This window comes from Nipponia nippon, unplaced genomic scaffold (assembly GCF_047370975.1).
Source record: "Nipponia nippon isolate SJK-2023a ecotype South Korea unplaced genomic scaffold, ASM4737097v1 scaffold_5, whole genome shotgun sequence".
Taxonomy (NCBI): Eukaryota; Metazoa; Chordata; class Aves; order Pelecaniformes; family Threskiornithidae; genus Nipponia; species Nipponia nippon.
In genome coordinates this window covers 100,243,800-100,370,196 of record NW_028262369.1, presented here as the reverse complement: position 1 = coordinate 100,370,196, position 126,397 = coordinate 100,243,800, and the positions used below count along the sequence as shown (strand labels likewise).

Genomic DNA, 126,397 nt, shown 5'->3' with positions numbered 1-126,397 from the left:
CCGCTGCTGAGCACGGGGCGCCCGGCTCGCTGCAGACTGGGAAGGGACCAGTTCCTGCTGGCCACCGCTTCCTCAGCTTCCCATTGCCGCTCCCGGCCGATGTGCTGCCGAACGGGGAATGAGTCGTGTCTGGGGGGGCATCCTGCGTGCTCTCCGGACTCCTGTGCTGGCAGGGTGGCATGCAGCGATGGCGCACGAGCTCTGCCTTGCCGTTCCTCCTTGTGTGCGCTCTTCCTGGCGTACAGCAGACATGGTGATGCACGAAACATCCAGCTTCTGCTTAGGGCTATCTCGAAGCCTTATTCTAGTAAAGGAGACAAACAGCTAGTAAGCACCAGTGCTGAACCAGAGCATTACTTGTACCCTTGTGCCTCCCTGTCTGGGAGACGGCAGCTCCTCTCCCACGCTGGAGAGCAGCCTTCCTAAGATGAGGGATTGACGTCTTGCACCTGCAGGGAGGAGAGCCTGCTCTCGGCCTCAGCATGTTGGTCTTGCCCCTGTGCTGATGTGATCCCTGGCTGAGCTCCCTTTCATCAAATCCCTGGATCCCACTCTTCCAGCTATTTAGGTTTTCAGTGGTGTAAATCTGAGCGAGACCCGCTCATATACAGGACTTCAATTCTGAAGTCTTTGCTTGCTTGAGAATCCCCCTAACATAACTATAACCTACAGATTTAAGTCAGGCTTTATTCAAATCAAGGCATGTCAAAATGAAATCCACCCTGCTACTACCCAACAGTATCGAGACTTCCATGGCTTTTGAAGGATACTGTGGGCTTTTATTTTTTTCTTAAAATGACCATTGTATTTCAGGCAATTGCTTGTGAGTTTGGTCCTTCTGCAACAGCCGGTGGGATCACTAGTGCGCTCTCGCTTTTTGGTAAGTGGACATTTCAAGAAGGTTTTAATGGCCAGGGCTGATGCTGGCTATGCAGTGCAGGTTCTGGTCGCTGTCAGGCAAGCGGTGGCTCTGGAGCGGGTCCCCAGCCGAACAGCAGCAACCTGGGGCTCGTCTGCGAGCATCGGCTGCCATCGCCCGGCCAGCGCCACACCGGGCAGGCGTCCATCGCCCGGCAGAGCAAAATGCTGTGCTTCCAGCAGCCTGAGAAATTCCTGCTTCCTCGGAGATCCTCGTTTCCAGCACGCGTGGAAGGAGGAGCAGCTCACCCCTGTGAGCCAGATGGGCACTTTCCTGCACGGGTGCTGGCCCCGTCCGCTGCACCCCGGCTTGGCGGCAGGCTTGGCGCTTGGCACGCCAGCAAAATGCCAAGGGCTTTCACGTGGAGAGAGGTGTTCATGAGAAACTGCTCAGTGGAGCATTTGGGCCTAAAAGAGAAAGGGCTAATTCTTCATTTTCTTGTTATTAGGTAAACCGCGTCCACAGGAGTCATCGGTACAAGCCTGCTCGCAAAGGAGAAGAGCCAGCTGACGAGTCCCTGAAGGTACAGGTTCATGTCCTGCAGAGGATGACGCCTCGCTCATTCCTTCTGCCCCGGGAACGTCAGTGTGGGCAGAAGCCCTGCAGGCATCTCGGCCTTAGAAGGATGCTTCGGAAGCGGGCAGCTTTGCAGGAGCTCTGCTCCTAGGAAAGCTTCCCACCATTTGCTGTGCATTTTAGAGACTGTTAGCAGAGAACTCAAAGGTAAAGCCTTGCTGAGACATGAACCGCTGCTCTTCTATTCATAAGCATGCAACTCCTCTGCAGCTCTGTAGCTGGTTTCCCGTCTCTGCCATGCTGTGAGCTGAATTCATAGTTCAGTTCCTCGCAGTTTGAGGACTGGGTTTTCTTTGGAGGCTGGAAGCAAGGGACTATATCTTAAGGTTCTGTCACTTTAATATTAAATAATTTACTGTAGATATTGCTATCCTTAATACCAGCATAAGTGTAGGGTCTGCTGTATGACCAGAATCTGGGCTCAAAGTAAATGTAAAGGAAACCGAAAGAAGCGGGGATTTTTCCTTGCAATATCTCTATCAAGTTTTTTCTTTGCAAATGACTTTCCGAAGCATTGCAATGGACTTTGTGTTTAAGTATGTTTATAATGCTTTGATAAGCCCATGTTCCAGACCTGGTATGTGTCCTACAAATGCATTATTCTCGTATTTCATGCTGGGCCTTTCGATAAAGCATCTGAGGGGCAGGGAGGAGCGCCTTCTGCACTCCAAAGGTGACGGTTACCAACTCGCTGAAAGATTTACTTCGGCTTGCTCGCTGCTGGGAACATTTGCTCGGACTCCAGATGCCCCCGGGAGATGGGGAATGCCCTCCAGAGAAGCCCTCTTGTTTCACAGCGCTGCCCTGACAGCGGCACCTGCCTTTGCTGTCCGGAAATCTATTTCCAGTGAAACAGGGCAGAAATCAAGAGTGGGGCACGCACCAGTGTCCCGACATCTCAGGCCCTCTCGTGGGTGAAGGGACCACTGCAGTGGAGCAGAGTGGGGGGCAACAGCCCCATCAAGCCGCTCTGTGCTGGTTTGTGGTCCCGGCCCAGCAAAGGCTGCGGGTTCCGTGAGACTTAGGTGATTTGTCTCGCTCTCCCCTGGGCGGGACTGCAGCAGCTGAGAAGCCATAACTGACAGGAGTGTGCGACTGGAGGGATTTGGTCTAACTGGTCTCAGTGCTAGCAAAATGATGGGAAAGTTTACTACAAAATTGATACTCAGCTGAGTTTTCATAGGGGGGAAATGTAATACTAAAATTTACTTTCTTCTAAACATTTTGAGATTATTCTGAAGAACAAATAAGATGGACACAGATGAAAATTATCTTTTCATGAGACAGCAATGTAAATGGGATGCTACAACACGGTGGTATATGCCTGAGGATCTTCCGTTACAAACAGGCAGTTATTTGCTTGTGTGTGCGTGCGGCTGAACGCCCTTTGCCTGCTCCTGAGTGGGGTAGAGCTGCTAAGCTGTGTGCCCCAGTCCCGCTCCAGCAACAGGGAGCAGAAGCCCCCTTTAACACAAGCATTTTGCTGTAAGACACATTGACCTGCCTTTTGTCCCCGCTGTCGCAAACCTGCTCTTCTTTCTGGAGCGCCCGCCCCAGCGGTGCCCAGGACGCGGCCGGGGTGAGACCCCGCGCGGCGGAGGGTGACCGCAGCCTTGGGGTACGCCCGCAAGGCTGCAAGCCATCGACCGCCCCTTTCAGGTCCTTCCCTGCCACGGATCAGCACAGCCCCGCTGCCCTCGCCGGGAGGACGCTGAGCCCCGTACGACACTGCGCACAGACGGCTTGCCTTTCTGTCTCGTCGGTACGTAAAGTCTCCCTGTGAGTGCTTATACACGTGTGTACACGCCTGTTCAGCTATATTCTATGGAAACATGCACAGCTCTGTACTGCATTGGTAAAACTGAGGGGTTTGTTGGATTTTTTTTTCCCTCCAACATTTATTTTCCTTAAATGTACTACTGAGTCCTTGGTATGTATTTGTTTAAAAGTGAACTGTACAGATGTTTGGCGTATTTCTGGGTTGCTGCTCCTGTTTGTTTCATTGTAAAACACCTTTCTGATCTCATTGGTAAGTTAAATGAGAGGTGCTGGAAATTTACTGGCTATAAAAAAGTCACCAAAATTATTGCTCGGGATCATTATCTCACACTTCTGCATGTGTTTGGAAATCTAATATAAAATCACGGAAACTAAGGTTATGTAGAGGTTAGGGATCTAAACTTTCAGGACAACTCCAACCCTCAGCAAGAGGCTTGTTGTTCAAGGCTGGTTCAAAATCAGCCCTATGCTTCGTATCTTGGTATTCTGAAAAATTCATGTTTTGGTTAGGAAAGAAGAGAAGAAAGAGCACAGGGGATAGATCAGCAGCTATGCTGAGAGACGTACGGGGTGCTACTCATTTGGGTACTCAAACCGTTACTCTGAGTCATTGCATGGCTTACCAGGCACTTGTCAAATGGAAAAGTCGGTAGTACAAAGCACTAGCTACTTAAAATAGCTCATGTGGTTTGTCTGCGTGTTAAAGTGTGACAATACAAAACCTTATTCGAAAAATGCGGAGAGAGACTGTTTGAAATCACGCAGCAGATTTCGTTACGGCCTCGAGGAGGGTTTGCGCACTCTCGTAAAATGAGTCCGTATCACAAGGTATGAAGTTATTCAGGTTAGACTAACTCATGGGAACATCCTCGCGTTGCCTTTTCAGCCAGATCATGCAAGAACCCACTTCTCTTTTCATTAAATGCATACAAATCCTTCCCAAGTCTGTGATCGTCCATCCAGTTATTTTAATGCAAAATCAGTCCCTTAATGTCACAACAGTTTTGGTTTCCCTTCAAAACAGCTAGAAATTTGTTGTTCAAAGAAGCTGTATGAAGAAGGGGGGAAATGGTTAGAGCAGAGCCTGAATGTCTGCGAGGAAGCACAGGGCCTGAGCGCGCGTGGTTAGGCCGAGCCCAGCCTGTGGAGGGAACGGCGGCCAGCGAGCAGCAGGCGTGACGTGACAGATAATGTTGCAATCAAGCAGCAGCTCCTCATCCTGAAGCTATCCCAAGGGTGTCCCGGGTCTCAGTGTTGTGGTCCTTCAGGATGGCGCTGTGCCCTGAATCCAGGGCCGAGGGCACGAGTCGGAGCTGTGGCAGGGTGGTGGGGACAAGCAGAGCTGGCAGTGCCAGCGGTGCCCGAGCTCCGCTTCGGACCAGCACTGCTCCTGGGAAGTGCCGGAGAGGCCGGGACCCGCTGTGATGTGCGGCGGGGAGTCCTTCTGTGGACACCAGCGCTGGAGATACTTTTGGGACCTGGGGTGCCTGTAAAGAGACGGGGAGCTCTGGGACTGGAGGGGCAGAGGTGGGGATTCACCAAGGACTAGATAGATCCACACAGAGGAGCAAAGGAGCAGCGCTCTGGGGTCTGAGGATGGAAGATGAAGATTTTCTGCTTTCCCTCCACAGAAACCGGTAGGAGAAAAGGAGGGCCCTGCCAATGCATTTTCTCTGCTCTTCCCTTTCCCGTCAGCACTCCCTGGGCCAATGGCCGTCAGCATGGAGGAGCCAGCGCCGGGTGTCTGCCCAGACTGCGTCAGCACTGTGGGCATGTTGGAGGGGACCGGAGGAATGAAAGGACAGCGTGTTCAGCACCGTATCACTAGTCCTCCAGCAGTAACAACGTGTTAGAGAGGTTTAAAATGCAAGATAAACATTATCTGACAGTGCTGCTTAGCACCTGTATGTCGCTGCGTGTCCTTTGCTTGGGAGTTTAGCGCTGAGCTGGACTGGGCTGAAGAGCCACAGGGGCCCTGCATCGGTGGTGGGCAGCCCCAAGAGCAGCGTTGCTGCACGCTCCTGCTCTGCCTCCCCAGGAGGTTGCGAACAACTTGTTTGCTGCACTGTCCCGGGACTCCCGCCTGCTCCTGGAGAGGACACGAGGCTGCCCATCACTCCAGCCCCGACAGCAGAGCCAGCGCCGTGCCGGGGAGGAGGCTGGAGCAGAGCATCCTTTGTGATCTCCCCGGACACGTATGAGCAGCCGCCATGGGCAGCAGGGTCTGACTCGTGCCCCTCTTCTGCCTTCGGCTTGGCTTCGTGCAGATTTGGGTCTGGCCAGCAAGACAGCAGTGGGCCTGTGACAGACAGGGTGCGTGCAAGGGGCACGCGGCTGGCGGGGTGCCGGGGCGCACGGCATCGCCCAGCGGCCGGGGCAGCGCCTGGCCCCTCCATGCCGATGCGGAGGGTGGCACCGGCTGCTGGGGCAGCTCTGACCAAAGTCCCGCTGTTTGCTCTGATGCGAGATTTTATTTGTTTCTCCTCTTGGTTTGTTTGGAGATGAGTCACTCGGTTTCAGAAACGTAAAAGAGGGTTGCCTGAGGAACTGAAATGCACTTTGTTTGTTTTCAAAGGCCCTTAGCAGGGTGGCTGTCAGCAGGAAAAGGGGAAGAGGCTTTGAGTCACCGTGGTCCCCGCATTACTCAGCGTACTTTAGCAAGTAAGCAGATGTCATCCCTGAGATACAGCTTACTTTTCTCAGGAACAGGGAGAGACCTTTCTCCCTGCTGCACATTGTTTTTTAAACATTTTTTTTCTGAACGAGCACCAGGGAGGAGGTGAGAGTCATAAACTGTGAGCAGGGTCAGTGCCGCCTCTTAACCCAGAGGGGTTCCCCCTGGATCTGTCCAAATGCTCATTCCCTTTCTCCGAGGTGAAGGACGGACGTCTAAAATCGTCCCTGTTGTGCTGCTGTGACATGCAACGCATCTCTGTCCCCATCTGGGACTCGTCACACGTCAGCCACAAACCTTCCTCCAGGTGTGTGGGCCAGATGTTTTCTGACAGGGTATTTCTCTGCTGCAAGATGCTGTTTTTTTGAGGGATGAACGTTTAAGATGGGAACGTACCAACACTTCAGCAATCCAGGGGAACGAGTGGACCCCCTGGAGCGGGGGAAGCCCCGTGCTGCCACTCTCCTGGCATGGGGAGTTCCTCTGGGCCGGCGAACGCCGTCCCGAGCTGGCCAGGAGGGCAGAGCACAGGGGAGCTCGCGTGTGGTGCAACAGCAGCAGCAGTTCAGTGTAAAGAGGGAACGTTAACTGGAAACTTGAACTTCTGTGGCTCTGATAGCACTTACAGACTGAAATAGTTTGAGCTTGGGCCAGAATATATTATTTTTTTTTATTGCAGATATCTGCCAAATATAAAAATCTTTCAGTGGCCATATTTTAATTGGTTATACTAAATAATACATACTAACACTAACCCAGCCTTCGGCTGAAGAAAGAAACGATGTTCCTTGAGGCTCCCTGGCAGCGCTGAAACCGCACCCAGAGGGGTCCCCCGACAGCGTGCCAGTGGTGGTTGCTGCCAGCCCAGTTCTGTGAAAATTCCTTTTTGGTGAAAATTCGTGGTTTCCTTCTTTTAAAAAATTGTTTGTGAGATGACAACAATGTGGAAAAAATTCTTTAATTCTCATCGGATGGAAAATTATCCTGCACAGGGCATGACTATCTGCCTGCTTTGCAAGGGAAGGCATTATCCAGGCTTGATTGTTCCCATTTTGTTTCCAGCCTGGCGCTTGCTTTTCCCTCCATTTTGCCTCCCTTCACCGGACAGCCTGCCCTGCCTGGTGACTGCCGGCGAGGAGGCGGCTGCCCACGCCAGCAGGAGGAGGGCTGCCCGCTGCGGCCGGCGCCTGGCTGCCAGCAGCGCTCACAGCCCCGCGGGTGGCCGGACGCAGCGCCGGGCACTATCGGAAGCCCCAGTCTGGGCGGGCGCTGTCGCCTGGGCAGGGAAGAGCCCGGCCGCATGCTGTGAGATGGGTCCACGTCCTCGGCACGGCGATGGGATGCTCTCAAGGGGTAGGTTTCAGCTCAGAGCTCAGCCCGCCCAGGAGACCGTATGCCCTTGCCCAGCACAGGGACGGGTCACACTGCGTTTTCTAACCCTCAGGACTTGCAGACCGTGCCAGGGAGGACTGGTGAAGGTGCAGTACTCCAGCCAGCGGCCAAATGAAACATCTCTGCTGGGGCATGCAAATGTGGGCAACTTTGTGCCCTCTCCAAGTCATTTCAGATTTCCTCTCCAGCACTGACTGTTTCTGAAGTGATACAGTATTTTTCAATAGCACATAGTATCCTGTTTGCTATCGTTCGCTTTGCTCCTAAAATTATTGGTAATTTTGCTTGATGGGAAGATGAGGCATCACAAGATTTAAAAAAAAAAGCAAGTGAGACCTTTACCAAACCACCAGTCCAGGTACATTGAAATATGTGTGAAAACGTGTTCTCCCAGTTGTCCTTTGGAGCATGGCAGAGCACCTGGAAGGACCGGGGAGGGAGGGACAGATGGACGTGGTTCCCGGTGCTGTTTCCAGCATAAAAGGAGACACAGGTTTCTTTTTTAAAATGATACTAATTTTAAAACCTCATTCTGCTTCTTTTGCAATCCCTTACTTAAAAGCTGTTACCTTTTCCGTGGGTGGGCATGCTCAGCCACAGCCAGACACCCATCCTGCGCCTCCTCCACCACCACGTACGGAGGCAGAGCCGTTGTAAAAGGCATGCAAATCAGCTCAGAACTAAACTTGCGACAGCACGTACCAGGCTGCACGGGCCTGCCGCAAGGTGAGCAGGCAGAACCCAGCGGCCCTCAGCCCAGGGTGACGCGCTGTGCGCGGCAGCGCTGGCCGCCCCCCGCCTCCCCCGCCGCTGCCCGTGCTGCCTGCGCCTCCGCCAGCCTGGTCTCCTGGAGCCGGGTGTCCAAGGCACGTGTAGCAGTGCTTTGTAAAGGGGCGTAAGAAGTCTCTACTGAGAAAAATGAGTGCAAATTGTAAATTTTTATTACTTCTCTGTTTTGAGAGCGATAGCCTTGCTTTTCCCTCGTGAAGGTTCAAATGCCAGCCGGGGTTAGTTGTGACAAACTCTGGTTCCTTCATAAAGTTCTTGTCCCCAGTATTTGTCCAACTATCTCAACTGAAAGCGAGTGTGTTTCAGACACCTTGCTCTGCCCTTGCTTTGTGATCTTCCCAGCTCCTACTCTCAGGCTGTGGCCTTTGGTTTTTGCTCTCCTCGCTGTGGCTGGGAAGTCCCGCACTGACACCGTTAGCCAAAGAACGCATCATTTTCCCATCTTTGCCAAAAGGTAATTTGAGCAACGCAAGGGATGCCGAGCAAGTGAGAGAGTGAACAAGTTGAATTCAGGCAAGTGCCTGAAGCAAGTAGTGGTTTAAGCACAAATGATGGCAGAGAGAAGCAGCTGTTCCATGAGAATTGTTGTGTGCAGGAATGGAAAAATTAAGCAGATTTCTTTAATTGCCAAGCCTAATTCTTAACTCTCCTATGAGCACAACAGAACACATACCGAGTGCCCTGGTGATTTGCTCGAAGAGATTTATGTAACGTGCACCTAAACCACAGGTCACGTGGCCGGCTTTCCGGTCTTGTACTTTTTGATCGCTCGGAGGGGTGAGCTTATTTTAGTTTCCTCAGCCATGCTGCAGCATTTAGCAATGCCGCTTTAAGTGCCCTTCCACCCGACATGGCTCTAAGGCGGCTCATTCAGCAGAACCAGAACGCCAACTTCATAGGCTTCGGTGCCAGCCCCACCTGCGCCGCCGGCGCGGAGCAGGCTCTGCCGATGGACAGCAGGAGGATCCAGCACCTGGCCAACACGGTGGGGACGCTGCCCCGCGGGCGCAAGCAGGTACGGGGTGGCTGCTGTGCTCCGGGAGGCTGGCGGCTCCTTTCTGCCCGGGGAGCCGCTTCTGCCCGCGTTTGCAGGTGTGAGTGGGAACGGCCGAGTTTCCCCAAGTGACTGCACAGGTCCCCTGCGGAGCCGCACGGCTCCTGATCTTGGGGTGCTAGATGGATTACCGCTGGGCGCCTTTAGCCTAGCCAGTTTTGGGATTGCAATGAAATCTTTGCAACACCGGCAGCGTGGGAAGCTCCCGAGAGGAGCAAGCAGAGAAGCGTTCTGCCTGCGGGGGCTTGGGCGCATGAAGTGCTTTTGCAGCCGAGATCCTGCCCTCCTGCCCTGTCTGCATTTCTTCTCTATTTGCAGCAGTGCTGCTAGTCAAAAGAGGCTCTTGCTGTCTGGGTGTTCCCTTAAACTTGCATTTACTTCAGCATAGCGGCCTAGCTGGACTGTTCTTTGTTCTGCAATGCTGACAGAAAGCACCTACCACGAGTTATTTCGATCCGGATTTTGGAGTATTTTGCTACAACTCTTGGGGCTGGTTGGGCTGTCTGTCTCGTCTGGGCTTTTCCCCCAGAACCGAACAGCGCATTTGTGCACATTTCTGCTGTTTGCAACTGGATTGCCACAAAACACTGTCTTGCTGTTGCTGTAAATTGCCGGCAGAGCAATTCCAGCCTTGGTCTAGTTGTCTAGCATGAAGAAGCCTAAATAGAAAATGTTTGAGACACGTTATAATCTGAAAGTATTATCAGAAAACCGGTGCATAATATCTGTGCACTCGAGGCATTGCTTTGTTCAGTAGTGGAAGCACGCTTAATCCTTTTCTTTGTACAAGGGTGGGGAGATAAAGGAAGGCCAGAGCCAGACTAACCGTGGGAGCGCTGCTGCTGGGTGGCATCCAGCTCCCGCGGCTGCGACGGAGCAGCCCTTTGCGTGGCTGTTGCTGCCGGCGCAGGGGGAGGCTTGGCGGTCATGGCCGTGAGGTGGCCGTGGCCGTTAAAGATGAATTACAACAGGGGCATCGGGCCTGAGGACCGCTCTGCGCGGACCGTACCTAATGCTGGCGTGCTGCAGGGGCCCCGCTGTGCGCCTGCCATTAGCTCTTTCACCTGGTGTGCGGTTCGTTATTATACGTGTAGCCTCTCCCTCCTCTCCTTTCTCTCCCCAAGTAAGTGTGTGTTAATAAAGCAGGGTGTTTCTGTAGGCGTCACACTGCGGCATCACTTTATACTGCTGAAGCCTGAGACATTTGGTTGTATTGACTAAACTCTGTAAACATTTTAGTGATAATGTAATTCCTTATTTGTGATTCACTTTTATGGGAAGAATCAATGTTTAACACTGATCCTGGCTTTCTCCAGCGAGCTCTTCAGGCACAGGTCTCCCTAGCCTGACGCAGTGATGGTGGATGCTCAGGGCCATCCCCATGCACGCATCAGCTCAGAAGTGCTAGGCAGCCGCCACAAGGAACTGCAGAGATAACTGTCTGCAATTGCCTTAATTTATGTGTGCTTTCTGCCTTTTCTGATAGGTGTTAAGTTTATAAATGCCCCCAGATTTTTAGGGGAAAGGTACAAAAGAAAGGTGCGGTCTCGGCATAACAGAGACGTGATTTGGGCACTGTCGATAATAGTTACAGCGTTAATGGGAATGACGGCAGTCCCTGGCCTTCAAAATCTTGGAGCCTCACCCGTTTTAGCATTTTGAAGGGTCCCCACTGTTGGAGAGATGCCCCAGTGCTGTGTGCCCATCAGCCCCCCGTCCTTCCACAAGAGCACAAGTGCCTGCGCAGCCCGAGGACAGAGCAGCCCAGCCGCAGCCCGTGGCACGGCGCTGCCGCACGCCGAGCCGCGGCCCTGCCCGGCCCCTCACTCCCCACAGCGCACCGCAGTAAAGCAAGGCGATCCATAAAGAAGGAATATTCCTTCTCTTATTTGAAAACATCGGGCTGCTGTGTAGGGTTTGTTTTTTTTTTTAAATCATGCAAAATAAGCCAACGGGGTTGTGGACATTGGAAGGACCAGTGGGAGGTCCATCTCCGATGCCCTGTCAGATGCAGGGGTTTTCTTGAGCCATCATGCCTCTTGTCTTTCCCATTTCTACTGTCCTCAGAAATTACACCTCCAGCAGTTTTTGGGAAGAGTTCCCTGCACCATCCTTTTGCCATCAGAAAATCTTCCTTGGGATTCAACCTGAATTTTCCCACTTGTTCTCATGCTTTTTCGCAGCAACTTCTTATCACCCTAAATAGCACGTTGCTGCCGCAGGGTCTTCCAGCTGGCATCGCTACAGGGGCCGCCCAGCCAACTCGCTTTTGGTTCCAGGCCCCTCTCCCCCTCCCAAGTAGGTGTTTGTGCCTTTCTGAAAGCTAATCGTGAAGACATCAAATTATCACTCCTGCGCAAAAAAAGCCTTACGTTGCTTCACGGTATATTGGCTAGTGGTAGCTCAGCTCTCAATTTTAACTTACTGCAGGGAAGATTGGATAGCTAGCGGGTGGCCAATTTTTTCTAAAGAAGTTGGAATGGGTGCTGCATTACCGTCTCCCAGCGAGGATGCCCAGATGTTTTCTGGAGGTGAACAACTAAAACAATATTATGATGTGCTAAGGGTACCCATGTTTTTTTTATTTTGGAAATATTCAACTTTATATTTAAAAGGTTTGGAAAAATGAAAGAGCTGACGTATAGCCATTTTTCCAGGGCTTAATTTCCAACATAATAAAAATAAACATGAATTCCTTCAACAACTGCCGCTTGCAGGTTAATGCCATCCTTCACACCAGAATGCGTCGCAGTTGATACTTCGTCTTGCAGCAATGCCAGTTAACGTCCTCCACGGGTGCTGATATCAGACCTGGTACTGTGTCAAATTACTCTCTAACTCACTTGGAAAGGAACCGTAGGGTGGAGGACGCCTTCGTGGGCAGGAGGGAGCACCGTTTCCAGGCTTTGCAGGGAGCGGTCAGTGCGCCCGGAGGTCGCTGCTGTTGGCTGCTGACTCTGCCTGTGCCCGGCTCAGCTCGCCGTCGGCATCTAACAGGCGGCTTTGAACGTGACGATGAGTTGTCTTGCGTCCTGGACCTAGCTGCATTTCCTCTTTTTCTGAAAGTTTAAGTTCTCATTTGACTGAGGGAGAGGCTGCGTTGGTGCGTTGGTGGTGGGATGCCGCCAGCTGTTTTAGTTTTTCTCTAGACTGCTGATTTTAGCCACGTACCTCAAAGAACCGTGAACCTACTGACCCTTTTCCACTCCAATTTCTGGTTGCAGCTTGCCTTAGCCAGATCCAGCTCCTTGGGCGACTCCTCCAGGCCACAAAGGTATGAAGATATTCTTCTATAATCACTGTTAATTACTTATTCTGCATGAAGTGTGCGTCCTGGGAACCTTCCTGTTTAGCAGCCTTAGTGGGATAAGGGTGGAAGGCAGCGGGTGGTACCCAACACCTGGGACCTGCAGGTGAAATGGTGACATTTAGTTTGGGCACAGAAGGAGCAAGCACCGCCGCTGCAGCGCCTGAGGGAAGGCGTGCCGACACCCCGCTAGCGCCGGGAGGGGCACCGACGGGGACACGGTTGCTTGGTTAGAAATAGAGCGCATGAAGCGTTCATATGGAATTCTGTGTGCTCTTCCTGCAGACACCTCGTTGCTATATTAAAAGAAGATAAAGAGACATTTGGGTTTGAAATCCAGGTAAGACTTAAATGACAAGTCGATTCATTTAAAAATAAAATATGGTGCAATCTCTTAAGTGTCCCATCCTCAAAATTAGGTTAAGACCGCATAAAGCAGAGAAAGATATCTGTCAGTTCCTCGTGAAATTTGAAGAGCTTACAGTAATGATACAGAAAGAGGATGCATTTCCAAGGGTTTTTTCATAGCGAAGGTCACAGATGAGAATTTTCACAAGTCAGAGCATTGAATGTAGGAGAAATCTCATCCAAATCCAGATATGAAGCAATGGCAATGCCTCCTTACCTCCACAAGTGAATATTTTTGGGGAGAACTGTATATGAGAATATTTTCATATAAAAAGAGATCAAAAAACTCTCTCTCCAAAAAATACCTTATACTATCATTTTACTACCTCCTTTAACATATATAGAGACATATGTATTTTTGAAGTAGATGTACAGTATTGGTGTTTTTTTTAATAAATAACTGCTAAGCATGACTTTTTGGGAGCTAAATCACATAGGAAGAAATTCTGTTAGATGTAGAAGTCAGTAAATCATCAAACAGGAAAACCAGAATATCAGGAGTACTGCTAAATGGGAGATTTTTGTTCTGTAGATTTTTGTGAGAAAGGTAATTTGTGGATCAGTAGGCCTGCCAAAATCCCAGTTATAAATAAAAAATAATCGCAGGAGCAAAGAGGTGTCGTTCTGGGGCAGTGGGTTGTGGCAGTGCCGCAGGGCTCTGCCCGCTGGCGGGACCTGCAGGCAGCAGCCTGTTCGTCAGCCAGCGCCCACGAGGCTCCCACCTCGCCCCTCTGCTTCGCTTGCTGCGGCGCCAGGGCATCTCCAAAGCGCTCGCCTCTATCTCTGCGCAAAGGGAAAATAGTATTTTCAGTGAAATTAGTGTATTAGGAAAAGCTTAACTTTTAAAAATTTGGTTCTGTGACTAATGAGTGGGTAAGCGTTCAGCTCGCGAACAGTGGAAAGCTTTCAGAAGGGAGGATAATTGAGTCAATTACTGGGCTTTTATATAAATTGTCAGGGCAGATTTTCATTATATGTGACATTCTGATTAAAAATAATTGTTCTTGGCACATTTTCTTCCTGAACGTACATTCAGTGTGAGCACTTCACTAGAAAGTCCGGGCTATGGGAAGGCAGCATCTGTCTGATACTAGGGATAAGCCAGTATTTAGAAGCTGTAATTTCATTACTACAAGTTAAATTTAGGCAAAGCAGAATAAGATGATGGGAAACTCTAGGTCTACCATCTGCAGGGAGCTCAGGAGAACTGCAGTAATGGCCGAACGTCAGAGCTTCTTGCGTGTTACTGCTTCTTCTCCTGCTTCCCACTTGCGGACCAGAGCTGAGGGGCCAAGATGGACACTGTGCGGCTCCCAAAGTGCCTAGTGTTTGCAGAGCAGATGCTCTGGTAGCACGTGTCTCCCCTCACTGCAGCCACCTAAAAACGAGGTGTCCCCTGCAAAACCATGGCCCAGCCGTCCTCCGCAGCCCGTGAGGAGAAGGCGGCACGCGAGAGGGAACGCCACCCTCCTGGTTGGAGTGCTTCTCTGGGGGATGTCCGCCTCGCTTGGTGGCTCTGGTGGGGACGTCGAGACACCTCTGTCCAGATGGCTCCAGTTAGGTGTGACGAATCCCATCCTGCTTGCCCAGCTTGTATCGCTCAAGCTGGCCCAATCTTTCCGGTTGGTAGGTGAGACCTACCGCTCTGAAATAGGTCAAAACCAAAAAAAGGCAAGTGTGACCTGCAGTGGCATGTTCTCCAAGACCCTCATGTTTCACTCGGTGCTTTTAGTTTAGCCAAAAGTTTCACTGTTGGTCTAAGGGCGAAATCACTGCATTGGTGTCATGTGGCCAGATAAGCTTGAACTCACCCCATGTTCATCCCTATTTGTTCCACGCGGACTGAGAAATTTGGGACTCTAACACGACTTCTTGTATCTGGGTTAGATGTGGCTGTCATAGGTTTTCAGGAAGTTTAGCTTCAGTCTTAAATTTTGGTAGGAAGATGTGGCTAAATACTGGTATTTGCATGTAACCAAGAAGACATTTCCTGTCATTGCAAGATCTGGTCAGGTTGCATCGCCTACTTTTGCATTTTTCTAGATACATGTCAGCACTGATAATCACATGACGGATTTATACGTAGAATTACTTAATATACATTTAAATGTATAAGTCAAGAATAAAAAGCACTTCTGAGAGAGTGTGGGGACATGTGTGGCTAATGAGTTTAAGAGGCCAAAAGAGCAAAAGTAGGTTCAACTCTTCTTGCTCTCCTGTTCTCCTTGCGAACTGACCTGTCTGGCAGCACCAGCCGGCTTCACGTGGCATTCACGAGTAGGTGACAATCACTTGAAAAGCTCGACTCACACCCTGCTATGCTGTGGCTGGGAACATGAAATATCCTTCCAGAGAGCAATCAGCATCCATGCTAACAGATATTCTTGACTGAAGTTACTGAGTTTTTGATAATGAATAACCAGCTTGCTTTAAACCTAGTTTTTTTGCAAAAAGAACGTCCAGGCATCTGTCAGGTGGCTGCTGTTCTCTATCATAAGAGTGCAATTTCTAATTGTGAGGTTATAACCTTTGGGTGTTCTCACTTGCATGATAGTACACCCTGCTCATCACAGCCTTCTTATTTAAAAAAATGTGTAAAAAAACTATTAATTTTTAAATTGTTTTCATGGCATTAATATTGGTAACACTGTCACTTTGGTATTAACAGACTATCAGATTTCCGCACCAAAATGATTACTCCCTGGAGGTATGCACTTGCGTCTGCAAAATTCAAGAAGAAAGTCCTGCCTATCTTTCTGGCCTTCAAACTGGTAACTATTCATGTTTTTTCCCCGCTGTGAGTGGTCTTATCTTGCTTTTCTCCCAGTTACTTTTATTGCAGACCATGTGGAAGTCATGCGTGCACTGGAGATGCTAATTTTCACCTCTGTGTATCTCTAACAGGCGATATCCTCACCAGTATCAACGGTGTGAACACCGATGGTTTTAGTCACAAGCAAATAGTAGACTTGATAAAGTCTTCAGGCAACTATTTAAGGTAGGCATCCCTCCTTCAAATGGTTTTTAGCTTAATGGTTTCTCCCGCTGGAAGCCAAGAAAGCTTCTCGTGCTACCCTGCAGTCCTGTGCTGTCTCAGAGGCAGAGCTCCCCGTGGGCCTGGCTGTGCAGAGCCACGCTCTTACTGCAGGTGAGGGTTGGGGAGGGAGAGAGGAGCTTTGGGAAGCTGCCCCAGTGTTCCCCCTGCCCTTTCTCTCCTGCCCCGCCATGTGTTTGCTTGTCGTGCACCGGCACCGCCGCCGCTGCAGAGAACTGCGGGTGAGAGGGTTTGGCAGGGTGAGGGGCTCCCCGTCCCCGCCTGCGGCCGCCCCCCAGGGGCCCCGCGGCACCACGCGCTGCAGCGCGCTGCGATGCGGTGCGCTGCGATGCGGTGAGCTGCGGTGCGGGGTCTGGCGGCCCTGGCAGCGCTCGGCGCTCCTCTCCACTTCCCTGCCAACATCGCCTGCTCTTCGCAGGTTAGAGACTGTCAACGGGGCCATGTTTCTGCGGAAAATGGAGCTCGAGACCAAGCTGCAGTTACTGAAGGTAATATAATTCATTAGTTAATCCGTTGTCGAATGCAGAGGGCTGTTGTGGATTCATTGCTAATGGGGGTAGGTGGTGGTCCGTGGGGCTGGGTGTCCTGGCAGGGGGCAGACACCCGGGGGTCCCCTGCCACCAGCACCCCCAGCCACGGTCCCTGTAATATTTTCTGCATTGTTTTTTGGTAATATTTTCGCCCACAATAATTTCTGTAACTCCCTAAATATTTCAATTTCTGTCTGTCTCTCAGCTGTGCCCAGCTGGCAGGCAATCCTCCCCTGTAAGAACAGAACAGTAAATTTTCCTGTACCCTGTATTTAGCAAAAAGGGAAGGCAAGCTTTCACAAGCGGAGCTCAGGCTCATTAGGGACGGCACGCTGACGGCACCTCAAACTTGTAGAACTTCTGTTCCCGCAGCCGAGTCCGAGGCAGCCAGGCTGGCAGCAGGTTTTCGGGTGCCGGCGCCCCGGCGTGCCTCTCCGCTCGCCCCGCTGCAGCTGCAGGCACCGCAAGGGCCAGGGCTTTGCAAAGCCGGGAGTCAGTCAGCCTGAGTGTGGGGTTTTTCCTTATGGCAACTCTATGCCAAAACCCTCTGCACAGGAGTGTGGTACTTTAAAAAATGCATTAAAAATTAATCTGGCTAGAATAAACCTCATGCCAAATGGGTGTGGCTTGCCAGAGCTGAGCAGCAGGGACAGGGTTTGCCATATGTGCCATTGCCTATAAAATACAAGTCCTGCCACGGGGGTGATTTCATGTTTAGTATTTAGCATGTTTAAAACAATGTTTATTTAACTTGGTTTGCGCTGCGTTTACGAGAGTACAGCACCGGGTGTTGTAATTTGCTGCACGACGCTGATGCTGTAGATGATGTGAACGGCAGCCTTGGGGGCTGGAGGGTGAGAAAGGAGGGCTCCCCCCCCAGCCTCCACCGGTCTGTGGCTGCGGGGTGCCGCGGGCAGTGCCTGGCTGTACGGGCGATATCTTGGCCACCGTCACCTCAGCCTAGGTAATGGGCAGGGGCGAGGAGACCAGGGCGAGACCTCCATGAGCTCGGTTTCCCTTCCAAGGCTCGTTAAACTGACGGGGGCTATGGAGGATGCTTTTGGAAATAGCTGGGGTGGTTTTAGGCATTGCTCCCCCGCAGCCAGCTGTTATTTTCTCTTCGAAGGATGTAAAACTGACCGTCAGGTGGTGGGGGCTCTCGGGTGTGGGAACAGCAGGGAGAGCCAAGCCCGGACGCAGCGCTGGTGCTCCCTTGGGGCTGGGGCAAACCCCTGCATGCCCAGCGTGGTCTGGTGGGGCGGGAGGTGTTGGGAGACCGGTGCGAGAGCAGGGGCTGCGCCGGTCTTGCGTGGAGCTGCTCGTGACCGCGTCCCTGCGCCTGAGGCCAGCGGGAGCCGGGGCGGTGGTTGGGGATGCTGGGAGTGCCTGGCCGGCCAGCTAGTCCGGACATGGCGAGAAACCAGCCAGACCCCAGAGTCAGGGAGTTCATCTCTGTGTTCATGAGAACACAGCAGCAGGATGCTTCCATCCCGGCCACGGGCAGCGCTCCGTGGCAAGCCGCTTGGTCTGGTCCCTTAGAAATCTGGATGAAATAACCAGTAAAGTTACCAGAAATGTGCCACTGACCCACCCCGCCCCTTTCCAGGGAAATTATAAAGCCAAAAATCTCAAAAATCTGCTGTGAAATGTTCTGTTTCAAGTGGGGAGCTTTTAGATAGCAGCTGTTTCCCAGAAGTGTCAAACCCCTGCGACAAGCGTCGTTACAGAGTAAAATATGGGCGTGTGCCGCGCCCTGCGCTCTCATGTCAGGGTGGCTGCAGCGGAAAGAACCTAATTCTGTTTATAACTGTCTCTGATGCCTTACTGAAGGGTGTGCTTTGTGGCTGCAAACCCCTGTAACCGCAGCGAGGCGGTGCCGTGCCTGCAAGTGCTAAGCACCACAGGTTCGGACGTGCGGTTGCAGAAGCGTGTCCTGCCCTCGGGACGCAGCAGCCAGCAGCGCAGCCCACGCAAGGCCCTGCCGCGGGGACGCGCGCCCCTCCGTGCCACCGCCGCCGTGCCGGTGGAACGGGCGCCCCGGCAGCCGCGAGCGGATACCCGCTCCCTGCGTCAGTTGTCCCAGTGCTATTATGGTTTAATTAGATGGGAGAAACCAGGACTAGGAGGTGGTTGCTCTTTTGGTTGGGTCCAGATGGGAATAAAGAAAATCTTTGGACAACTCCACAGCATCTCTTGCATACAACTTCCTAGGTTTAGTTGAATTATAAACTTCTAAAAACTACTTTATTCAACGTTGTGTAGAGACTGTAAGAGCAAACTTCTCCAGGCTAATTCTACTTAAAAGCAGTCATTGCTCCCATTTTGCAGGTGAGCCTGTTTCAGTCTTGTAGGAATGCACTTGTGGGGAAGCTGGAGCCATCGCGTAGCTCTGATTTGGCAAAGGCTGCCCAGCTGACCCGATGCACCAGCTACCTGCCAGATCATGTCCAAATCCGCTAGGAAGTGATTCGGTGAGGAGAGCAGCTGGGAAAAGGCTTGTTTCCCAGCTTTACATTGAGGGAGCCCCAGGAGGAGCCCCCGTGCCGCCCCTGCTCCCGCTGCTGGGGGGCTGCCTGGCCTCTGCGGGCTGCCGGGGCTTGTCGTGAGCCCGGTGCCTCACCACCCTGCAGCCAGGCCGCAGTTTTCATTTTGCGATTGATGTTTCCGAAATGTGGAAAAGAGAAAAAAAATGTGAATGCGATAACAGGATTGCCCACACAAGCTTAGTCTGGTCAGTTTGGCTGTAGAAACGTGTGATTTGCCAGCCTGCCGGGCTGTGTGTCTGCGGTGCACCGGGTTCATGCAGATTACTGGGGAAGTGCCTATTGCAACTGTCTGCCGCCGGAGGTTCACCTGTCTTTTTTTTTTATTTTTTTTTTTGAATCAACTATGCAATGGTTTATTTTTCCACCAAGAGCTGACCTGCGACAGAGGGAAAGAAAAATGTTGCTCCCCGTTGGCCGGCATAGCAGCGCTTAGAGGTTGTAAGGCCCTTTACTGGGGGTCAGGGATGGTTAGCTGTGCCGTGCCCGCGCTGCGCTGCTGGACCCCGGGCCGAGGAGCGGGTGCCCCTGCCCGGCTGGGGGCTCTGGAGGACGGCGGCTGGCAGGCGGCTGTGCAGAGCTGGTGGCTCCCTTTGTAGCAGAGGGCCAGCAGCACGCCCTCCAGATTCCAGGCTTCTGCTTCTCAAATCACACATGTGCAGTACCTCAGCCGAAGCACCCAGGACATGAGCAGGATTGTGCTTTCTGGAAGAACCTTGCTAAACTCTGGGAAAATTGTCTCAGTAAAAAGAGGGACATACAAGCGCATCCTGCAGGTGACCTGTACTTTCTGAATACACTGTTTTCTTTACGAGTGTTTTATGCTTCTGCAAAAGCGTGTGAATGACAGAGCCCTCTTTCTCCTCCTCAGCAAACTCTGCAGCAGAAATGGGTGGAGTTGCGCTCCTTGCTCTTACGGGAACAGCGCTTGCTGCACGGTACGTCCTCGTTTCCGGGTAGGAAACCACAGCGCTGCTGAGTCCTTCTGCGGAAACGCTGTCTGATCAGTAAAAAGCAACTCTTTAATCTGATTTTCGTTTGCTTTCTTTCTCCCCTGTTAATGAAGGCATGGGGCTGGCCCCTGGGAAAGCTTTTTCTTCCGGGCAATTTGTATGCTGCTTGCCTAATGCAGACCAAAGGCCCTTTGCACGAGTTCTAGGAAAGGAGATGATGTGGGTTGCAAAGTTTTTTTCCATTCTTATTTTGGACTTATCAGGGGAGATTTTGTTTGTTTGTTTTTTTAATGGGTTGCCCAGGGAGCAGCTTTGATTCTGCGTGGTGGGGAGGGAAGGGGCAGAGAGCACCCCACAGCCGGGACACAGCTTCCCACGAGGGAAGGGGGCTGCTCCCCGCACTGAGATGCTGGGCACGACGTTTCCCCGTGCCACCGCGGCACAGGCGTCCTGCTTTCCAGCCTTGAGCAGACACCGGTAAATAACGCTCCTCTTCGGCTTCTGCTTCCAGGGGAGGTGAACGATAACGCTCTGCTGGGCGCGCTGGAGCTGGAAGAGTCCGGCTTGCTTGGTGGCTGCAGCACACCGGGACCTCTCTTTCTGATGAAGCCTCGCTTCTCCAGCGAGAGCAGCTCCCGCAGCCGGCTGAGCTCGATGACCGTGGACAGCGAGGACAGCTTCTACCAGAGTGGTGCCTTCGAGGATTCAGCTGCAGAGAGCCTGAGCCGCCAGTCGAGCGTGGATGACGACTGCTTCTTCCCCAGGGACGGGGACGGCGCTGCCGGGAGGTCCTCCCTGCGGAGAAACCGCAGCATCAGCCTGGCCAGCAGCGGCTCCATGTCCCCACTCTGGGAGGGGAGCAGCTGCACCAGTAGTTTTGGGACTCTCCCACGGAAAAGCAGGAGATCCAGCGTCCGAAAGCAGCTTTTGAAATTCATTCCAGGCCTTCACCGGGCGGTGGAAGAGGAAGAAAGTCGGGTCTGACATTGCAGGCGTCACCCCTGATGTCTGGGGCTCTGCGCGTGGGACCGCTGCGTGGCCTGGGAGAGAGGGCAGCAGCTCAGCCAGGAGCACGCAGTGAGTGAAGCATGGTGGCACTGCATGGCAGTCCTCCAGACAACAGTACTGATGATATTTAAAAAGCTCTGGGTTCTTTAATTATTTTAATTTTTAATCAGAGCACACCGTGGACCTCTTCATTAACGTGAAAAATGACTAACTCTGAAATGTGGAGAACCTTTGCAGAACTTCCTCAGCATACTTTAGTGTTAATAACAGTTTTTAATTGAACGCAAAATTGATAGCTATTTATTTATTTCCTGTTACCAAAGTCATAGTCTTCCAAAGATCTTTAATAAAGTAAGTGCTTCTACGAAAACCAGTGACAGAGTCCCATTAGAAAGAGGATGGAGCCCAGAGCACACAACAGAGAGAGATCTTGGGCAGTGATGTTTTGAAACGAAGGGCAGAGATTTACCCGTGGTTTGCAGTGGCTGATTTACGTGGGTGTGCTGGAGTGGGCCAGGAGCACACTTGCCGCCTCCCCCGGCACGTGTGTGGCTGTCAGGACCCGTGCCAGCCGTTTCACTGCGGGGCTGCCTGCTGTGGCTCCCGCTGCCTGTGCAAGGCCATTGCCCTGAGATGCTGCTGCTGCTTGAGGACGTGCACGCTCGATATGCGTGCCAGAAAAAGAAAGGGTGAACTCCACAACCCGCTTCCCAGTCTCCAAAGCAGGAATCGGTTCCCCTGGTCAGCCGTGCAGACAGCATTGATAGACAGATTTACAAAGCAAACATTGGCTGCCATCGCTTTTGCATCTCTTAGCAGCCGTTGGTATAACCTGGTTTATCTGTTATGATCTGACCAGCTGCAATCTCTGCCAGTAGCCAATATCCTGTGTCTTGCCAAGCCTGTCTTGTTCCAGGGGATTTGGAGTAGAAGGGACCCTCCTGAGCACGCACGCAGCCCTGGGCTCTTCTGCTGTGGCAGTGCACGGGAAGCCGGTGGTGCCCGTGCACTCGCTGCCCTGAGCAGCTCCGCGTGCCCGGAGCAGGGTGCGCTGGTCACCGTGCACCCGTGCGCGGTGGAGAGCACCAGCAGCGTTGGGCGGAGGTGCAAACAGGTGGGAGCCCCTGTCGAGAGAGTGCTCCCCAGGGAAGAGGGGTGAGGAGCGTAGGTCTGCGTGGTTTGGGAGGGAGGCAAGGGTGGCAGCGGCTGCCATGGGGAGGTGCAGGCGGCGGGCAGCAGGGAGCCAGCAAAGGGCGGTGGGTCTCTGTGCGTCTCCTGCTTCCCAGCACGGCTCTGTGGTGCCCTGCCGAAGTTGCGGTGCTCTTCTCCGCAGTGTCTGCCAGTTTGCTAGAAACAGCGTTTTCTGCATGGCGTCAGCTTGGCAAGAGTCACTGGAGTGCCGGGGTCCCACCGCACCCCCGGCGGGCACGGCGCTTAAGTCGCCTGGCTGGAATTTTACCAGATTTGAGAAAATACTCGTCCCCTTACGGTTATCTAACTACATGGCTCAGATTGATTTGACCTCTTGCAGGCAAGAGAAGTAAAGGTGGAGGATTGTCCTGCAGGGACGAGCGGGGTTGTTCTGCGCCTGGCCACGGCGGCAGGTTGCAGGTCGCGCTCTGGGGACCTCCTCAGAGGGCTGTGCCCGGGACCCGGTCCCTCTACGCCCCGGGGGCTGCAGGAGGTGCCCGTGGGCTGTGTTCCTACTGCTCGCTGGTGGGAAGATCATTGGCTGTTCATGTTTCTTCAGCAGCAGAGACCTCAGGCAGTAAGATTAACTTGATAGCTTATATGAAGTGATTTCATAAATATGGACATAGATGTGAAGAAAAAGAGAAATTTTATTTCCCTCTCAGGCAACACAGAAATAGGCTGTTTGTTCAGCCCAAGCAATCTGATTATGTTTTTCAAATACAATTGGAAGAATTTTAAATATAATTTAAATACCTTGTGTGACTCATTCATCTTTTGACCGAGCAGACGGTGCGGTTGTTTACCATTCAGGTACTGCTGTGGCAGGATTTCCTGGTCTTTTCAGAAACCTCAGGCTAAACAAACCCAATAGCTTCCCTCCGAGATGAACCCCAAATAAAAACAACCTGTTCCCAATACTTCTCTAATTAATGAATGTTTCTAAGCCAGCAGAATCTGTACTGGTGTCTGTAATTTCCCTTAAAAGGATTAAGTAGATGGTGGTACGGCAAGTCTCCGGGAGAGCTGGAGGGCAATCAGGAGAGCAGCTCAGGGGGTTTTTACGTGTGGGAACGATGTTCTGTCCGCGCTGCCGAACCGAACACCTGCAGTTCGGCCCAGGAGCCCCTCTGCCGTCGGTTCATCCCCCAGCCCCTGGGCCTGGAGGGGGGCTTTGGTCTGGCACCTGCACGGAGCCAAAGCCTATCCGTCAGCCCGGGCTGGGGCATTTCAGGTGCTGGTCTGGGCTCCTGAGCTTATTGCTAGACATCAAGTTTTTTGCCTCTGATTTGCTGTCTCAAGATAGAGTTTTACTTTTCTTTGCCAATAACACCAGCAGAGAGGAGAAAAAAAAGTAGAGGTTACTTCTATTTGGACAAACTGTGGAGTTAAAGGCAGATGTATGGATGTCCGAAAGCAACTGTGGGCACAATAGCCAGAAAATCTGGTGAAGGTTGTCGTAGTGCCCCAAGCAGCTCAGCACTCAGGAAGGGACCCTGAACTCAGTCACACGTTGTGGTGAGGCCGCTTGGCTCCAGACGCCAGACTGACAGCCGGGGAGGAGCGGTGCCCGTCGCCTGCTCACCTGCCGAAACGTGGACGTTTCCAGCCAGTCTGGGTCTGGCGCGCTGCTGCACGTGGGTGCGGGCGGCCGGCGGTGCCTTGCTCCACGGGAGCGGGAGCACTGCTCTCTCCACCTGACCAAGGAGTATTTGGACCCACGACTTGCATGCATTTGTGTCAGAAGACTAAATATTCCTAGCCCGACATATCTGACCAGAGGCTTGAAGCTTAGCCCACTGGTGCTGCGGACTCTTTCACTTGGGTGAAAATCAGTGTACGCCCAAAGCCAGGCCAGAGCTCTTTGCCTAGGAGAGTGTGGGCTGACTGATCTGCAGAGACCGATAAAAACGCGTCAGCCTGACCGGGGCCGCCTTTGCTTTTCCCCCTACAGCTGCTGAATTAAAGTCTCCTTTTGCCTGTGTTGCAGCTGGTTTATACAGACCCAGTGGCAGAGGTGGGGCTGGACAGGGTGCCTTGGCCGCGGCCTACATCCTCCACCTTGTTTTATAGAGGGGAAAAGAAAGGTATTTAAAACACTGTATGAACTGTGCTCCCTAAGGCTGCATCTCTGGTGGAAATTAGTGCAGCTTTATGGTCCAAAGCAGTGATTCCTTTTGGTGTGGAAAGTTAATTTGACAGACCTTGGGAGATACGTGCTTGCTCTTAGTGTGGAAAGGCTGAATGAGCCTGGACACCAAACAAGCTTGAGAAAGGCATTAAGAAGGACCAAATAAATGATGCTCTTCCAGTGGCGGCGAGAGCATGCTTTGGCTGCTGCAAGACGACAACGTGACATGTTTCACAGTCACGATCAAAAACAGGATGTGGGTGACAGGCGGGCTCCGCGGGGCCGCTGCAGCGAGCGTCGAGATCTAGGGTGCCCCAGCCTTCCGAGGGGAGGAAGGAGCTCACAGGCAAACCAAATAGCTCAGAGAGCAAAAAGCTCTTTTAAAATGACGTTTCTCCTTGCAGAGGGCAATCCGGAAGGATCCCTGCTCTGCCTCCCGGGAGCCGGGGCGGGAGGAGGGTGGGCGTACGGGCGATGCTGCGTGGTGAGGCCGTGGTTCAGGGGGCTGGGGCTCCGAGCGGCGTGTGTGGAAGGTGCTCTGGACCTTCAGCAGAGGAGGTGTGCCCACCGATCTTGGGGTTGTTGAAGGGTTTGCTTGATTTCCTAACAGCCGAGGGATTACCTTGTCTCTTCTTATCCCCCGTGGATAAAGGGGGCAGTGCGAGTTTACTGCAAAAAGAATTGTGGCTGCTCTGAAGAATGCAATTCCTTTTTAAACTTAAAACTTAATTAATTTGGTGAATGCTACTGAGCCTAACCTTGTAGGGGTTCTTAACCGCTTAACCTGGTGCCCAGATCTAGGCAAGCCCTCCCTGAACTCAAGACCCTGCATCAAATACAGGCAAGACACAGCCACGGCACTCAGCCCCTGGGTTAGCAGCAAACAGGCAGAACACCCACTTGAGGTGAGGGAAACATTTGGGTCCTAAATCTTTTGGCTCGATTTAGCACAGCACAGAGTGAGCTGAGGCATCTCCAGAGCGAGAGCTGGCAAACCCTATTTGCTTTCGCAGCACAGCCTGAGGGTGCTGGCTCCGCACCGGCGCAGGAGCGGTGCCGGGGGATGCTCGGCCGCTCCTGGGGCGCAGCCATGGCCCCTCTGCTCAACGCGCTGGTTCCTGCGGCTCCAGCACTGACCATGGGGCATCGCAGCCGTGTTTTCCAAGGGCCTAGAAGTGCCTCTGCTGCTGCCCTGAGACCTGTGCACCTCGTTCATGCTGGCTTGCAGCTCTCCAGCCAGCCTTGCCCTTTTTTTATGACCTTTGCAGTATCTCAGGGTTTTTTTTGCTGGGCTCTCTTGGCCTGTAATTTCTACTGCAGAAGGTTTTTTTCCACAAAACCGTGAAAGAAGTTGTGGCTTCTGCTGGGATCATTTCAGATCCAGTGGAAAATGATTCTGGCTTCAATGCTGTACTCTCCTGCAAAAACTCTCCCCTGGCAGATTAAAGGTCTAGCCCTGGAAGCTGCTGAAATACGTGAGGAGGTCCTGTGTTTCTGTGTCTGACCCCTGTTTCTGCGTGTCCTGGGTTTTGCTGTGTTTCAGTTGCGGTCGGAGCCAGTGGCTATCCCTTCAGCGACCACTTTTCTGCATGCTTTTCAGGGATGGCTGCATTTCTGCCTTCCTGCGTGCAGTTCTGCTCTGCTGATTTCTGCTTTCGTACCCGACATTTCCTTTCTCATGCCGCTGTTTTAGAAGTTTTTGTGTGTAACAGCTGGCTGCACCCAGCTTTCGTAGCATTGAACAGAAGATCACAAAATGTCGTTATCGCGGGTGACTGAGTTCGTCCTGCCTGCTGCTGCAGGGCGAAAGGGAAGCACACCTTCTGTGCATACAGCCAAGAGTTTGTTGCTGTGCTCCTAGCACAGACCAGCTGCTCATTCCTGCTGGCTGCATAAACCTGTGGTTGTGTCACAGACAGACAAGCAAAAGGAAAGCAACCTCACCGCGGGCACCCGGTCGGTCACAGAAATCACTGTCACAGCGAGACCAAGCCAGCAAAGCCCAGACAGAGCCCATCGCTGAGGCCTTGCGAACTTGGTGCGGAGCTGATGGCCTGTGACAGTGGCTGGCACTGCCGCACTGCTGCCGTTGGCACTGCCGCACCGCTGCCGTTGGCACTGCCGCACCGCTGCCATTGGCACTGCTGCATTTCTGCCATTGGCACTGCCGCACCGCTGCCATTGGCACTGCCAGGCTGCATGGCTGAGAGATGCCCCGGTGGCGTGGGCGGGCGGGTGGGGACAGGAGCTTCTCCAGCGCAGGTGGCAGTGTCCGGGAGAGCGGAGAGCAGGGCTGTTCTGGCGACGCTCTGCTCTGGGAAAGCGCCGCAGCCTGAATTGCTTCCGTAAAGTTTTGCTCTTTCAGTACAGCCTTTTTCTTTTTTTTAAAAGCTTAAAGAGGCAGAAATCACACCACCTCAGGTTTGTGCAAATGAAACGTTTTCCTAGCCTCGAGAGGTGGTTTTGCCCAGCTCTGTTTATAAATAGCTGCCTGTGGTGGGAGGAACCCGCAGCTACTTTTTCCTTTTTCCAAGTCCAGCTGTGAACTCTGCCTGCTTAGAAACACTGCTGGGGATGCTGCAGCATCCGAGCAGCTTCAAGACTCTCAGTCACCGTGATGATTTGGGGGTGACGGCAGCCCCTCAGCTCCTGGGGATGGTCCGGGGACAGCAACCTGTGCGGGCAAATGCCTTCAAACAGGCAGGAGCCGCTCTCCCCTCACCAGCGATCCCTTTGGGCTCCTTGTGCAGCGTTTGCCAGGAAGAAAGCAGCAGCTGCCTATTTTTAACACTGTCAAAACTTGAATTACTCTGCATGTGCCCATGGTTTGTAACTAGTGTGCCCTTGCTGCATCGCTCTGGCATGTGTTCCTGTTTTCCAGAGGAAACACGCTGCTCCTCCTGCAGCTCCCCTCGGAAGCCAAGCATGGCCAGCAGGAGCATCAGGGCAGCAGCGGGAGCACCGGGGCAGCAGCGGGAGCACCGGGGCAGCAGCGGGAGCACCGGGGCAGCAGCGGGAGCATCGGGCAGCAGCGGGAGCATCGGGCAGCAGCGGGAGAACCGGGGCAGCAGCAGCAGCAGCATCCCGGCCCTGAGGACACGCAAGGGCTGGCTGGTGCCTGACGTAGCTCTGCCAGGGGGGACGCCGATGTCTCCACCTTTCCTTTCATTCCTCTGCTGGGTGAAAAGATAAAATTCTGACATTTTCTATAGAAGAGGAATCCCCAGGTACGTTTTTTCATAAACATAAGGTATTTATCTTGTGCTGACAAAATGGAAATGCTTGATTGTAGTTTGTTGACATGATCCACAGGAGTTTTTCTCTGGGCGTTCAAGTGAAATGTAATCCCTCCTGGCTGTGTGCGGCAGTGGGAACGTTTGCCTCCGGTGCCACCGTGCCTGTCATCCTGCCCCAGCTTTTGGGTGGCATTGCATCTCCCACGGTGACCCTGGGTTACGTGGCTTCTGCTCTGGAGCCCTCCAGTGCCCGTGCACGGTGCACGTGCTCCCCTGGGCAGCCAGGCGCGTGCACGGGCTGCTCTTGGAAACCTGTGGCTGGAGCAGAAATTGGGGAGCAGAGAGTTAAGGACAGAGGAGCCTACAGAGCTCTGCAAACAGCCTGCCAACGCCCTGCCATGGCGGCCTCTTCCTATTTCTGGAATGAATTGGAATTGCTGTGGCTCTAATGATCCACCTCACCGACTTTCAAATCCCTGTTGTGCCCCAACGCCTCTGAAATCCCAGGTGCTATTTCTGAAAAATTTTTAGCAAAGGGTAGCTTGAATGGAAACTTCCTGCATTAAAGGTCACACGGAAAATGATTTATAATAGATTCATGCAAATCGTGCTTCAACCGCGAGGCGCTCATTTGGGAAAAAGTGAATTGTTGAGAATTGGTTGTGTAACCAATAGATGGCACCAGGAAATACCTGAAATTGTTTCAATATCTTTTTGCAATCAAGAAGTCAGGCAGGCAGGTTCCTGGGGAGATGGGGACAGGACCTGTCCCCGTCCCCGTCCCCGTGGGAGCCGATGTGGCTCCCCGCTCAGCAAGGCTCCCCACTTGTCAGGCCTGGTGCCATGTTTTCAGCTTTGGGTTATTTCAAATTTGAAGCCTGGCTGGGAGTTTGTCCCGGGGTGGCCGTGGCCCCTCGCCTCCGTGCGATGGCCGCATCCCCGCTCTGCCCTCGCGCCCGCTGCCGGGTCAGTGATGAGCCGGACTGGCCCGTGCGGGGCGGTGGGGGACGTCCCCATGGCTCCCCTGCCCGGGGCTGCGGGGCTGCGCAAAGCGAGGTGTGACGGCACGGACGGGCAGTGCGGGCCTTTGGCTGCCTCTTGGCTGATGCGCCCCGGGTCGGCGCTGCCTCCATCACCCACGGCTTACTGGTCTCACGGGTACCTTAATGGCACAGCCCCGAGCTGGCGCTGCAGCAGGGGTGCTCAGGTGAGTCCCAGCCATGAAACCTTTTTCAGGACAGGACCTGCCAAATGAGACATCGCCTGCAGGGCCCTTCGGATTATCTCAGGGATATGGAAAAATAGCTTGATAAGAATAGAAAGTAACCTCCTCCTCTCCAGCCACCAGCCCGTGCCGGGTACCCAGCCTCTCCTCCTGAGGGCACCTACCGCTGCTTGGTGTTGACTCACTTTCAAACCTCATCATCCATTTTTCTTGGACAAATTTTTCCAGCATAGGATTGATTTTATAAATCAATTACACCAAACTCACTCATTTTCATAGCAATGATGAAAAGTTGTTGATTTAAAGATGCAAACTCACAGGTGAACAAAACCAGTGGAAAGGCTTTGGGTCCATTTCTAATCAAGGTCTGAGCTCGACAAGAGGATTTCCAAATCCTAAAGCCCAAAGATGTCAAAAATGTTGTATTGTACGAACACAAAAAGTCCTTCACAGCAGGAGATTACACTCTTACGTAAACCTGGCTTTGGGCACCGGGGCTGAGACGAGTTCAGCTGTGGTCAGTAAATGCCCCGGTGCTGCTCGGGCGATCCTCCTGCTTCCCTCGGTGAAACGTTCCCCTCTTGCTCCTGCTAGCTATAGGTCCGACTGATAATCACCAATGCAAGTGCTAATCTCATCCTTCGCCCCTTTTATATTCCTTTAAGGAGAGTTTCCACTGCCATGGCCAGAAGCTGCTTCTGCACCCGGGGGTTGTGCCGTGGGCGTGGGAGGGGAAGCGCGGCGCTGCCCTGCCCGGGTGCTGCGGGGCTCCGGCCGGGGCGTCGGTGGGCACCAAGCCTCCCGGCACCTGCCGGCCTCGGCCTCAGGGACCTGCCGCCTCACTTCACATCTCGGCACAAAACATCACTTTGGCTTGTGCTTTTGTTTTTCATCTAGTTCTGTCCCTGAGGGCCGAGCCCTTGGGATGCATTTCACTCAGCAGGCAATTGCAGATGCTCGGCGTCTGGCAGGCCGTGGCCCTGCCTGTACAACACGCGTGGCCGGGCCGGCAGAGGAGTGCGGCGTTGCGCCGTGTGCGGGGCATGTGCCCTTCCGACCCGCCGGTTTGTTCCCTGACAAGTACAGAAAGCGTCCATTGTCCGGCCAGCGGCACGGCGAGGTTTATCGGCACACAAACCCGATGGGGAATGTTAAGCGGGTTAGGTGGCGGCGCGCTAGGGAAGGTGGTCACCCTCCGGGGATTAGGGGTCAGAACAATCCTCGTCCCTGTGACCAGGCGGGGACACAAGGAGCCATTGTGCCGGGAGTACAAAACCTCTGTTTATTACCACGGGGCTGACATGCTGAAAGACCCGCTCTCCATGCCAGCACAAAAGCTTCCTTGCTTCAGATTGTTTGTTTATGTAAATTAAAATGGTGCATTTAATTATGCAACGGGATGAGCCTCAGCAACAAGCGAGGTGCTGATTGGATCGCCCCGTGGCCAGAGCCCGCTGGCAAGCCCTCGGCACATCTGATGGTGCGACCGCCGACCCTGCTCCGCTGCAGCGCCCGCAGGAGAGGAGGCGCGCGTTGACCATCTGAGCAGGGGAACAAAACCCCCGGGGAAGGGGTGAGGCGCAGCGCTCCCCACCCCGGGGTGTAGGAGCGGGGCCCCTGGAGGTGCACGGCCCTGGTCGGCGGGCACGGCACGGCCCTAAGCATGACAGAAGAAGTCCCGGCGCCATCCAGCATGCCCGAGTGCAATGGGAGCGTACCTGCCGAGAAGGGCCCACTCCAGCTCATGGGTGTCATCGATGAAATAGCAAACTCTGTCGGGACGGTTCCTTACGCGAATGCAGAAATGAGCCCTGATGCTCCACCTGCGAAAGAAAATCAGGAGGAAAATAGAAATTCTTTGGCAGAGGACATAGTACGTGGGGATTTTGATGGAGAGAAGCAATGCAAAGGTAAAGTACAAGGCTGCCTTTCTTGAAGTGTTTAGAAAGAAAAGCTCTGTTTTATGTTTAGCCTTATGAATAATGGGATGTACTATGTGTGTTAGTCGAAAATCCTAACCTATGGTGGTTTTAACGATGACTCAGAGTAATTCAGAGTTGAGGGACAAATTTGAGCTAGCAGTTACACAGGATACAATGAAAAGTATGTGACTAAATAAATGAGCAATTTTTTTATCTGCTCTGAAAATCTGCTGCCAATCTGCAACCATTAAAACCTAATTATCGTCACTAACTGCTCCATCAGTCCATTTCTTGTGCTTTGTGTTTCCTAAAGAAAAGCGGGAGGAAAGCGATGGGATGCTACAGCAGGGATCAGCTGATATCCAGGACACGGGGACCGATGGCCAGGAATCGGAGGAAGGTAATGGAAAATGCTGTGTGATGGGAGGTTTTCCTGAAGCATAGCAATGAGTAGCCTTCAAAGACAATGACATACAGGTGGTTGTCATTTTTTTCTAATTCGGTCGGACCCTTAGATTCTGGAGAGCAGTGACTCATTTCTCATCAGTAGAGCTGCCGCATCTTAGAAAACACGGCTCGTACCTCTCTTCCTGAGGTTTGCACCTATCTCCATTACCATGGGCTATCGCAGCACCGCGGGGTCTTCGACCAGGAGATCTCCAACAGCCCCGTGAGGCTGGGAGATGCTCTATCTTCTGCTCCATGCAGGGAGCTCAGAGGATAACCTCGGGAGGCTGTCAGTCAAAAATGTGCAGCCTCCAAACCCAAACTCTTTTCCTGCCTGATTCCCCAAGTGTCTAAATGCCCCCGGCGCCCAAGTATCCAGCAGAAAATTGTCTGCTCTCCTAAACATCTGCTCCTGGGCCTCTTGACTCGCTCCTAGGTGAGAATGGTAAAAATCAGTGGGCGCCCAGGCTGGACCTCGCGCCTGCCCGCGGCGGAGAGAAGGGCTGCGGGGTGCTCGCTGCCCGCTCCCGGCGGCACGTCAAAATGCACTGAATGGATATACACATAGCTGAACGTATTTAATGATACTATGCAAAATGCAGCCCCTCCTCCAAAAAGGAGTGTTATTGAATATTATTAAAGCAGGAAAGCTGCGTCTCTCCATGGGTGGGCTTTCGGCATTGCTGCCGCCCTTTCACATTTCCTACCCACATTTCCTTGCCCGGCTCGTTGGTTTTGGCAACTGCGGGCCGAGGGACGGCTGGGCCGTGGGCTGCTGAGGCCACCCCCCGCAGCGACCCTGGCAGTGGCTGGGGTGCAGGGCTGGCGGCTCTGCCCCGGCTCCCCGGCACCCGGCTGTGCTGGGTCCCTCGCATCATTTACACATCCCCCTGGCTGCAATAAACCGGTATTTTCTGTATGTCAGCTGCCACATAAATATGAAACCCCTCCTCAGAGAAGAGCAGATATTAACAACCCAGAGTAGCTGTCACGGTGCTGGCAAAGCTAGCATCATTGAATGTAGCTCTAAAAGATGTATGGGCCATGCCTTGTAAACAGAAACTTTACTTTGATTGCAAAAAGGAAAAAAATAGATGAACATTTGTCATGGGCAAAATAATATTTCATAGCAGCTGCAAAGGTCTTTGAGGAGGTGAATCACGGTGGAGGCTTTCCCACTCAGAGCCGACATCCATATTCCAGCTGTGTTGCTTTATGAGCGCACAAGAATACCTATTAAACGATCTTGCACAGCCTCCCCGCACTCCCTCCCACCCTGCCCAGCCACAAGCACTTTATCTCTAAATTGCAGGCAGCTTTTTAGTACCTAACCAATTTAGTCTAATTAATACTCAGGACCCCACAGGCAAAATGTTGAATAGACCATTTGTTGCGTCACTAAAGGATCATTTAATGCAGAGAGGTGCCAAACAGGACAAACAGGAGATAGCCATCTTGGCCTGGGCAGCCACCGCTGAAGGAGGGACGTGTCCCAGGAGGGCTGTGCCCGGGTCCCGCTGCATCGCCGCGCCGGCACAGCTGGGCGCTGCGTGCAGAATGGCTCCCTTCCCCTTCCCCTCCCCTTCCCCTTTCCCCTTCTCCTTTCCCCTTTCCCCTTTCCCTTCCCTTCCGCAGAGCCGGCACTGAGCAGCACGGAGAGGGGACCCCTGGTCCCGTGGCAGGGTCTGCCCCGCAGGGAGGAGGCAGCAACTCCAGAACAGGGAGTTTGGCTAATTGAGTCCAGCGCCTGCCCAAGGCGACGGCCAGAGAGCTTTGGTACGCCGTTGGAAAGGCACCGCAGCAGGGCCCTGCAGTAGGACGTTTGCCAGCCGTGGGTCCCAGAGGGCGGGAGCAGAGCTGGGGCACGCAGGGAGGCAGTGCCCCTGGTGCTGGGGCGCAGCGGGGATGCTGTGCCGCTCCTCCCTCCTCCAGGCTCGGCCACTGGCATCTGCATCGCCTCTCCTTTTAAAGGAGGGTAGTGGGGAGGGCTCCGTGGGAAAGGGGGTACAAAAGAGATGGGCATTAAAAATGCAAGGGCAGGTGGCCTTAAGCAGTGAGCTGGAGAATGTACGGAGCCTTTCTAAAGCACCTGCTAGCATCAGTAGCGATGGGGGTCAGCCTGCAGCCATGGGGCACCCCTCACCAGGAGCCTCTGGAGGGCGGGTGCTTTGGTGGCAGGAGCTGGCAAGTCACCAAGAGCGATGCTACATCAAAAGCATGTATGACGGGGGCACGGAGGTGGTGCTGAGCCCCTCCTCACCCACGCTCCCTCTGTGTTGCCGCAGGGCCGGGCAGCGAGGGGACGCCTGCGGGCAGCGGGGAGCGAGCGCTGGGGACGGTGGCCAGCCCCGGCGGGGAGGCGGCAGAGACCCTCGCAGCCAGCGCTGATGGGAGAGGGGATGCCGCTGAGGAGGAGGAGGAGGAGGAGGAGGAGGAGGAGGATGAGGAGGAGGAGGGGGACACTGAAGAGGATGAAGTTCAGGTGATTGAAATCAAGAAGGAGAACGGCGAGGCATCCCCTCTAAAGCAGCAGGACAGCGGTAAGGAGGCATCTCCCCCAACCAGCCCCGGCTGCAACTCCCAGGTGGAGAAACCAGGGGAGCAGCCCAGCCTGGGGAAAAAAAATGATATCTCCAGACACAGCTATTCCAGATACAACACAATCTCCTACCGGAGGATTAGAAAAGGAAACACCAAACAGCGAATCGATGAATTTGAATCCATGATGCACTTATAAACTGAGGTGGAGAATTGCTTAATGAGCCAAGCGTTCACTCTGGTTTTGTTTTTCTTTTTTTGTTTCCCCCAAGACGTGTCTCTTCACACAACGTGAGGTCACTGCTTTTTTCCTTTTTGTATATGATTTCATAATTCACTGTGAAAACTTAACATCTTGGCTTTGACAGCGAGCAGAGATGGCCATAGCGCAGGAAAATAAATAATCAGTTTGCTAAATGTAATACCATTTGATTTAAAGTTTATCCTCTTATTTTCTATCCAACTTTTGTAACCATATTCAAACAATAGGATGTCTTGAACTGGCTGGGGCTTCTCTGGCTGCCGACACACACGTGGTCCATGCCGTCAGCCGTGCTGGGCATGAGTTGGCAGCGCAGCAGCTGCAGTAACACTGGCCAGGGCAGTGTGAATAATAAAAGAGACGACTGTTTGCAACCGCAGCGCGCTCCGTTTTGCTGTCCATCCGTGCTGGCGTCTCACGGTGCACTGACGGCCGCCTCTTGCTAGCGACCGTCCATTTCCACCTTGTGCTGGTAGGATGAGGGATATTTGCATTCGTGGGTAGATGCTGATGTGCAGGAATTGAAAATGATGGGAAGGCATCAAGGCCCTGTTCCCGCACTGCCATCCCTAACACCTCCCATGGGAAGCTGGATTCCTTACGCAGCACTGTCGTCAGCACCAGACAGGATTGGTACCATCCGCTGGCCCTGCCCGTTGGGGTGGGAGGTGTCGGCATGGACGTCTTTAGACACGTCGCCTGCCTGCTGCAGTCGGCACCACGGCACCGCCGGGCCGACGCGGCGCTGCTTGCAGCCTGCCTGTTCTGGGCGCTGGCATGAAACCACGGGTGCGGGCAGCCCAAACCACTGCCGGCAACAAGGCAGCTCCTCTCCCCCACCACCCTCCTCCCCCAGCCCCACCGCTGGAGACCCCCACCCGCCAGGGCAGCCGTCCCGCGTGGCCGCGGGCAGCGCTGCCGGTGGTGGCCAGCCACGGTGCCCGGCCCTGCCAGCCTGGGGCAGAGGCACCCTCGGGAAGGTGGCACCGGTGGCTGGTGCCGTCCACAGCGGCATGGCCGGGGCCTGGGGCAGCCTGGAGGGCAGCGGCCCGTGCAGTCCGTGCAGTGCACCACGTGCGCCTGTGCGTGCTTCGGTGCCCACCCGGCAAAACCGGCTGCTGCCAGAAACCTGTATTTTCCAAATGCCACCAGTTTAGACTCTCTTGCATGTCTTCTGGATTTTCATGCCAAGTTTAGATGCAAAATTTTAAAGATTTTTTTTGTCAAAGCCAGGCAAGTTTTATGCATAATTTGTTTTTGTGTCATCTGAACACAACCCTTCTCCATTTTTAAAAACCTTTGCGTAACTACAGTATTGTTGATGCAGTCTTTTTTTTTAAACTATTTTACAGACAGATTTGTCTTGAGTTGGGACTAAGCTTTGCAAATGTCATCCCAGAAAGCATCTGGGAAAGCTGAGGGCAGCTGACAAAGGGAGAAGAGGTAAGAACAAAGACTCCGACTTTGGCTGCAGTGGCCTCCTTCAGCTCTAAGTGCTTTTTTAAGGGTTAGTTTTACATATCCAGCAGCACTGAATATAGTTTTGACTTTTCTTGTGCTACATAAAGGCAATTATTTATTGGCAACGTGAAAATAATAAATGGCAATTCTGTATTGTACAAACCAGACACAGCCCTCATTGTGCTATTCAGACTTGTTTATTTGCTCTTTGGTTTGTGGAAGTTCAGAGGTTTGCTTGTATGAATTTATACAGTGGGCTTGTTTGCCTGCTGACAGCTGCCCCCACCGCTCCTCTCGCAGTGGTTCCCGTAAGAGCAGCACATTTCTCCTAAAGACGGGACCCTTGCCTGGGCTTTCGGCGACTTGCTGAGGCTGTGGGCGGCAAAGCGCTGCTCCAGGCTGAGCAGCCTCGGCTTTGGGTATCTGCACGCCCGCCGAGGTGGGGCTGGTGACCACCGCCTCCCCGCCACGCCGTCCGGCCCGCTTTGCCCTCCAGAACGTCAGTAACAAATTTTTGCTTTACTGCAATCAAAAAATGCAGTAGGGAAGAAAACACCAAAACCCCAAAGTGAAATAGTCAGAGCTAAAGTGAGCGACTTTGTGCATTGCTGAGAAGCTGGCGTTTTTAAGGCACTATATTGCGGTAAGGCCAGGGGCTGACGGGCAGTGTCTGCCCGTGCCCGTCGGGGTCAATAGGACACGCGGGTGCTGGTGCCCGGCTCTGGAAGAGCCACTGAGGCCGGACAGGCGGGATGCGAACACCCGGCTCGTGCTGATGGCGCAGGTGGCTTTCAGCAGGAAAGGGCGCCCGTGCCGCAGCCAAGGGCAGGGGCTGCTGTAGCGGGCAGCCTTTGACGCGGGCAGAGGGGTCAGCACGGGGCTGAGCGAGGGAAGGTCCCAGAGCAGCGCAGGCACCCGATGAGACGGACAGCCAGCGTTCAAATACTCTCCCGTGCTCTCCTGGCGTGAGGAGAGTGGAAGCAGGAAAGGCAGCAGCGTTTTGCGGCCCAGCCGTTTGCCATCATGATTACCATCTCCTCCGGGGAACCGTCTGGCCGAGCCCTCAGCGCGAGGATCAACCCTTTTGCTGGCCAGCCGGGCACCCTCCTGCTCTCTCACATGGCTGCACGGGCTGGCTGGGCCCCGTGCTCGCTTTAGCAAAAGGCAGATTTTTTTGTTTTTTTTTCTCTTTTTATCATATGTGTCTCTAAGAGTTTTTAACAGTTGGCTTATACCCTAGGTGACAGTTAAAAATACGGTTTCCAGGCTTTTTGGGCAAGTGCAGGGATGAGATGCTTGGTGTACTGACTGTGGGCTTGGGTTCCAGCTAAGCGTGGAGTCTCACCGAAACTTGGACGAGTTTTTCCCTTCCTTGGAAAGCAGTGTTTGATCAGCTGAGACCCGCAACTCCCTCTCTTGCTTTCCTTGGTAGCTGGAAAAATAGAAGTCCTGGGATGCTCTAGGGGCCTGAGGGCCTCTCCTACAAACACACCCTTGCCTAACCCTCAGGGTGGGTGGGTGCAATATGGAAATCAAGGGGTGTACAGGCAATAAACAGGCAGAAACTGCAGCTTGCACTCTCCCATGGCGTGCTCCTCCTCTGCGCTGCAGGCAGCGCGCAGGCAGCTCGCAGGCAGCGCCGCTGGCACTGCCTGGGCTGGGGAGCCGCGGCCAGGCACGGCAGGAGGACAGGGCAGGGTCTGCCTCTGGCCGAAACCGCAGCTGGGGGTCAGACGGGGCGCACGGAGAAGCCGGGCAGGGAGCTGTCTGCTCGGCGCGCGAGGGGAAAGGACACCCGAAGACCTGAAAATTTGCCCCTTGGAGCAGAGGCATTTTCAGGCAGAAAAGAGGATGGGGATGCTGATTAAGACGCGCAGCTCTAGGACATGGTAACTACAGACCCGGCCTTCGCCTGAAAATGATTTCTCTCCGTTTCCCCAGTGCCAGATGAGGGCTGCTGGCAGGTAAGTAAGGGGGGACCCTTCTGGAGGGTGGTGACACCTTTCCACCCTCCCTGGGCAGTGCCGCGTGGCGCTGGCTCACCTCTGGGAGCTGTTTCTAGCAGCGCTGTACGCTGAACTTGAACGTGAATTAAACCACTTCGGGGGAAACTTGCCAGTTGCCACAACATCTGCAGCAGCTGTGGGGCTCAGCAGCCAGCTCCGGCTATTGCCATCGCCTGTGCTAATAGCGCACTAAATGAGAATCCAAAGCACAGCCATAAATCAGGGGAAATTGGTGGTTTAAAGGTTCTTCCCAGGGTGATGTTTTGCGGTTCAGCCTGGCAGTAACTCGGGCAGGAGAGCCCCTAGAAAGGGTCCAAGTCCGTCAGAAACAGGGTTAACACACAGGGCTCAGAGGAAGAAGCTTCATCTATTGTCATTTAGTCCCTTTTTTTAAGCTTTTTTTTAAAAAAAAACAAACCAAATGGGGCCTCCAACTGTGGCCACTTCAATTCAGGGTACTTATTGAAGGAAGCACAGCACGACGTGCCCGGTCCCTCCCTGACACAGCACAGGCTGTTTGGAAAAGCCGCGCCTGTTTCCCATCACCGACACGGGGGACGACGGCGGCTCCCGTCGCCAGACGGAGCGTCGGTCCTTCCCACCCGTGGTGCCTTAACGTGCACAGAGCCTGCACGGCCCCACACCTCCTAGGGCCCCGCGGTGCCATGCAGCCCCGGGCGCCGTCAGCGGGGACGGCAAAAGGAGCGGGCAGCTCGCCGGGCAGGGCCAGGCGCCTATCGCCACGTCTGCCGAGCGTGCCGGAAAAAAGCTCTCGTTTCTGGCAGGCTAGGCTGACTGGTACGATCTGAACGCTTCGCAATATTGTGTAACAGCAGGGCTGCAGCTCGCTGCCAGCAGCCCCGAAGGCACGCTCCAGTCTTTGAGCAAAGGATACCAACGTGGAAGTGAGCATTTACACAAAGGGGAAGCAGAGTGCAAGTGACAAGCCTGGCACGGGGATGTGACCGTGATGCCGACCCCTTGGTGCCTACTCCGTGACAAGTGATTGAATGTCAGCAAACAGAATTTGATGAAATTCATGCTCCTGATAAAAGATGACTGCACAAACAACGTCTGTGTCATTTTTCTGATAGTGACTGCAGGCTAGCTGCACTAAAGGAGGGAGAGAAAATCGTCAAGACAGCTGGAATAGGAGCCGACTGGGAAAATCTGTTGGGCCAGTCACTATTTTGGCAGACTCAGCCTGTCAGACCCTGTGAGCGTTGATCCGCCACGTGAGAGGTAAGGTTATGCCAGGGCCTTCTGAAACATCAAAGGAGAGGTACGAGGCATTTTGTGATGGTGGAGGCTCAGCTGTGGTCAACAGCGGCGTGAGAACCGGGTGCGATGCCCAGCCCCGCGTACCCCCAGCGCCCTGTGCTGGAGAAGCCCCTGGCCCTGGCGCAGGGCAGTGGGGCAGGCGGAGAAGCGCTGCCTTCCCCAGCGACACCGCAGCTGTACGGGGAGCAGCCTCCCGCCGCGGGAACCTCCCAACAGGAGCGGGGGAAGCAATCCTGCCTGGGATGCACGGGGGTTACACACCCTGGATCTCACTGTCTTGTCACAGCTCAATTTAGTCTCCTATCAAATCTGTCCCTTCAAAACCTGGTGATGGCTTTTAGAGATAAAACATTTCACAGTAAGAAAAAAACATGCCTGTGAGGGTAAGTTCAGAGGGACTTTTGGTGTGCGGAGCAGCCTGGGCTGTGCGGTGGCTGGTGCCGGGCAAGGTCTCATCGCGCTGCATTCACCTCAGTCCCTGTGAAATGTGTGTACACACACGTGTGCATGCACACACACTTGTGTTCTGCAGCCCTTTTTGAGGTAAAGCCCTCACTGACCTCAGCGGGTGTTTTCATCCATCCTGAGCACCAGCGGGTAGAAGTTTTGGGTTGTGAGACGCCCTGCCAGAGGTCTCTGCCCTCCCTCCGCCCATGGTGGGGGGATGCTGCGATGGGGAGAGCTGCCCGGACTGCGCTGACAGCGGGTAACGCTTCCCTTGGGAAAGCCCCTGCTTGGGGCTGTACCGAGCATCACCAGGCTCTGGCACAGGCACCGGCACGGCCAGCCGGGGGCCCAGGAAAGCAGCAGTGGTCCTGGAGGAGCCCCGAAAAAGCCATGGGGGCTCGGGGACACGGCTGGGCCCTGGCAGCCCCAGGGCAGGGACAGCCCGGCTGCCCTGGGACGAGGTGCTCCCCAGCTGGCTCCTGGTGCGTGCTGCCGGCAAGAAGCGGGATAAGCCCCCGGTGGCTCCTCTCACCTCCAAGGAAAGCAAGGCACACGTGTCCTGGCTGTCCACAGGGCGCAGGCAAGGCATGCTCGTTGCTTCTTCACAGCGCCCGCTTTACCTCGTCTGCTGGGCGGCTTATCGACCCACATTTGCCTCCCATTATTAAAAGAAGGCTTTTTCGATAAGCGATCGATTCCTAACGGAACCGTGATACTCATCTGTCAGAGGCAACGGGTCCCACAAGGCAGGATCCCGCAGCCAGACGCAGCACGGGCATGTCGGATGGATTTTTTTAATGCATTGGTCAATAAAGTTCCATCTTCTCAGGCTGTGGAAGAATAAGCAGCCCAATTTGCTGTTTACAGACTACAGAGCTCTGGAAGTATTTCTGTAGCTTATGCTGTTGTCCGGGGGGAACTGACGAAGGTTTGCTTACGGTATGATGGGGGACTTCAGAAAATATTTCCATTTAATAATACAGAAAATTATTTGAGTTTTTGCCGAAGTCTCCCACAGCGAGGGAAAAACACGCCTATCTGTTTCAGATATAGTTAAACCCCATGTGCTGCTCTTGGTATTCTGATCTCTCAGTATGCTGGTTTAAATTACGGATTTCAATTATCATTTGGAAATGAACTTCCAGTTTTGTAATTGCTGTCGTAAGTTGCACAGATGTCCTTGCTGAATTCACAAGATGAAAACACAGCCTTTCTGGTTCAACTGCGTTCCCTTCAGTCTGCATAGTAATTGCCAAACTGCCACTTTTGATAAGGATTTGCGGAGTCACAGGCATTTACCCTCAGGGCTTTGTGAGCAGGATCCACTTCCAAGCACACCGGCTGCTGGAGGTGCTCCGAGACGATGTGGTCCGTCTGCAGGGGAGAGAGAGAGGGCTTTAGGCAGCGGGACGCGGGCAGCAGCTGCTGTAAGGTGCTCTATTTCTCCACTGAGGAAGTGTGATTCTTCACGGTGTGCCCTTTTTTTGCACGTCCCCGATACGCGAGATCTCTTCACTGACTTACAGGGACTCTCGGGTGGGAGCCAAAGCCTGCACCGGCTGCTGAGCCAGGAGCAGACCAGACCTCCTGTGCTTCGCGGCTTCTCCTTCACTGGCACTGGGAAGGTTAGTTCTCTGGCTGTCCAAGAGGTAGCCGCCATGCAGAGGAAATCACTCCAGATGGTATTTGCAATATAGGGGAATGTACGGCAGGAGACTGGTTTTTGTATTTTTGAGTTTCTCGGCTGATGAACTCAAAGCACATTGACTGCGCTGAAGAGGATGTTAGGTAATTCAGCACTGAAGTTCAAATGCTGGGGCAGTAAATTGGATTAGGAAAGAATGAAGAGTCTGATCTCCATCCTTTTGCTTTTCACATCTACTCAGCTTTATCTACTTGACCCATGTGGCCAGCAAGGCGATGCTCAAGTGCTGCCAAGGGGATGGGACATTTCTGTGTCACCGCCTAGCACTGCAGCATTTCTTATGATCGTTTGGTTAACACCTAGGTGAAATGCTCCTGAACTGACATGTAGAGTGTTGTCTGGGCAAAAGTTGGACCTTTGTGCATACAGTAAATACACTTCACATCATTAATATGACCCAATGACGGTGACAGCAGAGGAAGGTAAAGGACTGCCATTCCTTGGGTCAGCATTCACCACCCGCTGAGCTGCCCTGCTGGCACCAGCAACGGCCGATGCAACCACGCTGCCCGGGGCCGCCGGTCCCAGGGAGCGTGTGGGTGCCCATGCCCTCGGGCGGCCAGACCCTGTCCCCTGCGGCGGCCGGGAGCGGCAGCCCAGTCCCCTGTGCCGGCGGGGACCACCAAATGCATCCAACTCCCAGCTGGAGGCCAGCTCAGGCTGGAACAGGTGACAAAAACTGCCCGTGCACTGATAATGTGGTTGGGACTCCTAAGTGGATGACAATTTTCATGTATTTTTCACAAAATACCCTGGCCTTTGTGAGCCTTGGCACTGCAGCATTCTGGCTTTGCAAGTTTTATTTTTTCAGACTAAAGAGGAATGGAAGCTTGTCGATATGATGAGCGTATCACTTAGCTACATTTTTTCTTTCTTAAATATAAAGTATGCCATTTCATAGCATTTTGGACAACTACTTACAGCAGGGTGACAGAGATATAGTCGGGATTCTTGCTTTTTGTAATGCAGGTAATAACTGTAAGTATCCATTCTTTTCCTTTTCATACATACTTTCTGTTAAAAACCCCACTGTGAGCTGAACGGCAATCAATATCAAGTCATCTCCATGTAAGTGCTATCCATGGTTTCTATGTAAAACCGGGATGTTTTGTTACTGCCGTGCAGGCAGCAGCAGAGCCCTGCCGGAGCAAATGCCTCGGCATGACCGGCATGTCCGCAGCCCCCGGGCAGGCGGTGCCGGGCTGCACATCGCTTGGACCGATGCAACCCAAGGGCAGGGTGCGCATGGCCGCTCCCCGGAGGAAAGGCAGTGGTGCCGGGGGACCAACGCTTAACTTCAGGTGAAAAGACGGCTTTGGCAAAGCCCGGACCAGAGGGCCGGGGTACACCCCACACCTTGCACCGGGCTGCAGCTGCCCATCGGTTTGCACGCTGGCACGCTAACCCAAACCAGGGATCACGGGCCGTGGCGGGGGCTGCCCTCGCCAGCGCTTCACTTACCAGCTCCGGCTGGAAGGCGGCCAGCGACCTGTGCAGCCAGGTCAGGCTGCGGCTCCTGCCCTCGCAGCGGCGCAGGCCCAGCGCTCCCGTAGTGCCGGCCGGGGCGACGCAGAGCTCTCCGTGCTGGATCAGCCTCAGCCAGGTGTAGTTGAACTTTTGGTTCTGTGGGGAGAGAATGGGGAGAGCTGTGACCCCACTTGCCTTCCCCCGGTGGGGCTGGCTGCTCAGGGCTGGCAAGCAGCTGGCAGAGGCTCTCCTCATCTTCCTCCTGCCCTCACCCAGGACCAGGGGATGAGGAAAGCCATGATCCCTGGCAAGACCTTTCCTATGGATTTGCAGAGCTAAAAAGCTCAGGACAGCCCCAGCGCAGGCTCTGGGAGCGACTCCCGCCGCAGCAGCCCAGACCCCACACCCGACTGCTGCGCGCTCCTCTGCGCTGCCACCTCCCTGGCCGCACTCTGGTGCTGGGGTGCAAGCGGATAAAGCCCCGTACACCACAGGGCCCCGACCCGCACGCTGGCCTGGGCCAGCGGTGAGCAATTAGCGGGGAGCTGCCTAGGAAAGGCTGCCTGTAGAAGAAGGGAGAGGTTGTCCACAGCAGCTGCTTCCCATCTAGTGAGAGTGCTGCTGGACGCTTTGCAGCAGCGCAGCACAGAACACTGGCTTGTACTTAAATATTTCTCCCCGTTTTCACATTCAGGCTCATGGCGTTATCGAACTTTCCTATTCCAGATGAATTTGCTGGCTCTGGGGTTGTTGCTTGGTTACAGGCTTTGCACACAGAGGCAATTCCTGCCCCTCGCTGCTCCCAGCACCGCTGGCCGTGCCCCCCGGTGGGAAGGACTGCACTAGCTCCCGGGGAGAGGGCAGGTCACCACGGGGAGGTCCAGGAGCTCTATGCCGCGCACTAAAAATAGCACCACATACTCAGTATGCAGGGTATCCTTACCTTGTTGTTAACATCGCACGCCTCAAAAGCTAGAGTAGCGTTTTCCACAGTGACGCATCTTGCCATGGCTACGTTAACAAGCTGGAAAACAGCACCGAAATGCAAATTTAGACATAAATTCTCAAGAAAGAGGAGAGGTTGCTACACTGCAGTTAAGCTGCTGAATTCACAGGACACTGATTAATACTGTCCACTTAACCGTGAAGCAGAGATGACATGTCATAGGCCTGGGAGGGGTGTGTAAAGGCACGTGTCGTTCACTACATATGTTCTTCTACTGAGAGAAGCTTGAAACTAGCTCGTTCCAGAAACGTTCAAGGCTGGATGAGGCACGTTCTTTTTTGGGTTTTTTTTGGACGTAGCTAATGTTCCTGTTCTGCAAATCCCCAAAACAACAGCTCCCAACAATAACAACTGCAGAATCCCTTCCCGTTGCTACACTGTGAAGGAGGTGAGCAGCCACCGTGCGCAGCTGATGCAAGCGCTTGGTGGTCCCATCCCGACTCCAGCTGGTCCCCTCGCAGCTGGGGCACGGGGCCCGGGCTCCGTCAGCCCGCCATGGACCCCTGGCTCCAGCAGCCTGCCACGCGCCCCACGGCCGGCCCCAGGAACGACTCCATCAGTACACGCAATGCGCTCGGTGCCTCACCCTGAGGTAACTCTTCCTGTTTTCCATCCAGGTTGGTTGTCTTGGTACCTGTCATCAATGGGGAAACGCAGACGTGGTCTCCCAAAGCGGGGAACCCCGGCAGGAACACCATCATTAAGCTGTTTTTAATTGAACTGCCATTACCTCGCACGGGTGGGGAGCGAGAGAGGACGAGTGAGCACTGCAGCCTGGGTAGCGCAGACCAGATGTTTCTCTTGAGCGTGGGTATGCAGCCCCCAGCTTGCATCAGGCTCTGCTCCTTCGCTCGGCTGCTCTTTGCTCTTCCTCCCTGCACCGTTCTCCACCGGTGTGCCAACACCCCGCTGCCTGGCCGGCACCGGCGCCCGCACAGAGCGTGCTCTGCAAGAGGCGATTCCTTAACGCTCTTCATCTGGCGCGTTCAGGGGTCGCTCAGGAGTACGGGAGGTTATATGGGAAAGCTGCAAACACTGGACTGAGCTCTGCCAGCCCGCTCCGGTGCCTGGGCTGAAGCCCACGGCGCTGCAGGGACTCACGGCCGCAGCGGGCTTGCTCAGCCGCAGTCCGCAGGCACCGGTGCCGGCTCCTCAGACAACCCCAGCGGTGCTTCAGTCGGGGCTGCTCACCTCTCCGATTCCTTGCAAATGCCGTTCCTTCCCCTTCTTCCAAAATTTCCAAAGAACTTACGAATTAATCCCAGTGAATAAATAGGCTATTCAGAGAAGAGTTCTCATGTAACTTTGGATACTGTTCAGCACAGCTAGAATTTGCAGAGCTAGCTGAAAAACAGATTTTCTGCCCTATTAAATTTTGACAATGAAGATAAAGGAGTGATTCAGGTGGCCTGAATCAGGACAAAGCAAGGCAACATCTTGAAAATTTTCACAAACACCTCTGAAAAGCTGAGGTTTTGGTTCGGTTGAAACAGAGGTCTCTCTATAGGGTCTAACTGCTTCGCACTGAATTTGACATTAAGTTCTATTGCTCTGATTGAGACAAAAGAGCTGAAAAAGCGAATATTTTTCAAGCAAGTTCCATTTTTTGATGTTCTCAAGACTATTACTGCTAATTCTTCTTAAAAAAACATCACTTAAGCCGATGTTTCACTGAAGCCTTCAGTCTAATCCAAAGGGTGCTTTCCAGAAGGCGATGCAGGGACGCGGCTTCCAGCCATACACAGTTCCGGAGCGGCTGCCCCGGCAGGCAGCCCTCAGTCCGTGTGCCTGCAGCTGCCCCGAGCATGAACGGCCGCGGCCGCCACGCCGAGATCGACAGACGCGTCCGAACGGACGCACAGCTCTAAATCCACTCAAGCGCCCGAAGCCAGCAGTCTCTGTAGCTTTTCCAGCAGAGGCCACCCAGAGCAAGCACGGCGTCCCTCCCCGTGCTCTCTGCAGAGCCACCCTCCCGCACCTTCGCAGCTCGATCACAAAAGTGACGCGCTGGCTGCGGCTGGCAGAGAGCCTGACCTGATCCGTAGGGATCCCTGTGACGGGGAGCCTTCACGTTACGCCCTTGGCCCGCAGACAAGCCTGAAATGTGGCCAAAGGGTTGCTGTGCTTTTTCCTGGCTCCCAGCAGGGCCGGTGCAGTAACTGGAGGCCTTGGCAGGGCCGGAGGGGACAGGCAGTTCTTGTTCTCGCTCCCCCCGGCCGTGCCAACCCTGTGGTCACCGGCTCCTGGCCACCTCCTCTCGGCAAGTGCTGCTCCTGCGGCGGCACTGGGAGGCGGGGATGGTGGGGAGGGCAGCAAACCCTTTCGTTTTCATTCCTGGCATCGCTGTAATTTTTCTGACAAACCAGATATTTTGCTTTTGTTATTGCAATTATAACTCGATCCCAATCAATGCTGTATCTTTTCTGGGCAGAATATTTGAGGTTTCTGAACATTCAAAGCAGCGGCCGATAGTCTGCTGAGGCTCAGGGCTGGGCCAAATTCAGAACCCACGTTTTATTCTTGTTTAATTCACCTTTTAATGCTGGTGAAGCGACACCGAAGACCCGTGGAGGAGCCACACGGGTAGGACCCAGCGCCAGGGAGCGCCAGCGCGGAGCTGGAGGGACGGCGGGGGAGAAAGGGGGCCCGGCCCGGCCGTGCTCCCCAGCCACCCGGCCGGCGGAGGCCGGCGGAGGCCGGAGGGAGGCCTTCGGCCGAAACGCGCCTCCGGGCGTCTTCTGCCCGCGGAGCCCCGCCGAGGCGCGGCCCCCGCCCGCCCCGAGAAACGCCGGGACGCCTCGGGGCTGCGGCCCGCCGGGCTGCGGGCAGCGCCGAGAGCAGCAGGTTGCTGCTGCGCTCTGCTGGCGGCCCGGCCCCGCTGCAAACCCTGCCCGCGCCGCGGACGGCCTCCTGCCCCGCGCTGCCCGCGCTGCCCGCGCTGCCCGCGCTGCCCGCGCTGCCCGCGCTGCCCGCGCTGCCCGCGCTGCCGCCCCCGGGGGCCCGGCCCCGCCGCAAGGCCCCGGCACGGCGGCAGCGCAGCTCCCCCCGCTCCAAGCGCCCAACGCTCTGCGACGGAAACTCTCTTGGCATCGTGGCCCGTTCCCTCATAGAAGTACCGGGGAATCCAGACCACCGCGACGTATTAAATGCTCAAAAATGTTACCGAACGCCAGGGAAGCAATTCAGAGACAGGCACGCTGGGATGCTACCACGTCCCTAGCCAGCCACTGAAAACACCGAAACACAAAGCAACTCATCAGGGTACGTACCAGCCCGCTGGCTTTCACCAGAGGAGCTTCCAGGTCCGGGTAGACGTTCTCCAGGTACCACCTGAAGCTTTGGCACTGAAGCTTCTTTCGCAGTTGGATTTGTTGAGTCAGGTCGCCGACGTCCAGGTTTTTCAAAACCAAGTGGTAAGCGTGGCCGTAGAATAACTCCTTGTACTCATCCAGCCAGACCTCCGCAACGCGGGCCAAGTTCCTCTCCACCGTCCTCACCCGATCTTTCGGGAAGGAATAAGGATTGTCGTTCCTGAAAATGTGCCCAACTCTGGAGCACGGAACAATCTCGATCTCTCCCCCGCACATCCAGACCTGAGAAACAGAGGTTGCTTTGACAGAAACACGGGCAAATGTCCGGTGCTGGCTTTGTGCAAGCCAGAACAGAAGCAGAGAAGTAAGAAAACCGCCGGGAGGGACGGGGTCTCCAGCACGGGGCTGCCCCAGGGAGGCCCTGGCCGAGCCCCCAGCACCCAAGCCAGGCTGGCGGGGATGCAGGTGTGTGGGAGGACATACCTTGAATGATAGCTCCATATTTTCACCTCCCCAGACATCCAGTCCTGGGTCGTACATTCCCAGCTCAAAGAAATACTTCTTATCGATGGAAAACAGGCCACCCGCCATGACCGGGCACCTGGGAACAGAGAAGCCACACGGCACGTCAGGGGGTCGGGAAGCGCCTGTCCCCTTCCCCTTCCTTTGGCAAGGGAATCATTGAGAAGCCGCGGGCTACGAGATGCTCGGGGACGGTGTCTGAGCCTGTGCTTACAGAGACAGCAAGGACCACCCGATTTGTCACTTCGGTGCAGGCTGACACATGCAGTGTTAAAATAGATGATATTTAGGTGGCTTTACCCTGTCTGAAAGCCGTAATGGGGCATGGAATGGTATGTTCCCCCGGCCCCGGCGGCGAAACGCCAGCAGTGCCGCAGGAGGTGAGAAAGGCTTGCTGGGCTTTGCCCGTGTCCGATGGTGCGGCTGCCCACAGTGCACCATTGCCTCTGTCGTTCCTTTGCTCGTAAGGACAACATGTGGCCTCGAAGGAGCCTTTGTTGCTACATTATTAACAGAGGAACAGGTTGGTTCACAAAGCTCTCACATTTGCCTTTTTTTACCTTATTATATCAGTTTCCTTGATTTTATTTTTCTCGATGACCTCTTGTGGAATCTGCTTCCATCCAAAATTCATTGGCCAAGTGAAAATCCCACGCTGAAAGTTGTCCACGGTCATGTAACTAAACAGAGGGAAGATCGGGATGACTAATTCTGAGTCACATTCCTGATTGAAATGTCACCCTTAATGAGTGAAGATGAATATCTGTACATAATTAAAACAGTATTTTAACAAATTTCATCAGGAATCCTCTTCATGTACTAAAAGTCACGAAAAAGGGAAAAGGTGTGTGCGATAAATGAAGGGACCACGTCCACTGCTAACGTTGATTTCTGGTGCACCGCAACGTTACATATCCCTTGTGAAATGCTGCTGAAGGCCAGTGAGGAGGTCTGGACCTGTGTCTTCCTGTCATTAATATGTGGGTGGTCCCACTAAGAGGTTTTTGCTCGTGCTGCTGGTGTGGATTTTGGGTTTCCCAGGGGCGTGAGCTGCCTTACCTCATGTCCTTGTCGCTGATGACCTCGATGACGGGGCAGGCAACCTTGGTCCGGCTCAGGCGGACCCTCTCCAGCAGCGGCTCCAGCCACCCCACGTTGCACTCCACGTGCGAGTCCAGGAACGTCAGGACGGCGCCTGCGGCAGAGGCCGGGCAGCGTCAGCCCTCAGGTGCCCCATCCCTGTCCCGTGCTGGCCAGCCTCCCCGGGCGCCCCGTGGGCTCAGGGTGCTGCTGACGGGGCCACGACCCTCCACAGCTCCCCAAACCCTCCCAGCCGTAGCCCAGAGCATGTTTTTCATTGCTCGGCCATCGCGGCCTGCAGAGCGAAGCGGGGCGGCTCCCGGCAGAAATGGCCATTTCGGTGCCAACACAGCCCGGCCTGCGCAGGCGGCTGGGGACCCTGACTGCCACTTGCCAGGGCCGTGCTGAGGTGCCGGACCAGCAGCAGCTCGTCCCCTCCTCAGACCCTTGCGCTTTGCAGATGGAAAAGTTGCCCTTAGTTCATTAGGAGGGGACTGAAGCTCAGTGCTGGAGGTGGCTTATCAGCACAGACAAGGGCGTCCAGACAGGGCTGTAAAACGGCTTTCGTCCTACCTTTGGCGATCTCTGCTCCCGCCAGTCTGGCCCGTATTAGCCCGTGCCTCTCCTTGAGATGGAGGATCTTCACTTTCGGGAACTGCGACATGTATTTGTCCAGTTTCTCCTTGAGGTACTCTGCAGAGGAGGAGAAGGAGAGGGTGAGGCTGACTTACCCATTTCACACCCACTTCCAGGGTGAAAAGCAGCGGGCAGATTTTCCCTGGAAGCATCTCCGGCCACAGCAGGGTCCTTGGGTCTGGGGTGTGAACATCTGGGCACAGCTGCAGGGCTTCTGGTGCACGGCGTCGCGGTCCGAGCCTGCTCTCCAGTGAAACTCCCAACCGCGTCAGTGCCAGCAGGTTTAGGCTCAGGCTGATGAGTTTATAAACCTCTGTTGGAGACGCGTCTCCCGGTACTCTGTGACGGGTGTCCTGGGGGCTGGCCACGGGCTGCCCGGCTGCCCTGGCTCTGCCCCTCCAAAGGACAGGGCTGCGGCTGGTGGTATCGTCTCCTGCTCCCCAGCGGACGCAGCAAAGGCAGACCCGTACCCGGTGCTGGGCGAGCGCAGTGACTTGCCGCACGCAGGAGACATGGAAAGCGGAGAGCAACAAGTGCAGGGCTTTCGGCAACAAGCCATGAGCGAAATCCCGGTGGCCTCGCTTGGGTAGTTCATGATCCAAACCAGGTATCGAACGGTTGTTCAAAGACTCCAAAATGAGGTTTCTTTTCTTCATTACACTATAATTGCAATTAAAATCTGGTTGTAAATTTTTTTTCCTTGCCTAAAAAAATATTTTTTTGTGCTCTACCAATTTCTCAGTATCAAGCACTGCATTTAAAGACTCAGCCCGGGTTTAAACTGCACAAAGGTTTGCTGTGGCACATCTCTACTCTTCAGGTTGCTTTTGTCATGGTTTCCTCTGGCTGTGGAGGCAGCTGCTGGTAGCCCTCAGGAAAAAGAGGGTGTGAGGAAGGTGGGTCGGGGGAGTCGAGCGCCGGTCAGTCCTGTTTGCGGGAGGTTTCCCTCCGGCGGCAGAGGAGCCCGGGAGCCTCTGCTGCGGTGCTGCGGCTGCCGCTGCTCCAAGGGCTTCGCTTGGGGCCAGCCACCCACGTACCTGGTTGGGCCTGCGGGAGGACCCCCGACCTCCCTCACCGACGGGCTTCACTGGTGCTCCTTGGTTTTCTTCAGGAGAACGCAACTGTTTGCATTTCAAAAGCCAGTTCAAAGCTTTGAAAGGCTCCAAAAGTGAGACATTTGTGGACACGTTCGCCATAGGTAATTGCTGCTGCTGCTACTTGGATTACAGCAAGGCAGAGCACAGCTCTCCATAATTCACCCACACTCGCGAGGTTTTGGTTGCAAACCCAGCGTTTCAGACGTTCGCTGGCTAACGAGCAGATACAAAGGGAAGTCATGGGGAGAAACTGAAGAGGAAACTTGAAAAGATGTTTTGAGGGGAAATGGTATGAGCATGTTTTAATGATTACTTTAAAAATGAGCAAACTAGGTCTTTTTTGCACCTATTGTCTTGTTGCATTGTAGGCTCTTTGTATTCGTGGCATGAGCTCTGAAGTTTCCCTGAGACAGCACTTTCCCTGAAGAATCAGCAGTTGGAAAATTACATCATTCCCAAATTTTTAAGGGCTGAACCCAGCAGAGAGCCAAAGCATTACAAAGCAGAGGTTGGATGTCATCTGAAATGCCTGTAAGCACGCATGCAAAGCCCCTGTGCACGTGCAGATGCCCGGCTCACCACTGCTTTTACTGCAACTATCCCATTCTCTGAGCACCCTCGGAGGTGCGCACTGTTCCTCCCTTGCTGCCAGCACTGAAAACACGGGGGCACTCATCTGGAAATGGCGGAGAGAAGGGTGACAGTGTCTATTTTATAAATGCATGAGCCCTGGAGCCAGGACACCCTGAAGACGTGCGGGTCAGGGGGACCGAGCTCCCTGGTGCTCCTGGACCGCAGTGCCTGCTCCGGCCTCCGGCACACGCGCAAAGCAGGGCACGAGTGTAAACTTAGCAATGCGCAGCTGTAAACGTGGCGGCTGTTTAAGTGAGTGAGCTGGGACGGGAGAGACTGGAGTGATGAAGTCTGGGAGGGTGTCGGGCGAGAGCCGCAGCTCGACCCGCCGCAGCCATCCCCAGTGCCCATCTGCCTCTGGTCCCTGCATCTGGAAAGATAACAGCGCAGGCTGGGGACGCACTTCAATACAGCGAAAGGAGAAAATGCGATTTCTTTCTACTATTCAGAATTGAATTACAGAGAAGAAATTGTATTTTGGCCTCAAGTTATATTAGTTTCATAAAGGTAGAAGAAGCTTCACCCACCTTTAGTGCTGAAGTCGTCCACCAAAATGACTTCTTCAATCAGGTGCGGAGGAGATCTGCTGAGGACGCTGTGAACAGAGCGGAGGAGGGTGGACCACACTTCATCCACGAAGCACATGATGATGGTGGTGGTCGGGAGGTCGTCGTGAACCCGCTGCTCGGAGCACCTGCAACGGCAACACGGGCCCACAGGTGACGGCCGGTCACACTCCTGGAAATCTCCAGGCTTAGGCATTCCTGGGAAAACGCACAGGGAGGGAGGAATTCCCAAATGTGAAATACAGAGGCAAACCCCTGCAATGGGATTTTGTCGGGAGAGGGAGCAGAGGGGTGAGCTGGGAACCCCCCTCACAGCCGCAGGGGATAGGACGCACTCGCTCCTTTCTAACAGGGACCTCTTTTTTCCTCCCTACCCCCAGGTGATGATATCTCCTTTCTGTGAGCAAACAGTGCAAAGGCCCCGGGGGGCAAGGCCAAGCCCAGCTCTGCACCACTGGCCTCGGGGACTCCTGCGGGGAAAGGATCCCCGTGCGCTGGGTGCCCTCCTGCGACGCTCCGAGCACCCGCAGGGCTTGGGATCCCGGGCTGCGTAAGATAGCCTCGCTGGAAAAACAGAATCAGTATTATGTTCAAAATGCAGAGAAATGGCCTTTTCCATGAAGGGCTACTCGGCACAGTGACTTGTCAAACATGCAGGCAGTGAGGAAGAGTCGCCCGGTCCAACTTCTGCACCTCACTCAGGGGACCGTGGAGGATGGGACAACGTTCAAGCATCCAAATTTCATGTACGAGGGCACTGGCGGGTCCACTCCCTGAGCACCCCGTATCTCACACCCGGAGCACCCACGCCTCCCCAAGGACGGCCCTGCCCGGCCAGCCGTGCCCCGAGCCCCGTGCAGGGGCTCCGAGCGGCGCCTGCTTCCCTCGCAAGCAGCCAGCGATAAGCATCGGCAGATCCAAGGGGGTGATAAAATTTCTCCCGTGTCTATGAGTTTGTCATTTTCTTCTGTGACAGCCAAAAATGCAGTGGCTGGGTCAGGCCTGTCTCTTCAGTGTCTGAACAAAAGGTCGATGAGCAGCTTTTCTCATCTTCTGTTTGCAGTTCAAGCACCGCTTCGCTGCCTGCCTTGGGGAGCGGGGCTCCCTCAGCTCTGCGGTCTCCGAGTGGATCTCCAGGCCTGCAGAGCGCCTGGCAGAGCGCTCCTCTGCCCCAGAGCAGCTGCTTTATCCCAGAACACCCACAAACCGCTGGGGTGTACTTCCTCTCTCTTGTCAATAAGCTGCGGTTTGATCGCAGGTTTTCTCTCTTGCCCTTCCAGAGCAGACCTCCTGCAGGCAGGACAGGCACCAGTCTATCTGCTGGTGCAGAAAATTAGTTTCTCGGCAATGAAAACACTGTTCACTCTGCTGTCAACAACGGATAGAAATCAGGGACAGGTATATGGGAGCATATGGAAAATTGACTGCTTGTTCTTCTGTCTCAATGAATGGGCCCTTGGATTCGGCTGGTGCTGGCTCAGATGCTGACACCAGGGCACTGCACAGCTCAAAGAAGAAAATTCAGAGGTGCTGCCAGGCTCTTAAGTTGCTGAAGTTGCTTTGGGAAAACATCACCTTAGATCTGCTGCCCCTGAGTTTCGAAGCAGCCCGGCACCGAAGACCGAAGACCTGAGCCGCAGGGAGCCCAGCCCCATCCTCTCCCAGCTGGCAAGATGCAGCTGCGGTCCCTCCCCACGCCTGCCCGCACCGGTGCTAACTTACCCAGACTGCACCCTGCCATGCAGCACGCGACATTTTTTTTGCCAGGCCAGGAAATCTGTGTCCCTGTCTAAACCTGGATAACTTGATTGTCCCAGAGAAGCTACGACGGTGGCCTGGGGAGAGGTCAGAGGCACGCAGGGACCTTCGCTGCCAGTGCTGCAGTGTTGGGCTGAGATGGGGTCCAGGGCTCCTGCGCCGGGCTCTGCAGGGAGCGTTCCCTGCAAGCCTCCTGGCAACCCCTGGCCTTCAGCTGTGCGGCTTGTGCATCTTGCTCCTCCTTGGCGGAACTCCTCCTGCACGCATTTCTGCAGAGGCACGGTGCTCGGCAGCACCAGCACGGTAAGCAAAGCTCAGAAAGCAGCCAGCATCCTGAAGGCTGCAGCAGGACAAGCTTCCTCTTGGCCCAAGTTCAGTGGTCTAGTCCAGCCCTCCGGCAAGGATCAAGAGAGAAGCTGTGGTCTAAGCTGGGAGAGACTAGAAGCATCCAGCAAAAAAGTAACGTGTCATTTGATCACCGAGAGCTGCCAACAGCCATTGCTGTGAGCTGGCCCTTACACCTTAATTTCTGCCGTGCCAACAGGCTGAGGGCAGAGCCCACCCAGGCTCCTGCCAGTGCCGGGGTGCCCAGGGGAGCTCCCTGCAGCCCCATGCCCCGGTGTGGCAGCACACGTACCCAGGCAGCACCGTCAGGGACGTGCCCCTGTTTGGCCAAGGCGTTCCCCGTGACGCTCAGCCAGCAATGCCGACTGCTCCCGGGCAGGTGTGTGATTCACCGGAGGCAGGCGGGCTGCTCGGCAGCACCAGCACGGTAAGCAAAGCTCAGAAAGCAGCCAGCATCCTGAAGGCTGCAGCGGGACAACCTTCCTGTTGGCCCAAGTCCAGTGGTCTCGTCCAGCCCTCCGGCAAGGATCAAGAGAGAAGCTGTGGTCTAAGCTGGGAGAGACTAGAAGCATCCAGCAAAAAAGTAACGTGCGGTTTGATCACCGAGAGCTCCTGGGAGGTGGGTTTCTGCTCCACAGCTCCAGGGCTTTGCTGGCAAAGACCAAAACACAGTGCTGGCTTTGAGCCGCCATGCCTCTTTTTCTGTGCACAGGTGGCTTCTGCAGCTGGCATCTTCCGTCTGCCGGCAAGCAGTCCTAGTTGTCTCCCTCCTTCCCTGCCCTATTCCTTCCCATGCGGGACCTCACCTCGGCTCACGGGCGAGCACCGACAGCGCCGCGGGAACGTCTGCGTACTGTCCCGAGGGACGGGGGATGACTCACAGCACAACTCCCATCCCACCGCCCCCGTGGTCTGCGAGCGTGGGAAGAGGGACACGGGGGGGTCTCTGCATGAGGCAGGCCTCTCACCTGCCGTGGGGCTGAGAGACGTCTGCAGCAGGAAAAGCCAAGTGTAAGACGAACCTGCCGTTCACCAGAACTGGCACCTTCCCTGGACCCCCCCTGCAGCCATCCAGGCACAGCAGCTCGGGAGCGGGAGCCCCTCCAGCCCCTTCCCCCTTCCTTCGGCAAGGCGCTGCCCACACCTTACCCTGCACCTTCTGTGGGGAGTACGGGGCGGGTGGGGTGTCCTTTTTGAAGTGCAATACTGAGATTTGCAGAATCGGCTGCACATTGCGCAGGGACAGCTGTAACCGAACCAGAGTTTTCCAGCTCCCCACATGCACCCACAGACGCGAGCCCCCCGAGCCGCCCCCGCAGAGCGGGTACCGGCCGCAGTGCTCTGCAGCACAAGGGCAGCGGTGCCACTGGTCTGCAGAAGGCGCTCCCAGGGGCACCTGCAGGACTGCCTCGGGCACCTGCAGGACTGCCTCGACGGCAGGCTGCCGTGCGCTCTTTAATCACGTCAGCGCTCAGTGCGTGGCTTTGCCTCCCGCAGAGGCTGTCGCAGCCCCAGCGCGCCCTTCGGGCAGGGGAGGCCGCCGGGGTGCCTCTGCCTCCAGGGAAGGGCAGCGGCAGCTTGCCGGTGTCAGAGCACCTCTGGGGCAGGGAGGGCCTCTGCTGCCGAGACAAATCGAGGGGGTGCAGGAGTGGTCCGGGAACAAAACGCATGAATATCGAAACCAAACAGCGCTCGGTGCCGCACCTGACAAACCAGGTAAAATGAGCCCCGTCGCCTGCCTCGTGTGCCCCAGCCTCTTCGGACAGCAGAGCTTGGCAGGTTAAGATGATCTGCAAATTTCACCCAGTTTTACATTTAATAACAAGCTACTCTTACCTGGAAAGGCAAAAGCCATCTCACGGCTAGCATGCACGAAGCGAAGGCCTCGGTGTGCCCAGCAGCCCTCCCCGGGAGCCACCGAGCGGGTTCCCAGGGACGCGGCGCAGGTATTTGTGCAGGGGAAGCAGGTCTTACCCGGCAGGCCTGGTGTCCGCTATGGCTCGGTCTATGGGGATCAGATCGCTGAGGTAGACATTAAAGTTTCCTTCTTTCCATCTACTCTTTGCTTCTTCTTGTTTATCGTCAGGGACTGCAACAGGGTGCCCAAACTGGCCGGGAGCTTGGGGGTCTCTCGGGGCAAGCGTTGCGTCCACGGACAAGACCCGGTGCGTTCCCGGGCTGCTCCTGCCTGCCTCCTCCTGCCCGGCGACAGGTGCCCTGGGCCCCGCACCCAGCGTCCGGCTCCGGCCGTCGGGCACCGCAGCCCCGCTGACGGCGGTCGCAGCGTGGGTGCTGTCGCCTGTTTCGTTAGCGAGCCGCCGCTCTTGCTGCTTTTCTGGGCTCTCTGTGGAGTTGCCCGCAGAGTCGGGTCCAGGGCGCGGGAGCGCTGGGCGGCCGGGTTTCGCCCCCTCTTTGCTAATAAGGAATAAGCGGCTCTCGGGGGAAGCCCCCTTCTCGCCCGCTGCCCGGGGAGGCAGGCCGCCTCTCCCCGGCGGGCCGGCGGCGTGCCGCGGGGCCCCCGCCGCCCCAGCCCCAGCCCCAGCCCCAGCCCCAGCTCGCCGCGGGGGCTCGCCGCGCCCGGGCGCCGGCGGGGCCGGGGAAGGGGCCTCGCTGGGAGGCCGCGGGGCGCCCGCCCGGGACGGGGACGGGGACGGGGACGGCTCCCGCAGCCCAGCCCGCTTTCCGGCGGGGCCGGTTACCAACTCCGCCGCCGGCCTCGCCAGGGCTTGGCTCGCTGCCGGTGCCGCCGCAGCCCCCGCGCCGCCCCGCCAGCCGACCGCCGGCCTGAGCTCCGGGCCGCCCCCGGGCGCGGAGGGCGGGGGGCTCGGCGGGCGGGGGGGCTCCCGGGGGGGCTCCCGGCGGGCCGGGGTCCCCGCGCCCCTGCGCCGCCCGCGGCGGAGCCCGGCGGGGTCGGGCCGGGGGCTGCCCGCCGGCGCCTCGGGGCCGCGCCACGGCCGCGCCGCCCGCTCCTGCCCGCGCCCCTGCCCGCGCCCCGCCGCCTCCTTCAGCAGCCGCCCGCCGGCCTCGCCGAGGGAGAGCCGGAGCGCGGCCATGTCGAGCAGCAGCCAGAGGACGGAGGCGGCGAAGACGAAGGCCAGCGCTCGCCCGCTGCCGCGGAAGAGCCGCCGCAGCCCGCTCATCCCCGAGGCCGCCCCGGGCGGGCCGCAGAGAGCAGCCGGGCCGCCGCACGCCGTGCCCGGAGGGAGCGGGGAGGCGGGGGCCGGGGCTCCGCTCGCCCCACCCCGCGCCGGCGGCCCGCGCTGTAACCCAACACCGGGGCAGAGCCGCCCGGCCCGGCCCGGCCCGGCGCTGCGGCCGCCGCGCACCCCCGCCGCCGCCCGGGCCCTGACCCTCGGGCCGGCGCCGCGCTCCCCCGCGTCCCGGCCGCCCCGGGCTGCCGCGGGCTCCGGGGTGCGGAGTGCCCGCCCGGGCCGGGAACGGGGCTGCGAACGGGCTGCGGCGCAGAGGGACGGCGCGGAGCCGGGCAGTGCCTGTGCCTGTGCTGTACGTGGCAGCTGCCGCGGACGCCCGTGGGCTCGGCCGCGGACGTGGCTGTTTTTCCCGTACCCGCTTCAATTACAGGGCAGGGGAGCCGCGGGCGAGGCGGGGCTGAGCAAAGCCGGGTTAAAAAAAGCGCCGGGGCGCCAGCCCCCTCTCCCGCTCCTGCCCGGGCTCCCAGGCGGGGACGTGGCGGGCAGGGCCGGGGCGGGGGCTGCCCGCAGGGACGCGGCAGCGCCGGCCCCCGCCGGGGAGGGCGCGGGTGGGCGCGCAGGGAGCCCCCGAAACACCCGCGGGGAGCCCCGCTGCGCCCGGTCGGGTCTGCGTGGCTCTGGCTGGGGATTAACACCTGGGTGCGGGGCCCCACAGCATCCCCCCACGTCCCCCCGCGCCCCCCGGTCCCCCCGGTGTCGGGGTGCCAAGCTGCGCAAGGGTAGAACCCGGTGAATGGTCCGTAGAAGCTGCTCCTGCAGACGTGGTCGCGTAGGGCGGCCTGCGCGGGGTTGGGGTCTTCAGGAGAGGTTCTGCGCTGGGGGAAGGTGTGCCCGTCGCCGTGAGCTCCACGGGCTGGGGTGGTCGCGCAAGACCCCCACGACTGGATTGCACCAGCTGAGCAAAACCAGAGCTTGGGGAGTCTCTGCCATCGCGCCGCTGCCAGGAGGCACGCAGCGGAGACACGGTCACCACCGGGCACCGGCCCACTGCCCTGTCCGGGATGCTCGATCCCCTGTGCCACGGTCCCCGTCAAGCAGTTTCCCTCTGTTAATGAGCGCCGTGCAGCCCGCAAGCGGGAACAGCGTTGCATGGTCGGCGTGGCACCCGTGACACCTCAGTCGGTGTGGCACCCGTGGCACCTGGCGGCACAGCCAGGTCAGAGAGCTGCGAGGTCAGTTGTGATGTGGGGGCATCAGCTGCGAAAGCTCGGGGTAGGGGCACTGAAGTGAAAGAGGAAAAAGCCCGGGCTGGTCAGTGTTTTGCAGCTCTCTTAAACTCTGGTATTAATGAATTTAAAAGCAAAGCACGATGTCCCAAATCACAAAGCAGGAGATTTTTTTAAATAAAGGGGTCCAACCCACTGCAGTGCATGTGAGTATTGAAAGGAAAAGAAACGAGGGGAGAAGATTACATTCATATTCATACTTTAAAAAAATAGTAATTTGGAAGTCCAGCCTACGGTTATATTGTGAGATCAAAGCCATCTCTTTTTAAAAGAAATGGCAATTCTGCTGTTTTTCCGAGGCTCTTTGTAAAGCAAACTTCCCTCAGACGTGGCAGGCAGTTCTGATTTCAGCAGGAGTTGCGTGTGTGGATGGTGCATGCTTAAGGACTTTCAGTAGGAGGGAGCGAAGGACAAGATTGCAAAAGGACTGTTAAAAGGGGAAAAAAATGAGTAGCTGTTTGAGAGCAAGGAAGCTGGGAGTCAAGTTTAAACTTAACTGAAATAATACCTTTGGTGTAGGAATAAAATTGAAGATAAACCGCGGACTGTGGGTTCATTCACCACGCTGACACTGTGTTTTCATTTTTATTTTGGTTTCTCCCCTTGCCGTTCCTGACCGTCTCGCCCCGCAGCGGGAGCGCTCAGGGTCCCGCTCCAGCGTGACGTCCCGGCGTGGCCGGCGTCCCCACTGCTTGGGACTCAGCCGCCGGGCCCGAGGGCCGCGCTTCGGGCGCTCGGGCCGTGCAAAGCCCCCAGCAGCCAGCCCAGGGGCACGGCGCGGCTCAGCCGCGGCCAGGTGGGGGGACCCGGCAGTGTGTGCTGGTGAGCGCTGAGCCCCCCCGGGACCTCGGTCCCCAGGAGCTGCGGGGAAGCGCGTTCCTCTGCCGACGGGAAAGGCCAGCCAGCCTTTTTCCTAAGAGCCGGGCCCATCACCGGCAAGGTCCATCCCTGCGCGGGGCAGGGAGGGAGACCTGCGACGTTCCTCTGAGCTTGGGCTTCATGCTTACGAGTTATGACAAAGTCGTCGCTGTTTTGGTATGGTCAGGCATTCCCTCGGCTAACGCTGTGCTTTGGCTCTCCTCCTTGGCAAGTATAAGTGTTCCAGAGAGTTGAACAGATTCCTTGACACAAGACAGCTGCTTTTGTAGGGAGGAATTAATTTAATCAAGGCTACTCCATCATTAAAATAATCTGAAGCGTCAGATGGCAAAGCACAGAAGCAAGCTAACTTGAAGATGAAAACTCAACATTTTTGCCAGCCAGAAGTGTCCCAGAAGATGGGGTAACATCATAATAAGTCACTCTGGGTCTCTATATAATGTTTTATTAATGTAAAAAAAAAAATCATCCAAAGAAAAGTTGGGAAGGAATGACCTCTTACTAAAGCCTAGCTGCCTTCATAAATTGTATTTCTTCTCTGCAGCACAGGAGACTGTGCAGAGTCAGACAACGCAGTGGTCTACAAAGGGCAAGGTCAGACACGTGGGGTTGATCCTGCTATGCAGAATACAAGGGCCCTTTTGGCTGAAAATAGCATAAAATAGTGCAAGCGGGTAGTGCAAAAAGCCATCGAGCTCTTCCTCTTGCCACAGGGCAGGATCTGCTATATCTTAATTGCTTGATTACTTAATGACTTCTCCATCATAGAGCACCATAGGCAACCGACACGGATATGGACACAGGCACGGCATTAAGCAAGTCATGTTGAAAAAGACATTTGTTTAAAGAAACCTGCTCTGTGCGTGGAAGAGGACAGCAGCAAACCAGACATATTTAAGCACGAATGCAAGCGGAAGAAGGAAAGACCTAACAATTAAGGATCTTGCTCAGAAATTGGTATACGACCTTGCCATCTCCTCCCAATATACTAAGTACGGACAACTGTAGCAAGTTTCTACTCAGATGTGTATGTGTATAAAATTTAATAGCAAAGGTGACACTAGAATAGATATATATATTTGACTTGTCGTGACCTGCCAAAAGACCGGGATGCCTTTCTTTGCTGTCATCACAGCCACACACATGGCCACATTCCGCTGGGGGAACGGCCGTACGGACTGGTTGGGTGTGACGGCTCCGTTTGGTGACCCCAGAGAGGGGACGTCCCCGTGGTGCCAGGTCTGAGAGCCGAGCCGTGGCCCTGTGGCCCGCCCGGGACGGGGGCAGCTTTCAGCAGCGTGACGCCTGCTGTCCCGACGGGCTGCGGTAGCTCGGGCTGCTCCGTCATGGAGCGCTTGAGGGCTGCCCACAGTAACCGGAGCTATTGCAAATGAAATGCATCTCAGCAGTTTAGATCTTCCTTGTAGGACTTTTCACTAACTTTAATGCTTCCCTCCTGAGCACAAAAAAGCCAAGCTTTCTGCAGCCTGGCACGATGTTCAGGCGAAATCTGGCAAATGATCCTTAATGAAAGCAAAAGATACAGACTGGGAAATCCTGATGGAAAAACAAGCGGGGAGGGGAGGAGAGACTTGCACAGAGAACATCTGCATGGGCTCTTGCCAGTCATCAGTCCAGGATGCCTCCGCGCGCTGCAGGCATCGTCGTATCGAGGTGGTTAAAATGTCGTCGGGCCCGTTGCCCTCCAGCTGGGACAGTTTGTGGCTGTGGCAGGAGTTAGGAGAGGACTTCTGCCCGCAAAACACTGGTCTCGGCTGCGACTTTCCCGACGAGGTGCTTGACTCCTCGCGGGCAGGGCTGTGCCCGGTTGGCACTGCCAGAGCTGTGGGAGCCTCTCAGCGGGTCCCCGAGACAGGCGCTGCCCGCCTGCCTCCCAGGACCCCGCGCATCTCCAGCGTCACCGCTGCCTGAGCGCCCTGGCTCTTTCCATCCAGTCCACATCATGTCTTTGTACACGTTCCCAGTTATGAAATCATGTTTTCGTTTCTGAAATACATTCGTACCTACCAAATGTTAACAAACTACTAGAATAGTGGTGGATTATTTGTGAATGATTTGTTCGTTGAGGTATTAAGTTCCATAATGCACCGCAGGTGCCAGAAACCTGAGCCTCTGCCGTTTTCCAGGGGAGCCTTGGCAAAGGCTGGCGCTGCAGCGAGGGGCAGTCGGTTACTTGTGTGCCAGCAAATGTTTGTGCTGCAGAGACAAACGGCTGCCATCCGCGGAGCCCAGAGCCTGCTCCTCAGCGCAAGCCACAGATTTCCATTAAATCACTGTCCAGATAGAGGTTGTTACTGTAATGAGGCAGTAGGTATGTGCACTACATAAACAGATGTGCCCTACAGCGTGCTGGCAAATCACAGCTAAGCCTCAAGACTTGAATTAAGACTCGGTTCTCCTGTAACTGTCAAGAGAGAGGAGTTTCACCTTCACTGTGCATTGCGTGGACAGCCCGGTCCGTAAGGTACTAACTGCAACCTCCGTGGTGGGATAACTTATTTCTCTTACTACGGAAATTCAGTCAGCAAAAAGTTAGGAAACACAGAACTTCGAGTGCCCTGGCAGCTGATCTGTACTGCTGGGGCAATCGGTGGTTTAAGTCTCCACGTGCAGCAATTATACAGTCAGACGAGAACGGAAACTTTGGCTTTGAAAGAAAAGTTTATGGTAGTGTTCCGCAGGAAAACCGCAAAGCTGTAGATGTAGAAAACTGGGAAATATCAGGCAATTGTGTGTTGGATGCTTAAAAATCTGAAGATTAAGAAACTAAAGTTTCTATTTTGAAAGGTTTCTGGATTTTTAGGCTGACCTCATTATTCTGGGGGCGGGGTGGTTTTCAGTGTACGATGGCGGCAAAGCTCTCTATTTAGATGGCTGTTTGCAGCAAGTAGGATTGAGAGCAGCTTTCCCCCAAATGGGGCTGGTTGCGTAACGAGATTAGAATAGCCATTTATGTTTATTTTTTGTTATAAATAGTGACCCAGATTCCCCGTGGCTCTGGCGAAGCACGCCGCTGTTCGGTGACACCCGCCGCCGTTACGTGCGCTGTGCCGCGGGAGGGGCGCGCGGCTGGCGGCGAGGGCGGCCGGGGCACCTGCGCACGGGGGGGAACGTGCCGGGCAGCATGGGAATGGGAATGGAAATAGCAGCGGGGCTCGGTAATTTGCATAGAGGTCATGTTTTCCTAATATGTGTCTTGTAGAAGCAGACAGCATGTAAAAGAGGATGGTTAAAACCTGACCCAGCAATGTTTTTAAATTTCAAATTATGCATAAAGTATGCATTACATTAATTAGGGAATTCATTAAGAAGAGAAGAGTAAAGAAACTAGTTAGCAGTGTGCAACATTTAGTAATGTAAGCCATTTTCTATAATTGTTATATATAATTTGTCTCATAACATTATCCCTTGATAAATTATTGCAGCATAATATGATATATGTAGCTTATTAACAGTTTCATTAATTACTATTAGAGCAAAGACACTCTGAAATCTGGTACGCATAAGAACAAATGTTGAAGCAGATGGTTGAAATTAGTGAAACGCAATCAGTTGCTGAACCCTTTTACCTAATTACATTATTACATCAAAATAGTTAAACTAAATTTGTCAAGTTGTCGGCAAAGTGCTGGGATGTTTGGAGCCGCCGCCACGGTGCGGCGATCGCCCCCGGGCCCCACCTCCCCGTGGGGCACAGGGACCCTCCGGCCGTCCTCCACTGGCTCCAACGCCCCCGCGCCCTGCCGGGACCTGCCGGCAGCCCTCGGACCTCGCCACCCTCGCTGCTCACCCGCATCCCAGGTCGGCCTCCTCCTCCTCCCCGCCATGGCCCCGAAGAGCGTCCCTTCCCGCGCCTTTCCTGGGCAGCCTCGCCGTGCCTGGGCGCGTGTCCCCAGGACTGCGCGGGGACGGGTCTGGGGTGGGCAGCTCTGGTGGGGTTTGTTCACTGGGTCAGGGATGGTGAGCAGCAGGGGATGGGTATGGGGACACCCAGCTCAGCTCGGCGGGAAGAGACGGACACGCCTGCTAGAGAAGTGGTGCTACCCGTGCCGGGCGGCGATGGCAGAGGTCATTTGTGTTCTTCGTGCCTCCCTCCGAAGAAAACCAGCCTCGATTGACAGTGCTCCGCCAGTCAAAGCTGCTTTGACAGCAGCAGCCCTGGCGGGGTGATTTGCTGGTTCTGAGCTTCAGAAGGAAGGACTCCAGCTTTCCAGCTGGCTCCTCTGCGGCGAGGAGGGGATCCGTCCGGAGGGCAGCAGAAACACTGCGGTGAAGCGAAAGCAGCTTTTGCAGTGCCTGGAGGTACCAATGCAAAATGGGTTTGCAGCCTCTTTGTCCAGCCCACGGCACGCTGCTGGGCGTCCTCCTTTTCTTGACACAACCCTGAGTTTCCTTTTTTTGGACCAGGAGCCATGAAAGAAAGTTTGGAAGATGAAAACAAAACCAAGGGCTAGAGAAACAGTGCCTAGGTCTGCTGGGGTACGTGAAGTGAAAGCCTTGAGCCATGAACTCAGACAGGACATGTACCTGCATTAGTGTTTGCTGTGAGCTAGAAAGCTTCACTGACCGCCCGTCATGCAGAAATTTGTATAAATAGGTTATATGTACTGCTGCGAGAGTAAGGAGAAGTGAGGAATCCCAAGCATGGCATTAATGCACCAAATATATGTGGTTCCTGTAGGTCCCAGGCACCAAGTACACTTACTCAGTGCATTTCTGCTGGTGCGAACAGACTTACAGCAGTGTTTTGTTTAAGCTTCCTGAATTCTTCCCCTTTACGCCTGACTAAATCCAAAGAAATACGAAGCACGTAACCTCCCTGTGTCCTTGCAGTCCGGCTGCCTTTCTCGGGGTCACACCCCTAGGAGGGGGCCTTTCCTCCTGCCCCAGCTGAAGCGTTACCCAGGGCCTAAGGGTCCGTGTGGCTCCTGTGTCGGGGCTGGCCGTTCCTCCTCCCGACCAGCAGAGCTTCCTAGAGGGGACGTTACCTTCTGCAGGGAGTTCTGACAGCTCAGCAACTCTGAGCTCAAATTATTATCAAAGGTGTCCAAATTTGCAAGAAAATTCCAGAAAAAAATAATCACTTAGACTCACTTCAAAATAGGGTATTTCATACAACAGAACATAAATTTCAGAATTATTAATGGAGGAAATTTAGAAAAGAAACAATGTTGCAAGAACAAGGACACAAGCGTGTGAATTCTGATAGGACCCTTTTTTTCTTTTGTCTTTACACTAAATTTTAGCAAACGTGCACATCTCCCGGAGGACGGGGTGGGCCCTGCTCCCCACCTCTCCATCCCACCCCCTGCAACACCTTCCTGGGCCATTCCCACCCCGGCCCACCGGTCAGGGAAAGCCGGCCTCGCCCCAACCCTTCCAGCAGCCCTCTGTTGGTCTCCCCGGGGGGGAACCTCCCCCCTTTGCCCAGGACCCCCCGTGCACCCCTGCGGCCACCCGCTGCCCCCTGCGCATCCCGCTCTCCTTCCCGATGCTCCAGCCGCAGGGCATACCCCGAAGCAGGGTTTGCAGCCCCACCGGCGGGGTGGCTGCGGGGCGGGGGGCCCAGCCCTGCCGGCGGGACAGATCCCGGCCGTTTTCTTGAGGTGGCTGCTCCTTCTGCATGCCCCGCCACAAATGCATTAGCAGGAGAGTTCAACCTTTCATTCTCAGTCTGATTAATGCATGGACGGATCCAGATTTTTGTAAATATATACTTCTGTATGTGCTCAGCTCACAGGGCAGGGGGGTTGAAGCCTGTTCAAAATAATTATTTAATATTTGAGGTACTTGACAGCTCACCTCAGCTGTGCATTATTTCCTCTGTCTCCTGCCTGAAAGGCTAAAACCGTTAATAAAGATATCGCAAGTGCTGGTTCTACAGAATGAGTTACAGGTGTGCAATCATGTACACCTTGCTTTGCCGGTGACGGTGGACATTAGCACCAAAGGCAACTTTCCTCTAATATTTGCATGAGCAGGACCGGGCACACATGCGTTCATGAACAGCAAACAGGAGGGGACCGGGACGTGGCTGCCCTACGTCGCCAGCGGGAATTGAGCCAAACGTCTCCGCACGCTGGTCTGGGGATGGCTGGCGGGCTGCCGGCACGCTCCACCCTCTCGGGTGTTCCTGCAGCCCCTGCCCAGCGCAGCGCCTGGAGCGATGCGGGGAGCCTTGGCGGGGGCTCTCCTGCCCGCTCCCCGCTGCCAGCGAGCCGGGGACCCGCAGTTCTGGTGTGCAGAGACTCTTTGCCCACCCTTTGATCTTTTCGCTGGCATCCGAGTGATGTTGGCTGAGGCTTGCAAGGCGTGTGAGTAAGGCAGGACGTCAAGTCTGGGGCAGCTCCTGCGGGAGAAAGGCCTGGTTGTTGCCCCAGGATGGGCAGCGCATTGCCAGAAGTTGGTAAAAAAAGCTTGTAGCGTTGCTTATCGATGTAAAATCAAAGATAAGAGTCTCAGCTTACTCCATCTCTCTTTGAGGGATAATGTTTTACTGTTTGGGGACTAAAGCTGCTGGGTAAATATATTAAAATGAATCCCTCTTGTATTATTTTCTGTACACAGTCTTTTAAGAGAAGAGGGGCACGTTCTCCGCATGCAGGTGCGTGTTTGATCCCAGCTCCTGTGTCGCAGGGTGGCAGGAGCAGCTCCCCGTTCCCGGGTGAAGCAGGTGGGTGCGTGCACCTGGTTTCTCCTCCTCTCTGCGCAGCACTGCTTTTCTAGTGCAAAGTAAATATTTAGGAACTTGTAATTTTTTTACTGTGCATATCTCTGGGAAATGCTCTTGAAATGTTTTGGTCATTGATCTTGCTAATCCCTTCATCTAGGACATTGGCAGAAACTAAAACTAGCAGGGAGTTCAAAAGGGTTAGTTAACAAAACCAAAAGGATTTGGTTTGGATGTTTTCTCCTCAGTACTTCCCTCTCTCTGGTGCTGAGCAAAGGTTTGAAAACCCTCTCTGATATGCTAGAGCCCCGCATCGGAGCTACCCGCGCTGCGAGCATCCTCCCCCATGGAGGAGATGCTGTCCTGAGCGCTGCGGGCAGGGCCGGGCAGGGCCGGGCAGGGCAGGACCCCCCTGCACGGGCACAGAAAGTGCTGCTCTGCCTGAACCTGACCCCAGCTCCTCCAAGTGCCTTAACTCTTCCCCTTGAGTTACTTGTTTCACCTCTCCTGGAAGACACTAAGCAGCGTGCGCTCTGGATCCTCAACTGCTCATGCAACGCGTTAATATTTAAAAAGCACTGTGATTGGTAAAGGAACTGATAGCAGCAAATGCATATTCCTTATACAATATTTTAACATGAGTGATCACAGACATGGATTAATCTAAGAAAACCTCCCGTGACATCCACGGTAACCAGGCGGTCATTGGGCTTGACAGTCCTGTCCTGAGAATGAGTGACGATGTTTTGGTAGTTTGATGGCCATGAAACGATATGTCATGTAAAGACAGTCAGCACGATCGCCATAAGGCAGTCTGTCATTGTCTTGCCGAGCAATTCACATGCATGATGCATAAGAAAGTAAAAATAATCAGTAATCTATTGCAAGCGGGGGAAAGTAATCAGTAATATGTAATGTACTCTCCTTGGACTTGCCAATCAAAACGGTTTCCTACGCGACTTCAAAAGTCCATAGGTTATTTAAAAATGAACTCCTGGTCTTGTTCCGGGTGTGTCCAAAATCAAGTCCCAAGAGTCCCCATCACGCACCGGTGCCCGTGGGAACGGACGGGCACATCAGGCTCCCGCTGCTGCTGCCGCCCCTGCTGCTTAGACAGGAAGAAGCAAATAACCAGGAATTGGTATTTTGAATTTGTTCTTCATCATAGCAGTGATAACAAATTGAGAAACGGAGCCCTCCCACCGAGGCTGGGACTAGATCTGGCATTGCAGGCTATGGACATAATGCGGGGGGATTTTTTTGGATGGTATGGGGAGGCAGCGGGGCGCGAGGGCAGGCTGCCTCCCTGCCTTTCATGGAGGAAAAAAAAAACAACTGCAGATTCAGGGAAACTGAAGCAAACCCACCACCACCACAAGTTCTCCTTCAGGGTCAGACGTGGCAGCTGGCCAGGCCAGCGTGCCGGGCTCTGCTGGGCTCTGCCGGGCCCCGGGCTGTCCCTGGGCACCAGCGCGGGTGGGCTAGTATCGCCCTAACTCAAGGGCTTGGGCTGAAAATACCGTTTCTCCTACATGATGCATTTACCCGGTTTCCCTCGCAAGATCTGGGAAGGACTTTGCATCAGGAACAGTGTGGCCAGCAGGAGCAGGGAGGTGATGGTGCCCCTGTGCTGGGCACTGGGGAGGCCGCCCCTCGAATGCTGTGCTCAGCGCTGGGCCCCTCACCCCAAGGCGGCCATGGAGGGGCTGGAGCGTGGCCAGAGCAGGGCAGCGAGGCTGGGGCAGGGGCTGGAGCCCGAGGCTGGGGAGGAGCGGCTGGGGGAGCTGGGGGGGCTCAGCCTGGAGAAGAGGAGGCTGAGGGGAGCCCTCATCGCTCTCTGCAACTGCCTGAAAGGAGGCTGGAGCCGGGGGGGTCGGTCTCTTCTCCCCAGGAACAAGCGATGGGACGAGAGGGAACGGCCTCAAGCTGCGCCAGGGCAGGTTTGGGTTGGATATTAGGAAAAACTACTTCACCGAAAGGGCTGTCAGGCCCTGGCCCAGGCTGCCCAGGGCAGGGGTTGAGTCTCCATCCCTGGAGGTATTTAAAAGCCAGGGAGATGTGGTGCTTGGGGACATGGTTTAGTGGTGGGCTTGGCAGTGCTGGGTTAACGGTTGGACTCGATGATCTTAAGGGTCTTTTCCAACCTTAACGATTCTGTGACTCTGTGAATTCGGGGCGGACTTCGGGGCCCGGCCCCGGCCCGGCCCCGGCCGGGGAGGCGCGGCTGCAGCCAGCGGCGGGCGCGGTGCGGTCAGGCCGCTGCCCGCCGCCGGGGGGAGCCGCTGCCCGCCGCATGGCCGCCGGCCGGGCCTCGCCGCGGGGCCGGGGCTGCCGCGGATGAAGCGGCCCGAGCCCCTCGCAGCCCCCCGGGGCAGGGTCTGTCGGGGTTTCACGGGGACCGAGCCAAGGGAGCCGTGCTCTGCGCATCCCGAAATAAAACCCGTTTCCATATGTTTCATTAGCTGCGTCAGGGAGTTCCGCAGCAGAGGCGGGCTTGCCCGGCTGCGTTCTGCAGGAGGCTTTTAAGTGCGGCGGTTCCCTGTTCGGCGCTAGGTGCGCCGCCTCGGGCGTGCCTTACCCCCCAGGGCAAGTCCCCTGCCCCGGCCCGGCGCAGAGGCACGCTGCGCCACGCCGTGCCGGAGCGGGAGCTGCTTCCGTCCCCTTCCAGCCCCGCCAGGCAGCGGCCGCGGGGACTCGCCCGGCCTGGGGATGCAGGGCTCGTCACGCGCCCCGCCAGAGCTTGGCCCCTCCGAAGTCCCCATGGGAGCGTCCCACCCCCGCCACCATCCCGAGCACCGCGCTGACCCCGCGCCTGCCCCGCTGGGGCTCGGTGGGGGCGATGGGGGAGCAGAGCCCGCCGTACCCGGCCGTCGGCCCGGCGGGCTTCCGCCGTTTGGCTTGCTCTGTCCAGAAATGTTAAACAGAGTGGAAATGATGTACTTTCCTCTTCTCCCTTGTCCCAAGTTGAGCGATCTTCACAGTGTTTTTCTAAGGGTTTAATACAATTTCATTTGCATTTGACGAAGGCTCTGGCTCTGGCAGGAGGCGGATTTGTGGGCTCTCCCAGGTGATGGCTGGCTGGTGCCACTTCTCAGTAGTTGGGCTAAAGTGGGTCACACCGTTTTTGCAAAAGTTACTTTCAAGAGAGATCTGAGCACTAAAGCTGGGTGCGACTCCGCGTGTGGAGCCGCAGCAGCTTATTTCCACGCACAAACAATGCTGACATCTGTCACTGGCCCTCCACGCGTCACCAGCTAATGCACCACCAGCGCTCAGTGCCCTGACTCCTTATCCCCCCATTGTTTTCCTGAGTTGCACATCCTGCAGGTGGAACTGGTGGCTTTGGAAATGACGCTCCGTCATCTGTCCAGGACGCTGAGGGTTTCTGCTCTTTGTTCAAATCTTCCGGATGTTCACGTCCAAAGAATGATTCCCATCCTCCAGAGGCTGGCCAGCGTGGAGGAAGCTGATGACCCTGAGGACAGATTTTTTAACAGGCTTGACAAGATCTTGGAAGACAAGACCTGTTGCGAGGAGTATAAGCAGGTACCACAACGGAATTTCAGGAGTCAGAAGAGTTTGTGGCCCTTAGCCGTATGGCCCTTGGCAAGCCCTGTCCGACACGGACAGGTTTCTTAAAGATCTGAAAGTGATTTGATCTGTAAGTGACTTGGAAATTCATTTGCGCAGGCGTTGCTCGTGCTGTCGCCATCCTTGGTGCTCGGGGCCGGCGAGCACGGCGACGGCGGGCAGGAGACGCGCGCGGTGCCGGGTGCACGGGAGACGCACGGCTGCCGGCTCCGCAGCTGCCCGTGTCCCACCTGCCCACCGTACGCAGTGGGCTGCCACATTCCAACACCTCTCTCCTCTCCCCAGGCTTCTGGAAAACTCAGAAATCCGCGTCCGTTGGTGAGGAGCCGGGCAGAGCAGCCGCCCTGGGTGAAATCAAGCATTTCAGCTGGTTGGGACTGGAGCTTTTTCGGACTACATGTGCATTTTAGCTCAGTTTTTAAGCTAAAAGGAAAGGAGAGTCAGGCTAAGAACTTATGGCTTAACGATGTATTTGGAGATGGTCATTTGCTCTATTTTCCACCTGAATAAATTTAAAGGCACAGCTGAAATTAACATGTCACATCTGCGTTTGAAATGTAATCTACTGTCACGCGGATGCTATCGAATCTGTTAATAATTAGAACCTGGCACCTCAGCTTAAGCGCAGCCACTAATTCGAAGTCATGGTGTTTAGCTTACTTCACAGCAGTGCTGGAAATAAGGGCACTGAATTGTTGACAGCAGATCTTTTATATACAGTTAAACAAATTTGTTGACCTCTTCTTTAATTAAAGCAAATGTGATTTAGGCACCTAGCTTCCTTTTAAGCCTTTAGACATGTTTTCCTTTAAACATAGTGTTAGCTCCGTAATAGAGACTGCCTATATGGTAATTGATTTAGTAGAATTGAAACGAAACCGAAGTATTTAAGAGCATTTTTCTCTTTTTCTCTTGCTCTGGGTTCCTGACTTTTAGCAGAGCCGCTCTCCCAGAGCAGGCACTGGAAGCAGAGGAGACGGCCGGTCTGCGTGCCGGCCGGAGGATCCCCGCGGCACGTCGCTGCATCTGCTTTTCTCGGGTTTTCCAGGAGAACCAAGAGCAGGCTTCTGGTGAACAGCTCCACCAACCAACGACTCGGCACGACCCTGAGGGATTTGTGAACTGCTTCCACCACGCGGCTGGGAGAAGCGCTGGAAAATGAATGCACAATTATTCCAAGAAGTCCATCAAAATCATAATGAGCATAATTCACAATAAATTCCAGCTCTGCTCTGAACCCTGAACCCAGTAATTAAATGATCTCTCAGTTTTTTAAAGAAGCCTATGCCCATTGGGTACTTTAAATAATACCATAAGTAATGTAAAATAATTATCTTAAAAATGCAGCTGCGCTGCCGTGAGTTTTCTCTCCAGAAGGGTTCCAGGTTCGCCAGGATGGCTGGAGGCATCTCCGGTAGGTTTGCAAACCCGCCCTCACGCTGGAGGTGGCCTCAGATGGGCAGAGGGAGAGAGAAAATGTGAAGCTGTAAGTACAAAGCATGAAAAAACCGCAAGTGCTTAATTTCTCCCCGAGCATCAGAAGGCGTGTGGGAGGGGAGTGGGAGTGTGTGGACTGAGTCACTGAACATAATTTCATGTGTTTGGGTTTTATTTTAATTATCCACACGGCCAGTTTTCAGGAAATCTCCCACCGTTGTGCTCCTCCCAGCTCTCCCCTCTGGGTACCAGCACCGTCGCCGGCGTCAATGGGAGGCACGGGTTAACATCGCTGCTCCTGCCAGCCTGCGTTCACAGCACGGAGCCAGCGACCCGCCTCCTCTGCTGGCCCGAGAGACGGGCTGAGCGCAGCCGTGACGGCAAGGCTGGGGAAGAGACTCGTCCCTGTGCCGTCCCAGAGATTTACTCAGAAGGTGAAATCACGGAACGAATGGCTGATGCATTAATCACAGGCACCTTTCCATAAAAAGGCTGCTGTATTTATTATTAGTCTGCCGTTACAGGTGGTGTGGTGTTATGCTGCAACTGTGCATGCAGAACGTGCAGTGAAGACTTCGGTGTCCAAGAGATAAAAGGATGGATACGGGTGCTGTTCTGAACCTGGAAGAAAGCACTGCATGTTTGTGCCATCCCAGCTACAGACAGCGACATCCCAGCAATGTCTTTGGTTACAGGTGTCACAGAATTACGGAGGAACCCTTTCAGCAAAAATGCTTTACAAACAGCAGACACATTTTTTCATTCAGGGTGCTGAAAATTATTATGGCCAACTCTTCCCTTTGCTTTCCCTAATGCACCAGCCTCTCCTTAGTCGTGCAAGGACTGGATCTCGCGCTGAGAGATCCATCAGCCAGGGAAGCGGGAGGTGGGTGCACCAGCAGCTTCCCGACAGCCCCTCTCGTTGCGGGGCAGCTTGCTGGATGCTTCTTTTCTGTACATTCTCTGCCGCTTCACGAGCCAAAACTTAGTCCATAAATTCTGGAAATCCCTTTTCAACTTCAGCACAAAGAGTGCAGACCAATGTCCGAACTGCTGCAGGACCATCCGTGCCGCGCCGGCAGGGACCCACGGCCCTGCGCTCTGGCAGGGCCCCATCTGCCCCGGGAGGGCCTGCGGGGACAATCCCTGCCCCACAGGCAGAGCTGCCCTCCGGCTCCAGTGGGGAAGGGGCTGCCAATTTCTGCAGCGCCATCTGATGCTGTCCCTTCTCGGCTTCTACTGAGAAATCTGGCAAGACGCGCTTCTCCTTTGCCTAGCTTTGCAGTTAACCCTTTCGCTGAGGCGGGGAACCAGTGGAAGCCGTGGAGGAAACCAGCAGCTTCCACAGTGGCAAGGCAGAATGACTCCTGGCTTTAGAGGCGCTGAGCTGCAGAGGATGGATGATGCTTGCCTTAAAAAAAACATCATTAAAAAAGCCAGAAGATTAATTCTTTTAGATGGCAAAGTCAAACACTTTAAACTTCGGAAATATCAGAGTTACTTTGCCTCTTGGTGGGGGACCACCAAGACATATCATTTCAGGGCTGGGGGAAGGGGAAAAATCATTACTTACGAGCTGGAAGTCTGGGGAGAGACTAGGAAATTTGTACAAATAGGCAGCATGGAGGATAATTAGCTCCAAATTAATCCCATTCAGGGCACTTAGGAGGTCTGGCAGCAAATTCAGACTTGGTGGGGTACACAAATGATCTAAAAATGCAGATGAAAATTCAGTATCACAGTATCATCTTTAAAATAACAGCGCTTGATTTCTGACATAAACTCATGGGTTGGGGGCGGTGACTGACTTGAACGTTTGGTGCTTACACTAAATTTATTGCTGGCGTCCCCAGAGGTCGAGCGGTCAGGGGGAGCTGTCACGCAAAAGCCAGGCAAACCTCTGTTCTGCAGCAGCTCTAGCCGAGGGACTGCCTCTTGCTACTCATTTCTTGGGCTGAGCTTAATTTTAACATTTGCTTAAGCCCATCTTTGCTCTGTTGACCTGGTTTCTTCTGGAAAGCACATGGGTCCCCGACGCAAACGGCCTGAGACCCCCCCGTGCCGCCCGCCGCTGGCCGGGCTCTCTGCGGGCGCCCAGCTCCCTGCTCCGGAGGACATGCGGGCAGACCCCGCGGCAGCCCCGCACCAAGCCCAGCCATGCTCACGCCGCTTCTCCGTCTCCCTGAGTTTGGCACATCGCGCCCAGAGCCGCCGGAGCAGAGTGGCTTTTCGGCTGCCCTCTGCCAGCTCCGCAACACCTCTGTCGGGAGATGGCCGGGCTCGCCGGGCAGAGCCGAGCGGGTTGTGATGGCAGCGTGCCCCCCCTGCCAGAAGGACGGGGGAACCGGTGGCACGAAGACGGCGCTGGCTGCCCATCGGAGCCGCTGCCAGCAGCGTCCCAGTGTGAAACCAACGTACCATATGGTGAGTAGGTATGACAGCATCTGAGCGGGGCGGTGGGCAGCGAGGCGGGACCATATATGATCATCCCATGAGCTCGCGAGAGGAAGGATTCCAGGCCCAGAATATCAGTGCAATGCTGTCTTGAGCTTGTGCGCATATGGCAGAGAAGATACACTATTATGAGTCATTGAGAAATGAAACAAAAATAGGTTCTGCTACTGTGTAAAGAAAATAACAGGTACTAATGAATCTGGGTGCTCTCTGTGGCGCAGGGGAGCAGCGGGGAGGGGTGCTGCAGGCAGGGACTGCCCTCAGCACGCTGCCAAGGCGCAAGGGAGCAAAGCGAGGTGCTCCCAGCACCGGCGTGCGGAGGGAGCTGGCAGAAAGGCTGGGAAACCCTGTGCGACTTCAGCTGAAAAGACTCTTCAGGTATTTTCTAATGCTATTTGTAATGCATATGCAACTGAGCAGGCACTTTTTTTTATTTCTATTCCACAGGAATTAAATTAATTTTAGAAATGGCACTATAACTATTTTCCTGCCTCAGGGACCATTTGTTTTAAAATCATTAAAGATTTTTATATGACACTGCACTGACATTTGATGTGAATAAATTAAGGGAATTAGTGTAAAAACGCGTTCTTGCTTTGCAGCTTCTCAGCCCATATCTGCCTGCACGTTCATTTGGTGAGGGTAGCCTGTGTAAAGGCAACGGTGTCTGCGTGTCCACGAAGGAGTGAGGGTACGGCCCTAGGGCAGCTCCGCCGCTGAAAGCGCGGCGCGGGGCGGTGTCTCCTCAGCTCTTCTCAGTACCTGTGCACATCCTTCGTGGGGGCAAAGCCTGTGGGTGAGTACCCCGCTGTGCTGCGGGAGTGCGGCAGTGTAAAGTGGCCGTCGCAGGGGGATGGCCCAAAACTGGGACCCCTTCACCACATCCCACCTCCTTCCTCCGGTTCTGCAGGCTCTGCCCCAACTCTGGAGCCAAAGCATCCCCGCTGGGATTTCGTGCCCCGCCATGCAGCTGGCTTGGGCCCGGGAAAGCAGCCCTAACGCTCTCACCGGGTGCCAGCAGGGTTGCTGCTGGGTGTGGAGCGCAGGGCCTGCCTGCAAAGCCTATGCTCGGCGCACTGCCAACGCGCCCGTCGGGTGCTCGGAGCCCCTGGAGGGGCCGGAGCGGCAGCTGGCCGCCCAGGTTCCATTTTGAGCCCTTGCACCAGGTTGGCGTGCGGTGTAAAGTCTGCTGCGCTGCCGGGCTCCTGCCTGCTCCCCGCACCGCGTGGGCAGCCTCAGGTAAAAACTCCATTTGCTTTCTCCTCCCTGCTTTGTGTGCCCTGGGCCCTACTGACTGCCTGCACCCCGAGCGCTCCCACATCAGAGCAGGACCGGGCGTTTCCCCTGGCGCTCTGCAGCGGGACTCGGCAGCGCTGGCTCCGGCACACTGCCCTGACCTGCCACAATTGCTCCTCAGCACGTTCAGTGCTGCCTGGGGACTCAAACCAGATATTTATTTTAATTCAGGAAGGTGTCCAGTGGCTGACTGAAGCCCTCTTGGTGCCATCAGCCACTAGAAGAAGTTGTGCTCCATGCATGCAAGTGAGAAAATGATTTGTAGACAAACAAGCTATACCGATTAAGCTTGCAAGGAACTGTGGTGCTGCGATCTGAATGTAACCTGGATTCAGACTTCAAGTAAGAAGTATTAAAGCTTCATTTGTTTTACTCTTTTAAAGGAACACTCGGTGCCCATCGTGTTTAACTCTTGGGATGAGTACTTCTAGATACCGCCTGTGGGGATGTTACTGCGTCTGTAACTGCCTAGCGAGTCTCTAACTCCAGTTTTGCTTGGGTCTTCTGAAAAGGCATCCTGCTTTATTTCCTACAACCCCATAATTTCTGACTGCAATATGATTGCCTCATGCACATTACTGAAACCAGTAGGGGAAATTAAAAGCATCAGAAGGTATGTTAAAAGATGACATACTATTTTGTGTTCTAACCCCACCATGTGATATTTAAGCAAATTGCATTATTCCGTTATTATTTTCCTCTCTGGACTCATGTGGTCAGGAAGGTTGCAGCGCTGTACAAGCCCCTCGCTTGCTCCAGCGCAGAGCTCGGCTGCAGGAGCCCCGGGGGTCCCAGCCGTGGGGATGGACACGATGGAGGCTTGCGGCTGCGGCTGCAGAGCAAGCCCAGGGGAGAGGCCGGGTGGGCAGAGGCTGGAGCTGAGCAGCAGGCGGCTTCCCTGTCCCCTGCCAGCAGCCCAGGCCACCTCACAGCCCTTAGCCCTGCACCGTCCTCTGCTCGTCCCCTCTGCCCCCTTGAAAATCCCCCCGCGCCCTCACGTCCCCTCTGGCGCTGAGCTCACTGCTGAACCCAGCCCGGCTCTGGAAACGCTGAGCAATGTGGAAAGGGAGAGCCTGTGCCTTAATTTTCACTTCCAATAGGTGCTGGAAAATAGGCTGCCTTTCCCATGGAGGAGACCAGACAGTTCCCACTGGAATCAATGGCAAGTTTCTCAGGCCCATCAACATGGGTGAGAGGATGTAGATAAAGGCAAGGCACTTAATGAAGTGCCTGCACATGCAATGCCATTAAGGACAGATTAATGCAATAGACTCAACATGGGGCTTTACCTTAAAACCATTTGGGAAATGAAGTTAGTGCAGGGAGCAGCCGCTTCCCTACTAGGAGCAGCACCATGCGGGGAGAACATCAGACCTGTGTGCTGATCTCCGGCGTCTGCGGGTGGGTTCCCCGGCAGGATCCCTGCCGCGGCCTTCACTGGACAGCAGGGATGGCTTTGGTTTCCCATGCATTTCCCACGCGTTTCCCACGTTCCCACCCCTCTCCCAGTATCTCAAACAGTCCCTGGCTCTGCCTTCACACTGGGGCAAGGCAACAGGCCCAATTTGTGAAATCAGCTTCTGCTGATGTTAACATGCCAGGCTGCAAAGCACGTGTCAAGTGCCCCTTGTGCCCTGTTATAGACATGGTGGCCCCTCTGGGCGATGGGGACACGCGTGGGTGGCAAGTGCTCGGCCCGCCGCGGCTCGTCCGGGGCACCCCAGAGCCTGGCCGGTGTGCGGTGCCAGGGCAGGGGCGGTGGCGAGGAGGCACAGTTAGCGGCTATGGCAGCATTCCCCTCTTCCCCTTGCAACCCAGCTAGCGCAGGAAAACGCAGCTGGAGCTTGCCTTCACCACCCCAAAAGCACAAGCAGGTTCAGTTCATGATTTATCTCTTACATCACATGGAAACTCTTCACGGCAACTCAGACTTGGCCGCGCTCCAGCCCGGAGGCCCCAGCCCCCCTGTCCACAGCTCAGCACAGTCCCGGGTTGTCCTCGGACATCCTGAGCTCCCTCCCGTGACTGACTGCGCCGGGAGCCCTGGGGGACGGGGAGGGAAGAAAAAGGAAAGGAAAAAATAAATAGCTAAGCAAGTAAAGAAAGTCTGAGCCCTTGGATGAACTATGGATGTTTGCTGCCAGGATTATTCTGGGGTTTCTTATTTCCTAGCTGGTTATCCACAGCAAGCAACGCCTTTGTCTTTGTGGCCGTTGCTCTGTCAGCTGTGGGAAGCCTCCAGCAATTGGGTGTCTGAAAGCGAAGGCCAGTTTTCTGGACATTAGGAATGAAAGCAGGACTTCGTGATTATTTGCTGAGTCCACTTTTCAGGTTACAACCCTGATCTTGTTGAGGACGGGGGTGGGGGAGTCCAGACATGACGCAGCCCCTGAAGGATGGGCTTGAAGGGACCTCCCGAGGCCACCTGCTCCCTGGGAGGCCACGTCTCCTCCTGGGCAGATGTGCGGTTAACTTCGAGGTCCCGCGTGAGGCAGCTCCCTCCTCCTCCCCTCCGCGCCTCTTCCACTGCCAGACTTCCCCGCCGCCCGAAAGTGTTTTCCACACCCATCCTGACCCCCTCGCCGCAGTGACAGCCCCCGCCGCCGGCCTCTTCTGCAATGTGCGCCATGGCTGCGGCCGCCACGCAGGCTGCGGTCTCCCCCCGGCCTCATCGTTGCTCCTCGCCGTGCCAGAGTGATTCCCCTCTGCAGGCAGGCGTCCTGCACCATGGCTTTTCCCACCACCATGCTCCCCTTTCTGCCTGCCCGTGTCTTTTCTGAAATGCCGTGGCCCAGTCTGGTCACCCCAGCCCGGCCGTGGCCTTCCCGATGGTGAAGAGCAGGAGGACCCTCCTGGCTCCCGCAGGCTGGATGCCTGCCCGCACGCTGGAGCCGGGCGTTTTTCCACTGGAGCACTCTGCCGAGGCAACGCATGTCGGACGCGTAGCCGCGCTGCTGTCCTCGAGGCTAACATGGAGTGCGGCACGTGGCCGGCATCGCCTGCGGGAGCCCCGCTGGGGCTGTGGAGCTGTTTCTCCTCTCTGTCCCAGGCTTGGGGACCCGGCCAGGGTCTGTCTCACCTGCAATGTCATGCAGGTGCCTGGTTGGGTCCAGCGGTCCCGCACCACTCTTGCAGGGGGTGGATATGGCCCGTCCAACGGGGCTGCTCTGGAAAGCCGCTGAGCCTGAGTCTGTCTACTTGTACTCCGTATGGACTTCAGCAAAAGCAGCAGAGCTGTCTCGAGTCCATGGGCACAGATCGGGCTGCCTCCCGCGCACCGCCTGCAGCTGCTCAGTTCCCTTCTCCCAGCGTCCTGGGCGGCTCCACCGGCTGCTGCCCGGCTCGGCCGGGCTCCGGACAGGCGGGTCTGGGTTGCCGGCTGCTGCCCTGGGCTGCCAGCTCTGCGGGCTGGCTCTGCTGCCCACCGGCCGCTGCCTCCCCGCGCAGCCTGGGCACAGGCCCTGGTTCTGGCTTCGGGGGCAGGCAGGACCGGGGAGGCCCCAGCGAAGGCAGCAGGGGAGCGTTCAGAACCAGGCACTCGCTCTTCTACCAGGTTCCCAGCGTTTTGGTGGGTATCACACTGTTTTGTCAAAACAATTCCTGACAAACGAGGGCTAGCTAAAGTGGATTAGTTTAAATCGAGCGCTTATCCTTTCTAAATGTCAAGAAAAGGCAGTTTTGGCTTTCTGAGGCAATGTGTGACCTGGGCTGTGTGGGTGGGGCCCCCGCTCACCCCCGCTTGCCTTACCGCTCCCGCCAGCACCCCCGAGGCCGAGGAGGGACTCCTCTGTTGTGAGGAGTCCCCTCGATGTAAAACCGGTATTTAGCAGGTAGTAGGTGTGTTGTCAAACTTAACCGAGAAATATTTTAAGCAGCAGGACCTTCAAATGCAGGAAAATATTTGGCACTAAGGGTTTCAGCAGCGTATGAGTTGGTATGTCACTGCTAATGGTAAGAGATGTGATCTGCCTCAGACTGCGGAAAGCGGGACTGTGACACAGCACAGGGGCGCGGGGGAGCTGCTCGAGGGGAAACGCCAGCAGGACACAGGCTGTAATATCAGACAGGCGCTTTTCCAGCTTTCTGCGGGCACAGACAGCTCTAGGGCAGGGGTGCAGGGCGTAGGGTGCAGGGCGCAGGGTGTAGGGTGCCAGGGTGCCGGATGCAGGATGCAGAGTGCAGGATGCAGGGGTGCAGGATGCAGGGTGTAGGATTCAGGGGTGTCGGATGCAGGGTGCAGGATGCAGGATGCAGGGTGTAGGATGCAGGATGCAGAGGTGCAGGATGTAGGGTGTAGGATGCAGGATGCAGGGTGCAGGATGCAGGGGTGCAGGGTGCAGGATGCAGGGGTGCAGGATGCAGGGTGTAGGATGCAGGATGCAGGTGTGCAGGATGCAGGGCTGTAGGATGCAGGATGCAGGGTGCAGAGGTGCAGGATGCAGGGGTGAGTGTAGGATGCAGGGTGCAGAGGTGCAGAATGGAGGGGTGCAGGATGCAGGGCTGTAGGATGCAGGATGCAGGGTGCAGGATGCAGGGGTGCAGGATGCAGGGCTGTAGGATGCAGGATGCAGGGTGCAGGATGCAGGGGTGCAGGATGCAGGGGTGCAGGATGCAGGGCTGTAGGATGCAGGATGCAGAGGTGCAGGATGCAGGGGTGCAGGATGCAGGGTACAGGCTATAGGGTGCACGGCATGGGCAGCCCTGTCAGGCCGCAGCCGGAGCCGGCAAACCTGGGGCTGGCTGGTGCGAGGGCGGCTGGTCGCACCCTGCGGAGGGATGCTGAGCGGTCCCGGGGCTGCCAGCCCAGCGCATCCTCCCGGTGCCTCCGGCCCAGCCGGCGAGGAGGCAGCGCGGTGGAGGGGGCTGCGGTGGCCGGGTCCCTTCGCCGCCCTGCGCTGTCGGCCCTGGCGAGGCCGCGGTGAGGTGATCCTGGCAGATAGTGAAACCCAGATAGGAGGGGAATGAGAGGAGCTCGTCAGCTTTCCTTCTGTCATCTTGTACTTGTACAGCAAAGTACTGTTAATAATAATTTAAATGCTTTGGTTGTCAGTCACTGCTCTTTCTTTGTAAATGTTACTCATTTCATAAATAAATCAAAACCTGCAGACCCTAGGTTTTCAGAAACTTGAATGCTTTTGTTAAAATTGTATGAAGCAAATTCACAAACACATGATTTATATTATCTCAGCACAGCACAGGAGATGATAGAATATACTATTTAAATTAACTTCTCTCCCAACAAATGAAATCAATTCTGTTCTTGGGTTACTTTTCATCTGCCTTTTGTCTTGTTGCTGAATCTTTTCTATTTCTTTCACTCATTCATCTATTGTGCCCTTTCCTTGATCTGATAGCATTAAACATATAATTAAGTCATAAAGGAGGGAACTGATGAGTATAGCAGATGGTAATTGCTTCCTACATTTGAATGAAATGATATGCATTGCTACAATTTACAGCTCTCGCCTCATATTTTATTCAGGAACCTTTTATCTCTTTTCCTGCAGAATTATTCTGCAATAAATTTAGACATCTTATCAATAGCTTGTGTGATAGTAGCAGAAACGGGGGAAAACTGAACTTTGTGCATCTTAATGTTTAAAATAATTTTCTACAATAATTGAATTATCTACCAGCAAATATCATATGTACGACCTGACTGACTTGGCTGTTTTCCTTTTAAAAGCTCACCCCATGATTAAAGAGAAAATTTGCCTTCTATAATTACAACTTATTGACCTAGGAGATGCTGGGAACCTAATAAAGCCACCTCTCTTTTGGGTGAGTTTTATTTTCCAGTGCTCTGCGGCTGCCGCTGAGTCCGAGGTGTCAGAGGAAGGGCAGGCGGGATCATGCAGAAAGCTGGTGTGTCTCCCGCCGTTAGCGCACGGTGCACGCTCCGGAGGATAAAGCTGGCAGCGTTACGGCAGTTCGTGGCGCACTCCATATTTCTCCACGCTTAGAATTAAAAAAAAAAAGTTTAAACTTATTTCCTCTGCAAACTAAGACCGCCAGGTTGCTGAAATTTCAGGGCCTGCACGGCGCTGCGAGTGCTTTGCCGTCAGCCTGCCAGTGCCAGCAGCACCGCCGGCCCTTCGCCCCCGGCTGCCTGCGGCCGAGCGCGGCAGGAGGATGCAGCAGCATCTGCGGCTGCTGAAGCTGCGTGGCCCTTCCAGAAAGCCTCGCGTAAAGGGGATTGCTTTTTCCGTCTGGTTCTTTAGAGTAAGAGAATTTATCACTCACATGGAAAATGGAATAGGCACATGGCCAAAAAAATGGAAGCAAAGGAGAAAAGGGACGTTTTGGGCAAGAACATCCACATTTTGGTGCAATTTCTTAAAGAGCCAAAGGGGTCACGGGAGAACAGGCACCAGAGCATAATTAAATCAGTTGGTTTTATCTAGACGGACAAACTGGAAGAAAAAAGAGGCATATTAATAGTTAACTTTTTGTTTTTAAGTCTAAGTTCAGGACTAAGAGCCCTTAGTTCTATTCTATTTCTTAGTTTTTATTCTATATCTTAGTTTCTATTCTATTCTATTCTATTCTATTCTATTCTATTCTATTCTATTCTATTCTATTCTATGCTATGCTATGCTATGCTATGCTATGCTATGCTATGCTATTCTTATTCTTATTCTTATTCTTATTCTTATTCTTATTCTTATTCTTATTCTTATTCTTATTCTTATTCTTATTCTTATGCTATTCTATTCCATTTGTTGATGCCACTTTGGCTTTGGTAGTTGAGAACACAGCCAACTGCCATCCCGATGGGAAGGTGGGACCTGAGGCAGGCTGAGACCTGCCGCAACTCGTGTCCGTGCGGTGTGACGCCACAGGCCCAGAGGCAGGCCGGGGCTCGGGAGCCCCCTGTAACCGAGGTCACCATCGCGGCGGGAGCCCTCCTCCTTCCAGCGCAGCCCAAGGGGCAAAGGCAGGTCTCACACTGAGGGCGCTTTGTGCCACTTTATTCTTTGAGTTTTGTTTGCCTTTTAATTTTGTTTGTAGAAGCTCAGGCCACCCTTAGGACTTGGAGGACTTTGTTACAAGGTGCCCCCCAAACCTACCTGGAACCAAACCCAGCTGTGGGGTCCCATCCCAAATATCCATGCTCATCCCAGACCACAGAGCACTTTCCTTTGCCCTCTGGAGACCTGTGGCAGAGCAGCAGAAACCACCCCCTGCCAATCCGGTATCATTTCACACTTAAAAACTTATATTTTTCAATTGCTATTAATTTTGAGCCTCAAAATTCAGATTGCTTTGCAAAAAACCTAACTTTTTTTGGTACCAGATGAATGCAGAGGGATTGCTGGAGTTACCGCTCTCTGAGCAGGGGGTGCGGGCAGCGGGTGCCCTGCGGGACCCCAGCTCTCCCCTCACCCTGCCCGCAGGGCAGGCACCCGGGCGCGGGTCCCCGCCTGGGATCTCCTGCACTCGCCCCGCTCTCCGCCTCTCCCCTTTGGGTCTGGTGTTGGCACTCGCTCTGGCCCAGGAACTTATGTTCCTGTAGCCTGGAAGTTAAACACAAAGAGAGTGAAGAAGTGAAATACTAATGCAAAGCTGTGACAGTATCGTGGGGCTGGTACTGCTAATACGCTCTGATTGAACTGGCAGGTTGCTTACGCGTGCAGGAAAATCCCAGTGCAAAGCAGGGAGGGCATCCCACCCCTCGTCTCCATTTTCCTCCTCCCTCCTGTAAATGTGCCGCTGGAGAATCCCCCAGTCGGTCCCAGCGCAACGGAGCTGGCGTGGGGCAGTGCCCTCTGGAAGGGCCGCCGCGGCCACGCGACGGCAGGGACGCCCTCCCGCCTTTCCCAAGGGAGCAGACGAAGGCACGCAAAAAACAGAAAATCAGGAGCCGCCTGTGCAGTTCTGTAACGGCCATGCCTGGCAGTACGCAGGGCAGACAAAGTGCTTTTCGCGCAGGGTGCCAGCGGCCCTGCCTAGCCTTTGGACACGGCTGCGCGAGACTGAGCCGAACCGGGAGATGCGCGGCTGGGGCGAAGGGTCGGCTGCGGCAGCCTGCGGGAGCTTCCCACAGCCGCGCTTGGTGTTCGGCTTTAGAGACGGCTTGGCGCCACCCACCCCACGTCTGGCGTGCAGGGGCATCTCGGGGCGCGGGAGGCTCTGCCGATGTGGCGGCAGCGCTGGGAGGGAGCCTCGCGCGGGCCGTGGCGGGTGGCACCGCTTCTCGGCGATGCCCACGCCGAGCCTTAGCCAAGGCTGGTTTCTGACCTCCTCGTCTGCTGTTCTGACAATACTGTCAATATTGCAAAATTTTCCACAAAAAATGGCCCTATCTTTCCCTTTTCGTGGGTGATGAAGTAGAAATCACATCGCTATCTTTGTGATAGTCCAGCTGTGAAACAGCACAGGAGGAAAATCCCACAATGGGGAAAATCAGGAGGAGCTGTGCAGACGACCGAGGCAAACCCCCGCCAGTAAGGGAGAAGGATTGCTCCCCGCGGCGGGACAAATCCCGGCGGGTAATAAGGCAGCGCTTCTGCCGACATTTCTCAAGACGAAAATGGATGTGGCCACACACGGTCATATTCTTTTTTTCACAGAAGATTGTTATAATAGTATGAAATGCAACAATATTGGCAAGAAACTGGTCTTTATGTCATTTCCCCCGTCATCTTTTTTATTAGGTTAAAAGCGTGATTGATAAAAGTAACTTAATTGAGATCATATTCTCAGCTGAAGCACAGGCAGAGGTCATCGCTGTTATTAGACCCACTTGTGTGGCTGCAAAACGGACAAGGCTGTGGGTGCATGGGCTGTTCCTGAGGTCTGGAACAGAAGCAGCAAACTTTGGGCTAAATATCTCCCAAAACGAGCACCCAGCGCGGCCGTTCCCACCGGGGGAGCTGGGGATCAGTGAGGGAGCAGGACCCGGCCAGCCCGGTGGGATGGGGCGGGGGAAATACCAGCCTGGGGCTTAGGAGGGGAAAGATGTCACACACACGCCATAAACGCTGTGGGTAAAGCAATGGAAAATGTTAAATAACGAGGGGAACAAGTTCGCAGGCAGCGATACGCTGGCAGGCTCCAAGCGCGCCCGTGCCCGTGCGGCCAGAGCGTGCCCAGCCGTGCAGCGTGGCACCGACGGGGCTGCCCGGCAGACGGCCAAGCCAGGGTCCCTGCCGCTGCGCCAAAGGCGAGGTGGGGAAAAACTGCTGGGTGGCTGGAAGGGAAGGAGAAACGGCCAGGAAAGGTGAAGTGAGCCCTGCAGGACCAGCGGAGCGTCACGGGAATGCTGCATCCAGGCCTGGTGTCTGCTCCTCGGGAAGGAGATTTAGAAGTCAGCAAGTGTCCAGAAAACAGCCGCGAGGGTAACTAGAGCTGCAGCAAACCTGCCTGGAGGCACACGCTCAGAAAGTCGGTCTCATTTACCCAGACGAACCTGCCATGCTCGGCGGGCTGCCCGGCGGAGGAGGCCCGCGGCTCCAGCTGCAGGAAGGCAAGGCGGCACGAAGAGAGGCAGCGGGAAGCAGAAGCTGGATTAATTCAGACTGAAATATGGTCCAGATTTGTGCAGGCAATGAACCGCCAGAACAACCTGTCTAGGGAGAGGGTTGGTTCTGTGCTATGCCAAGATAAGGTTTTTTTGAGAGATGTGAAATCAGGAGATACAATCTTGATACAGATGGGTGAAGTTTTTGGTCTGGTTGCAAGAAAGCTCTGGCTATGTTATATCACGGTCCCCGAAAACCCACGAGCCCGCTGGCGGTTGCTCTGCGGTGCGGCGCGGCTCCCCGGGGCAGAGGGCCGGCTGGAGGGGTTTGCCCAGGTAAGCCAGGCAGTGGGGTCGGCTTTACTGTGCCGGGCTTTGCCCTTGCCTTACACCTGGGAAGAAGATGGACTCTGCGGAGGCTCTGGGTGACGGGTCTGCGAGCGAGGCTGCTTTTCACTGCTGTCTTTTGCTACTTTTTCTCGGGATTTGAATTTTCAGTACCTAAGCAGGCGCTAAAAAGCACCCAAAATGTTTCCCAGTTAGTTATTTCCTTAAAATGTAATTTCTGCCATATTTAGCCAAAATTAGACATTTGTAACAACCTACACTTGAAGCTTCTATTACTCCAGGTGGAGTTTCAGGACTGTTTTATTTGCAGCGTAAGCCACAGACATTGCATGATAAAGCCCGTATGTTCTGAGTGTTTGTGGCAGCAAAACCACGAGCTAACATCATGCAAGGCATCTTAACTTCTCATTGCTTTCCTTCTGTGGAGTGAGGCAAGAAAGACGTGTCAGTAATAATTTCCTGAGTGATTTTTAAAAACCCGTGACTCCCTCCCTTATTAGTTTTAATAAAGAGTCACTGCTCCCTAAGCTTGCTTGGAAAATTATTACCTATCAGCAAGACAGAAGACAAACATATGAGCTATTGACAGCAGCGGAGAGTAAGCCCCTCATGATGGCTATTAAGAGACAAGCATTACTTTTTTTTTCCACAGCCTACCTGAAATTAAGTTCTTTTTGAAGATGGGGGCTCTGCTGAGCCCGGGGAGTCCAGGTCAGACAACCTCGGCGTGCCCGCGAGGCAGGTGGCTGTGCAAGGTCCCTGGGCAGGTGTGAACCCCGCCGGGCCCCGGTCCGCTCCCACACCCACGGGAAGCCCTGGGTTGCCCGCAGCACCTGCGTACGCTGTCCTCTCCCTGGAGCGTCTTAGAGAACCCTAGAATGGTTTGGGTTGGAAGGGACCTTAAAGATCATCTGGTTCCCACCCCCTGCCACGGGCAGGGACACCCACCACCAGACCAGGCTGCTCAAAGCCCCATCCAGCCTGGCCTCGAACACTGCCGGGGATGGGGCGTCCACAGCTCCTCTGGGCAACCTGCTCCAGTGTCCCACCAACCTCATAGGGAAGAATCCCTCATCTTCCCGTGCTGAGAGCTCCGCGAGCGTAGCTGGGCCCTGGGGATGGTGAAGATTTTGTGATTACCGATCCACTGGGCTTTCTCATTAGCTGGGTTCACGTGACGCAGCATTTCCACACCCTTATATAAAAATCCTGATAGTCCGAAAAGGATGCGTAAACCTTCCCCTCTTCCCCAGCTCTTGCTAGTGTGTGAAGATGAGGAATACCACAAACAGGACCGGTGACATGATGGCCCATCAAAGCCCCGTGTATAGTCTGTGCTGTCTGCGCTTTCAGCCAGGACATGGTGGGCTGGCCCCTGGCAGACACGTCTCTCCAAGAGAGTGGCGCAAGGGCAGGGATGGGGACAAATGGCCAGATCCTGCCTGGGCCTGAGCGGTGGCCGGGGCTGTGCCAAAGTGGGGCAGCCCACAGGAAGGCACGATAGCCCAAAGCCGGGAACGCGGAGAGCAGCGGGGCCCAGTGCCAGCAGTGCCGGTGAGCGGAGAACGCCTCGCTCAGGCTTGTGGCTTAGTGCCGTGGGGCCAGCTCCAGAGTGGGGAGTAGGCAAGGCGGCTTCTATGCCAGGAGCGTTCATAATAAATATTGGGTTTGTCAAAAATGAAACGCTAAAATCCGCCGGTTTGCTCCGGTGGACGTGGCCGGCCGAGAAGCTGCGGGCTGGTGTGCAGGCGCGTCCCCAGGAGCCTGCCGGAGAGCCCGGGCGGGCGCCGGTGACGTCCCTGCGCTGTCACACGGCCATTACCACACAGATGGAGTCTAACACGACACGAACGATTCCCAGCATTTTATGAAATGTAACTTTTTCTAACCTTCAGCTCAGGAAAAATATAGTCATAATGCAGAGGTCCCTCTGTTTGCAGAGAAAGGAGGGGGAATGGAATAATTTGGATTTTGGGAGCTGATAGGCTAAATTTACAGTTGTGTGTGGTCAAGCTGCTATTGATGCTTGAGAGTTTCCAATTGCTGGTAATAGACTGGGGAAAAAAGATAATGTGTTTGATCGATCAGCATGGACAAATTTCATTTAGGGGATCAATAACAGTTTATACTTGACAGAGCGGAGGGACCACATTTATTTTTCCCTTTGATTGAATAAATGTTTTCAATGAGACTGCAAATGTAAAGCAATCCTAACCATTTCTTAACTTGAGGCACAGCTTCCTGCTCCAGTGTTATTGCAAGCAATGTGTATTTAAAACTAATATACAGCGCGACGGATAGCCAGAGGCTGGAGCTGCTGAATGAAACTAATGTGCAGTTTATTAAAACAGAAGACATGGAAAGTGCACGGGCTAGTTTTCCTGACTCCCAGCAATGTGAAATACCAGAAAGAGACATCACTTGGGCATATTTTTCAAGGGTGGGTAGAAAAGGGAAGATTTTTTTTCTGAGTTTTTTCTTTTTTCTGTATCAAGCATAATTCCTTCAAGCCTCCGAGAAGATACGTAGGAGGGTAAACACGCAAGAGAAAACAGCTACGACTGCCCTAACATATGTTGCCCAAGCAGCCACCATGTCTCCATGCTCTCCTGCAGCAGCGTGAGGGACCGAGCGCTGGGGCCGGGGGCTGCCCGGGGTGGGCTTGGCTGCTGGCACCGCAATGCCCCACCGCCGCCGCCGCTGCCACCGCCATGGGGCCCAGGTACCTCCAGCTTCTCCCCTTGGTACGGCCTTTACTGCCCATGTGAACTTGTAGGTGCGCACTGCCGGCCGGGAGCACCCAGCAAACCCCTACAGAACTGCTGAAGCAGACTGGGGGGACCACAGGTACCCGCAGCCCTCGCACGGGCTTCTCCCATCAACGGGGGTCACGCCGGGCGATGTGGTGACATCCCACCTTGTCCGACCTACCCATCACCAGGTGGACGCCATCTCAAAACCATCTGCCTCTTCTGCCCGGTCGGCAGCGAGTGCTCCAGGATCTTCAAAGTCCTCAAAAATTCCCCCTTGGAGCAGAACCGCTCTCCGGGGCTGGGGGCACAGGACACCATTTCAGGGAGACCATATGGACGTTACTAGAGGACTGCTGGCTTATCACGGACCCAGAGATGGCTGCAGGTCTCTGAGAGTTTGACTTCTGCAAGAGAAGCTTTTAATTAGCTGGAAGGAGCGTGACAGCCACGGCAACAGATGAGCAGGCACTTCTCCGTCTGTATGTCCGCGGATGCTCAAGGTGAGAGCATATGCTCCAGCAAAGCCTGCCGATGGCTATACGTCAGAAATTGTTCCTGCTAGGCCCGTTTCAGTCTGCAACATATGGTGGTCTTGCAAAAGTGTTCCTAAGCAGGGGATCGTTAAATAACATACTTCGTGATCGCAATAGTTAACGTTGACTTTGGCTTTCACACGTTTGGGTTTGTTCTATCAGACCAAAGGAAGACTTGCAGTAATTGGCTTTTTCGGACCATTTTAAGACTCGGAGCAGGGCAGTGGCTCGGCAGGCAGACCCCGCTGACCGAGCACCAAAGCTACGTGGGCCTTCCAGGTGCAGCTGCTTCTGCAGTGGAACTGAGTTTTGCTTAGATTTCTTTTTTAATGCAGAATTTCCACCACCCCTTTTTGTTGTTGTGTTTTATGAAATCTCTCTAAGAGAGGCTTAAAATCAAATTTGGCTGGTGGCAGATAGTAATTAAGTTCCAGATGACGCAGATGATAACTTTCCCTTGCAATATGGAGCAAATGCCAATAATAAATGCAGCTAGTTTCTAGCTCCAGATGCATCAGATTGTTTCGTTAGCTGACTTGCTCATCAAGGCGAGAGAGCTGAAATAGCGAGAAGCCTGTTTCAGAAAGGGATCTGTGGCCCGATGACTATTTTAGGCACGCAGTTTGGAATTGTTTAAAATGCATATTGTCTGTGTACATTTCAATAAGGCAAATGCCAAGTACGAACGCCGTAGGGCTCCTTGTATGTCAGATGATTAAGTCTTCAAGACTCGCAGCCATAGGGTCATTATCGATGGTACTTCCAGGTCGTTGTGTGCACAGCAAAGTTAGAGGCAATGGTTGACCTTTTGACAGCACCGCGGGGTAACAGAGCTTCGCAAGACATAAATAACCATTTCTAATTTGTTTTTGCGAGGGGTATTTATTTAAAAATGCAAATATATTATAACATATGTGACTTAAGGATATTCAGATGGGAAAGCAGAACGCGTTTCCTCCCATTCTTTTTCCCCAGTGAATTTCCAAATGAAATGCTTAATGGGGGAAAAGGGAAGAGATGGAATAAATAATAATAATAATAATAATGATGATGATGAAGATGACTTACCTTGTTCTCTTTACGATTGTCTAGTACCTTTTTGTGGCTGACACGCTCTATGCAAAGGGTCTTCTCGCGGCTGAATTCAGTTTGTGATATCAACAAAAAACAGGCAGTAAACTGCTTCTCAGCTTTGTTTCATTTCATGCCTAATGTCTAGCACAAAGATAATGCATTATATGACCTTATTTTAAACATAACGTACTGTAGCGCACACAAAATCGGGAAGCTTTCAAGAGTCTTCTTTCTTTTGTCTTCAATAAATTGTAAAACCAGACCTTTTAAAATCCTGCCTATTGCACTTTGTGGTGACCTGACTTAAATGCAGAAGCCATTGGTTGACTTTATTTTTATCCTTGCAGGAAGAATAGTTGTTTATAAAACTCAACAAGCATAAAACAATATGCTTCAGGATTATAAATAGCATTTGAAAAGGTTTTGAGATTACACACTATAGCCTGAAATACTACAGGGCAAAATTCTTCATCTTTATTCAGGTAAATGAGGAGTTTTGATCAAGGAAGGACAGTCAGAGCTTCAGGATGTGGCCAATAATAACTCAATAAATCAGCAATTATATGATCTGGTGGTGTTCAGCTTCCTTTCAACACATAATCAGTAAGCACTTAATTGTTAGAAGTTGTATAATTACAGCACTGCCACGCAGGGGCTGCGCATTCGGTACCACCGTAATTTCCTGTATTTGCAGTGGCGGGGGCTTTCATCAGCAGCAAGCTATCAAACTGCAGCTCATCAAACCAGCTATGATCTTAATGCATATTTCGTAGGTGTCTGACAAGTCATTTAAAGCAACGTCTAGAGTCCTTAATGCACTAAGCAGGCAAAATAGAAAGTAGAGCTATTTATGCATATATTTATATAGATATCTAGAAAACCAGTCCTGAAGTTGCGAGAACTAAATGCACATACAAGCGCGAAGGGATCAGATGAATTAATGTCGCAAAATAACAGGGTGATCACAGGCAAAACTATCCCGACAGCACAGCAGCCGTGTGTAGCTGTCAATGTGCAGCTTTACATACCGCCCTCAAGCTCAGCTGGAGAATTTGCATCCCCGTAGCCACATAAATGGGATTTTTGCTGCGATTTAGACAGGGCCAGGGTTTCACCTCCACTAAGTCAGTAGGTTGTGTGCTGGTGCCGCGGTGGGATGCCAGGGGGTCGCTGTCGGATGAGCAACAGGACTCAACTGAAAGAAGAAAGCACGTATGGCAGGACCCTCTGCTGGGTCTGCTGCTCTTGCAGAGGATGCGGCTCGCCTCCAGGTTTGTAAAGAATTAGACTGCTGAAGAAGTTTGGGAAGGGGAGATCTGTCTCCATACACCACGTACCAATGGGTTGGCTGTGGTTGTATAAGATTTTTTTATGCAGCAGATGGTGTGCTATTTCAGAATATGTATTCTTATTTCTGGTCCATTTTCCTCTGTGGCTCTTGGTGATATTTTTACATATTCATCAGAGCAGTCAGAGCTCGCTGTTTCTGACACTTGTCTTACGTTGTGAGTACGTATCACTGTTGTGTTGTATTGCATACGCGCTGATGCTGAGCAGGAGAGATGTTCCTGCTGCAACGTCTTTTCAGTCGCATGAGGTCATGTCCAAGAAAGCGTGCTGCCAGGAGGGAGCAGGCTGCGCGGCTCTGCCAGCCTCTTCCGAAGTGTTCCAGCTCAGGCTTCAGCGGTGCACGTGGTACCGGGAGTGCTAGGCACAGCAAGGCACCGCGCACACAGCAGAGTTACAAAGATGAATCCACCTTGCCAGCGTGCCATCATGGCCATGTTTGTTAGAGGGCATCTTCCACTCCTTTGAAGCAAGTGCAGTACCAGCAATGTGTATAGCATGAAGATGACCTGGCACAGGAGAAGGTGAGACCAAACTGGAGCCTTGCTCCAGGTCACCATCTGCTGCTGCTGTGGAAAACCTGCCAGTCGGAGCAGCAGCACCAGGAAGAGCTATCCCACCATCAGGAGCCCAGCCCTGGTGATAACAGGGCGTGCCTAGCTGTCTTTGTTGGAAGCCAGTCCTGCAGGAATCAGAAGTGCAAAAACATTGCCCATGTCCGAGGAGTGGGGTGGGGGCTTTCTCAGACCTTGGGAGGGTTTGGGAATGGGATGGGCTGGAGGCATCTTCTCCACCTGGTGCAGTCCAGGCAACCTCAGGTGTCCACAGAGAGTGGCGTGCAGTGGTTCTGCAAGTGCTGCAAATAGCAGCTTGGTCCTTAAACATGAACAGAGTCCGGAAACCTCCAGGAAGGACTTCAGATGGCTCTGAAGTCTGATGCACCTTGGAGAGCATCTCCACACGTGAGGCAGATGTGGAGCAACCATCCTCGAGGAAGCATGCAAAGTGCTTAGGATGGCCCAGGGTAATTTTGTGATCACACGGTTTAATCCAACAGTTAATGGATGAGGAGCTGAGAGGTTCACAGCCATGAGAGTACGTGGGCAGCGTGAGTGTGAAGGGTCCCCAGCCCAGAGGAGGCACGTGTGGGCACTTGTTTGTACGTGTTTACCGATGGTTCCAGGGTGCTATGCCTCAGCTCTGCCCTTCTAAAATTAGAAGAAACATAGATTAGATTGTTTCTTCATCCAGCCCTGGGTGAAGTGTGTCCCCACCCTGGAAAGCGCTTGACTTCCTTCTGGCCATGGGGCTCAACATCAAAGGGAGGAAGAGCCAGGCTGGCAGGAACGGTCCACCTCGGCCGCCGAGTGGGCACCAGCTCCTCCCCAGCTGAGCTGGAAAAGGCGAAGGCTGTGATGAACGTGCCTGCTTCGATGACCAGGAAAGGTCTCTTCTCTTAATGCGATAACGTCTCTTCTTCCAGCGTGATGGCAGCCGTGTCCCTCAGCACCCTGCGCTCGCACAGAGTGATGACAAGGGGGACAGCGGATAGGAGCGAGGTGCTGCTGTTCCAAGAAGAAGCCGATGTGCCATTGAAAAGGAGCATCTGCCATTTTGTGGACACTTAGGAAATTGCTGTGACATTTGGGTGACATTTTACTTTGTGCTCTGACCAATTGCCTCTTACCTGGTAGCATCAAACAGCGAGTCGGCTGCCAAGTCGTTAGGAGGGAGCCTGGAGAAAAGGCGATTCCCCCTGGGGAGGGTGCATGCGTGGTGGTACGTGCCCTGCTCCGAGGGGACCGCGCCAGGCGCCCACGGGGCTCGGCGAGGAGGTGGGGTGCAGGTTCGGGCTTCATCCGCACTGCCTCCGGGAGCGCGTCTCCGGATGCGCAGAGGCAAGGAGCGCACTGGGCGGGCACCGGCACCGGCCGAGGCGGTGACCTGGGGCCAGCCGCTTCGCTTGCCCCGCGTCCCCAGGGAGCAGCGCTCTCCCTGCCCGGAGGGCTGCGGCTGGGGCGTGCATGGCTGGCGGGAGGGCTGAGCCTGATCTTGGCTGAGCAGATGGCCCAGGGAAGAGACATTAATTAAGAGCGGGGCTCTGCTGCGCGCGGGAGCCTGCTATTTGTGCTCATGAGGAGGATTTGCAGAACAGCAAAAGCTGGAGGGGCCTTCCTTGCCTGCCAAATAGCAGCAAAAGCAGACTAGGAGGCGTGCAGCCTGGATCTTGGCTGTTTCCAAATACAAGTTATTCTCCACAAGAAAAATGTCACTGTGGCTGAGCAGCTCTTTCCCTGAGCCCACCGCTTGCTGTGTCTGTGCACAGTCCCTACGGAGCTGGGGCAGAGAGTGGAGATGCCCATGGAAATGATGGAGGAGGCACCAGGAGTCAACGGCTGAGGTTTGGGGCTCCCATGCCTGGGACCGGGCTGGGGGCTGGTGCAGTTGCATTCTGCACCCCAGCACGAGAACGCCAGGACCCACTGAACACACCGAGGGGGCTTCAACAGGTAGCGGAAAAATAGCACCAGCCAGGGTAGATGTGGAGGAGGCTCTGCTTTCGCTGGGAAACAGTTGGGGGCTGAAGGCATCACTGCCAAGCATTCACTGCTATCCACAGCCCCTCTGGCTTGCTCTTTCTAAGCAATCGCTAACCGGTGTTGCAGCCGATGTTACAGACTTTGGACAACCTGGCAAACACAGCAGGGCCCTTTGAATCCTGTTCCCTTTCCACCTTGGAGCCTGAACCTGCCCCGGGAGAGGGGAGCGACTCCCTGCACCTCAAGCCAGGGCTGTCCCTCATCCCCCACGCCACCTCCTGCCAGCATCACCCGGCCATCCTGCCAGCCCCAGTGGAAACCTTGCTGAACAGCTGTGGAGGCTTTTTTGGTCTGAAATCAGAACCAATCTGAAATCTTTCCTGAGCTAGAAAGGAGGTTTAATCACTTGCTTTATTGCACAAGAAAAATCCTGCGTTCCGTTAACGTTATGAATTAGCAGAAATTAAAAAATAGGGTTGTCTACACATTGCTTGAAAATTGTTTACAGCAAATAATGAACAAAGCAAAGCATATTGCCAGAGGCCTGGTTGTTGAGACACTGTATCGCATTATTAATTAAAATACAAGTCAGCTTTTTCCAGTACTTGTAGCCTGTGGGTATCCAATGTACTCCACTTGATTGAATCGGGTAGCGGCAGCACAGGCATTTTTTATTTTGTGCTGGAAGGGATAACAAAAATGTAAAGCTGTTTTCTGCTACTTCATTTGAAAAAATATTATTTTGGAATGAAGGCGTAGCAGCTGCAGCAGCCAGGCAGGAACAACGCGAGGGCCACGCTTCTGCCTCTGCACTGGGATTTAAGCATGGGGTCTGCATCCTCAGCATCTCCGGCTGGGCAGCGCGGGTCCCCAGCAAGGCAGCCGTTTCCCTGGCCGCGGGAGGCTGGGGGCAGCTGCCCCTGTTCTGGGGAAGTGAATTAATCCGAACAGGACAGCCATGTATCCTTAGAAGGGGATGTCCCTGCTTCTTTCCTTGCGGGGAGGAGTCAGTGACTGGCCAGAAACAAGCACGGTTCTGTCTTGGTCAGTCAGAGGAGCCTGCAAAAAGTTAATAGGATATCAAGGAGCCCCAAAATGTAACCTGTGCTTCGTATGTGCGCTCTGGTAGGGACTGCGACTGGTACGCGAGTGCAATGAAAGGAAACCCAAAAGCCTCACCCGGCCCTCCCCGAGGCCAGCTGCGGTCAGAGCCGTTCGGCTGCGTTCCGCGGGAAGCACCGGGACTGCAGACTCCTCGGCCAGCGCTGGCAAGGGGACACTGCCCGAAACAGCGCAGGGACAAAATACCATGTGCCTGAAATCCACCTATATTCGAGACAAATGCAAACTTTAAGTAAAGACACGGTCAAAACATAACGTGACTTTGTCATGATGACAAAATCATTGTGTGAAGCACCCAGGCCATCAGCAGACACTGCCTCTGCTGCCCCAGCAAAGGCGAGCAGGGCGCACAAAGCTCCTGTTTTCCAGCGTGAGCCTAGAAACAGTCTCTCAATGGCTCTGCAAAGCACCTACGTGACTTGGGAGCCTACCCGTAACTTTAAAAATTACTTTCCACCTTTGATACTGTGTGCATTGCTCCAGGTCTCGGTACCCAAATAAACCGCAGGGTCTGCAGAGGAGTTGTGCAGTCCCAGCTCCCAGCAGAGGGCTGAGCCAGCCCAGCGCAGTCCTGGAAGCCTGTCTGTAGGAAATACTCCCCTTTTAGGTCAAAGGAATTAATTTTTGGCCCATTCCAAAGGCCACATGTCCTTTTGCTCCTCTGTTTTCAAAAAAAAAAAAAAAAAAAAAAAAGAATTAATCTTTTTCATCTATTTCCAAGATAATGAAGGAAACAAATACTCTTCCCGCTTGAAACAAGCGAACCAAAACCAGAAGGCCACGGCTCTGGAGCAGCAGCATCACGACGTGGGGAGGCTGGCAGACTCCCTTCCCTGACCATGACCAGACTTGGTTCAACAACTGCGTTACAGCGTGACGAACGGGCGCTGAGCCAGGGAGGGGACGCTCTCCCCGTCGCCGGCTGCCGGCACTAAGCTTCAGCGGCTCTGATGGCAGCGGGAAAACAGCCCAGGGCTTTTACCCTAGGGAAAAGTTCAGTTGGTGGTGGGTTTTTTTTGTGTTAAAAGGAGAAAACACAGTTATTCTATTTGGAAACACCTCTGCGGCTGGTGTCCCCGTCTGAGGGGAGGCGGGGGCAGCTCAGCCAGGGGACGGCAGAGGCCAGGAGGCCCTCGGCGCCTTCCCAAGGCTTCTGCATTTGAGCTGTTTTCCTGCAATAAAAATGCAAAATTACTATGATGAACAGACACCTCTCGGTCCCCAAACATGCTGCTTTGTCAAAATTCCGATGTACCTTTTCAAAACCTTTTTGTCAGACTGTTATCTGTACTAATAAGGACATCTTGAAGGGTGTCCTAATAGACACAAGGTATTTTCCACTAGACTTCCCTTTACTTCAGTATTGCTGAAGTACTAGCAATTGCTTAGTAACATCGCTTGTTTAATTGCTTAATTATTGATTAGTATTTATCATTAAAGTATACCAGAAAATATATAGGATGGGCAATGTATCAACTCAGCATCGCTGGAGCCACCTCAAGTTATGGAATTCCCTGGCTTTTAAACGCTTGATCTTGCAACATTAACATTGCATTAACACTGGGGGGTTTTGCATTTAATTTTATAAAGGCCAGGGGGGAAATAAGCTATTTCCCTGCTGCCCATATTTGAAATCCATGCTTAAGTGCACATTGGGTCAACCCCTAACCAGATGTAAGTACACAGCCAAGTTATTGGATTTCTTGATGATGAATAGAGATCAGGCAATGCACCTGTCTGGCTGCAGAGAGATTTGCATAAAAATGAAGATTACATACACCTGTGTATGTAAAATATTGATGAACAGAACCGAGTGTTTGTATGTACATAAAACCCACAACACTAGCTTTCAGATAAAGCACTGCAGAGCTGTTTCAAACCCGTGTCCCCTCTGTGGGAGAAGAGCGAGAGGAGAAGCTGGCAGCCAGGTCCTCATTAGCTGATTCGATTTCCTGGCACAGAAATCCACTGGGAAGTTGCAACAGCTCATGTCTGTCAGTCGGTTCAAGATTAGGCTAGTAAGTGCACTAATTGCTGCTTATCTTCTGCATCCAAAAGGCTTCAGTTACGGGAGGGCTGAGGAGCAGGATACCCAGAGCAGGTAACTGCAGCAGGGCAGCATGGGAAATCCCGGAGCAAGGCTGCATCCCACGCAGCGCCTTGATCGCATCCCTGCGTGCTCAGGTGCCAGGTGGCCACTGCAGGTCACAGAGCAATGGCCCAAGCACCGGGAACCCTTCCAAGCCTGGGCTGCAGCAGTCGCTAAGGTCTCTCATGCATACAGGCACATTTCATTTGTGCATCTGTGTAAGGGGTACAAATACAGGGAGAGAGGGCAGAGAGGAGGGGGGCAAAGTGCAATGCTGTTAAAATCAGACTCTGCACACGCCACACCCTGCCCGTACTCACCGGTGCCTCCAGCCGCTGGTCCCAGTGCGTGGCTGGGCACCAGCCTGTAGCGCCTGGAGCCGGACTCGGGGTGGAGAAGCGGGGTCTGAACCCCACAGACCTGGGAGCTGGAGGAGGAGCGGTGCGGGAGAGCACAGAGAGCAGCCCTGCAGCCAGGAAAGCCTCCCCTTGGGCCGTCCTTATCTGGGAGGCTCTAATTACAGGTGCTAATCAGCAGGTGCCAATCAGAGACCCTTGTGTCACCTGGTGCCCTGCATGGAGCAGGCGCTTTGCTTGCCGTGGCTGTGGCCCATGTCCCTGCAGGGTCCCATTTCCAGCAGCAAGGGGTCCCCCAACTACTGAGTACCCCGCCGTGTGCCCATCTGCCCCAGGGCCGCGCAGCTGGGAGGGCACGCAGGGACCACCGCTGCCTGCCACCGCCCCACCACGGCTGCTCCCCGCGAGGAACCGCGGTGGAGCTTTTGCCTGGCAGCAGGCTGTAGTGTCTGCTGCAGGGACGGGATCGCCTTGGAGAAACACCCGGCCCTTCCCAATGGAGGCTTGTTCATCCCATCAGGGATGTTGTTCCAGTCGTTAATTATCTCCACGTAAGAAACTCGTGCATTTGCAATCTACCTGGCCCGGCTTCAGCTGCCAGTCCAGGTATCTTAGTCTGATGGAGGAAAGAAAATTTTTACTTCTAGAGATGCTAAAGTCTCCTCTGAATTCTCTGATGCTTGCCAAGGTATTCTGAGCTCCTTAAACCCGCCAGCCCTCTGACGTGAGGTTTCCAGCCCAGCCCTCCATAACCTCTGCTCCTTTCCAGCGTTCCTGCCGAGCACCGGCAGAGCCGGGCACAGCTTTCCAGGATGCTCCCATGCCCGGCGGGTTGCTGTGAACCCCATGTGCCAGGAACCCACGAGGCCGGTGCTGCCGTCGCGCTGCCTGCCGGGCACCCGGGGGCTCCGGCTGCTGCCCCCCTGGCTGCCCTGCTGCTGTCGCCAGCGGTGACCAGACGGGTGAATCTGCTCCGTGGTGGCTTCTCCTTTCCTTGCTAATATTGCTTGGCTTGTTTGTTCTACCCAAAAGGGGAATGTTTCCAAGTTGATTTCTCACCGGTTTTATATTCCCTTTAATTTAGAGAAACACATATAAATAGCAGAAGGTATATTTCATGTGTACACAACCACTTTTCCAATGGCTTCATTATTGTGCATGAAATTAAAATAACATATTGATGATAATTTTAGCCTGTTTTATTGTTAGCGAACAAGGCAAGCGCTGCTAGATATGCTGATCCTCAGCCCTGTGCGGGCACAGGGACAAGGGACAGGGGCTGGGGCTGGGCTCCCCCAGCTTCGCTGCTGATGGAGGGCAGGAGACACCTCCCCGGAGCCAAGCGTTGCGGTCGCTCCCTCCACACTCGCCACCATCGGGAAGGGTGGCGAGGGGACGTGGGGTGGGGGGATTTTGCTGTTACTGCCCTGTGGGGTCCTCGGAGGCTCTGCCTTAATGGCATGATTGAGCCCATGAAAGAATTACAATTAATTAAGCATTATTTTTAAATTAAGAAAAATCTCTCCTGCATCAGGGCAGCCTCATGCCATGGCAACCAAGCCTTTCTCATTGCTCAACCCTGCAATATTTCTTCCCGGGAATGAATATTGCAGTGCTGACAGCAGGCGGCATGGAGATGCCGGGGTGCCGGTGGCGCAGTCCCGTGGGCCACCCGGCGTCGCACTGGCTTCAGTCTTCACCTCTGCTGCCAGGGTGTGCGGCGGACGGCTCCCTGGGGATGCCGCAGCCCCGGGCCCCCTTGGCCGTGGGGGCTGCCCTTGACCCCTGCGCTCCCTGGCCCTCCGTGCTGGAAGGGATCGGCACCTCCACTCGGGTCCAGACCCTTCGGCTGCTGTAGGGAGGATGAGAATTGTACGGACTCATGGCAGGCAGCTTGTACGGGAAAGAAAGTACATATTGTAAAGGGACCTTACAAAAAGTAGGCTAGCAAATACCAGTGATAACTATTTTAATTCATCTCCTCTGACATGAATAGGAACTTTCTCTTACAACTGAATATAAATAGAAGTTGGACATAGCATTACTATATGAATAAATGAATTAATCAATCAATGACAAAAACGTACTATGTAATCAAAAGATTTTTCATGTTAAGATTAATTTAGTGTAATGCACGCCTAAATATTACATAAGCCCCCTTGACATTGAATTATAAGACTTGGGGATGGGAAGGGGGCGGGCTGCGCGGCGCGGGAAGGCGGGACAGAGCCGGGGGAGCGGGCTGCCACCCTGGCAGCCGATGGCACCGGCGATGCTGGCACCCCCTGCTCTCCGAGCAGCGGTGCTCCCCGAGGGGCCGCGGGGCTCCTCCAGCCGTCAGGGTTTGCTGTGGGGCAGCACCGGGCATTGCAGGGTGCACCCGATGCGCTGGCCGGGGGATGCTTTCCCACAGATGGGTCCCTTTCTTTATGCATTAAGAGCACGTGTTTTCTATATACATTCCAGGTGGACTGAAGGAAAAGCTATACATTCATTTATACTGCAAACAAGGGCCACAGCTTTCAGACTTTGCCCTTGCAAGCCTGCGAGAGGCTGAATATTCCTGCAGCACTGGGCATTCCCCCTCCCTGGGAAACGATGGCAGCTGAGGGCTCTCGCTCCTTCCAGAGCTGGCGTGTAAGGCTTCGCCTGCACAAGTTAATTAATCTAATGAGGCAACTTCTCTTGATATGTTATGTGTTCTGTATGCTTTCTCCCAGCAAATGATCACACATCCTAAAAATATAATTTTCATTCTTCACTTAAAGTTATGCTTGGAAGTTGAGGTTAGACAAATTCATCCTTGAAAGAAAATGTAATTTCCTAGCAGCGAGCATAATTAAACATATGGAGCAGTTACCAGGGGAGGGAGCACACCCCCGTGGCTTAGTCATTAAAGCCAGATTACATATCTATCCAACAGACCTGCTTTAACTCAGCTTGGTGGTGGACGCAGGTAATGGTCGGCGTTTGGCCTTGCCCCCGCTGTCCCCTGTTCGGGCTGGCGTCCGCGGGAGCAGAGGCTGGTCCTCGGCGATGCTCCACACGGATGTGCTCCCACGGGGCGGCAAGGGGCGGCCCTGCCCTCCCGTGCCTGTAGCAGCCTGTAGAGATACAGCAGATAAAGCGCTTTGCTTTTCAGGACACTGGGATTACAGCATCACCCATCTGAGAAGTACAGAAATAAATGTCCTGCTCCTGTTTGCCCTGTAAGACTGGGAAAGCCACTTCTCCTTACAAAGCATACCTGTGGCCGTGCAGGGCTGTGCCGTGATGACCGGACTGAGGTGTTCGTGCTCCTCCACGTGCCCAAAGCCCACGGCCCTCGGGCACGGCCGGCTCCAGCGGGGGCGCGGGCTGGCTCTGCCCAAGGCTGGAGCACATCTGCCGGAGCCCATCCAGGTACGGACCGCCGGTCACTCTTCATGGCGAGCCGCCCATTCTCCGCCCTGATCTCTGACGTGTCTTGGATCATCTGGGCAATTCAAGTAAGGTTAAGGGGCTGGGGAGCAGTAAAAGGTGAAGCGGGGTTTATTTGTTCGGTGCTAGTAAGATGATACCATCGGGGAAGAACCTTTTGATTTTGCATTTATGTTGTATATTGATTTCCTTTAAAACAGTGACATGGGCTATTGCTAATACCTGTCTAGTTAATACTTAATGGCAACTCTGCTCTTATAGCCAATGAAGCAATTTTATAATGTATGTAGGAAAACATACTTCTGTACATCTAATACATTTTCTTTATTTCTAATCCCAATTTGCATAGATTTCAACTGAAAAAATGGAGTGATGAGGATCAAATACGCTATCCGAAGAGGCTCTTGCAAGGTAGGCTGAGGTTGGACTTATTCTGCAGGTGCTGCGGGAGACAGAGGGCCATCTCATTTCGCAATATCTTAGAGGGACCGCCACGACTAAAATTTTTTTGCAACACATTTCTCCACAGAATTATCTGCAGCAAAACGCTTCCCCTAAAACTGAAAGGGAAGCCAAGATTTTCATGTGGCCGAAAGCCACTCAGTGAAAGCACCACGTAAGTGAAAGCACCCTTCATAAAGAGGAACGTCTGTTGCAGCGACGCTCAGGCGTCTGGGTGCTCTGCTTCTGGACACAAGGAAGGTGCAGCCCCAGGCGATGCCCGGTGGTGGCTGCAGCGCAGCTGATGCCCCCCTGCCCGCCCGTGGGAACCGAGCGCCGCCATGCTGCAGCGTAAGCGGCGTCAGCGTGGGACAAGGGCATGAGGAAGACGACGGCCAGAGACCAAGGCAGGGGATGGGGAATGCAGGCCTGCAGCTCCCGCAGAGCGCTCGGCTGGGCTGAGCCATGAAATAACTCTCTGGGCAGTGTTTGCATTCAGGTGGGATTGATGGTTCCAGATGAAGCAGAAACTTTGATTTCATTTTTCTTGCTGGTAAATTTGCCAACACCCATTTTGATTAACATGAAATTCTCTTTTCCGTTTGCAATGTGCTTCTGCTAAATTTTTCAAACTTTTTATGAAGCGAGGCATTTTGGATGGAGACAGGTGGAGACAATGGATGTGGGGAGGGAATTGAAATGAAAAGATTTGATCATGGGAGAGCAGGAATACGTGGTTAATACCATGGAAGGATGAAATCAGAGCAGCCAGGAGGGGGAGGAAGTGTTCTTTACTTGGGGACAGAGATGGAGGAGCACTTTAAAGCTGAGGCCTGCGTAGCTGCACATGAGCCTGGTGCGAGTGCAGCGGGAGCTGCTGGGGGGCCGGGGGTGCATGGGCGGCTTGCTGCCCTGGTGCCGCTCTCTGCTCAGGGCCCAGGCTCGGCAAGGCGAGGGCACGGACGCCCTCGTCAGCTCCATGGGGCCGTCAGTCTCTGACGGCTGACAGGAAAACGAACCTCCCTCTGGCCCCACATTTACCTTCTGAACTCCTATTTCCGCCACTGCAGGTTTGCCACTGCTGCAGCCCTTGTTTCTGAGCACAGGGGACTGCCGGAGGTTTTGGGGCCGTGTCGAGAGACAGTTCCCATTGCAACAGTCCAAATCCTGCTGTACAGTCCTGGGACTTCAGGGAGACTCTGGGCAACCCAGGCAGTTTTGTGCGAGGGCAAAGCCATCCCTTTCTCCCGTGCCCGTTTCAGACGTGGACAGTCGAACCTGGAGACAGTGCAGCCTGTAAACATGCAGCCATGGTGCGAGGGGACGGGGCAGGGGACAGGGAGGCTCCGGGCACCCACCGGGACCAGCTGCACCTCTGTGCTGGTTTGTATGGCACGCTGGGGTCGTGTGCCTGTGGGCAATGCCCGGATCGTGCAAAGAGCAGCGCAAGCCGTCCCAGGCAGCAGCAGTGCTGAGGGCACGTGCCTGCTGAGCAGGACGGTTAGACAAAGCTGTACGTCGTGCACAAATATGTGTGACCAGCAAGCCCAAGGATGAAGGTGCTGGGGTGCAGAGTGGTCTGGTCGGTGCCACCAGCAGCAGGGCAGCCAGGCAAAGGGGCTGCTGAAGCCAAGGCAGGCTTTGACCTGGTAACTTTAGGAAGAGCTTTGGGGCAAACACCTGGCACTGAAATACCTGCAAAGTAGTGCCTCCTCCTCGGAGGGTTTGGTTCGAAGGGAGAACTCGGGGGCCGCTCCCCGTCCCTGTCCTTGCAGAGGCAGCCGTGCCGCCGGCTCACACAGGCAGGGACCTGCCGAGCGGGTGCAGGTCAGCTCTGGGGAAGCACAGAAACCCCCATCTCCCAGTAACCCCGGTGTTTCCACCACAGTGTTCCCGTCCAATATCTTCTCTGTCACCAAAAAGTCATGGTGCTGCTTTAGCGCTGGTGTGTTCAGCACTGCAAGTGCCACCACCGGCCCGTCACGCAGACACCCCCTCGGGGCGCGCGTGCCGCGGACACTGCTCCTCCACTTGCATTGCAAAGGCGAGTCTCAGTCCTTGTGCCTCCAAATGCTGGGCTGCAGGTGCAAAGCAGGTAGCAGGAGATGCATGGCTTCGCTTTGCACCTGCAGGAGAAATGAGCCTTATTCTTTTGCAAATTTACCCCATAATGAGAAACATATGTTATAGAACATGATTTTCTACAAACCAAGCATTTGCTGCATAGTTTATGGTTAAGTCTGAATGTAGTCACAGCTGTCATGGGAATTATGGGTTCCTTGATTTTCATAATTAAAAAGAGAGAGAGGAAAAGAAGGGGGAAAGGAAGCAGGAGCCCACAGCCTGGTGCTGTGGGCACTGCCCGTGAGCACACAGCGGGCGGCTTCGCTGCAGGAGGGAGAAATTGTCCTGTTGGAAATTCACTGAAATATTTCCTATACTGGTAGGTTATGCAGAGAACACCGTCTGCCAGATTCGGCGGTTAATTACATAAAAGATATTCCAAATAAAAAAATGGATTCCGGTTTTGGGCTCTTGGGAAATCATTACTGACTAGTGACCTCTCTTAACCTGGATAAGGTTCATGCAGGAGATGTCAAAGCGTGAAGCATAGCAAATATCCGTGAGCATGTACAATTACAGGTTTATTAAAGGGAAACAAGGACCATACAATAAATGGAAAAACCTGGTTTATGGACACAGTGAGCAGGTGTTTTCACAAAGAGCCAAACTGGTTTCAGTAGGGGCTGTGCCCCCGAGCTCCAGCCAAGCTGTCCCAGCGGGGACGAAGGTGCGGAACAGCTCTGCTGCCGTTTGTTCCTGCCAGCACGGGAGATGTTTCACCTGGGCACAGCGGAGGATGAAATAGTGGGTGAGGAATGCATTAAAAGTCTGCCTGGGGAAGCGTCTGGGGAGAGAAAGGGCTGCCTTGTCAGAACTGGCTTATGCGGACCAGCTCAAAGCCAGCACAGACTGGGACTTGTCCATCAAGGCTTTCATCCCAGTACAGCTACCAGGGCTAGAGGACTACAGGGGGTTCCCAAACAGCATTCCTCTTGCATTTATGCCTGCCTGTGGGTGGGTCTCTGAGACTGCGAGGACGGGAGCAGACGCGTGGGCACATCCACGCCCCTGCCTGGCCCTGCAGCCCCTGTGCTGCATCAGCCGTGCGTGGCCCTGCAGCCCCTGTGCTGCGTCGGCCGTGCGTGGCCCTGCAGCGCCCGTGCTGCATCAGCCGTGTGTGGCCCTGCAGCGCCCGTGCTGCATCAGCTGTGCATGGCCATGCAGCCCCCGTGCTGCGTCGGCCACACGTGGCCCTGCAGCCCCCGTGCTGCATCAGCCGTGCGTGGCCCTGCAGCGCCCGTGCTGCATCGGCCGCGCGTGGCCCTGCAGCCCCGGCTCCCGCCATGCTCTGCCCTGCCCCTGCCCACCGACAGCTCTGCTCCTGCGGTGCCCACAGCAGCACCCATGGGTTACCGTGGGCTGAACTCGTCCTCCATGCAGGAACCACCCAAAACCTTTGCCACTGCTGTTGCTCCTGACCAATGCCACAAACCACAGAAAGCACCTGGGGACAAAACACTGGGGCGATACGGGAACCACTTTATTTGCAAACACCGTGGGAAATGCCGGGCACAACTGTCCCCCCCGTAACCCCTCTGGTCCCTGCTGATGAGGCGCTTGCTGCTTCTCTCGTGGTACCGTCTGCTTCTGCGACGGCAGGGAACGGCAAGCGCCGGGCGCGGGCGGAGGGAGCCCCGGCCGCGGCAGCCGGCACAGCCTCGCTCTGCGCACACGGTGCTTCTTGCCCCGCCAGCCGCCTGCCTCTCCTCCAGCATTCCCCACAATTACAGCTCCGTGTAATTAATAATGTTTTCATGAAGGGCATTTTCCTTGCATTGGGAAACAACTGCAATCACATTGACTGTATATCAACCAAAATACAAGTCACTTGGGGAATAAAGCAAAGATGTAATTGAGGATCCGCTATTTACCACTCTTTCCAGAACTATCAAACACACAGCACTAATACTTTTGACACACGCTTGTTCTCAACCACTTGTTTCATTGTCATCAGATAATCTTTTTTCAAAGGAAATAAAACATCTAACTACTTTCAAAAGTCTCTTTGACTTTCAATCATGAGCATGTTGCTTATTAGTGAGATGAATTTATAGGTAAGGCGCTAATCTTTTATAATCATCCTTTTATAGGCAGATGCCATCAGGTTTGCATAAATAGTGACATTAACTGTTATAGCTTTAAGTAGAAATCAGAGTGCAGAAATGTAAATAACTACTGGATTTTAATACGTAATTAGTGATGCAAAACCTTAGTTACAATATTTAATTACAAAAAATGGGTATGTTTCACCGCCCTTGTTCCAAGCCGGAGCACTCGGGTGCATCTGAGGCACGCAGAGCCGCTGGTGCTGAGCGCTTACCTGGCATTTTGCGACGTCCTCGCACAGCTGGGAGCTCTGGTGTGGCTGGGTCTGCACAGATTTGTGCAATTGGATAAGAACCCAAGGATCAAATCCTCTCCGTTTGTGGGGATTAGCCTGTTCAACTAATTCACCGAGGTAGGATTTTTAGTTATTGCACTAGTCTTTCAGACTGCATTCTGAGGGAGATCAGGCTGCATCTCTCCAGCTTGTACACACCGGCAGCCAGCCCACGCGGCCGGCTCCGCTGGCGGGTAAGCGATGCTGTTACTGCACCGGGAGCTGGGGCTGAGCTGCTCAGGCAAACAGCAGCCGTGCCCGCGAGTGGAAAGCTTTCACACTTTGATACCTATAGCCCAATTACAGGGAGATTAGCAAGTTTATTTTTTACACCTTTAAGTAGCAGCCCACCTTCCCTCCCCACATCCAGCCAAATGCCATAATATTTTATGAAATCTCTAGTGTCACTTCAGCAAGGCTGCTGATAGACGCAGGGAGGAGGGAATGAAATAAGAGAAGTAGACAAATAAAGGACAAAGGGCAAAATGCTGCTTGATTTATGTAGAACATCCTCAGGAGAAACTCCCCTCTGCTCCAGCAGCAGTAAGAGGTCAGTGCTGCGGGATCGGTCCTCAGATTTGCAGAAGGAGTTTCCCTTCGATCCCCGCCTCGCTGCAGCCTTCAGGGATCTTTGGTAATTAGGGCTGTGTGTGCGTTTCCAGTACATCTCCCGCCACGGGAACTCTGCCCAGGCTGGAGGTAGGACTCAGGTCTTGGACATAATAGGAAATTTCAGCCTTTCCCCTGCGCCAGTTTGTCCTGCGTGAGCCCCAGCTGGTACACACCGTGCGGGCTGATTGCTGCTCTTCTCGAGCCTCCAGGAGCCGAGTGTGGTCCTGGGGTCTCCTAAAGGAGAAAAAGTGGGAGACGTGCCCTGCTGTGCAGGGGGATGCCCGTACTGCACCCACCGCCGCATGCGGGTGAGCTGCGCCGCTGGGGCCCCTGCAGAGCTGAGCTCATCCTGCGCCCCGCTGGGCTGAGCTGGGGGCTCTTACTGGGAACAAGGGATAGGTAGCAACTGGGGAGACAGAAAGGGGGCTAACCCAGCTGCTCTGCTGTGGGGATGTGGCCTGGGCACCCTCGCTGTCCCTCGCTGTCCGGATCGGGAGCATGTGCGGGCAAGTGGGCACCCGCCAGCTTGGGCAAGGAGCAGGAGCACCACGGGGGGCTGCAGCCCCGTGGGCTGCGCTGCCTCCCCAAAATGCCGGCAGGCACCCAACCGTGTGGGCACAGCTTCACAGTGGGTGTCGGAGCTCCCCTCCGGGTTGGCTGTGAGCTGGATGCCGGCCTGGCCAACACGTCCCAGGTCTGTGAAATGCATGTCTGCGCTTTCCCCTGCAGGCAGCAGCACCAGCACCCGATGTAACGCGTCAGAAGGAGGGAATGGGAGTGCGCTGCTGTTGTCTCTGACTCCATTTACTGCTGAGGACTTTTATTTTTTGACTGGATGAATGAAAAGGGTATTATGAGCCAGTTACAGAAAGTGGGGAATGAGAAGTGTAGCAAGCATAAAATAATCGAGAACAACGGGCGTCTTTCATGTGGTCAGTGCGGCCAACAGAGGAGCAGCAGCGCGGCTGCGGAGCCATAAATACCAGTGGAAGGGAGGAGAAATTCGGCAGTGGCAGCAAGAGGAAAAATACGTAATTTCAGATGCAGCTTGGCAAGAGGGGCACCGGCACCGTGTCCCGCTAACGGGCATGAGGATTTGTTGCGTTTGCAACACGCCGACCCCCATTCCTGAACGCTCAGAAGTAGTTGCTGGGAGTTGAACAATTCTTTGACGCTCATTAATGCTGATAATACCCGATCAAAGGCCAGATATTAGCTGTGCAAATAAAGGCAAAACTCTTTTGCATAAGAAACATCTTTTTAAAGCTGCAAACCTCCCCAGAACCAGCGGTTGGGAGGCATTCATTGTGTCATATGCATTAATTCAGTTGGCACATTACAATGTTAAACTAAATGACATTATTACAAAGCTGTGCTAAGAAGTGTTGACAGGTCCATATGGTAATTTTACAATGTATAATGAACACACAGACGCCTTTCTTGCAGAAATTTATAGTTCAAATCTATACCCAGGATATCCAGTTTTATTTCCAGAAACTTAAATTGACTTATTACGATGTAGTGAATGTATAAATTAGTTCCAGTAGTTAAACTGAAGCATTTCCCTACAGACTCAATTAGATTCATTAATCTACTGTGTAGACCTGTAAACGGTCCATTGTTCTTTTCCCCCCCAAAATGTCAAAAACTATTTCTCTAACTATAAAATATTTCCTACAAAAACTGTTTTAAATGGTAAGAATTATTTAATATTAGGAACCCAGATCCACAAATTATTTCAGCGCCCTTGTTCTTCTTCAAAAGAAAAATAGGGTTCAGCCCTTGCCAGATAATTTAGTGGGATGGAGGCTGAATTCACTCTTCTATTAAGCTTAAGACCTACGGACATAAAACAGATTGCTTTCCACCCTCATCCAGGAGAATAAATTGGCTGGAAAGGGGATCCCTGCGTGTTTTTGTAACCTACAACACATGTTGCTCTAAACGTTTGTATACAACCAGATGCTGCCAAGGGTCAGCCGCGGACGCCGGTCCGGCGCAGCATCCGCAGGGACCCGCGCTGGGGGTCGCGGGAGAGCAGCGGGTGGATGCAGAAACCTTCCACGTCCCGCAGGGACCCCGCTGGGGAAGGGGGTCTGCAAAAACCCGGCTCTGCATGGGGACCATAACCTCTGTTTACAGGTCAAAGAGATGGTCTTAAAAATATAGCTTCCTCAGAACAAAATCCACTTTATTCACAGCCATCAGCACGGCTCCACCCTGATTCGTAGTTTCTTCCTTTTTGGTTCTGCTGCATAACGGGATCGATTATACGCTGCTTTTTGGGAGGGACCCAACCCCAAGATCCAGGCGACCAACGTGCCTTTTATTGATGGGGCCTCACCGAGCCGGTTAAACTCTGCAGTGGCAATTACAGGGCACCGTTCCCAAAAAAGAGGGGTCAGAACAAGCCTACGGTCCTAACTGCAAGAGCGGGTAAGCTCTGAGGGCTGGGGAACTGCTGGGAGCACGGGAACATCTGCGTCCCGGCCTCCCTGCCAGCTTCCATCACTTCCACGAGGACGGATCCACCACTGCAGAACTGAGCCAAAGCTCTTTTCAGGCTGATCTGCCGTGGCTGTGTCAGGATCCTGGTTTTGGAAGGAAGGAAGAGGGAAGGAAACCAGGACCTTTTTGCACCTTCTGGTTTTCTGGTTTGGCAATGGCACCCCATGTTCGCATGATGCAGGTGTCTCATTCCACACGGCAGAGTTTTCTGCAGTGAAAACCCATTCCCGTTGAAGGAAAGCACTGCGGGGAAGTGCGGGGCTGGAGATCCCCAGCCCGCGCTTGCGTGCATGCCACCACCAGCAACCCCGTCCCGTGAAACCCAGGGCCCAGGGGCGAGAGGAAGGTGCGGGGTCCGGCAGCAGGCACGGCATGGGGCGCTGCTGGCGAGCAGGGACGGCGCCCACGCCAGCGCGGAGGGCAGCGAGGAGAGCTGGAACATCTGCTCATTCGGGGAGCCGCTGGTGGGGGGGACACACGTGCTAGTTGTGAAAGGGATGGAAAGGTGGTGGGGACAGAGAGGGAACCTGTCGGCCTCAGTGAGGGCCAGGGCCATCCCCAACAGCATCCAAAAGTGAACTGGGAGTGGAGAACCTATTTTGGCCCTGGTAAATAATGGGCACATACACTGAAACACAAAGGTGTACACCGTAACTACTGTTAGTTTCTTATTTCACTGAGAATTTTCAAAGATAAAAAAGTTGTTTGTTTCAAAATATCACTTGCAACAGAAAATTCAACCCTCTCATCCCATGGGATGAAAAGTAACTGTTTTGAAAATGCCTTATTTTGAAAGTAAAACTTTCACAACTTGTCTTCAGACAAGAAAATTGGACAATGGAACTTTAGGAAAAAATTAAATTCTGACATCACAAAAATTTTGTGCAGCATTTGCAACAAAGCGCAGTTCCTGCGGCAAGCGGTCAGAGCAGAGCTGCGCCGGCTGGGTGACCTCTCGGTGGTGACCATGGACGTGCCTCCGGCAACTCGCGCCCCTGCCGCGGAGAGGGGGGACGGCGTTGGGGTGGAGAGTGATCTGCTTCGCCTTCTGTGGCTCCGCACCAGCGGGGACCGCGCGCAGGAACAGGAGGGAGGGGAACGCGCGCCCCGGGGTGTGGGGACGCAGCCAGGCAATGCCGCCCCTTCTGCCAGGACTTCCATCAAATGTGACAACAAAAATAAAAACCAAAGTATTTTGATGACTATTGGTCACTCACACCAGTAAGTAGAAATAGAAATATTTCTTCTTGTGGAGCAAGAGTGTGACCGGGTGCTGGGAAAATGCACGCATTAGGCACTGGCTTCCCAGAGGACCCCGTGAAGCGCAGTTTTGGGACGTTCAGAACAATGTTCTCCGTCGCCCTGAGGCCTTTGGTCCTACGCTGCTCTCTGCGTTCAGCTTTAGCGCCGAAAAAATTGAAAATGTTCCAGGAACTTCTTTGGGAAAAACTGAAAATCTCAATCAAAACTTAGAACCTTGCACTAGAGACAAGTGCGAGATATCTAACACAGAGAGCACTGAGGTTTCCTGTTAAATTGAGGAATATTCAGAAAAGAGACATGAAGAAGAAATTCCTGGCACTCTGTGCCCGTCCTGCTTTGGATCCCAGAAGGCTTCTCATCTTCAGCCGCGCAACTGGGAGCTGTGCCGGGTCCACTCCCGCTCCCCCTTCCCCTGGCTGGGAGCAGGGACGCTCGCCCCGGACCTGCACTGTCCCTCTGGCACGGGGTGGCAGGAATTGCCGTGACATTCCCTACATGCTGACTTCAGCAGGGAAACGCGTCATCCCTCGCGGACTGCAGTCACCAAAGCAAAATCTGGCTGTGATGGAGGAGAGTAAATTGCATTTCCTTCCTTCTCATGAATTAGGAATGAAGTTGCCCGGTCCCGATTCTCAAATCTTTACTGCTGGCAATGTACAAAGCAGAAGGACCGCCGCATGATTCTTCAGGTATGAGGTCAAGTTTGCAGCATTCGTAGTCATAAAACTTTGGCTCTGACTTTTACTCTGAGCAAATTTTATATGGGAGTCACTGAGAGAGAATAAATATGAAACGTTAAGATGTCATTTACCATCCCTGCAAGCACGACCCTGATCCCGCATCCCTGCAACGCACACAAGTGGGCTCCGACTTCAGTGCAGATGTTGCTTGCAGATAGATTGCAAGTTTGAGGGTTGACCTGTGCTCTTAAAAAATGTGTAGCAGACACGGTGTTTTCACTGGATTTTTAATATCTTAATAGTTCCCCTCTGGTTCATTTGGCTACACCAGCAATAACTACCATCAGCAAAGAGAACAGCCTGCTACAAACTGCGTGAGACCATTTCACAGCAAATATGTTCCCAGTGCATCTGAAAACCGAGGTGCAAGAGGGAAGGGAGTCAGGTCAGTATTAGCATTTTTCTCCTGGGAGAGATTTCCACCCTATCTGGCTGCACCCTCCAGCTCAGGAGATCCTCTCCCACTCCCTCTCTCCCACGTTGGCCTTTTTCCCCTGAGCACTGGCATTTTAAAACCATCTTTGTTCTGCTCCGAGGGCAACTCTGCCCTGCCCACCACTAATGTAAATGACCTCGGGGGGCTCGTGGAAATCGTGTGCGGGGTGTAAATCCCACCTGGGACTCGGAGCCCGGCCACCAGGGAGCCAGCAGTCAGCACGAGAAAACTGTGTCGTTTAGCTACTCGTGCCACTGCCACCGATGCTGTCGCCGCTGTCACGCGCATTTTTGCCTTGTCATCAGCCAGAAAGTGACCCACTGACTGCAGGGAGGATTTTCTTGTTGCCTGTTTGTAAAGACCCTGCCTGTTCTTCGTTTCAGAGTATTTCTCCTCCCCTTATTTGACTTTAGAAGTTTACTGTGTAAACGAAGAGTGGCCATACATTCACGAGGGAGTCAGTAGTGGCTAAACCTGATCTTCTCTCTGCTTCAGCTGGCTCTGCAAAATAAGAAGTTTACCACTTTTTGTGGCAAAATGGAGAATGGACTCAACTGGAGATGCGAGGTGCCAGAGGGCAGGCAGCAGCCCTGCATTAATGATGGGGAGGGCTGGATTTGACACTGAGGAAACTTGGGAAAATCCGTATGTGGAGCTGTTGGGAAAAGGCAGGATGTTCACCGGGGCTTGGCTGTGGCCGGGGTGCACTTGGAGAAGACGGGGGCTGCAGGGCTGTGCCCAGGGGCTGCTGGCGGGGGACACCAGCGCCCAGCGGGGGCGGCAAGGCACGAACGCGGCCTGCGAATTAAACCCTGTGAGTCAGTATTTCCCACATTGGCATCGTCAACAGTGCCGTGCTGCAGAGCAAGGCAGAAAATACCCGCTTTGTCCGGCACAGGAGTCATCTGGGTCTTGCAGGAGGATGGTGCCTCTTGCAGAGAGGAGCGGTCTGTGGGACACGCTGGGTGGCCCCCACCAGCCCCAGTCCCAGCCCCAGCCCCTGCCCTGCCTCCAGCAGCCCTGGCAGGGCTCCCGAGGGCACTGGCATGGCCCCTGCACAACTTCAGCTCTCACAAGCTGCAGAGGTCGTGCAGGAGCCTGTGTCCAAATTGTCCCATTTGCTGGGATCAGACTAGATGGTTTCATTATCCCTGGGTGCACGGGTCCCGGTCAGCCACAGCTGAATTTCACCAATACACCCAGGTGGCAGCAGTGGGACCCGGGACCCTGCCCAGGCCACAGTGCTCAGTGCTGCTCTGGCGATGCTTCGGCGTTGGCACCACAGGAGCCGTCCCTGCTCGGCACCGCCGGGTGCACGCCGAGGCTCCCGCCCGCCCTGCCTCTGCCGACACGGGCCCGCTGCAAGCGCAGGGACCAGGGCAGGTCTTGGGGGTGTTTTGTGGCGAGGTGCTGCCCGTCCCCAAGCCCTCGTCCAGCACTCGGTGTGGCTGGTCACCGTGGGCGCGGTGGGGAATTGTGCTGGACGGGGCGCACAACACATCGGCGTTTGTTCCTCTCAAACTGAAATTATTTCTGCAATGGAAAGAACTTGAGCGCAGCCGCAGCGGCTCTGAGTCACCCCCCGGTATTTCTACCGACTGGTGCCGAAAGAAAGTGAACATTCACGAAGCAGAGCCTCCCTCTTTGGGGAGTCTGCTTAAACACCACAATAGGAAGATTGTGGAGAAAGAACTCGAAGTAAATAATCTGGAAAATATTTAAGATAAATGCGAACAGAGTGGTGGGGTTTTTTGCTTGTTTGTTTTTTCCCTGGGAGAACCCAGAGCAGAGCAAGAGCAGCTACTGAACTGCTGGAAGGGCCCGTGGCTGCCCAGGGAGCCGCGCGCCTCCGAGGAGGAGGAATCCCGGGCAGGCTCTGCCTGGGAGAGCTGCCTTCAGGCTGCCTGGGCCGGGGGCGAAGGGGCAAGGTACCAAGCAGTTGGCTGTCAAAGCTCGGGAAAAAAAGATTATTTTATAAATATATAAATATATAAGTGTACAATTATGCTTGTGTATGTGTGTATTTGAGGGGCTGCGACTGTTACAGATGCACCCTCTGTCATGGTGGCATTTGACTGTGTTTAGCCTCCAGGAGAGCAGGTGGGTGGGCAGCGACCCCGTGGCCATCCCCGCGTCCATCCTTGGGGTGACCGGGACGGCTTTGCGGCCCGGGGGGGAAGGCTGCCGGGAGGGCAGCGGCGTGGGGCTGCTCAGTGAGGAGCACAACGGAGGGTGCAGAAGAGGAGCAGCAGCACATGCGTTGTCACTTCTGAACAAGACTTTGTCCGCTAAGCCTCACAGCCCGACTCACCTCATTGACCCCCGTTTTTGAGAGCTGACTGAGGTGCGAGATGCCCATGGTTGTTTCCCAGGTTGCACTGAAGCCTTTGGGGGTTCCAAGCCTCCCCGTACCGTTTCACCACTTGCTCTCCCTTTCTGCCGCTCGGCTAGCCAGGCAGGTATCGCTGCAGGGATCGGCTGTGCTGGGTGTCAGGACTGATCCCTCCGGCTGCTTTTCAGATAACGGGGCTGTGGGGTGAGGCCGTGTCCTGCAGGACCAGTGGTGCTGGAGATCCCACAGCTGAGCCCCTGTGAATGAACATCCCGGCAGCTCGGCCCGTTTCCAACGCGCGCGTTGCCCTCACGGCCGGACCTGGGTGCAGGAGCAGGACTCAGGGACCATCTGCCTCTGCTTTTGGCCCTGCCCAAGGGTACGTGTCCGAAAGCTCGCCCGCTGCCCAGGGGCTCCCAGGGCACAAGTGGGACACAGGGACAGCTCCGACACCTCCGCTCACACAGCAGACCCGTGGGGCCCCTCGCTCCTGGGGGAACCATGGGCCGTTTGGTACCTAGATGCTTGTCCAGGAGGAGTGCCCACCGCTGGGAGCTCACCCACTGGAGGGGCTCACAGCCTTCTCCCGAGATCGCTGCACCAGGATGCATCTTCCAGCTCAACACGGATGCTCGGAGCCAATGCACACCCTCAGCTGCCTTCCACCTGCTTGCTTGCAGGCGACCATGGGGGCACGCTCCCGGCTCACCCCTCTTCCAGAAACAAAGGCTCCCAGCGAGCGGTATCCATTCCAGTGCCTGGTTTGGTGAAGTTTGGAGACCCTCCAGGCACACCCCTAAGAACTGCAGCTGGCCTGCTGGATTTTAAAAATAGGCTGAGCTGGCTGGGTCCTGACGTCAAAGATAGGGCTTTATCAATGTCACCTTTATGTTAGCAAACAGATTAAACGCTTCTAATATCTCCCATAATGGCATTCTGTATGGTCGAGATCACATTTGCGATAGTATATTTGATACAGTTGTAAACCTTGAAAGAATAAGGGCTGCCTAAGAGAATAGCTTTTTCTAGCTTAAACACATTACAGTTGCGAGTGTAAATCACTTGTCAGTTGATGGCAAATGTAACAGTGTTATAATCGGAGGAAAAAAGAAATAAAGTGTAGATAATCTTTTTCGCCATTTTCCTGGCAGCGTCAGCGGTGGGAGACTGACAGCCCTTTCCTTGAGTGGCAGGTGTCCTTTGAAGCGCCTGTGAATCACTATCTGTGCAGACTGTTGAAATGCATATTTCCATCCTTATCGTAAAGGAATGGATGGGCAAGATAGGTGCTGTTAACATTGCAAATAGCTCCAGAATTATTCATTGTCAGCTCTGGGCAAAGAATAGGGGGAAAGTTTTATTATTCACCGCGCACAATAGCCGGATGCTTAATGATTCCCCGCTACCTTGGCAGGATTGTCTGCCGACTTCAGGCGCTCGCGGTGGGTGACACAGGTCTGGCCAAGTGTTAGAGCAAGATCATACGTCCCAGGCCCATTTTAATTTCTAATACATTAATCTTTCCCTCGCAGATGCACAATGAATATTCCGCAGCCCCTTGTTTGTCAGGAGCTGTCTGCCTTTCATCTATTCAGGTGGTTTCATTGACTCTGAAAGCACGCTTAAAAGGCCTGATCAGTCAATGACAACTGTGGCACAATAGCAGGGAGCCCCGCTCCCCCCGCGCCCCCCGCCACCCCGGCATCTGATGGACACGGCTGACACCCGCTCCCCGGGGACACCCGGCGCCGGGCGCCTTCCCCGGAGACGTCCCGGGCGTTATCGCACCGGGAGGACCGCGGCCGGCGGATGTATCGCGCCTCCCCAGCAGCTGAACCTGACCCCGTGCCGCCGCGCTCGCACTGCGGGTCCCGTGCTGAATTAAAATGGATTAAGTTGGCTTAGTGCTGTTTTACAAGCAAGCTGCATGCACCGCACCATTCATTTTTAATTTTAATCCTTTGTCTCGGCCTGCTAATTACGATTGTTTTAAGTTCATTATCCCGATGCGCACATTGTAACTGGCTGGATCCGCGCGCTTGTAAGCTGTGTCCTCACTTTTGCAGGTAGTGACCCTTGAATTGTTAAATGAGCCCATGCCAGTGCCGTACAGCACACTCCGTGATCTACGATTCACTCCTCAGCTCTTGATTCTTTGGTTTCTAATTAATTAAGCAGCAACCCCTCAACAGCAAGGGGGACGAGGACCTCGGAAGCCCCCGGGGCTGGGGCAGGGGTGGGACAGCGGGGACCCCCGGGAGCCGCTCTGGGCTGCGCTCGCCCCGACGTCGTCGCAGCTCTCCCTCGCGCTCCCATCCCCGGGGTGGCTGTGCCAGAGCCGTGTCCACCCCGGCACAAAACTCAGCCCTGGGCATCACCGTGGACCCCAGACCGGCATGTGCCACCACGTCTCCTGCCAGGGCACTGCTTCCCCCAGTCCCTGCCGTCCTGGAGGAAAGCTGGAGACCACCCAAACTAGGCAGACCCACGGGGAGCATATTCATCGGACACATCAACCATTTGTTGGACTGGGGACGCTTGCCTCGGCTTTCTCAGGATCCCTACATTTGCTCAGAATCCCATGTATCAAAAAGTGACCCAATTACCTCTGGTTTTTAGGAAATCATCTCTGATTCCTGCGATAGGCAGGAGGTATTAGCTGTGGCCACACTGGGCTGGAGATAACGGGCGCTGACCTCCTGCTTCGGGCGCTGCGCCAGCCGGAGGGGGCCCTACGGACGCCTGGGGCTGCACGAAGGTATCGGGTGCCCGAAGTGGGGTCGGACACCCCACGGCTCACCACTCGGCCCGCTCCAGGAGAGGGGAGCTGCAAGTTGTGCCTGCCTGTGGCAGCTCCGAGCTTGGCCAAAATTAACCCGGTGCTGGGACACGCCATTCATTCAACACCCTCCGTAGTGAGGGAAAACAAACCTTCATCATTCTCCTAAATTTCGGCCAAAGATAACACTTGATGGTAACAAAGCTTAAATCTGGTTTTAGTTCTTCCTGCTGAGGGGCTGGTGCTGGATTTCTGCTCCGCTGCTGAAGGCTGAGGGACCTGAACACAAAGAGGGGCCCAAACCCTGGTGTGCAGATCCGTGGTCCTCCAAGCATCCCCAGCTCTCTGGCGAGCCCCAGCCATCCCGTTGCGTAAGGAGAGCTTCAGAGCTGCAGTACTAAGCATAAGCAGGTTTGCATGTGGATTCACCCCACTTTTGGAGACGTCCCTCCATCTGGGGTGCTGCGGGGCCCCGACGCAGACCGAGGAGGGGTGCTCAGAGCCCAGGCGGGGCCGTATCCTGCGGCTGCTGTGAGCCAGCCCCAGGGCTGTGCTCCAGTGCTGGGCTGGGATGGCGAGAAGGGGCCTGAGTTCTGGTTCTTCCTGGGTGCTTGCGTTTTGCTGGGTTTAAATGTGTTTTTCTCCCTCCCATAAGCACAGCAGGAAGCGGGGCTGCCCTGGGACCTGTGCGGCTCCAGGGGTGCTGCCCCTCTGCCCTGGCTGGGCAGCCCCCTTCGCCCCGAGGGCCGGGGGACCCCCCCGTCCCCACTCCGCTGACCCCAAATCACCCGAGGGGCTGCGGGCAAGGCTGCATTTTAATAACTCTTCACCGGTGGTTTCTCTTGCAGTGTTGCGCTGTGATTAACCAGGCACAGGCACATAGGTTTTGAAAAAACCCCTCTGTTGAACATTGCACCGAGGCTGGCCTGTGCTCTCAATAAAAGCTCATTAAGAAAAGATTATGAACATATAACAATACATTTTAAGTGCGCTGCAATGATCCATAAAATTGGTGTGGCTAATTAGCAGATCAAATCTCTATGAGAACTGGATCACTTTAATATCCTTGGGTAGTTTAATTCTGTAGGTATTTTACTATCCACACATGTTTAGTAAAATTAAATAACAGTATAAATGTTCAGTGGGATTAAAACAACAGTAAAATGAAACCAAACAAAATGAGTTTATTTTGTTAATAGAATAACAGAGAATCCCAATGTTGATATAACATTACACAAAATCTAGAGCAAACATAGTCTGAATCCCAGTCTCATTTCACATGTAATTAACCTTTCTCAATCAAGCTAAGCATCCCTTATACCTCCTCCACAACGGCTGTGCACCCACGCCTCTTCCTTCGCGGGGATGAGAGGCAGGCGTCAGTTTGCAGGGCTGCTTCTTCCCTGCAGCGCGGCTGGGCCGATGCCGATGCCGGTGCCGATGCCGGTGCTGCGGAGCACCGGTCCCAGCCCCGCGCCACGGCGGGAGCGTGGCCGGGCAGCCGCAGGTCCCTGCCCCGGGGTTCGGCCCCGAGCGCGGCGGGAGGGGGCACCGGGTACCCCCCGCTCTCCCCACCGCTGCGGGGCCACGCCGGGGACGCCCTGCGCCCTGGAAAGCTGCTCTCCGGCAGAGGAGTCTGGCAGAGTCAGGAAAGTGCTGGGAAAGGTCGGGATGCCTGGGAAGTTCTCGAAGAGTTTAGGTCTCCCAGTAGATATGCTTCTCTTTGGGGAATGCAATTTTTTTCCCTTTTTTATGGTCCTTCAAATGAGCATCCAGACAAAGATGCTCCTGCAGGTGGGTTTGAATCTGCACTCTTCATGCAATTCATTATTAAAAAAATCTGTCTGGAGTGAGACATCAGAAAGGACCAGGGCCGATATTTTATTTTTCATTTTACTTTGTTTGATTAAACAAACTAACCTTGAAAAAATATTCTGGAATCAATCAAAAAACTGAAAACACCTTAGCTTTCCTTCCATACAAAATCTAAATGCTTAAAAGATTTTCTTTCATTTTGTTTTCAAGGGTTTCTACCTCTCAGCTTACCAACTAAATTGCACTTTGGCAACTCTAAGGAGATAATGAATCTTGAAACAGACAGTCATGTTATTTTTAAGATCAATATCTATTGTGTCTGAATAACAACGCTATATTTTAGAGCCCAATTACAATTTCAGTGAATAAAGGAAATAAAACCAGGGACAAGTGTGTGCGACCTATACTTACAGAAGAAGAACTGGGGCACGGAGAAGGTAACGGATTCCTCAGTGAGTCTGGTCCAAGGGAGAGGAGCCCCAGCGAAGTCCATCCGTCCGTCCTGTGCCTCCGCCAAAAGCCTTGCTGGCCCAAGCCTTCAGCTTTTGGCCCTGGGGGGGTCGGTGCCCCCAGGACCCTGTAAAGGCCCCGAGAGGGGCTGAGCGATCCCCCAGGGCCGGGGCGAAAGCCTGCGGCGCAGGAGACCCCGCCGCAGCCCGCGCTGGGCTGGCACCGTCCTCACATCGACAGCGCTTCGACGGAAAAACGCGTCCTGTGCAGCCCACCCCCGGCACCGGAGGCTCTCCGTTCCGCTGTTGTGCTTGTGTGCTGTGCAAAACAACGTCCACTTCTTATTTGCATAGCCCATGGTTTTGTGACACTAACACGAGAAGTCGTGCTAATAAACAGTTCTACTTATTTAAGTATTTTTTATTCCTGTCTCCTCACCACCAGCAGCCCTCTGTTTGTGCTGCTGTTTATCAAGAAACACCATGTGAAAGTTAATAATAACATAATTTAGAGCAATAATTACATTTTTATTCAATAGCTATGGGAAAACACTGAGTTGAATAATGAGATAAAAATGAGTGTCTCAGTCCTAACAGGACATTAATCAACATATTAACTGTGTAGGCAAACTGATTTGAGGCTGTTATGGCTTAATTTGTCTCAAAATCATTATTTTTTATGTATTGCATAATGTACTTTAAAATATGTGTCGGAGTGATTATATGTAAGCATTACAGTTGCACAGAATAGATGCTACTCTTTATTCTGCCATGAATTATAACTTTTTTATTGTACCCAGCGCAAAGTCCGCACTGCTGACACTCTGGCATTTGGGAGTCGGGCTGGGATAAGGCTGAAATCTTCTACTTTATATCTTATCCTCCACAGAATATTTTTTTCTTAGCATTCCAGTTTCTGAAGCCTTCAAATTAGCATATTTTATTTCTCCGGGCAGCATCCCATTGGCTATGAAGTCTTTCGCCCCTCTTGGCTTTCCCTGTTAGTTTTCTTGGCTGCTGGTCGGGATGAGTGATGTGCCGGTACAATATCGGGACCGGTAAGCCCTCGGCAATTCGGTACTTAGCAATGCTAATGTCAGATGCCAGACAAACTGGATGTCGGACAAAGAGCAGCGCGATCTCAGCATTGTGTGGGGCGCAGAGCTGGCTGCGTGCCCGCGTTTCGGGAGGCAGTGGTCCAGGAGGTGCTGAAAGGCTGGGGGGGGTACTCACCCACGGGACGGGCGAAGCGGGGCCTAACGGCTAGTTTGGTGGGGTTCTTGTAAAAGAAATAAAAGCTGAGTCAAATGCGTTCCCGACGGATGGTTGTTTTCCCTACCGAGCGCCCAGAGTCTTATTAAAAGTGCTGCAAAATGCATCTGATGTGCTCATCCATGAGGATTTTCCCCCCGGTGTTTTTATGTTTCCATTCCTAGTGGATGTTTGTGTCCATCCGACCTGGCAATCCGCACTCGGGGGTGCCGGTCTCACACGGATGCCACACACTAGCACTGGGCCACCTCAGGGTGACATTTTCCCTGGCATTTCTTGAACTCTCGGTGCTTAACTTAAGCTTTATGAATCTATGGGGATTTTTCTCCAGAAGGGCTGGAATTGCTGCCAGAAGCACGCACGCACGTGCTGGTGGGGGTGAGAGGCCCCGCGCCCCCGAGCAAGCCCCCCGTGGCCGGTGGCCCCGCGGGACGGCCGGGACGCTGCTGGGTGGGAGCGTCGCCAAACCCGGCTGCGCTGGGGAAAGGGGGCTGAAACTATTCCTAAGCTCAGGCTGAATTTGAGAAGCGCTATGAAATGGGACATGGTGGATTTTACAGTCAAGCTTCTGAAATGTAAGAACCCGGAGCTGGGATTCCTCTGCGATGGTCAGGCAGGAAAACGCACACCCTGGCACCAAGCACTGCCTTTTATTTTTGGCTGAACAAAATGTTTCAGGTTGATCCAAATGGCATTTAGGGACAGGGAGAAAAGTGGCTTTACCTCCGTTTTGCCAAAAACCCCCTTGTGTCACAATTTCTGTGTTTTTTGGACCAAAAGCAGTTTTCCTGGTGGTGCCAGCAACACCCGGTGAGCGGTACCCCTCGGCAGCCAGGGTCCCCAGCACGAGGTGCCAGCACAGCGCGGTGTGCGGCTTCAGGGCCACGTCTGAGTAGCAGAGGCTGAGACTGCTAGGTTTAAGGCTTGTCCCTAGCCCATCTTCTCCTTTTCCTTTTCCCTTTCCCTTTTCCAAAATACCAAAAACCCAAGTCTGAAATGTAGCAGCCTACCCGAAAAGGTGGGGCCATCGCCAAAGTTAACCAACATCTAAAAATAACCCGGGACTTGCCGTGAGCGAGACCATAGGCAGAACCAAGGTGGCTGGAAAGCCCTGGCTGTCTGCTGTGACCGCCGGCCCCGGGCACGTCCTGGTCGCCTGGGTGAGCGCAGAGACAACGCTGGAAGCAAAGCTGGGCCGCTCCTTTGCGCCGAACGATCTCCTATTTCTGCTGGTGTAACTTAGACCCGCGCCCGGCCTTTGCCTGCAGCATCTTTAAGGTATTTGCAGGTTGCTACCGTAGCTGCCTACTAATTATCTCTACAGTTTAATTTTCAGACAGAAATGTATCTTCACCGACCTTACAACTGTAGAGAAAACAGAGCAGAATGCGAGGGGCAGCAAGAAGCCCTCAGGCAGCTGGAAGCATCGGGCTAACCTCGGCCTCAGCAGCGCGGCTGGCTGCAACCCGGGCCGGGGGCAGGCGGCACGGTTCAGCCTGTGTTGGTAGGAGGTGCAGTGGCTGTGTTGTTTCTTTTTTAGCAAAAATGAATTTCAACAAGAGTTTAAATTCCATTTTCCCAAGCAGATACGCACACAAAAAGGATATCAGCTAATGTACAGCCCTGCAAAGCAGGAATGGGCTTGCAGACTGTGAATTTGCAGCCAGGACGGTCACATCCCCTCTCCGATGCGCTTTGCCTGCACCTCAGCGCGGGCGGCCGCTGTGCTGCCAGCGACGGCACGCACCGAGCGGGCTTCGGCTGCCGCGCACACGTGGCGGTCCCGGCTTTCCAGCGCCAAGGTGCGCGGTGCCCCTCGGCCAAGCTCGTCCCAGCCAAAGGAGCCCGGGTGCGGCAGCGTGGGGAGCCGTGCCCGCCGGGTGCCTGTGTGTGACGGGGCAGCAGCCCGGGGGCTTCGCTGTGGTGTGGCTCTCCTGATGACGGGCTCTGGGGCGGGTGAAAGGGGGGCTCTGCACAGCTCCAGCACCAGCGGCACGTGAGGCGGTTTCCAGGGAGAGACGACCCTGGTGCCAGGGCGAGCACGAGCAGCCAGCTATTGCAAGCGGTGTGCAAAAGCCAGTTTCTCGTTTAAAAAAACACTTCCTCTACTGCGAGGCATTTATGATTTATTTCTTTGAAGAATGCCAGAACTGCAGCAGTCATTTGTGTTCGGCTGTGCTGGCTCCTTTGCCGGTGCCATTGAATTACACGGACAGCCACTCGACGTAGCTCTGCTGCGCTGCAATTAGTAACGAAGCGCGCCGCGGCGTTACCCTGACGCCCCTCCACTGCAGACGTGACCGACCCAGCGGCCCTCGGGGCAGCTCCGGTACGGAAACGCCGTGGGGAGCCGTCAGCAGTGGGTTTGTTCGAAGTGAAATCAGGATGCCATAAATAAAATCTGCGGGCGCAGTTCCTGGCAGGTGTGGGTGTTTTAACGACGGGTGTGAATTAGCACCTGGTTTTGTAAAGTCCCCAGCCCCACGCTCGGGCCAGGGAGGGCAGCGGGGCAGGTGACGTCAGGTTGTGGTTGGAAGTGTTCTGTTCCTGAAGGAGGAAAAAAAGTGCTGAGCTCTGTCAGAAACTCAGCCGAGGGCTTGTCTCCGCTCAGGCTCGGAGGCTGCAAGGTGAGCCTAAGGAAGGCGGGGTGCTCCTGCGGCTGCCCCCAGCCCGTGCCGCAGCCTGGCTGCAGCGAGCAGGGCGCTCACTCCTGGGAGCAGGGCGCCGCGGCGGGCTAAGGAGCAGGGTCACTGAGTGCAACCCAGGAGATACATGAGGGGTGTCCGAAGGGCGCCCCAAAGGTGCATTTTCTCCAGCTCTGGGTTAGTTTCACGCGTTTGCCAACTCTCCCTGTGTTTGGAGGCACATTGGGGTGCTGCTCCCTGGGTGCAGAGCCCAGGGGCAGGGGGGGCCGTGGGCTCCGGGGGTCGGCACTGGCACGGACATCCCTCCCTGGCCGGTTGTAGGATTGCTCGCTGCTTGTTTTCCGTCCTGGCATGAGCCGCGGGTCCCTCCTTCCCGTTAACCGGCTGAGCCCCATCCATCCCCGTGTGTCGGCCCGTGCCGCCAGCGTGGGAAGCCCACCCGGCGGGATGCTTCGCCCCAGCAGAACGCCCCAGCCAGGCCAAACCGAAGCTGCTCCCTCCCCTTCCCCAACCACCGGCTCCCCGGGCCGGGGCGGGAGGCCGCCGGGTTGCGACGTGTGACAAATCCAGGCGATGACAGAAACATGTAAATCTCTGGTATTATCGGCCCTCATCTGAATGTCTGTACAAGGTACACAAGTTGAAGGATTAAGTGCTGGAAGAGGTCTCGGAGCCGGGAAGGTGCTGCGGGCTGGCGTGACACTCTGATTAAGACACTGACAGAGTGCACAAAACCCCATTTGTTGGCGTGACATGTCAGACGGATGAAGAATCAGTCTTTGTCTGCGCCAGTTCAGTTTTCTTTCAAAAAGCCTTTTAGATCAGCTGCAGGAAAAACAAGGAGGTAAGTAGCCCATTGATTTAATACAAGCAACATGCAAAGTACATAATAATGAAAATCAAAATCCTTTCATCGCATCAGTAAGGGCAGCAAACAATGTGAATTAATGCAAGCTGCATTTCCCTCAACTTTTACCTCCAAAAGTAGTTCGCATTATATGGCTAATTCTCCTTCCACCCATGACTAAATTGTGTACTGAGCTTTACTTTTGTTTGACATCAAAAAGTAAATGATAGAAAATTGGAACCAACAATATGTTCTGATTATTCCTGCACTACAGAATATCCTCTCAATGTGACAAACCGTGTTTATCCCACTAGGGAGAAAGGGGGAGGGATCCTTTAGGATTTATCGGCATGTGCGGTGCCAGTAAGTTAAATAGCCACGTTAGTATTTAACACTGTCAGCAATATTTTTATTTCTCTTTTTCATGATTATTAAGATTTTCATTTGTAAAATCTTAACTAAATATAGTTTTGGTATTGGAGAAACAAAAGTTATTTTGGGAATGACTACTTTAGCAGAGAAAGCTACTCCATCCCTCAGGCCCTCCTCCCTCCACCTTACTATTTACCTCCCTGGGACGTAATTTCTCTGCAGTCTCAGAAATTTCCCTCTTTGGCCATTCTGCATATCCAGGCCTACAAACGGCCGCACGGGCATTGTTACCGACTTCTTTTGTAATTTGGTCAACTCTTACTTGTGCAGTAGAAACACTACCATGCAATCCCACCTCATAATTAAAATTTTTTATATGTTCAGCTTTAATTACTTTTCGGCCTGGGCAAAGATGCCGGACTGCGGGCTGCCTTCTCCTGGCTCACATCAGGCCCACCTTGGGCAAAGGGAAAGCCGGGATCCTGGAGGGAGGACGGAACAAGTCCGCTGCTGTTCCCGCCTGGCGAGGCTTTGGGCGCGCTCCTGTCGGCCGGCGCCCACGGCGCGGACCCCCGCAGCCCACCCGAGGCCAGCGCTCGGGCAGGGAGGGTCCTGCTGCCACGCGCAGGGACTGGTTATCCTTTGGAGGAAAGCCTTGGTGAAACAAATTCTAAACCAATTTATAACTTTATCCAAAAGGATAAAAACCCACGCTGTCCAGAGCATAACCGAGGCTGTTTTACACAAAACCAGGTCCTCACAGCTCTCCCTGCCTCTTGGCGGGGTACACGTGCATCTGCTGCGGAAGAGGCTGTGCTGTCGGAGCAGCAGCTCCAGGGCCAGCGCACCCCGAAGGACAGAGCACCGCCGCGGCTCCGCTCCGGTCGGCGAGCACATCGGCACGCGGCGTGGCACGGGGGCGGGTGGAACCGTGCTCTTGTAGCTTACCGCCAGTTTGCGTATGGCTGTCATGAGGAACGTGCCCCAGGCCTGAGTCCCAGGCGGGTAGCGGTAAGCAAATTCCTTTGGACCTGGGGACAACCCAGAGAAAATAATGTTTAAGAGAAGACAGTTATCAGGAAGGCCACGTAACAGCTGCGTTTATGCCGGTATAAGGCACGGTGCAATTGCCTTGGAAGCCCACTGAAATATCGGATGCAGGTCTCTGTACGTGACGCGAGGCGGTGGTGCCTGGCACGGACTGGCAGGGGGCTGGGAAAGCTGCACGCCTAAGAGCGGGCCCCAGGATGAGAAGAGAAGCAACCATTTGGTCCTGCTAATGCCTGAATACACTTACACACAAGCAGCAGCATCTTCTAAAATATATCCTATCAAATACGTATATTCGTGTCTTTTAAAAACAACACCTGATGCTGCATGCCCAGGGCCCTGCCTCAGGTCCCCGTTCTGCCTGGCACCGCGCACAAGTAAACTGAGTCTTTGACCCAGGGCCTTAAAAAATGAGTGCACAGGTGTTGTGCTTAGTTTTCTCCCGATGTGCTCCTTTCCTCATCCACGTCTGGTATATTTTACTTTGCCTGCCTTACCTTTTTTTGAAAGTCTTGTGGCTAAAAGTCTGAGATGCACAAAGAGAAGAAAAGAGCCCGCTCTGTATCAATAGATTTGCAAAGCAATGCTGGGGAGCCTTCACTGCTCCTTTTGACGGCGGGAGCCTGGATCTCACGGCAGTCCCAGCTGGAGAGAGGTCTGTGGCAGTCCAGAATTGCTGATAGGGAAGAAGAGATGATATTTTGACAAACCTGAAAGAGCCGATGGTAATTGTCCCTGGATTCAGAACGGCAGCGCACTGAAAGAAGGCAGGAGATGCTGCACAAAATACTTATGTTTAAAAGTAATAGATTGAGTTAAATAAGAGCAGGTTTCCTATTGCAATGTATTTAAACTCAGGTATTACAGTCAGTAAATATTTTTGTTATGTGGTAATTTTATATTGCTTACCTGTGCCTACACATTTAAGAAGAAAACCATAGAGAATAATGCTGGGGCACTGCTGATTTCTGGCTGTGTTTGCCTACCTGTAAAACACAACAGAAAGGGTAGAGAGAAGGCATTGTTGATGAATACTCATGCAAAATGCTTTGACTTCTCAGTTAAGGGATCTCTTCTGCTTCCCTTTAAAAGCAATGTTTTCCTTAAAATTTGGAGTTTCTTTGAAATTTCTTGTGCATGAACTGAAAACCTCAGGACCAAGAGAGCTGAGTCTGACTTCGCAGTAAATGTCACGATGAATCAGCTGTTTTCCCAAAACCTTTTCCCAAATTCAGTCTTTAAAGAAACCTATAACACGTGAATTTCTCTAGGGTTACAAACAGAAATCGAGCCCGGACGTGCAGCATCCCCTCGGTCTGTGGGCTGCGTTATGGGGCCGAGGGTGCCGGCACACCCATGCAGGAAAGCTGCCCGCTGCCCTGGGGAGACCGACCGCTGGTGCCCCCCGCTCGGCTGCACCCACGGCCTGGGCAGGGCCGCGACCCAGAGCCCACGGGCACACAGAACCACAGAACGGTTTGGGTTGGAAGGGACCTTAAAGATCACAGAATCATAGAACAGAATCACAGAATGGTTTGGGGTGGAAGGGCCCTTTCCAGGCCATCCAGTGCATCCCCCTGCCATGGGCAGGGACATCTCCAACCAGATCAGGGTGTTCAGAGCCCCGTCCAGGCTGGCCAGCGCTGGTGCTGTGCTGCATCGCCTGGCAGCGAGGGGCAAAGAGGAGAATCATAGAATCACAGAATCATTTAGGTTGGAAAAGACCCTTAAGATCATCGAGTCCAACCGTTAACCCAGCACTGCCAAGTCTGCCACTAAACCATGTCCCTAGGCACCACATCCACCCAGCTTTTACATCCCTCCAGGGATGGGGACCCAGCCCCTGCCCTGGGCAGCCTGGGCCAGGGCCTGACAGCCCTTTCAGGGAAAGAACTTTTCCTAATATCCAACCTAACCCTGCCCTGGCGCAGCTTGAGGCCGTTCCCTCTCGTCCCATCGCTTGTTCCTGGGGAGAAGAGACCGACCCCCCCGGCTCCAGCCTCCTTTCAGGCAGCTGCAGAGAGCGATGAGGGCTCCCCTCAGCCTCCTCTTCTCCAGGCTGAGCCCCCCCAGCTCCCCCAGCCGCTCCTCCCCAGCCTTGGGCTCCAGCCCCTGCCCCAGCCTCGCTGCCCTGCTCTGGCCACGCTCCAGCCCCTCCATGGCCGCCTTGGGGTGAGGGGCCCAGCGCTGAGCACAGCATTCGAGGGGCGGCCTCACCAGTGCCCAGCACAGGGGCACCATCACCTCCCTGCTCCTGCTGGCCACACTGTTCCTGATACAGGCCAGGATGCCTTTGGCCTTCTTGGCCACCTGGGCACACTGCTGGCTCATGTTCAGCGGCTGTCGGCCAGCACCCCCAGGCCCTTTTCCCCCGGGCAGCTCTCCAGCCGCTTAAAAATTCAGCGGGGCCAGGAACCGCCGCTTCTCTGCGGGGCAGGGCGGCGAGAGGCGAGGCGAGGCGGGGCCGCGCCTCCGGGCGCTCGGCGCCGCTCTCGGGCCCGGCGGGGCGAGCGGGGCAGGGGCCGGCGCGGCGCCGCGGCGGCCGGGCCGGAGCGGGGCCGGGGCGGGCGGAGGGGCCCCGGCGGGCGGAGGGGCCCCGGCGGGCGGAGGGGCCCCGGCGGGCGGAGGGGCCCCGCCGGCCGCCGCTCCGCCGAAAGAGGGCAATGTTGGCGTGCGGAAGCGGCCGGCGGCCGCGGCGGCTCCCCCGCAGCCCGCGCCCGGCCCAGCCGCCGGTGTCGCTGCCGAGGCTCGGCCGCGGCGGCCCGGGAGCCCCCGGGGCAGGGCCGGCCCCGTCCCGCGGCGCGGCGGCGGGGAGCGCGGCGCTCCTCGGAGCAGGGCCGGGCGCGGCAGCCCGGGCCGCGCTGAGCAGATGCCGCCGGCGCACGGCTCTCCCAGGGTCGCGTCCTGGCAGGGCGCCGGCCGTTCAGCCGCGGCAGCGCCCGTGCTTCCCAGGGACAATACGGGCTTATACGCGGATAAACCAGGTTTTTACTCCTCTACGAGGGGAAGCCAAAGGCCCGCGTCCGGCGCAGCGCCCCCGGGGCCGCGCGGGGCGGGGGGTGAACCCGCGGGGGCGGCGGCCTCGCGGCTCCCCCGGCCCCGCGTCCCGCGGCGTGAAGGGTTGCGGCGAGCGCTGGCCCGGGGCCACCAGTGACGGCGGGGGCTGCGCCTGCTGTAGGCGGCTCCAGGAAAGCCTTGTTCAACGTGGACTTGGTTTACCGTGAGCTCTGCTTTTCATTTC

At 54.4% G+C, this 126,397-nt stretch overlaps 3 protein-coding genes across 3 annotated transcripts; 2 read left to right on the top strand and 1 right to left on the bottom strand.

Annotated features, from left to right (window-relative positions):
• The first annotated feature begins 8,920 nt into the window (after window positions 1-8,920).
• CYTIP (cytohesin 1 interacting protein) lies at window positions 8,921-26,519 on the top strand. Its single transcript, XM_009464719.2, has 8 exons — window positions 8,921-9,144; window positions 12,408-12,457; window positions 12,776-12,830; window positions 15,567-15,669; window positions 15,803-15,896; window positions 16,372-16,441; window positions 19,898-19,964; window positions 20,491-26,519. The coding sequence occupies exons 1-8, from the start codon at window positions 8,980-8,982 to the stop codon at window positions 20,961-20,963; spliced, it is 1,077 nt and encodes a 358-aa protein (XP_009462994.1). The 5' UTR covers window positions 8,921-8,979; the 3' UTR covers window positions 20,964-26,519.
• Window positions 26,520-26,600: 81 nt separating this feature from the next.
• ERMN (ermin) lies at window positions 26,601-34,099 on the top strand. Its single transcript, XM_087732943.1, has 3 exons — window positions 26,601-30,680; window positions 31,006-31,092; window positions 33,425-34,099. The coding sequence occupies exons 1-3, from the start codon at window positions 30,434-30,436 to the stop codon at window positions 33,874-33,876; spliced, it is 786 nt and encodes a 261-aa protein (XP_087589069.1). The 5' UTR covers window positions 26,601-30,433; the 3' UTR covers window positions 33,877-34,099.
• Window positions 34,100-34,247: 148 nt separating this feature from the next.
• On the bottom strand, window positions 34,248-56,400 carry GALNT5 (polypeptide N-acetylgalactosaminyltransferase 5). Its single transcript, XM_009464739.2, has 10 exons — window positions 55,235-56,400; window positions 51,119-51,285; window positions 48,799-48,918; window positions 48,205-48,340; window positions 47,706-47,825; window positions 47,107-47,224; window positions 46,582-46,905; window positions 43,250-43,330; window positions 42,301-42,462; window positions 34,248-40,508 (listed from the first exon to the last, which is right to left on the bottom strand). The coding sequence occupies exons 1-10, from the start codon at window positions 56,398-56,400 to the stop codon at window positions 40,368-40,370; spliced, it is 2,535 nt and encodes an 844-aa protein (XP_009463014.2). The 3' UTR covers window positions 34,248-40,367.
• Window positions 56,401-126,397: the final 69,997 nt, after the last annotated feature.

Coding starts and splice junctions, on each gene's coding strand:
- CYTIP (XM_009464719.2), top strand. CDS start 8,980: ATGGCTCTAAGGCGGCTCATTCAGCAGAACCAGAACGCCAACTTCATA. Junction 12,458..12,775: donor GACTCCTCCAGGCCACAAAG/GTATGAAGATAT, acceptor CTCTTCCTGCAG/ACACCTCGTTGCTATATTAA. Junction 15,897..16,371: donor TCTTCAGGCAACTATTTAAG/GTAGGCATCCCT, acceptor TGCTCTTCGCAG/GTTAGAGACTGTCAACGGGG.
- ERMN (XM_087732943.1), top strand. CDS start 30,434: ATGACAGAAGAAGTCCCGGCGCCATCCAGCATGCCCGAGTGCAATGGG. Junction 30,681..31,005: donor TGGAGAGAAGCAATGCAAAG/GTAAAGTACAAG, acceptor TGTTTCCTAAAG/AAAAGCGGGAGGAAAGCGAT. Junction 31,093..33,424: donor TGGCCAGGAATCGGAGGAAG/GTAATGGAAAAT, acceptor GTGTTGCCGCAG/GGCCGGGCAGCGAGGGGACG.
- GALNT5 (XM_009464739.2), bottom strand. CDS start 56,400: ATGAGCGGGCTGCGGCGGCTCTTCCGCGGCAGCGGGCGAGCGCTGGCC. Junction 48,341..48,798: donor GGGAGCAGAGATCGCCAAAG/GTAGGACGAAAG, acceptor CCTCTGCCGCAG/GCGCCGTCCTGACGTTCCTG. Junction 42,463..43,249: donor CGTGCGATGTTAACAACAAG/GTAAGGATACCC, acceptor CTCTCCCCACAG/AACCAAAAGTTCAACTACAC.